At 41.2% G+C, this 121,896-nt stretch overlaps 3 protein-coding genes and 3 long non-coding RNA genes across 10 annotated transcripts; 3 read left to right on the forward strand and 3 right to left on the reverse strand.

The window, feature by feature from the left end:
- Nucleotides 1-17,139: 17,139 nt before the first annotated feature.
- NT5C3A (5'-nucleotidase, cytosolic IIIA) lies at nucleotides 17,140-58,023 on the forward strand. 4 transcript variants are annotated; one of them, XM_027102249.1, is made up of 10 exons: nucleotides 17,140-17,346; nucleotides 42,376-42,430; nucleotides 48,532-48,630; nucleotides 49,948-50,017; nucleotides 51,010-51,056; nucleotides 52,287-52,372; nucleotides 53,833-53,922; nucleotides 55,297-55,459; nucleotides 56,053-56,253; nucleotides 57,168-58,018. In XM_027102249.1, exons 2-10 carry the CDS (start codon nucleotides 42,395-42,397, stop codon nucleotides 57,267-57,269), a joined length of 894 nt encoding a protein of 297 aa, XP_026958050.1. In that variant the 5' UTR covers nucleotides 17,140-17,346; nucleotides 42,376-42,394; the 3' UTR covers nucleotides 57,270-58,018. The 4 variants fall into 4 exon arrangements, with proteins under 4 accessions (XP_026958050.1, XP_026958053.1, XP_026958052.1 ...); XM_027102251.1 differs by having other exon boundaries at nucleotides 17,264-17,346; nucleotides 42,379-42,430; XM_027102250.1 differs by lacking the exon at nucleotides 17,140-17,346 and adding an exon at nucleotides 37,918-38,212 and having other exon boundaries at nucleotides 57,168-58,023.
- On the reverse strand, nucleotides 21,920-41,481 carry LOC113618254 (uncharacterized). Its single transcript, XR_003431944.1, has 3 exons — nucleotides 41,445-41,481; nucleotides 39,970-40,040; nucleotides 21,920-22,916 (listed from the first exon to the last, which is right to left on the reverse strand). It is a non-coding gene; the product is annotated as an uncharacterized LOC113618254 (long non-coding RNA).
- Nucleotides 58,024-58,531: 508 nt separating the features above from the next.
- On the forward strand, nucleotides 58,532-65,725 carry LOC113618256 (uncharacterized). The gene is made up of 2 exons (XR_003431947.1): nucleotides 58,532-60,585; nucleotides 64,164-65,725. It is a non-coding gene; the product is annotated as an uncharacterized LOC113618256 (long non-coding RNA).
- On the reverse strand, nucleotides 61,452-112,354 carry FKBP9 (FKBP prolyl isomerase 9). Of its 2 annotated transcripts, XM_027102247.1 has the most exons (11): nucleotides 111,940-112,280; nucleotides 97,877-98,022; nucleotides 97,138-97,327; nucleotides 96,726-96,871; nucleotides 85,802-85,991; nucleotides 81,230-81,375; nucleotides 72,328-72,514; nucleotides 67,509-67,654; nucleotides 65,745-65,908; nucleotides 65,358-65,381; nucleotides 61,452-62,870 (listed from the first exon to the last, which is right to left on the reverse strand). In XM_027102247.1, exons 1-11 carry the CDS (start codon nucleotides 112,170-112,172, stop codon nucleotides 62,694-62,696), a joined length of 1,749 nt encoding a protein of 582 aa, XP_026958048.1. In that variant the 5' UTR covers nucleotides 112,173-112,280; the 3' UTR covers nucleotides 61,452-62,693. The 2 variants fall into 2 exon arrangements, with proteins under 2 accessions (XP_026958048.1, XP_026958049.1); XM_027102248.1 differs by lacking the exon at nucleotides 65,358-65,381 and having other exon boundaries at nucleotides 111,940-112,354.
- Nucleotides 112,355-112,682: 328 nt separating this feature from the next.
- LOC113618255 (uncharacterized) lies at nucleotides 112,683-117,471 on the reverse strand. The gene is made up of 3 exons (XR_003431945.1): nucleotides 117,171-117,471; nucleotides 116,578-116,695; nucleotides 112,683-113,683 (listed from the first exon to the last, which is right to left on the reverse strand). It is a non-coding gene; the product is annotated as an uncharacterized LOC113618255 (long non-coding RNA).
- Nucleotides 117,472-117,799: 328 nt separating this feature from the next.
- On the forward strand, nucleotides 117,800-119,465 carry LOC113618572 (hapless 2-like). Its single transcript, XM_027102782.1, has 2 exons — nucleotides 117,800-117,825; nucleotides 119,122-119,465. Exons 1-2 carry the CDS (start codon nucleotides 117,800-117,802, stop codon nucleotides 119,462-119,464), a joined length of 369 nt encoding a protein of 122 aa, XP_026958583.1. The 3' UTR covers nucleotide 119,465.
- The last annotated feature ends 2,431 nt before the right edge of the window (nucleotides 119,466-121,896 follow it).

The raw sequence follows: 121,896 nt of genomic DNA on the forward strand, positions 1-121,896 counted from the left end.
CATAGTTTCTTTTGATGTAACTGTAGGGATACTGGTCACCCTTCCTACATCAGGGCTGTCGCCTTCTGAGGGCACGTCTTGTTTTTCATTCAAGTTTTCAGCCTGCTGAGGTTCAGTGTCTGTTTGTGTGTCCTTTGTTTTCATTTTTTCCCAATAGCCACCATATTGTCGGTATTGTGCCGTGTTATAAAACACAGGGACTAAGGGTCGTCGGTTAAGAGAAGTGGGCAACGGGGATTGAGGGACGAGGAAACCAGGATACTCATTGAGCACCACAGGATATGAAAAATACAGATTTCCACTTGTGAAACCTAGAAAAAGAAAGGGATAGCCATTTTGTCTCCTGCAGCTGGTCACAACATTCAGCCAGTACACACCACACCTGTACAGCCACAACTGTTCAAATCCACCACAGGACTACCAGTTAGTCTTCTGTTACCAAAGCCAAGGTCTTAAAGTCGTCCCAAGTCCTTACATGAATAACTACTAACAACTTTCTTAACCCATCTCCCACATATCTCACAGGCCTGTAATCCATTTTGCTTCCAGAACAATCTTTCTGAACAATCTGTGATCCTCACTTCAGTTACAGTATTTGAATGGCTTATCATGGCCTGTCAGGATAAGGGACAATGACCTTAGGATGGCATAAAGCACCTCATTATCTAGTTTCTCACTGTATCATCTATTTACATCCATTAAAACGTAGGTGGTCCACCAAGGCTCTAGCCATAGACGCATTCCTCCACTAAGCCAACTTTGAAAACTTTTCTTTCGTTTTCTGGAACACCCTCCCTTCCCCTAATCATTTTTTTTAAAATCTTTAATGGAGTATAATTGCTTTACAATGTTGTGTTAGTTTCTGCTGTACAACAAAGTGAATCACCTATATGTATACATATATCCCCATATCCCCTCCCCCCAAAACATTTTAAAAATGGAATCCTGCCATTTTCAACAACTGCTGGACCTTGAGGCATTTTGCCAAGAGAAATCAGTTGGACAGAGAAAGGCAGATGCTGTATGATTACTTTTATGTAAAATCTAGAAAAGACGGCATCACAGAAACAGTAGAACGGTGGTTGGCATGGTAGTTGCTAGAGGGTGGGGAAATGGGGAGATGCTGGCCAACGGCAAAAAGAAACCTCTAATTCCACTTATTATAGAAAAGACGAAATGGAGGCAAAGAAAAGAGACAAATTTACCCAAAAAAAGAACTAATTCAGCTATTTTAATTCCACAGCACGGTGTACTGCATGTCCAATTAATATTTAAAAGATGGTAGGCTTCATAATTCTGGATATTCTAGAAGCTTGGAAGTCACTCAGTCCTACCAAAGTAAAAAGCTGAACAAGAACCAAGAATTCTCAGATCATTCACAGCAATGTAGTTACAGGGAAAACTGCTACCACAACACAGAGAGACATGTGAATACATTCACAGCTTACAGGAGCACAAACTCAAAAAATCAAAACTCCACGGGAGGGACTTCCCTGGTGGAGCAGTAGTTAAAACTCCGCACTCCCAATGCAGGGGGGCCCAGGTTCCATCTCTGGTCATGGAACTAGATCCCACATGCATGCCACAACTGAGTGTTCATATGCCACAACTAAGGAGCCCTCCTGCTGCAACTAAGACCCATCGCAACCAAATAAATAAATAAATATTTAAAAAAAAAAAACCTCCATGGAAACTCAGTGGGGCACGGAAATCTGAACTGTTATTGACAGAATGCAAGATCAGGTTGGATGGAGAAGTCTGAGTTCAAATCCTCAGAGGAACCCATTCATAAGGGGACTGCCCCACAGACTTTTTAAAGGTCTACATGCAGTAGTTCAACCAGTTTCTCACAGTAAATCTAGGAGAAAAATCCCCTGTCTGTCCTGCAGGGAGAGAGGAAAAGGAATCACTGTAACATACACCAAAAGCACTGTTCTTAACAAGGCTCATCTTCAAAAGAAACTTTAACCAGAGCCTGACTGATGCGGGGAATGAATACTTTTATCCAGCCCACTCTAGCCACCCTTCCCAACCCAATGGGAGGGGGACGGTGAAGCATGTGTATTTTGCTGTCCAAAGGCACAATCACACTAAAAGACTGAGACCTAATCATAGTACTTTCACAAACAGGACCATGATCCCTTCCCCACCTCCACAAGGTAACACCCCATTATTAAAAGCCTATTCAGATCAGTTCCTTTTATCGAGTACAAAATGGCTGACAATCAAAAAGACATTATAAGGCATAAGTAAAAGCAAAAACTGTCTACAAAAAAAACCTCACTTTAAATATAAAAACCGGGATTATACGGAAATGGAAGGAGAAAGGTGTACCATGCTAACAATACTATTCAAAAGAAAGTGAGAGAAGCTGTATTTATTTCAGACAGATTTCAGAGCAAGGAAAGTGACCAGGGATATAAAGTGGGGCATTACAAGAAAAAGTCAGTTCTTCATTGAGACATAACAATCCCTAATGTGTATGTCCTTCACAGTGGATGAAACTATGTGAAGTAAAAGTCACAGAACTGCAAGAAAAATAGATGAATCCATTGTTGGAAACTTTAACACACCTAGAGCAGAAATGGATAGATGCAGCCAGGTAAAAAAATCAGTAAGGACCACTGAACTCCACAGCACCATCAACCAACTGGACATAACTGACCCCTACAGATCCCCTCATCCAACGGAATATTTTTCTCACACTCACATAGAACATTCACCAAGATAGACCACATTGTGGGCCACAAAAAACACAAATTTAAAAGTATACTAATCATAACATGTCTGCTTAGACCACAACTGAATGAATGTAGAAAACAAAACAGAAGACACAAATTCCTAATATCAGAAATGAAAGAGGGTCCATTACTACAGATCCCATGGACATTGAAAAGAAATGAATATTATGAACCATATTCCCACAATATTTATTACATAGATAAAAAGGACCAATTCCTTAAGAGACAATTTGCCAAAACTCACACAATTAGAAACTGACAATCTGAACGGACTTCTATCCATTAGGTCCAAGATGTCTACCTTCCAGATATTTTCAAGACTTGCTTGTCATCTTCCTCCAACATACTTTTCTGACATCACTATAATAGCTTTTAGAATCTTTTAGGCCATGTCGAAAAATTACAGGGACTAGGAGCACTAAGGCACCTCTGGCCTCACACACGAGGGGACTTTGGTTGGATTACTCTGTGACCCTGGGCCAGTCACTGACTGAGAGCCTCAGCTCCCTCATCTGGGGAGCAAGGATAGCAACAGTACCTAGCTCATGGGCTGTTGAGGTCAATGAGAGAACCTATTTCTAGCATTTAGCAGAGTAACTGGCATATAGCTAGAATTCGAATGTTTCCTATTAACCTGAACAACAAACACTGCCCCATGCGCTGCTACAGTCTCTCTGGTGTGAGCACAGGGTGAGGAAAGGGCGGTAATGGACGCAGGTGTTAGAAACCTTCAGGCTTTGGCTCACAGGGAGGGTCCCTAATCCCACTGAACCTCTTTGGGGATTCAGATTCCTTACCTGCCCCAGGAATGGAGAACGGATTATAGACAGGATTCTGGTACCAGGGACCCAGGTGAAGCTGCTGGGCCACGGGGTGCACATAAAAGAAAGGTCTGGAGTTATTGCCCTCAAAATTGTCGTTGTTTCCTGAAGAGTTCATTTCCCAGGCTGAAAAGCAGGTGTTTGTAGTTAGGAAAAGACAGCAGCACTCTGCCCTGTAAAGTGCTGTGAAGGAAGAAAGTCGTCCTCGTCCCCCATCAGAACTGGGAGCCTGGGTGGAGGTCCCTTACCTTCTCTTCCCGCTCGCCTGGGATGGGGACACGCGGAGGCTGCCCTGCGTGCGTTTCAACCAGGGGAGCAGCGCCCAGAGGCCCGGGCCCGCGTCGTGCTGAGCAAGTCTGGCTCCCCAGGCAGGAGCACCGTGGGGAGATGAGGCCTTGGAGGCGCGGGGTACCTAGCGCTGGGCGCCAAACGCCAGGGGCCGCGCCCCGCGGCTGCACTGGGAGACGCGGCCTAGGCCTCGGCTTCACCGCCCTTGTCCACAGCCTCTCTAGCCTGCCCCCCAGCCTCCACCCGGGCCGAACCCCTCCTCAGTCCGGGAGTCCAGGCCCCCGGCTCCGCGTCTCCTACCACCCCCCTCCCCACAGGCCTGTCTGTTCCCGCGACCTCCACACCCTGCACCCCCGCGCCCTGCAAGACCCGCGCTCGCGTTCGGGACACCAACCTGCTCCAGCTCGACGTCTGCGACTGGCAGCCTCTACGGTGGCTCACACGACCCGCGCCGACCCGACCTCTGTAGCCAGGTGAATCTGCGCTGCCAGTGGCCGAGGCTCCAGCCTTTATCTGGGCGGCTGGAAGGCAACGTGCTGCCTCTTCCGCAGGCACCGCCCCTGGCGCATTCCCTCCCGCGCATGCGCCCTGTCAGAGCTCGTAGGCCAGGTGGGTCGGATCGAAGGCGCCGGTAGAAGCCGGCGCTGAGACTTGGTGGAGGGGAGCGGCCCTGTGCACGCTGCTCCTGGGTGAACCCCAGTCCTCCCTTCTGCCCACCCTTGTGTGTGTGGGTGCCCTGGCCTAGACTCTTCTAGAGGACAGAGCCCTTCCCGTTCCCTTCGCTCTCCACGACTGTCCCCTCCTCTGAGTGTGTTGAGTGAGGTCGGGTCAGGCCGCTCCTCTGAGCTCCTGGTCTCCTCCTTCCTTGGGCCTAAAGCCGCTGACACTTAAGGAAGAGGAGGCTACTGAGGAGGAGCAGAGAGGAAGGAGGCCAACGTGGACGGAGGACAGACCTGAGAGGAGGAAGATTCACACAGGAGAGGTAAACAAGCGTGCTTAATGCTGCTGAGAGCAGCCTCTCGCGGGGGCAGGGGCTTCGGCAATTAGGACTCTAGTGGTCGGGAGAAGTGGTGGGACAGGAAGGCGCTGGAAGTCTGTGGGATGATGGATGGGCAGTTAGAAGGGGGAAGCTGGCAAGTACAGAGTACTCTTTGTACATGAGAGAAAGGAAAGACGTAGGACAGTGGTAAAGTGGGCAGGAATAGTACTTCTAAGGAGCATTGAAAGTTTGGAATGACCGTGTTACCAGGTCACAATCGTGTTTGGCCAGAAATTGCAGTTGGTGAGACAGAGTAAAGGTTTTCTTTGTCATAAAAAGACTCTGGAGGTAGACTGCCTGAGGGCTGGCCTGGTGGCTTCTTGGTCTCACCAAGGAGTCCATCTAGTTCACTCTTTACCCAACATCCTTAGAACTGGCTTCTTTCTTCAACTTGCCTCTTTATCCAAATGCTTGTTCCAAGCAGAAAGCAGGAGGAAAACAAGGGAAATTGGAGGGGGGAGGAGGCACAAAGGACACACAGCAGCTGCTTGTCAGTCATCAGTTGTGTTCTTAAAGAGTTATAATAGAAAACACATGCAGCTTCAGATTATATCTCTTTGGTTACCCCCAGTTGAAAGGATGTGTGGGAGCTTTTGTCTTTGAGCTGGGCATATTGCCACTTGGAAGAAACTGGGATGCCGTGACTAAGAGTGGAGAATAGATATTAACTGGGCAGCTAACAGTGTCTGTTATAAGGATTCAGGTAATGAAAGAAACATTCTTCTTCCACTTCCCTTTACTCTTATTGTCCCCAATCATCATCCTACCTTCTTCCCTTCACAGCTAAATTTCTCTATAAAGGACCATAAACACTCAGCCTTCTCCACCTCCTGTTCCTCTACTCACTGCAAATCCAGATTTTGTTACCATTATGCCCACTCATTCACCCTCACCAAGGACACTAATGAACCACTTGCTGCTAGATGGCATGGAAACTTTTCAGTTCATATCACTAAACCTCACCTCCCAGGTACCAGCCTAATTGATTGACTCTCTACCTACCCTTCTTAAAGTCTTTTACTGGCTCTCTTCCCAAATTTCTCTCTTTAATGTTCATATTCTCCAGGTATGGTCTTAAGTTTTTCTCCATCTTATTCCACTGTCTCTGCATTTTCACCCATTCTCAGGGCTTACAATACAACCAGCATACTGCTCACACCCAAATCTCTCATCTCCAGTCTCTCGACTAGACATGTATATCTCAACAGAAGACTTGTGCTGTTGTTAGGACATGTGCAAAGGATGTCTTTTGTTATTCATAATAAGCCCCTTTCCACCACTGCAGAATTTATGCTAATAAGGTGAGTAGGGTGGGGCCCCTAATTAACTGGAGGAAGGAGGCTGGTCACCAGAAAGACCAAACTTGTGATTAGAGTGGGAACTTTTAGTCCCACCCCTCAACCTCTGGGGGGGTGGGGGCAGCAGGGAGCTGGAGGTTGAGTTCAATAAAAGTCTTGAAATTGACACTGTTTATTAAGTACCCAAGAAATGTTAGTTATTGATGCTGTTTCCTTTTCGTGGTTTTCAAAAAGCAACATTCAAGGAAAAACACAAATATTCTTCAATGTGTAATGTGTAAAATGGTTAAACAGACTGTTATATCCATATCATGGAAAACAATTCAGCAATGGAAAAAAATGAAGTATTGATGCACAAAACAACTTAGATGAATCTCAAGGATATTATGCATAGATCAGTGGTTTCCAGTGGTTAAGTTTGGGGTGAGACTGTGACTATAAAGTGGTCATACAAGGGAATTCCCTGGTAGTCCAGTGGTGAGGACTCGACCTTTTCACTGCCAGGCGGGGTTTGATCCCTGGTTGGGGAACTAAGATCCCACAAGCCACAGCTGCTTGGCCAGAAAAAAAAAAAGGTCATAGGGCTTCCCTGGTGGCGCAGTGGTTGAGAGTCCGCCTGCCAATGCAGGGGACATGGGTTCGTGCCCCGGTCCGGGAAGATTCCACATGCCGCGGAGCGGCTAGGCCCATGAGCCATGGACGCTGAGCCTGCGCGTCCGGAGCCTGTGCTCCGCAATGGGAGAGGCCACAACAGTGAGAGGCCCGCGTACCGCCAAAAAAAAAAAAAGGTCATAACATGGGAACTTCTTTGGGGTAAAGGATCCTGTTCTGTATCCTTACACTGATTTCACCTGACAAAATTTCTTAGAACTATATACCTACCACAAAAATAGTTCTTGTGAAAACTGATGAAATTCAAGAAAGATATATAATGGACTTTCTATTTTGTACCAATGTCAACTTCTTTGTTTTGTAATCGTACTATGGTTATAAGATAGAGTTGTAAGATGGTACCTTTGGGGGCTGTGTGAAAGGTACATGGGAATTCTCTGTACTATTTTTGCAACTTCTATGGGAATCTAAAATTATTTCAAAATGAAAATTAAAAAAAGAAAAAAACACTGGAAAGAAAAGAATACAGGAAGGAGAGAGGGAGGGAAGGAAGGAAGGAAAAAGAAAGATGCCTCCAACCAAGGTATCTTGCTAAGAAGAAAGAAATTAGTCAGATTAAAAACAAAAGTTACTTCTGGAACTGAAGAAAAAAATACACAGCAGATAAATAAATTTATAATGAATTTAATATATGTGGAAGAGCTTATAGAAAAAAAATTTGCATCACTCATTATTGCTAATTGCATTATATAACCTTACAAATCAGCCTATGATTACACTTCAAATCTGGCAGCCAGACTTAAATGCAATAAACCCTTTTATTGTACTTTTATTGCTTTTGTTTCATTTGAGAGGGAAGTTACAGTATTTAATAAATGACATATATTCTCATTTATGTACTCCAGAAGCATAGGAATACTATAATATGCCATACTATTGGACAACCAAAGATACATCATTCTCTTGCAGCCCAGATCAGAATGTTCCCCAGCTTCCCAGCCTGAAATACCACCTAGTCACTCTGAATGCTCTGAAGACCCAGAATCAATGTAGATATTCTCATAGTTTTCCTGGACCTTCTTCAAATCACCTAGGCTTTTTAGTATAGCTTCAAAGTGGAACAAGTTTCCAAACAAGGTTTCAGAATCTTGTGGCAACCAAGCTGCCAGTTCAAATGTACTCCATGACAGTAGCAAGAGTAGATATAAAAATAATAATAAATTGAGAGCCATTAGTTAAAGTAAATAAGGCAAGGCAGAAGTGAACTGAAGTTTAAAAAAAAAGTAAATGAGATGAAAATTTAAGCCCACATGCCTTTTGATCCTACTTAAATCTGCATCCATATTCCATCAGGTTATTTTTAGTGTACTATTGAGTTACTATTGGTTTCTTTCAGATACAAGAAACTAATTCTCTAACCCATAAAAGACTACAATGGTAATTTGTATTCAAAAGAAAGATGAAGGGGAATTATGATCCCTACCTTTCATCCATCCATCCAGACCCAATTCCTGGCATATGCTAAAATGTACCAATATGCTTTCTTCATTCAGTCAACAAATATTTATTGAACACCTGCTATGTGCCAGGTACAATTCTTTGTGTATGTATGTGTAGAAACTTTTTAAATTCAGGATCTTGGTCATGAGGGCTTAAAATACAAAGCAGTCGACACATACACATTTGGAAATATATTAAATGCTGTAGCTACACACACTCTACCACCTTCTGTTGTTGTTGTTATAGTTACTAGCTTTTTTTTATTTTTTAGATTCCTCATATAAGTGATATCATACAGTATTTTTCTGTGTCTGACTTATTTCACTAAGCATTAGTACCCTCCAAATCCTCACATGTTGTTGCAAATGTCAATGTTGATGGACACCTGGATTGCTTCCCTATCTTGGCTATTGTAAATAATGCTGCTATGAATGTTGGGGTGCCTGTATCTTTTTGAATTCGTGTTTTTGATTTCTTCAGATATATACTCAGTAGTGGAATTGCCGGATCATATAGTAGTTCTAGTTTTATTTTCTTAAGGAACCTCCATACTGTTTTCCACAGCAGCTACATCTATTTACATTTCCACCAAGAGTATACAGAGGTACCCTTTTCTCCACATCCTTGCCTACACCTAAAGAAACTAGAAAAAGAACAAACAAAACCCAGTTAGTAGAAGGAAAGAAATGATAAAGGTCAAAGCAGAAATAAACGAAATAGAGACAAAAAAAAAGTAGAAAAGATCAATGAAACTAAGAGCTGGTGCTTTGAAAAGATAAATGAAATTGATAAATCTTTAGCCAGACTCATCACAAAAAAAAGAGAGAGGGCCCAAATCAATAAAATCAGAAATGAAAAAGAAGTTACGGGCTTCCCTGGCGGCGCAGTGGTTGAGAATCTGCCTGCTAATGCAGGGGACATGGGTTCGAGCCCTGGTTTGGGAAGATCCCACATGCCGCGGAGCAACTAGGCCCGTGAGCCACAACTACTGAGCCTGCGCATCTGGAGCCTGTGCTCCGCAACGAGAGGCCGCGATAGTGAGAGGCCCGTGCACCGCGATGAAGAGTGGACCCTGCTTGCCACAACTAGAGAAAGCCCTCGCACAGAAATGAAGACCCAACACAGCTAAAAGTAAATAAATAAATTTAAAAAAAAAAAAGGAGAAGTTACAACCAAACCACAGAAATACAAAGGATCATAAGAGATTAGTACAAACAACTCTATGCCAATAAAATGGACAATCTGGAAGAAATGGACAAAGTCCTAGAAATGTACAATCCCCCAAGACTGAACCAGGAAGAAATAGAAAATATGAACAGATTAATTACCAGTAATTAAATTGAATAGTAATTTAAAAAAAAAAAAAACTCCCCCAAAAAACATCCAGGACTAGGTGGCTTCATAGGTGAATTCTACCAAATATTTAGAGAAGATTTAATGCATATCATTCTCAAACTATTCCAAAAAAATTGCAGAGGAAGGAATGCTTCCAAACTCAATATGTGAGGCCAGCATCACTCTGATAACAAAACTAGACAAAGATGTCATACAAAAAAGAAAATTACAGGCCAATATCATGATGAACATAGATGAAACATTGTTGAAATTCTCAACAAAATATTAGCAAACCAAATCCAACAATACATTAAAAGGATCATATATCTTTTAATGAATCTAAAAGGATAAAGTGAGATTTACACAGGGGTGCAAGGATTTTTTCAATATCCACAAATCAATCAATGTGATAACCACATTAACAAATGAAGAATAAAAAAACACATGATCATCTCAAAAGCTTTTGACAAAATTCAACATCCATTTATGATAAAAAAAAAGTCTCCAGAAATTTTGTATAGAAGGAACATACTGCAACATAATAAAGGCCATATATTATAAGCCCACAGCTAACATCATACTCAGTGGTGAAAAGCTAAAAGTATTTCCTCTAAGATCAGGAACAAGACAAAGATGCCCACTCTCACCACTTTTATTCAGCATAGTATTGGAATTCCTAGCCACAGCAGTCAGACAAGAAAAAAAAAGGAAAGAAAAGGAATCCAAATTGGAGGGGAAGAAGTAAAACTTCATTGTTTGCAGATGACATGATACTACACATAGAAAATCCTAAAGGTGCCACCAAAAATCATCAATGAATTCAGTAAAGTTGAAGGATACCAAAATACAGAAACCTGTTGCTTTTCTATACACTAACAAGGAACTATCTGAAAGAGAAATTAAGGAAACAATCCCATTTACAATTGCATCAAAAAGAATAAAATACCTAGGAATAAACCTACCTAAGGAGGTAAAAGACCTGTACTTGGAAAAGTAGAAGACACTGATGAAGGAAGTTGAAGACAACACAAACAGATAGAAATACATACCATGTTCATGGATTGGAAGAATTAATATTGTTAAAATGACCATACTACCCAAGGCAATCTACAGATTCAATGCAATCCCTATCAAAATATCAATGGAATTTTTTACAGAAATAGAATAAATAATTTAAAAATTTGTATGGAAATGCAAAAGACCCCACATAGCCAAAACAGTCTTGAGGAAGAAGAAGAGAGCTAGAAGTATCATGCTCCCTGACTTCAGACTATACTACAGAGCTACAGTAATCAAAACAGTATGGTACTGGCACAAAAACAGATACATAAATCAATGGAACAGAATAGAGAGCCCAGAAATAAACCCACGCATCTATGGTCAGTCTATGATAAAGGAGGCAAGAATATACAATGAAGAAAAGACAGTCTCTTCAATAAGTGATGCTGGGAAAACTGGGCAGCTACATGTAAAAAAAATGAAATTAGAACATTTTCTACCACCATATACAAAAATAAGCTCACAATGCAGTAAAGACCTAAATGTAAGACTGGAAACCATAAAACTCCTAGAAGAAAATGTAAGTGGAACACTTTTGACATAAATCATAGCAATGTTTTTTTGGATCTGTCTCCTAAGGCAAAAGAAACAAAATCCAAAATAAACAAGTGGGACCTAATTAAACTTAAAAGCATTTGCACAGCAAAGGAAACCATTGACAAAATGAAAAGACAACCTACTGAATGGGAGAAAATATTTGCAAGTGCTATGACCAATAAGGGGTTAATATCCAAAATATATAAACAGCTCATAAAACTCAACATCAATAAAACAAACAACCCCCCCCCCCAAAAAAAAAAAACCCAGGACTTCCTGATGGTGCTGTGGTTAACAATCTGCCTGCCAGTGCAGGGGACATGGATTCGATCCCTGGTCTGGGAAGATCGCACACGCCGCAGAGCAACTAAGCCTGTGCACCTAAACTATGGAGCCTGTGCTCTAGAGCCCGCGAGCCACAACTACTGAGCCCGTGTGTGCTGCAACTACTGAAGCCCGTGCTCCTAGAGCCTGTGCTCCACAACAAGAGAAGCCACCGCAATGAGAAGCCTGCGCACAGCAATGAAGACCCAATGCAGCCAAAAATAAATTAATTAATTTATAAAGAAAAACAACCCGATTAAAAAATTGTCAGAAGACCTGAATAGACATTTTTCCAAAGAAGGCATACAGATGGCCAACAGGCACATGAAAAGATGCTCAAATCATTAATCATCGGAGAAATGCAATCAAAAACACAATGAGGGCTTCCCTGGTGGTGCAGTGGTTGAGAGTCTGCCTGCCGATACAGGGGACACGGGTTCGTGCACCAATCCGGGAGGACGCTGCAGAGCGGCTGGGCCCGTGAGCCATGGCCACTGAGCCTGCGCGTCCGGAGCCTGTGCTCCGCAACGGGAGAGGCCGCAACGGTGAGAGGCCCGTGTACCGCAAAAAAAAAAACCACAATGAGATATCACCTCACAACTATCAGAATGGCTATCTTCAAAAAGACCACAAATAAGAAATGTTGAGGATGTGGAGGTAAGGGAGCCCTTGTACACTGTTAATGGGAATGTAATTTGGTACTTTTTTTTTTTTTTTTTTTTGCGGTACGTGGGCCTCTCACCGTTGTGGCCTCTCCCGCTGCGGAGCAGAGGCTCAGCGTCCATGGCTCACGGGTCCCAGCCGCTCCGTGGCATGTGGGATCCTCCCAGACCGGGGCACGAACCCGTGTCCCCTGCATCGGCAGGTGGACTCTCAACCACTGCGCCACCAGGGAAGCCCAGTACAGCCACTTTTTTTTTAATGTGTGTGTAATAAGGACACTTAACATGAGATCTATCCTCTAAATTTTTTAAAGTATACAATACAGTATTATTAATTATAGACACATGTGGCACAGCAAATCTGTAGAACTTATTCATCCTGCATAACTAAAATTTTATAGCTGTTGCACAGCAACTCCCCATGTCTCTGTCCCCTGGACCCTAGTAACCACATTCTATTCTGTTTCTTTCTATGAGTTTGTCCGTTTTTGACACCTCATTTAAGTGAAATCATGCAGTATTTGTTCTTCTTTGAAGCTGGCATATTTCACTTAGCATACTGTCTTCCAGATTTATCCTTATTTTCACATATGATATAATTTGTTTCTAGGTACAGTTCTAAAGCCAAAAATACATCAGAAAACAAAAATCTCTGCCGTTAAGGAGGTTATTGTATCAGGAAGAGAGACACAATAAACATAATGAATGAATTCTATACTAGTCTGTCAGTCTGTTAGAGACAGTAAGTGCTATGGTAAGAGTGATGGGGATCAGAATTGCCCGAGCTGGAAGGACTGAAATTACATATAGTGTGGCCAGGGTAATGATCACTGAGAAAGTAACTTTTGAGCAAATATTAAAAGAAGATAAAGGAGACTATAGGAATACATATACTTACAGCCCATTGTGAGGACTTTAGCTTTTACTATGAGTGGAGTGGGGAACCATTGGAGGGTTTTGAGCAAAGGGGTGATATGATTTGATGTACTGTGCAAAGGATCACTATGGATACCATGTATGGAACAGACTGTGAAGGAGCATGGATAGATTTTGGAGGGAAATTTTTTTAGAAGGCTACTGCAGTAATCCAGTCGAGAGATGATGGTAGAATAGACCAAAATGGTCAAAGTGGAGGTGAGAAGTTGTCTGATTCTGGATGTATTTTGGATCCAGATGGTGTGTTTGAGAGAGAGGTCAAGGATGACTCCAAAGTTTTGACTCGAGTAACTGTACAGATGAAATTCTATTATTGAGACGGAGAATACAGTGAGTAGCAGAAGTTAGGAAGGAAGGTATAATGAGTTCAGCTTTGTACACGTTAAGTGTAGATGTCAATTAGACATCTCAGTGGAGGTTCCAAATAAAAAATCGGATATACCTGTGCAGGATGCAGCTCTGGGAAAGAGAGTAATCAGAATATACATGATACTTAAAGTCATAAAAACAGAAGGAGATCTCTTAGTGACTGAGGTATAGAGAAATGAAGAGGCAAAAGGACTGGGCTCTAGGGTGCTGTAGAGGTCAGGGAGAAGAGGAGTCACCAGAATACTGAACAGGGGCATCTAAGGAGATCAAAGGAAAACCAGGAATGTTATCTGGAAGGAAGTGGGGAAAAAAAGTGTATCTAGGGAATTCCCTAGCAGTCCAGTGGTTAGGACTTTGCACTTTCACTGCCGAGGGCACAGGTTCAATCCCTGGTCAGGAAACTAAGATCCCGCAAGTGGTGCGGCCAAAAAATAATAATAATAATACAAAATAAATATAATACCATTGTGACCTATTTTTTTTTAAAGTGTATCTAGAAACAGGGAGTAACCAGCTATATCAAATGCTGCTGATCCACCATAAATAATGAAGACTTGGGGGCACAAGCTCCATTTGGAGTCACAGCCAAGGACAGAAATCAATAGGCTAACCAACAAGTAAGTGATCCTTTGCACACAGTCTGCAGGAGCCAGTTCAAAAAGAGTCTCAAGGAGATAAAATAGGAAGGGAAGATCTGCCCAAAATCTGAAGAGGTCTTACTGTCCGCTCATGCAGACAGAAGAGAAAACCTCATGCGCCCTGCCTAGAGAACATATAAAACACCCAAGCAGTGGTGCAAGAGAATTTTTCTTCTTCATTCAAGGCTATTGAATGATAGATACAAAATCAAAATGCTTAGATAAGAGACATGGCTTCTGTTTGAATTTAAATAACTTCAAACAAGAAGTAATTGTATCAGGTAAAAATAGCTGTAATGTGACAAAGGCCTTGAACACCTTCGTTAGTGAAAAAATTCTGTCAAGTGGCTAGAATGAAGAGAAAAATGTCTCCATTAAGCAAAACTAACTTTCCAACATTGTCTATATCAAACTGTAATTTCCCATGGACTTCAAACATAAAACTTGGGCTTCCCTGGTGGCGCAGTGGTTGAGAGTCCGCCTGCCGATGCAGGGGACGCAGGTTCGTGCCCCAGTCTGGGAAGATCCTACATGCCGCGGAGCGGCTGGGCCCATGAGCCATGGCCGCTGAGCCTGTGCGTCTGGAGCCTGTGCTCCGCAGCGGGAGAGGCTGCAACAGTGAGAGGCCCAGTACCGAAAAAAAAAAAAAGCCATAAAACTGAAGAGCTATTTCTGTTGACAAAATAACATTGGCAAACTTTAATTCCTTCTTGTTTCTCCTGTTCTATCAATTCTCTTTAGCCACCCCTCCCTCCATTTGTGAGCTCCTTAAAGTCTCTTAAAGCCCCCCAATCACAACTTAGTTCCTTGCTACTGAAAGTGTAGTGCCCAGATGACGAGCATCAGCAACACCCAAGAGCTTGTTAGAAATGTGGAATCTTGGCCTCACCCCAAACAACATCCCCAGGTGGTTCACATTCACCCCAACATTTGAGAAGCACTGGTTGAAGTGACACTTGATTGCCTTAGGTGGATGTTTCTTTATAGCAGGACTTCCCTCTTCTTTTTCCTAGGACCTCTGCCAAGTTCCAGGGCATGAAAAAGACCATTACTTTCTAATCAAAGAGCTTTAATAGCTAAGAGGTGTCCAAAATCATTTGGTTTTTTCCTTTTGCAGGATGAGAAAGCAAAGCCTAGAGATATGACATTATTCCTCTAAGCACAGCTAATGGCAGAAGCTAGCTTCTGCCTGCTTTCTTCCTGCTCTTTAGTTTCTTGTATGCTGTCACCATCCCACAACTTAATATCCAAAGAAATGAGAGAGCAGGTGTCAGTGGTGCATTTTTAGTTTTGCTTTCCGTTGTTTTAATTTTTAACAGGAGTGTTAGTGTGAGGAGATCTTAAACCCACATCCAACAAATGGCTCTTCCTCACAAGAACACTACTTAACTACTTCAAACCAAGGCCAAGCCAATTATCCTATCAGAGTGAAGTGTAAGGTCATGCATAGCAAAATTCATAAATTTACATCAAATTCCTGCATCTTTTTCCCATGGTTCCTGCTGTCCCAAGTGGCATCATCTATCACTGTAGACAATAATTTACTGAAAAACAAAGATTTACATACTTAAAAAGTTAAAAACAACAAGAGAGAAACCAAATATATGGACTGATATTAGCCACCATGTGTTTCCCAGTTCTGCAAAAGGCATTCATGCACCCAGTGGTTAATTCCAGACTTGTTTTCTTACCAGATGCCTGCTCAGGTGAGCTCTATCCCACCTTTCTACGAACTCTCCACAAATTTCCCTTTAAGCAGAACACCTGCCAGGGTCCCTGGGCTGGAATAACTAGAGCAAGAGCAGAGGATGCAGAGAAAACAACCCTTACTGCTCCCTCTTATTCTCCTGCTCCAACTTCTTCCATGTCCTGGGCAAAGAGAGCACCTCACCAAGTAGCATCACAGAGTTGGCGTGATTTCCCCCCCACAAGTAGTTCCACTGCATCCCCTTCCTGTCATCCCCAGAGAAAAGCAGAGGAAACTGCATCCGTCCCTTGAAAGAGACCAGGAAGGTGAAAACAAGTCCTGCTACTCACAAAGAGAAAATGATGGAAGAGGTGATGACTGACTGAGATGTAGGAGAAAAAGGACGAACACCTACTTGTTCCAGCCTAACTTCAAGCCACCTTTGTTGTGTTGTCATAGCAAGTTTTTATGTGTGTGGCATAAAACGCATAACGTAAAATTTACCAACATAACAATTTTTAAAGGTACAATACAGTAGTATATAGGCACATAGTTTAGCAGCGGATAGGGTTCCAATTCTCCACATCCTCACCAACACTTTTAATTTTGTTTTTTTGACAATGGTTGTCCTAACTTGTGTGAGGTGATATGTCACTGTGGGTTTGATTCGCATTTTCCTGATTTGTGATACCGAGTATCTTTTCGTAAGCTTCTTGACCAATTGTCTATTTGAGGCTTTTGCCTATTTTTTAATAGGGTTGTTTTTTGTTATTGACATAATTTTTTAACAATCTGGATACTAACCCCTTATCAGATAAACGGTTTGCAAATATTTTCTCACATTCTGTAGGTCACCTTTTTACTCCCTTGTTTTCTTAGCTGCACCCTGCAGTCTGTCACAGCACTTTACAGCCAAGCTACTGCGCAAGTCAGATAGCTGAGCCCGGATGCCTTCTGGGGGTTGTAGTCCTGAGCGTCAGAGGCGGGTGGAAGGCAGAGGATATTTTCTGAGTGATGGTTAGAATCAGATTTCTACTGGGCGGGGCTGGAATGAACCACTGCCTGGTCCTCATTAGCAGAGAGAGAGAGAGAATTAATTCCAAGTCCCCTTTTCTGTCCTCAGTCTCTCGGACCCAGGTTCTGAGAAGATCCGCTTCCCCACCTTCGCCGCCCACGCAGGCTAGTCCCTCCTCCTCGCTCCGGCTTCCCGCCGCTAGGCGCTCGTGGGTGGGGCTTTCCTGGGGGCGGGGCTCATGCAAGCAGGGCGGGGCGTCGGGGCTTCTTCACTGGCTGGCGTTTCCGAGGCCCGCAGCCACCTAGCGACCTCTTTTCTTGGAACGCGAGGCGCGGGAGGTCCCGTCCATGGACCGATCCGCGGTGGCGAGGGTGGGCGCGGTAGCGAGCGCCAGCGTGTGCGCCGTCGTGGCGGGGGCGGTGTTGGCCCAGTACATTTTCACCTTGAAGAGAAAGACGGGCCGGAAGACCAAGATCATCGAGATGGTGAGTATGGGGGCTCGTCGCTACGGAGCGCTTAGGGGGCCGCGGGTGGTCCGGCCGGCCTCGCCTTCACATGCCGACCGCTGCTGGAATGAGAGGGGCCCACAGGGGAGCCGTTCGCCCCGCGTGCGGCCACCCCGCGGCCAGGTGACCTGGTTTGGACCTTCGACGGTGGCGCTCGGCTTCCCATGGGCTTTGTTATGTCTCCATTTGAAACAAAAAGGCAGCAAAATAGGTGATTCGGAAACAAGCTGCCTCCCGCTGCAAAAACCCGTTTTATCGAGAAATAAATGGACGTTTCTGGGCAGATTTCTCCTTCCCTCATCCCGCGTCAAACTGTTGCAACAATCCCATTCTGATGAGGGTTTTTTTTTTTGCATCGTGGGTAGGATGAGTTCGATTATGACAAGGTGTAACTTCTCAGTGGTTAATTAAAGGAATGCCAGTTAACCCAGCTGGAGTTCAAAGTAGTTTATTTTGTATTTGAATGTTATTCCTTCTTGTCTCAAACTGCCGGGATGTACCTTCGTGTTCATTTTTTCCCCGCAAGCCTCTTACATAACGTTTTAGAAATTTGTTTCCAATTTTATTGTAAGACAGTGTTTGAAGAATTCCTCTTGAGGTACATTATAAGCAATATTTTCTCCAAAGTTGGGGATGTTTTTAGGTTTTTGTTTTTTAATTAGAGCCCACTCGTCAAGACAGTTTTCTCAGTGAGTTGCATTCTAATATACTTCCTGGAGTGAAGAATCCCGTGTATACTCCGGATGAGGTACTACACGCGTGAACTTCTGGGGTCAAGTATTTTTGAAAAGTCAGTTGACAGTTTACCGCTGTACTAAATAATATCATTTTAGGTTCATGTTAGAATACTTAGCCCAATCATATGTTCTAATTGATCAAAGAAACTTTTTGTCCCGTTGTTTGCTATTGGCCCTAGGTTGAATACAGAAATATTTTTCCATAATTAAAAGTAAAAAAAAAAAAATGTTAATTCCCACATATCTCATATGCCAATAGTTTTGTTTATCGGTAGGGTTAAATTAGTCTTAGATTATTATTACATAGTCTTTCTCCATCTCTGTACTCATAGCAGCAAATGTTTTCATCTCAAAAATTTCATTTTGTTTATGTTGCTGTCCTGCATAGAAAACTTTAGTGGCTTCCTTTTGTTCCAAACCAAAAATGTATAATACAAATGTGGGGAAAAAACCCACATTGCCATACCTTCTTGTATGTACTTAGACTGTGGATTAGTCTATCACTTCTCCTCGAAACTTGGTAAAGGTAAAAATCAATGCTTTCACAAAATCCACAATGAAGCCATTATAAGAACAGTTTGCCATCTTTGTGAAAATAATTAAGGCCCATTGTTTGTAGTATAGAAATCAGTCAATCTTTATATATACATAATGTTATATTAATTCAGGCATAGGGACAAGTAGTCTTGTGGCTACAGCATCATATACAGATGTGTATTTGTTTTTGTTTTTTAATTTATTTATTTTTGGCTGCGTTGGATCTTCGTTGCTGCGCGCGGGCTTTCTCTAGTTGCGGTGAGCAGGGGCTACTCTTGGTTGTGGTGCCCAGGCTTCTCATTGTGGTGGCTTCTCTTGTTGCGGAGCATGGGCTCTAGGGAGGGTGGGCTTCAGTAGTTGTGGCACGGGGGCTCAGTAGTTGTGGCTCGCAAGCTCTAGGACACAGACTCAGTAGTTGTGGCGCACAGGCTTAGTTGCTCCGCAGCATGTGGGATCTTCCTGGACCAGGGATCGAGCCCCTGTCCCCTGCATTGGTAGGCGGATTCTTAAATTTATTTATTTTATATTTATTTTTGGCTGTGTTGGGTCTTCGTTTCTGTGCGAGGGCTTTCTCCAGTTGCAGAGAGCAGGGGCCACTCTTCATCGCGGTGCGCGGGCCTCTCACTGTCGTGGCCTCTCCCATTGCGGAACACAGGCTCCAGACGTGCAGGCTCAGTAGTTGTGGCTCATGGGCCTAGCCACTCCACGACATGTGGGATCTTCCCGGACCGGGGCACGAACACTGGTCCCCTGCATTGGCAGGCGGATTCTTAACCACTGCACCACCAGGGAAGCCCGGTAGGGGGATTCTTAACTACTGTGACACCAGGAAGCCACAGATGTGTATTTGGAAGGAAGAGATGGGGAATGTGGGCAAAGAGGCCAAATTGTAAAGGAATCTTGTAAAGCCATTCTAAAGGCTTTGCCTATAGGGGGCCATGAAAGGTTTTTAAACAGGATAGTTGCATGTTCAAAACTATATTTTATACAGATCACTTAGACAAGATAGGGTGAAAGCGGAGAGCCTGGAAAGAAGGAAATAATTTAGGAGGTTGTTGGCAGTATTCATTGTGAAAGATGATTAGGGTCTAGACTAGGAGACGAGCGATCAGAGGATAAACATTTCAGAGGTAAAATCAGCAGGACTTAGTGGCACTACAAACTCTGGACTCATACAAACCTAGCTTTGAATGTAGGCTTTCTCATTTATCAAGCTGTGTGATCTTGGGCAAGTTATTTAACTCCTCTGAGTCTGTTTCTTCATCTATTAATTGGAAGATGATAATACTACCTATTTCATGGGATAGTTGTGAAGATTACATGAAATAACACAGTGGACGTAATTGCTATCATTTGTGAGCTTATCATTATTTATGATCATTAAATAAAGAGATTAATCACAGGGGTGGGGGGGATTACAAGCTAAATGGTGATACTGGCTACATTATTAGCCAAGATAGAAAGGGGGAAAGAAAGAGGAGGCAGGGACAATGTAGAACAATAAGTTCACTTTGTCCTGTTTAGCCAAGTAGAAATGTCCATAAAATAGTTAAAATAAGTAAAATGCTTAGAAAAGCATTTGTTGCCATATATTGGCCCATAGTAATATATAGTATATACATTACCTGTTATTATTAGCAACAGCAACTGAAAATGTAGTGCTGGAGTTGCGAAGATAAACTGGGACTAGAAACTACTTTCTCAAGTGTCTAGCCTCTTGGCAGTAAATAGTGGAAATGATAATAATTTCTCACCCATAACTTTGCAGCAAAATGAAAAAAGAAAACTTGAGAATACTGACATATAGTGGATGTTCAGTAAAGAAAACAGAGATCTCAGAGATGGGGTAACAGGACATGTTTCCAAAAGAAGGGGCAGAGGCAGAAGTGTCAGTCTGCACAGATCAAAAATTAACTGAAAGCCTTGTGGGTTGGACAGCCACTAGAAGAACAATGGAGTGAAGAAGACCAGAAAGTGATTGTTGAGTACAAAAATACTTGTGCTGTCAGTGTACGTTTGGTTTGGTTTTGGTTCTGAATGGTTGGCACGTGACCATGTTGGCAGGCAGGATGGCAGTGAAAAACGAGTGCTTAAAGAAGTGAGAGAGGAGGAAGGGAGTTCCCTGGTGGTCCAGTGGTTAGCACTCGGCTGCCATGGTCTAGGTTCAGTACCTGGTTGGGGAAATAAGATCTCCCAAGCCCCACAGCTTGGCCAAAAAAAATGAGAGAGGGGGAGAGGGAAAATCAAGCTGAGTTCTAGAGGAGATAGGAAGGTAGGGGATAGAGAACACAGGTGGACAGATGCCTTTTTAAAGGAATAAGGAACATCCCTCTCTCTAAGAGTGAATAGTAGCCCCTCGCTATCCATGGGGGATTGGTTCCAGGACCCGCTTGGATACCAAAGTCCAAGGATGCTCAAGACCCTTTTATAAAATGCTGTAGTATTTACTTATAACCTATACACAACCTCCTGTATACTTTAAATCATCTCTAGATTATCTCTAATACCTAATACAATGTAAATGGTATGTAAATAGTTGTAAATACAATGTAAGTGCTATGTAAATTGTTGCCAGTAAGCAGCAAATTCAAGTTTTGCTTTTTGGAACTTTCTGGAATTTTTTCCCCCACATATTTTCAGTCCTTTGTTGGTTGAATCGCTGATGTGGAACTGACCGATATGAATGGCCGACTGTACTACTCACTGATTTATAGCATCCACTTATTTCTGCATATTTTAATTTACATTATGTCTTATTTTCAGCCCTGCACTGTCTCTACTTACTTTGTTCTTTACTTCTGTCCAGTTGACTTAATTTCTCCTACTAAATGGCACCTCTTTCCAATTTTTATATATCAACTGTTTTCTTTTTTGTTTCTTTTGTATTACCAGAATATATTCTGGTTTTACTTTTTACCAGCAGATTACTTATTTTTCTCCAATAGAAAACTAATGACAAAAAAAGATGAGATGGTTTAATCTTATTCAGTTCTTCTCATATCCTTTATTAAAGGTACAAACTTAGTTATAAGATAAATAAGTACTAGGGTTATAATGTACAACGTAATGACTATAGCTAATACTGCTGTAGGATATATAGGAAGGCTGCTAAGAGATTAAATCCTAAAAGTTCTCATCACAAACAGAGACTTTTTTTTTTGGCTTTCTTATTGTATCTATATGAGATGATGGATGCTAAGTAAACTTACTGCAGAAATCATTTCACAATATATGTATGTAAAATCATTATGCTGTATACCTTAAATTTATACAGTGACATATGTATATGTATATATTGTATAAATACAACTTATGTATATTTATAGAGTTATATCTCTATAAATTTAGGGGTGGGGAATTCTCCCAAGGTGGAAGTATCTAACAAATGAAATAAAATGGAAGCACAAAACCAGAACAAATGTATAGTCTCAACACTATTCCCTAAAGAGCAACAAAGAGGGTGGAAATTATTTGGACAGCAGGAATAGGAGGGATGGAACTGTCACTGGAAGTTCCCCAACCAGTTAAAATTGTCATTTTTAATTTAAACACATCTCAAGTACTTATGGCTTCCTTGTGAACATCAGGAGTTATTCCTTAAATAGCTGGTGCTGTTTTTGAAACTTCAGTGTGTTTCCTTCCTGGAGATAAACTTCTAACAAAAACTTCTTCCTTTCTTCTAAAGATAATATCAAACGTTTTCTGGGTACTATTCTAAGTGGAAAGCCGACTATTGAGTCTATATTTAGATATATTTAGAAAAGGGAGGGGGGGGAACCAAGATTCAAACAGCTGCTTTAGTGGATCAGCACTATCACATAGGCTTTTAAAATATTTCTATAACTCAACTTTCATCTAATTTATATCAGTACAGAAATTTATGACCTTTTAGCACCTGTTTTGAGTTCTTGATTTGTTCTGTGAAGCATATTCCCTGAACTCCTGTGGCATTTCCTGATGATTTCTCATAATTTAGCAATTTATGTACTCTTATATTGTTTACTGTAATGTATATTCTTGAAGAGTCTGGATTGGTGCATAGTTCTTTGTCACCCTTTTTTATTAATTGTACTTGACTAAGAGAAACAGAGACCCCAAATCAGTGGCTTTATTAAACAGTTCAGGTTTTATTTTTTTATTGTAACGAGAAGTCCAAAAAATAGGCAGTTGCTGGTGTTAATTAGAGGGTACAAGGATATGAAGAGGTCTTTGAAATGTCCTTGGCTTTTCTCATGGTCACAAGATGGCTGTTGTAGTCCTGGCCAACATCTCCATCTTCCAGGCAGCAGAAAGGAGGAGGCAGGGAGGAGAATACTTATTTAATAAGCAAAACTTTCTTCTTGCATGTCACTGGAGGGAACAGTATCGTACGGTCATCCTAACTGTAAGTGAAGATGAGGAATTTTTTTTTTTTTTTGATTGAGCAACTTGCCACCCTCTGACAAAATTGAGATTCTATTAGTAAGAAGAAGAGGAGGGTGTGTATTAGGTAATTACCGGTCTACCATACCACAGCACAGTGCCCATTCTTTTTTCATATCATTGACTATTCAGTAAATATTCAATATTTAATCAAATGAAAACACCTGTATATAATATAATATTACCAGTGGTCAGTAGGCTGGTAGAAAAATAGAGCATTCCAACTATTCCAAGTATTTGGTAATACAGCAGTAGAGAATACAAATTCTGAATAGCTTTGATCTTCTGTCCACCCCAAGAGTAAAAATTTATTCATTCACACCTGAAATATCTAGATCTTAAACAACTCCTGCACATGACCACTGCCATCATACATGCTAATGAGATTTAGAAGCTAATCTCCCAAATATGTCACAACTAGCTTAAAAGCTAAAGTCCTAACAGTACTTCTAGAATGAATGAATATAAATGTCTTGAGAGAGAGATCAACAGAAGGCTTTGTGGAGTTCAAAGGAACAGGAGATGACATTGGGTAATGTTCGATGTATGTGGTGGTATTTGAGGGGTAGCAATCATGATTAGTCCAATTTGAATAAAATATATTGTCAAATAAGGAAAATACATTAAAATCTTAACTTTGGCAAAGAAAATATCCAAGGTTATCTTGAATCTCCAAATTTGGAAGTATGGAAATGTTTCTACCAGGCATATGACTTTGTCTTTTCAAAGCACATTTGTCATGTTTCCTGTGTGTTATCCTCAAGCAGCAAGTTAACCACATTTTCAACTTCAGTGAAAAGTGTGATCTCTTATCTAGTGAGGCATTTTTATATTAGCTATAATAGTTCCTGAAAAAGTTTTAGCTTTACAAAATTTTTTTTTGCTTATTCCTTTTGTTGTGAATTCATTTACATGACAGACAGCCACCCTTGAACCAGATACTAATATTTTTAATTTATTCAAGAATTTTGTTTTCTGGCTAAAAGCTGTCATATCCTTAGATCCTTTTACTTTCTTCATTTAACAAGCTCCCCCCCCACCCTACCCCACCCCATGATTCTGAGGCTTGCAAAAGTTTGAGAACCATTGAAGTAAACAATTCAAATACTTGCCTTCAGCAAAATTACAAATTTTACAAGTCACAAGACTTCCAAGTCTTGTGCTCACAAATAGTGAAAATTGGGGCTGCCAGAAATTACTGTGTGAAGAAGAGAAAGCAGAGTGATGAGGATGTAGAAAAATGGGCACTTTCATTTACTCTGGAGGTGGTATACATTGGTTAAATAAATAACAGTGCATGGTTAAATTATGGTGCATTTGTATAATAAAATATTGTGCAGCTTTGGAAACAAAAAAGTAAATCTGCATGAGTTGACATTTTAAAAAGCTCAAACGAGTTGGCCAAGAGGCACATGAAAAGCTGCTCAACATCACTAATTATTAGAGAAATGCAAATCAAAACTACAATGAGGTATCACCTCGCACCAGTTAGAACAGGCATCATCAGAAAATCTACAAACAACAAATGCTGGAGAGGAAGTGGAGAAAAGGGAACCCTCTTGTGCTGTTGGTAGGAATGTAAATTGATACAGCCACTATGAAGAACAGTATGGACTCCTTAAAAAACTAAAAATAGAATTACCATATTACCCAGCAATCCCACTACTGGGCATATACCCAGAGAAAACCATAATTCAAAAAGACACATGCACCCCAATGTTCATTGCAGCACTATTTACAATAGCCAGGTCATGGAAGCAACCTAAATGCCCATCAACAGACAAATAGATAAAGAAGATGTGGTGCATATATACAGTGGAATATTACTCAGCCATAAAAAGGAACGAAATTGGGTCATTTGTAGAGACATGGGTTGATCTAGAGATTGTCATACCGAGTGAAGGAAGTCAGAGAAAAACAAATATTGTATATTAATGCATATATGTGGAATCTAGAAAAATGGTACAGATGAACCAGTTTGCAGGGCAGAAATAGAGACACAGATGTAGAGAACAAACGTATGGACACCAAGGGGGGAAAGCGGTTGGGGGGTGGTGGTGGTGGTGTGATGAATTGGGCGATTGGGACTGACGTGTATATACTGATGTGTATAAAATGGATGACTAATAAGAACCTGCTGTATAAAAACTAAATAAATAAAATAAAATTTTAAAAAAACAGAAGCTCAAATGAGGGGGAAAATAGCAAGTTGGAAGACAGTTGTGGTTCCAAAAGAGATACATGTATATGCTTGTTATTGGAAATTCTTGAAAAACTATATTAGAAGCTGTTTATAGTTGTTGCTGGTGAGAGTCAAACTTGGGAGAATGAGACTGTGGAGGAAGCCTTCAACTTTTTCATCCTTTAACGTTTCATACTGTTTGAAAGAACATGAGCATGTATTTTATATATTTTTAAAAACTGGTTAGTTAAAAGAAATAACATTATAAAAAGTGTGTTGGGACCACATTGTAGAAGCATCTTTATTATCAGGTGTTTGTAATTAATTTGCTAAAGAGCCTTTGAGTTTGTTTTTCTAAAATAAATAAGATCTGGAATGCATTTTAGTATGAATAACCTGGTAGCTGAGGTACACTGAATTAGCATTACTAGGACCAGGAGGAGAGAAGTATAGGGGAGGAGAAAATAATTTTCCCTCCACCTTTCTAAATTCTCCACTGGGGACCCCATAACAAGACAAACTAACAAGAGAAAAACAAACGGAAGTTCATTAACCTGTACACATGGGCGATACCAGGGGAAAATGAGTAACTTCTGGATGCCTTAGAATTATACCATCTAAAGCTAAAGACAAAAGAACTGTGTGGGAGCCTGTTAAGAGTTGCGACAGAAGAGGAGTATGGCAAGCCTGACCTAGGGTTGATACACAAATTTAAGTGCATTCTCCATTAATATGTTTCTTGTGCTTTACTCATCTTCTCTTCCTGGTACAAAGGGAGACACACAAATGGAGATGTCCTTCATAAATGTAAATTTCCATTACAAAAAGGTAATTTCTACTCTGTTTTCAGAGCTTCTCTTGTGTCTGCTGTTTCTTTGAGATAATCATCTCGAAATAATCTTTATGCCAAAGAGGTACACCTTGGGGTGGCAAACCTGCCACTCTGGATGAGCAGGAATTAAAATAAGCCTGAAGTAAAGAGAATGACTATGCTCTCTAGACTGCTGTGGGAGCAGTTCAAAGAGGAGGACAGAAAGAGGATTGCAGAGGTGAAATCTACAGGATTTGAAAGGGAGCAGAATTTGTAACTCCAAAATATGCCTCCGTGGCATTAAGGATTATTTTAGGCTGATTATTTTTTAAAAAAAAACAGCTGACACAAGAGAAACTCTGAAAAGCAAGTTACCCTTTGATAAGAACAATTTACACTTATAAGGGAAATCTCCATTTGTAGGGGTGTCTACCTCTCTCTGTCAGAAAGAGGGCAACAACTGAATATATATATATTATATAAGACCTCTTAAAGGTCTTAACTCCACGTGACAACCGTACCCTTATTTACTGAGCTTTGCCTGAAAACCTGGCTTTCCCCTGCCCAGCATCTTTTGTCTTTAGCTAGAGATGGTATTTAAGGCGATGGCTTGGGCCATTTTGAGAGTTAACTCAGTTTTCCTGCGTATCTCTCATGTATACAGGAAGTATACTGTATATGTTATTCAACTTGTTTTTCTCAATCTGTCTTTTATTACAGCAGAGTCTCAGCCAGGAACCTAGAAGGATAGAGGGAAAATCACTTTCCCTCCCTCACAGATTTTATAATTTTGCCAAGTGTTTTGGGTTATCCTTAATTTTTCACAGCAGTTTGAATGTTCCCTATAATTTATGTTAAATCATTTCCATATATTCCTATTTTACTTGTTTTTAAAATAATTATTAAATTAATAATTATTAATATTAATAATTATTATTAAATTAATAAGCATACAGAGGGACTTCCCTGGTGGTGCAGTGGTTAAGAATCCTCCTGCCAATTTAGGGGACACGGGTTCGAGCCCTGGTCCAGGAAGATCCCACATGCCATGGAGCAGCTAAGCCCGTGTGCCACAACTATTGAGCCTGCGCGCCACAACTATTGAGCCTGCGCACCACAACTACTGAAGCCCATGTGCCTAGAGCCCGTGCTCCGCCACAAGGGAAGCCACTGCAAGGAGAAGCCCACGCACCGCAACGAAGAGTAGCCCCCGCTCGCCGCAACTAGAGAAAACCTGCGCACAGCAACAAAGACCCAACACAGCCAAAAATAAATAAATAAATATATTAAAAAAAATACAGAGAATCTGAAATCCTATTTTAATCTTTATTCTTCTTTTAATTATAGGTTGTAATTTATATCTTCATGTAATAACTAATTTGAAATCTAATGTCATGAACCTTTCCTGATAGGTTTTCACCCTTTAAAAAAACAGCCATCAGGGAAATTATACAATCCTGTTTTTCTGTCAGCAGGTGGCAGACTTCTCCCTCTGCTATGGCACGGTGCTACATTTCTAAACTATTTACCTTCCTTATTAATGCACTTTTATGTTTACCATCTATTTCTTAAACCTGAAGGGGAGCAGAATATGCCACCCCGAAATGTGCCATTTTGGCATGTGGATTATTTGGTGCTGAAGGCAGTCAAGACTCAGCAGACTCAGGAAAGGCTTTTTGCCTCCTCCTGAACTGCCTAAAAATTTAGAAAGGGGTCCTGTACCAGGAAGAGAGCTATTACCAGAGATCACATTTTTCATCTGAGAGACTTATCTGCATAGCAGGACAAATATTTGTTTACCAAACGTTTGCTCTTCCCCTCTTCTGTGAATTGCCTTCCTCCCCTTTAAAGCCCCAGACTCCTACCTCTTTCTCCTTAGCTCAGTATGGTATGTAAGCCTCAATTGCCTGGCTGTCTTTGGGTCTCATATCTTCGTGGGAGCTCTTGTAGGTATGAAGAAATTTTTTTCTGTTAATCTGTCTTTTTAGTACGGGGGATCTCAGGCAAGAATCTAGAAGGATAGAGAGAAAATTTTTTTCCTCTCCTAAAAACCATTAACCTATGAAATTTAAACCAAGTATGACAGTATTCTGCCATTATAGATGTAAATGCCATTTGTCTACTTTTTTTCAACATATGTTCTTCATTTTCAAGGTGCTAATAGATTACAAAGTTGTTTAGCAGTTGATTGGAGGGTTACTTAATTTGTTTGGCAAGTTCCTGCTTATAATTAGGTGGAAGTAGACGGTCAGAGGTTTAACATGATGTGGGTTCCTGCAACATCCTTCCTGCCTCTGTTGTATCTCCTCTGAAGCCCTGTCGTGGCACAGCCCTTTCATTTACCTTACCTCAAATGTCCCACTCAGAGTCTGGGTTCCGAATACACCATCAAAAAAATCATCATGTTATTATACAGTCAGTCTTCCCCCATGAACAGTTTGTCAGTTTATCTTGATTTCTCTGTCAGTCACACCATTAGCGTTCTAGCGTTCTCGCGTTCTCATTCTCTAAGGGAATGAGACACTTTGATAGAGGGAGATAGGAAAAGTTTGAGAACCTAACCTAGCTTTAAAGCATAGTGAAATGTTACAAAAAAGAAACCCACTGAAGTTCCCTAAGATAAAAGGGGGCTACACTGCATTAGAACTAGAAAACAATTAGAAACAGATTTGCATTTGGGTTAATTTGGCACTGCCTTGTTATCTTGTAACCAGGGAAAAGGAACTAAAACATTGAGGTATCTACTTATGTCCAAGTGTGCCCTGCATGCTTACCTAATTTAATCATTAAAACACAGTACAGCTGGTAGTTATTGTAATTTTCTATCAACTTGCTTAGGAACTTAGCTAATAAATAGCAGAGCCAGCATTCAGTCTGATTATAGCTCTCTCTGAAGCTTTTGAGTAAAGCATGCTTCCAGTTGGGAATGAGAATTACTTCTTTAGTAAGGTGTTGTGTTGCTGATATTTAAAAATTTTGTCTTTCTAAGCTAATTAAATAATTTATTCTATTTTGTCTTTTGTGCACAACTGTGTACCATGCATGATATTGTCATGTGTTCCTAGTTTTGGCAGGAGAAGGAACTCGATATCTACTGATCCATAATTATTGTTCTGTTTTTCTCTGCATAATATAAATATTGTGGTTTATCTAGTAAAGATACACAGTATTTTCTTTCTTTAACAAGTTATGTTAATCTGTGATCTGACCACTAGACAATCTTGTAAGGGAATGGGGTCGTGTAATAGATGTTTGAGTTTAGTAGTTGGTAAATCCTTGGTTCAGATCTCAGCACTGCCACATTCTAATGGTTTAGCCCTGGACAAATTTCACTTTTGTAAGCCTTAGTTTCCAGTTCTCTAGAGTGGAGAAGATTCACCTAAAAACTCTCCTGCCCCCTGTTTCCTTCAGGGTATCATATTAGAATATGTTCTGTTTTTGTGTTTTTATTTTTCATTTCACTTGTTTTAAATAATTACACTTTGGGAGAATTCCAACAGTATACTATTCTAATATCCACCTGGGTTATTAAGATTAAAAAAGAAATTATATACATTCAGTGTATATAATAAACAAAGCTATTCTTTTCCCAACTTTATTTTAGACATGATGTTCTCATATAGTATATTATTCATTTTAAGTAATACATTTAAAAATGATCTCTAAACAGTATTCCATTTGAGACCTCAGATTTGGAGATAAAAACTGAATGACTAGTTTTATCATATATCTTTCTTAAAGTTAAAAAGAGAATGAGAAATGTCCAGCATTATGCCAAATTCTGAGCAACAGTTTTTAACCTGAGTACCTAGCACTCTAGAAAACAGTACCCAGCCCAATCCCTGCATGCCTGCTGTCATAATTGTAGATGGTTCAGCTGACCTGGGTAGCACACTTGGAGGCTTGGCATATATCATTTACAATTACTGAGATTTAATTTCACTAAAATTGTATGAGAAACATGAGTTATTGTAAAGGATAAAGCTGTATCTGTTTGACTCACTTTTGAGTCCCCTCTAGTATACTTAGAACAAGCACAGATCATGTGATTCATTATATATTTCAAAATTAACTCACGGGGTCCACAGGTGTGGATTTCCAATCATTTGATTTAGCTTTAGGGGAGTTTTGATGATTAAGGACTCATGAGTACCTGAATTAAGATCCAGCTTTTTACAAGGAATTTCTCCATTTTTAATTATTTACCTATCTTAAACTTAATTTTCCCTTTGATTCTTTCTCTTTTTATTTCTGGTATAGTATATGCTGATATAAAATTAGAAAATCTAGATAAGCAAAAAAAAGTAATCTGCAATTTTCACCACCTAAAAAACCCCATATTTTAGTAAATGTACTCCTTTCTCCTTCTGTACGTATAACTATTAAGTATCATTTTTCCCAAAATGAGACCATACTATAACATTGTTTTTAACTTGTTAAAACAATGTTTAACTTGTTAATTTATTTCTTAATAATAAACTTATACTTAATGACTATATTGTCTTTGCTATTATATCATATACGGATATCATTAATTATTTAGCAAGTTCTTCATTGGTGAACATTTAGATTGCTTTTCACTTTCTGTTATGATAAATAATGGATCAGTGAACATTCTTGTAGCATCTGTGCGTGTCCATGATTGTTTAAATGGAATTGCTTGATCAAAGCCTTTTGAATGTGCTGCCAGAGGTTACCCTCTGAAAAGGTTGTACCAATTTATATTTTCACCAACAGTATATTTAAGTACCTAATTCTGTATTTTCCTGGGAGTAGATATCTTTTTTTTTCCTGATCTTTGCCAAATGATAGCTTTTTAAAAAAGTATTAATATTTCTATTACTTTTGAAGTTGAACTTTTTAAAAACTTGGTCACTTATTTTCTTCTTTTCTGAACCATCTGAGTTCTTTTTCTTGATTTGCAAGGGCTTTTATAAAATGACTTTCAGCCATGAGAGTATGTTAGAAATATATTTTTCCAAGTTTTTTTGTTTCACTTCCATTTTTGAGTAGTCTAAATTGACCCTCCTTTTCAAACCTTTAAATGGCTCATTAAGCCAATGACTAATTCTTTAGAATGTTTTACTAACCTTGATTTGCACATGACTCATTTATACATTATGACTTCATTCGATAGCCGGAGTAGGAGGAGAATATAGCATTAAATAGTTTGTATAACTTACTCACTAGTTTACCCTCCCAGCCATAGAATGAGGAAGGCTAACTACAGAAAAAAATAGGAAGGCATTATGATTTTGCTCCAACAGATAATTTTCATTTTACCTTCATAAATATTACTTAATATATGCCATGTTCATTTCTTCTAAAGATGTAGTAGCATTATACACACTTTCACTTTCTTTTATTTTGGGACATGTAACTTTTAAAAAATAATCTTTGTTTTCTTCTAGGTATAAGATATTATTCATTATAGAAAATTGAGAAAGTACCAAAGAGTATGAAGAAGAAAATACAATCACCTGTGATCCTATCATTTCTCTTTGATAACTATTACTTGATCTTTGGAATATATTTGATTCAGTCATGTCAGATGATTATTATACTATTGAATTTAGTTTGTTACTGGGTTGTTGTTGTTTTTTTCTGCTTTATAACAAAGTGGATCAGCTATACATATACATATATCCCCATATCTCCTCCCTCTTGCATCTCCCTCCCACCCTTCCTATCCCACCCTGTCACTGGTTTATTATTTAAAACTTTTGTTATGTGTATTCATAAGTGAAATTAGGTATCTTTTCTCTTTTTGTCTCTTTCTGAGAGACATTTGTTTCAGGGTTTTGTACTAGTTAGTTCATAAATGGCATTGGGTAGTTAACTTCTTTTTATGTGTTATAGTTTATCTAGCATGGGAGCTGTTAAAGTTTGAAAGAGCTCACAAGTACAAAACCTGACCACAAAGCTTTTTGAAGGTCATTTTCTAATAAACTTATTTTTATGAGTTCTGTTCTAATGAGCACACATTCCATTGTTGGTTTTGGTTTGGTTTATTGAAGTATAATTGATTTACAATGTTGTGTTAGTTTCTTGTGTACAGCACAGTGATTCAGATATATTTATTTATGGATAGATAGATAAAGATATTCTTTTTCAGATTCTTTTCCATTATAGTTTATTACAAGATATTGAATATAGTTCCCTGTGCTATACAGTAGGACCTCGTTTATTTTATATGTAGTAGTTTGCTGATCCCAAACTTCTAATTTACTCCTCCCCCCCAAGCCCTTTCCCCTTTGGTAACCATAAATTTGGTTTCTGTGTCACACATTCCATTATAGAATGTACTATATGTTATCAAAACTTTTCTAAGATTAAATTAATTACTTTGGTTTACTATGTTGAGTTTATTAATATTCAGAGAGGTTTTGAAAGGGTTATATTTTGTGTTTTCTTCTACTTATATACTTTAAAAACTCAAGTTATCAACTGCTGATTATCATCCATATAATTTCAAATAATTCTTTGCTACAAGTTATTAGTTTATGAACTTGAATCTCAGTAATTTTCTTCATTGTTTTCTTACCTTATTACTTTTTAAATGAGTTTATTTAACATAGCAAGAAGAAGGGATAGTACGTTCTCTTTGTACTCTCCTTTTAGATATACTGGATATAACACATCAGTAATAAAAGCCACTAATAACATAAAACTTTTTTACCATTTTTATTATACCCATATCAAAATAGCAATCCTAAACAATACTGTTTCTTTTCAACATATAGAATGCCAACTTTATGATGTGGAAGGAGTCCAGAATTAAAACAAAAGTTTTTCTTCTTGTTGCATTTCAGGCACAGAAATCCAGATATAATAAAACAGGAACAATAATTTCAGTGCTAAGCATCTTGAAAGATCAGAACATAGTACATTTGAGAGTTAGGAAAGACTTCCTTCATTTATGGTACTGTCTTACATCAGATTTTCTTGAACTTGACTGACTTATTGCAACACAAATGTCATTTCCTCTAAAGGAGTTTACAGAATTTATTACTTTTTAAATAAGAAAGTAAAAAGATATAGACTGTGTTCAAGAACTTCATTTGAGTTTCTGAAAATTAAGTTATTCAATCCTAGATTTTTGCCTAGTTTTTTTTAATGTATACATATCAACAAAGATGTATTTTTTTAAATATATACATTTATTTTATTTATTTTTGGCTGCATTGGGTCTTTGGGCAAGCAGGGACTACTCTTTGTTGCAGTGCCCATGGGCCTTCCACTGCTGTGGCCTCTCTCGTTGCAGAGCTCCGGCTCTAGAGCACAGGCTCAGCGGTTGTGGCATGTGGGCTTAGTTGCTCCAAGGCATGCGGGATCCTCCCAGACCAGGGCTTGAACCTGTGTCCCCTGCATTGGCAGGCAGATTCCTAACCACTGCACCACCAGGGAAGCCCTGCATAGAGTTTTTAAGAAATGTATTGAGATTAGAACCATAGGTTTTCCTCAGTTTATATATATGTGTGTAAATTCATAAATGCAGCAATCAACTTTGCTAACAGTCACCTAATAGGATAAGTCTTTGGAATTATTTTAAATGAGAGAAAAACTTATGAGAAAATCTTTACTTGCTGTTCATTTCCCCAACATATAATAATTAATTGTTTTCATCTCTGTTTTTGCTCCTTAAACATTTTAAACCGTATTCATATAAACATTTATATCACCTTGTTTCAATTTTATTTTGAACAGTCACACTTTTAAAGTTAGTTGACTGTTGTCTTTTTCCGAGAAGTTTTGAGAGAAGTCAAATGCCTAGACAGGTGTTTTGTATGATTAAAAAAATGGTCTTTCTATTTACATCGTGCAACAATTAGCAGGAACAAATTTGGCAAGAGTCCTTATAGAGAGTATTACATCTCACCTCCTACTGAATTGTCTTCCTTTTATGACTTTATTGTTTGGTTTGGAATAACTTCCTAGAGTGTCAAGCAAGTTCAGAATGAAGTTTAAAAATACATTCCACAGAGAAATGGTAATTGGATTATGGTAAATTAACTGTGAGTTAGTAGTTAAATCATAGATTGGATTATTGAGAAATAACTACATACCACAGGTGTTATGTGGGATTATGAAATGATTTTTTTCATATATAACAATTAATATAATACCTTTATTCCCTTTACTCCCTGCCCAAAGATTAAAGGCAAAATCAATTAACAAGTTATTAAGATTTAAACTGATAGATTTTCTGTGGACTTTTTTGTTTTTTCATTATTTCAAAATTTTGAGAAACTTTTTTGATGGCAAAATATGAAGTGATCATTTTTAGCTTTTCAAGTTAATTGAAAATTGACGGTATCTAAAAGTTTTAACAAGTTACTCTGAAGTACAAATGAGTATCCCTTTCTCCGTTGATAAAGACAGGCAGTTTCAGTGTTATAAGGGGAGAAAAATCTGCCAAATATTTGAGTCCTGTATGATTCTTTGCTCTTGGCATATCAATTTCAGGTTTAGAGTTTGCATCAGGAGTGATATGAGTAATTTTTGTTTCTATGACAGTAAATAAAGAAACTCCAAGGCAACAAGGCCCAGTCATTGTGTCCAGAGATGAAAGTCCACTGTGCTGCTAAAGAGACGGCCTTTATGACTTCTTTTATTCCTGGATCCTTTATGTCTCCTCTCAAAAAAAAAAAAAAAAGAGGATCCTAGAGCTATTTGAAACAAAATTCATCATCTTTCATTCAGTACTTGTGTCCTTGTTCCTTTTCTGTGGCACAGTTTCAAAACATTACTCTTATCATACACATCTTTAGCCCTCTCATGTAAGTGTTATGTTTATAATATTGCTGATCAAGTAAGAAAAAAAGTCTTCCAGCTCATGTATGTAAGTAACAAGTGACTTCTCCCAGACATTAGATTCCTTACCTATAATGAAGGGGGAAGTATTATCTTTCTCTTAAGGTTTTACTGATTAGATTACACAGGCATACCTCGTTTTATTGCACTTTGCAGATATTGCATTTTTTTACAAATCGAAGGTTTGTGGCAAACATGCATCAAGCAAGCCTATCGGGACCATTTTTCCTACAGCATTTGCTCACTTCACGTCTCTTTGTCACATTTTGGTAATTCCCGCAATAGTTCAAGCTTTTTCATTGCTATCATATTTGTTATGGTGGTCTGTAATCAGTGTTCTTTAATGTTACTATTGCAAAAAGATTTTGACTTGCTGGAGGCTCAGGTGATCATTAGCACTTTTTAGTAATACATTATTTTTAAATTAAGGTATGCGCGTTTTTTTAAACATAGAGGGACACCCCATGAGACACACAATCCCACCCCCACCACATATACCCACCTACTAGATGGAATTGAAAGGCCGAAGAAGTCCCCTGTATGTGGTCAGGAAACAATGCTCATATTTCCTCTCTTCTCCACTCTCCTTAGAGTAGCTGGACAGAGCACTATCAAAGCCAAAGTCATCTATCCCTTAGAGACCAAGACATCCCTCTTGATAAGAAACTAGCCATCTTGGTTTTCATGCTGTAAAGTATTTTGTTTTGTTTTTAGGGTAAACTGGCTGAATTCCTTGCTTCTGTCTCTACTTTAGAAATATTGTTTAAAATAATCCATCCGTATGATGTTGACTGGTTCTGATTTTTTTCTTAAACTTTCTTTTCCGATTATGGACATGATCGGTTCTACTACTATATCATTTTTAACAAGCCATTTTTTCCCCAAGGAACTCATTTATTTTATGAAGCTCAGAAAATAAAAGTGGCCCCTTAATCCCATTACTGACACTGTCTTATGTATTCTACTTTAGACTTTCCTGTGCTTATATAAAGATTTCTCCCCCAAAATTGGACTCTTGCTATAGATACTCTCATAACTCTTTTCACTCAATAGTAGATCATGTATGTCTCAGTATTTATGTAAATATTAATCTCACAGAGCAGTACTGTATAGTGCTTTTTTTTTTTTTTTTGCGGTACGTGGGCCTCTCACTGTTGTGGCCTCTCCCGCTGCGGAGCACAGGCTCCGGACGCGCAGGGTCAGCGGCCATGGCTCACGGGCCCAGCCGCTCCACGGCATGTGGGATCTTCCCAGACCGGGGCACTAACCCGTGTCCCCTGCATCAGCAGGCAGACTCTCAACCACTGCGCCACCAGGGAAGCTCTGTATAGTGATTTATAGGCATGGATTCTGAAGTCACAGAGACCTGAATTTGAATCCATTTCTGCCACTTGCCAGCTACAAGCCTTAATTTATTCACCTTTAAAATGAGGATAATAACAGCACAAACCTTCTAGGGTTATGAAGATGAGATGAAATGAGATGAGGTATGTCAAGTGCTTAAAAGTATCTGGCACACAGTAAGCATACAGTAAATTTTAGCTATTTAGAATAATCATGTTTGAGAACTGTATCATTTTTTATGTGTTTACCCCAATTTATTCACCTCTCCAGTATTAATAAACATTTAGATACTGGGCATTTAGGCTGTTTACAGTTTCCCAGTATTATAAAGCAACCCTGCAATATACACCCTTGCAACTAAATCTTTGTGTACTGTCTTATTTCCTTAGGACATAAAATTGGTGTGCCAAAGGGAATGTATATTTCTAAAGCTTTTAGTAGTATTTCTAAATACCCCTCCAAAAAGGTTATGGAACTCTAACTCCAGCATTCTTTGTTGTTTTTGTTGAAGATGATTTATCTGGAGTCATGTTTCAAAGAGATATCTTTAAAATTCTTATCATTGCTAACCATATTAATATATTAAAGGACAGTTAAGTCGTCACATTCATGCATAATACAGAGGTGTTTTCAAAATGGATCACCTGGTTGCCCTTGAGCCTCCATTACTAGAATATAAAAGATTTTCCTCTAAGAGAAATGTTATGTTGGCAATCTTCTCATCTTATTAAGATAGCAATGCCAATTTTTAACATTTGGTAGGATACCAAGTTTGGTTAATTTGTTTGTGGCCTTTTTTAAAAGCTATTTTAAAATTTTTTGTGTTGTTTGTAATAGAGAATGCCACTTCACAAAGTTTGATTACTGAAATGTTCTGTGGGTTTGATTTCTCTTGAGCGTAGAAGAGAGAAGGCTGATATAAAAATTTATTTACGTAAGTGTAGCATAGCCATGTTTAGAAACATGTATAAACATGATAAAGCTTCCCAGAGCCCGTAGCATAACTTATGTATCAGGACCTGCCACATGGTATTAGCATATTTAATCCTACTACTCAGGTTGAAAACAAGACTGATTTTTCTTTAAAGGTTAAAAATATTTTTCTTCACAACAGTTTGCTTTCATTTCCAGCAGGAAGGGAACTGTTTTCAATTTTTTTAACCATAAAAATTAGTTTTCATTGTGTTCAGATTTTTTAGTAGATCTATGCATGGTCTTGTTGAAATTTACAGTGTAGGAAAATATGAAGAAAAACATAAAAGTCACTTTAAATCCCACTGCCCTGCAATAAAGACTGTTAACATCTTACTGACCACACTTTTATGCATCATGTTTTTTTCACATGTCTTAAATGAACTAATCTTTTTAAAACTGTGAAACATACATAACAAAGTTTACCGCTTTAACTGTTTTTGAGTGTACAGTTCGATGGCATTAAGTACATTGACATAGTTGTGAAACCACCAGCACCATCCATCTCCAGAACTCTTTTTATCTTCCAGACTGAAACTCTGTACACGTTGAGCAATAGCTCCCCGCTCTCCCCTCCTCCAGCCCCTGGCAACCACGACCTACTCTTTTTCACTTTGTATTGAAATATAATATTCATACAGAAAAGTACACATACTACAAGTACGCTGATAGCCAAAAAACACATGAGGAAGAGAGTGTTTCAAAGTGTTACTGTTGAGGTTCCTTTTTTCTTTGCAGAGCAAGTTGGCAGTGCTCTACTAGTACAGATTTACGTTCTCTTAACTGCCACATTATTTTATTTGATCATGTTCTGTAGACTGACTGGTGACTAACTCAGAGCTAGCAAGCCTGTCACCCAGAGCATAATAAAGCACTGTGTAGTGATGCGTCACAAGACTGTTTTTGCATAGAGCTTATTAGCCAAGGCTTTTGGAAACGCCCTCAGCTGCACCTTGTTCTATATTAGTACTCCTCAGACAGGAAGAATTTTCTTTTGCTGCGGTAGCTTGTCCGGTTACCTTCAGGGTAAGTGTGTACAGTTCGTGTAAAAATGAGTTTCTCTTGTTTAACTTTATCTGATTCTTATTTGATTCTGTATCTTTTGAAATTTTAAGCATTTAAGCATCCAAATTAAGGAAATAAAAACAGAATGATCCTGTATAATGTAAAACTTCTTTATAGTTTGCAAAGATATGAATATGTAAAACTTTGCAGTGTCGTGAGTCTCAGAAATTATAATTTGTAGGATCTAATTTTAAGAGCTTATTGTTTAAAAAAAAGAGCTTATTGTTTCACACATACATGTTAAAGAAAAGCAAAGTACCCTCAGAAATCTCTTTTCAAGGGGAAAAAAGATCCAATTTTGTTGTTCATTAGTTGTGTGACTCAGTTTTGCTGATAGCCACATGCTTTGTGTAGCTAGGGTTAGGAACTATTTATTATGGCTAATAATAAAGATAATTAATTTTTATTTTGTGCCCATAAGCCTTATCCAGGATATCTTGGAATGGGTTTATACTGGTATGTTTTATAAATTAATAAAAACTGGATTACTGTCTGTAAGGATTATAACACATTGTGTATTGAAAATTAAGATTCAAACATATATATCACCATAATAGCCTAGAATGTTGTAGTTAACTTAGATTTAAATACTTGAATTTACTTTATTTTTTATAGTTAGCTAATGCAGCAGACCATTTCGTAAAGTAGTTTACTTGGTTTTTATTGGCAGCCTATATCCAAGCCCTGCATCTTGGGATGCTGCTTACTACCTGTGCTGTTCTAGGACATATTCAAGGACAGAGGAACTCAGAGTACTCTAAGGGTGATCAGTATAAATTACCTACTTTCTATGTGCCTTGGTTTACTCACCTTGAAAAACACTATTAGCTATTACGTTAGTGGAGATGGGGAGGATAGATGAATAAATTCTAAGCTTTGAAATTGTGTATTTTCATAAGTATCTACAAAATTCTGACTGAGAAGCCACATTTTACTATTTAAGAAAATTGGTATAAATTGCCAATTTTTAAATAACTGGCCTTTGAAATCTATTTTCTTTTCTTCTACCACCTTCTCTTACCATCCCACCTTTTGCTATTCAGTTTCATTTTTGTTTTCTCTCTGTATCAAGAGAAAGTTTCATTTTCCAGTTTGTGTATTTTTTTTTCACTGCTGCCTTGAAAATCTAATTAGGGAGAATTCTTTAAATGCCCCCAAGAAATTGATTTTATAATGTTATACAAATGAGGAACTTATAGTTTGATTTTCCATGTGCTAATCACCCTAAAAAAGTGTCATTATTAAAAAGCCAAGCTTAGGACAAGTAATATATGTTGCTGAAGATGTGCAGTAAGATATTTAGGACTGTTGCTGATACACTGTCCATACTGTAGTAATGCATACCTTTTCTTACGTAAGTAGTATACAGTTTACCATTCAAAATTGCCTTAATTTATTGTGTAATTTAAATGTTTCTAAAAGTATCAAGCTTAAAGCAGAATCACAACTTTTTAAGCTAAGAATATCAATGAATTTAATCTTTTTTCACTTTCCCATAAGACAGTCAAGTGGGCCTTTAAAAGTATTCAATTTGCATTCAAATAGATACTTTAAAACTTGTATAAAGGCAAGTAAATTTTTTTCATGTAGATATAGAAATTTTCAGTCATTTTGATTTGTAAATAACTTCAAGGTGTAAAGAGAATCATCTCAATGAAATACCACGATAGCTAAAATCAGTTATCAAGTTTGTGCTATGCAAGTGAAGTTCTTCTTACCTCTTGCTTCAGTCTTTAGCTTGGTCCTACATGTTCCTTGTAATGAACACTGTTACAGTAGAGACCTTAACCTCACAGTGAAAGAACACAAAGTAATTATTTTCCAGTTTCCACATTTTCCAGTCCACATATAAAGGTTCCAAATACTTAAAACTTCAGAACTTTCTTAGTAGAGAGTTCATAGTTCAAGGGTAATATTTTCTATTTTTGAACATGTCTTCTACACTTGATGTGTTTTTTTCAGCAACTTTTCTCTTGAAGCATCTGCAACAGATGACTGCTGGCAAAGTAAGCCAGAAGTTTATATACCAAGTATAGGTTTACAAGCCTATTGGTTTAAAAATATCCTGCCCTAATTTTCAATGTCTTCCTTAGAATAGCGCCAGAATGCTGACATTTATACCTTAGTCTTTACACTTCTATAATGATAGTGATTTTTCTATTAGGACTGCAGTGTCACTTCATGTGAGATTATCTTTGAGTAAGGATAAATTCTGGTCAGATTGCCAGTGAGGATTAGGAAGAATGAAATATCGTCATTGAAATTTGCAGAGTATCTAGTAAACTATTAGGTTTACTTATTAAAAATAACGTCCTAAAGTTGGCCATTAGCAGATTTCTGATCACTCTTTGTTTTCTTTTGTATAAATAAAATAATGAAGAGACCATGAGAAAGATAATTAACTCCTTTACCTACTAACACTGGCTTTTTTTTTTTTCCTTCTTCTTTCCTTTTCTACTAAACATGAATGAATGCTCCACAAAGAGCCATACTTGGGGGCAGAGAGTGGAGAGGAATTGGGCTACTTGGCTATGTGTAACAAAAGACTTTAGATTCCCAGATATTAAAACGTATTCTTCACCACTTGAATTGTTTTCCTTCGAGCTTTTCAAGTGTTTCAGAGTATGTGATATTTTTGTAAACTCCACTGTACTTTTTCACATCCTCCTTCCTTTTTTTCAAGCTAATAAAATGGTTTTATTTAAATAGTGCCTTCTGAGAAATCTAGAAATCCTTTTCAGATATTAAATATTGAAGAAAAGCCATAAGCATTTAATATTTTACTCTTTGGATTCTATAAATGAAGAAACAGACTTGCCAGGCAGTTTTGATGACAGTATTTTTCAGATGTGAAAAAATGGAGGTATCTTACTATTTGGAAATACTGTTTATTCAAATCTAAGATACCATCAGTTATAAGATCATCAACTTAACTAACAGCCTTTCTGAGAGGGGTGGGAAATACTTTTTTAAGTAAGATATTTCCCAATTTTATATATGTAATTTAAGTGGAAGGGGGGATGGATTTTAGAATTTGAGAATTTTTTTTTATGTCTGCTACACACATTTTAATTATAAAGAACACAAATCTAATGTTCAACTTCTATTACTAGAGTTTAAGAAAAAGTCAGTTTTTCCCTCTCAACTAACTTACCCTTTTTAAACAGTACTTTTATTATAAAATTTTGCTTACCTGGAATAAAGTAAAAGTAAAGTCATTGGGCTTCCCTGGTGGCGCAGTGGTTGAGAGTCCGCCTGCCGATGCAGGGGACACGGGTTCGTGCCCTAGTCCGGGAAGATCCCACATGCCGCGGAGCGGCTAGGCCCGTGAGCCATGGCCGCTGAACCTGCGCGTCCGGAGCCTGTGCTCCGCAGCGGGAGAGGCCACAACAGGGAGAGGCCCGCGTACCGCAAAAAAAAAAAAAAAAAAAAAGTCAAGTCATTGAGGAACAAAAATAAATAATTTTCCCTAAGATTTATACTGCAAAAATGAAACTTAGTATAATGATAGGGTATTTTTAAAACTTTTGGTTTAACAAATAGATGCATATAAATTTCACCCAAAACCCTTAAATGATCATTCAATTACATACCTATTTTGTGCCAGACACTATGCTAGATTCAAACACAAGTCAGATCTTAGTCACATCATTTCACAAAATTAAAGATTTTAAAATGAGAAAATTGAAGAATAAATTTGACTTGTGTGGATTATGCTTCTCCTTACATTCTTATTCAGTAATAATAATGCATAATTTTCCCACAAACTTCACCCTTACATGTAGAGATGTTGATAAAGTGTTCTTGCAATAAAGCATTTTCTTGCAAATATACACTTCACTTTAATTCTATTCAAATCTTATTAACACCATATAAATTCTTATAGGAGAGCTGCAACTTCTCCATACACAATTTTAACCCAAAACTTTGTGAGATAGAGTAAAATCTTTGCTGAGCTTCTTAGGAAAGAAAAAAAAAAATGCCTTCAGTAACTCGGTATTTCAGTCAAACCAAAAGCACCTTCCGGGTATGTCATTAACATAAAGAAAGAGACTAAAATGTATGTATGTCACTTGTACTTTTTTTCTCTCTCTTTCACTGTGACATCACCTGGGAAAATCCAGAAGATTGGATAACCGAGAAATGCCTAATCAAGATTCTGCTGTACATGTGAAAATGGTGGGTATTTGAATATTTCCAGTTCCATTTATTAATGGTGAACCTTCACCACTTTTACCTCTGTCTCTAACCAGATAATTAATTATGGGACTGTAACTGTATACAGATCTTTCTTCCCAATGTTAGACACACAGTAGAACTTCGAATGTTTGTTGAATTGAATTTCTTTGGAATTCTTTTTGCTTGAAATATAATGTGCATTGAAGTGTTTCTCGGCATATAAAATGATTACCCCGTTCCTTTTTGTGCTAAATTTTCCTTGCTCAGCAACAGCACACTTAAATCATACAACATGAGATCTTTTCTCTTAGGCCTCTGAATTAAAATGACCAGCATTTAAGAATTTTTAAAAACTTCTTGAACAGCAGTAGCTTTCATTGCATTATAGAAATTAGGATGAAGTAGGGAAAATATAGGCTTTGGCATCAGAACTGGCTTCAGATCTTAACTCAGTCCTTGATAGCTGTGATACCCTTGAATGAAGGCAACCATCTCACCTTTAAGAAATGGGTGTGAAAGCACCAACCTTGTGTTGTTTTCATTCATATATTTTCCCAGCTTTTTTAAGATATAATTGACAAATAAAATTACAAGATATTTAAAGTGTACAGTGTGATGATTTGATATGCATGTACATTGTGAAAGTTTACCCCATCTAGTTAACACATCCATGACCTCACAAATTTACCTTTTTTTTTTTTTTTGAGAACATTTGAGTTCTACTCTCTTAGTAAATTTCAATTTTGTGATAGTGTTAAACATTATGATCACCATGTTATACATTATATCCTCAGACCTTATTCATCTTATAATTGAAATGTTCTTATACATATTTAATGAAAAAGTATATATAAAGTACCTCATCGCACATAGTAAGCACTCAGTGAATGTGAATCTCCTATATTATGTTAGTAAGTGTTTTAGCTCTGTAAGTAGCATTTATTTGTATGTGTGGGGAAAATTATGTCCATCCTCCTTATTCATAAAAATTTTTTAAATCACAGTTTCCATCTTTTAAAGAGGACAACTGCCCCATGATCTCTTTCGTATTTTCTCTTTCTGTCCTTTTTGTTGTTCTTCCTCTTCTCTATTTTTTCATCCTTTTTCTTTCTAGTTTTCTTTTTCTGGTTTGAGCCTATAAACCAGAACTTAGCATGCAAACAGCTTTGTGTCACAATTAGTAAATCTCTCATTTAACTTTCCTCATCCAATATGTGATGGGAGGTTAAAGTTGACTCAAAGTGCTGATTAAGCTTGTCATCAGTATACTTAGAGCTGTTAGGATAAAGCATGAAATTGCTGATCTTTTTAATACATCAAATATAGTCCAATATTGGCAGTTTTGTATGGTTCAGCCTAATACTTGGACATGATCTTTGCATCCATTGCATGATTGACATTTGATTCATTGGTACTGAGCATGAACATCGCTGACTTAAATCATTCTAAACTCATTTTCTTTCTTGAGTTGATTTTCTTTTTCTTTTTTTAACCAAAATGAATACAAGAGACATAGGAAAGTCTTACCATATAATTTGTTGTTACCTGGATCCTAGAACCTTCTATCATGTGTCTCCTTTAGAAGCAAGTAGCAATGTAGTTAACCCACAATAACACTATTGAAGGAAAACAAGCCAAAAGATGATATATACTTAAATACTTTTTACTGTCATTGCGTGAATTTACACAATTTTTACCTTGGGTTTGCTTTTCTAAAAACATTGATACATCTTTTAAGTTGATATCTCCTTAGGATGTTATTCTTAACTTCTCATGATCTGAGTCCAAATCTCTCCTTCCAGACTTTACACACACTCACACTGTTCTCCATGTACACTTAAGTTCTAGAAAAACAGAGCTATTTATCTTTTTCCCACATTAGACCCTGTACTTTGACCCCTCCCCAGTCTCAGCATACCCAAATCCTGCTTCACTCTGAAATCCTAGCTCCATCGGCCCTCCCTCCTTTGACCCCAGCAGAAGTAATCTCAATTTCTTCTGTTTCTCTGATATTGTACTTGGACATCTTGGCAATGTATTAGTTATTTGGGTTCCTGTATTATAATCCATGTTAGAGAACATGCATTTGAGTATAAGATGTATATCTTACTAAAACTTCTGTATCTTTTACAGAGCTGCTTAACAGAATGCCTTACAGTTAAAGACTATATGGTAAATGAAGGAAAGAATTTGGCCTACACTCCCTTAATGTGGAGACAGGCCAGATATGTGGTAGGCAGGAGAGACGGCTATCAATAAAATTTAGCAGTGCATAATCTTCAAAGTAAATCATAGAATCATCCAGGTATGTGAGTGAGTAAATGTACCAGTCTGAATAGGTGGTTTTAAAAATCTATACTTTTTATGTCATCACATAAAAATTGTAGTGCCCACTCCTTTGTACCAGTAATGAAGACTTTTGCTTGTACCATATCTGAACATTGGAAAACAAAGAAAAAATATTTTCCCTGAGAGCTTCAGACAAAGATTCTTAAGTAATTCAAACTAATTTTGATGTGGCCGTGTTTAGGAAAATTACAGGTAGACATCCTTAGGACAATTTTGTGACTACTATGCAGATATACATTTATATCATCTCAGTGTATCCATAAGATAATATCAAACACTGTAATATTGCTATAGGGTTGTGAACAAAACTATATAACTTTGAAATCAATTTCTTTAGAAATCATGCATTCTGAATATGTAAGTAGACTAATAATTAGGAATTCGTTTCATCTGTACAGATACAATATATTAAAGATCAGCCAGAATAAGTATATTTTAGGTTTTCCATAGTTATCTTTAGCATTGCTTCAGATTAGGCTCCAGTCAACCAGAATACCCTGATTCTTGTCAGGAAAGCTTCGTTCCCTCCCTAACATTTTATATTATAGCCTTAGAAAATGAATTTGTTTTCTTTTGCTCACAAATGATGGAAATTTTTAGCCCCTTATTTTTCATAAAATTGTATTATCAAATTGGAAAGTTTTCAAAAAATTTAAAGTAACTTGCCCTTCAAATTTCAAGTATCATTATTTTATGTACCACCAAAGAGGAAGGTGTATTTTGTCCAAGAGGAATATGAGGAAGGGATTTGAGGAGGTAACAAAAGTATGTGACGTATGATGAAATGCATACTCCTGTAGTGTGCTTCATAATGTTCTGATATTCTGATATTGACAAATTTCATACATAAAATTGTATTTCTTAGGCTGTATTCTAAAATATTTGAGTAAAATGTCCAATATCTCAAGTTCCTGAGAAGTATTTATCATATACTTTAGTAATATTGTATGTGTATTGTGGAAAGGGGTGTGTGTGGTGTATTACCATATAGTCCAAGGCAAGTATAATTATAATTTTTTTATTTCTTACGCCGGTGTCTTCCATCCTGTCGTGTTCTCTGGAGAAAGTAGCTGCCCTTCCATCTGTTTTAATCACTGGTATTTCACCCTAGTACTGTTTGAGTATTCGCTACTCATTTATCTGAAAATGAATGGTTATATTTTGTGCAGAAGGAGGGATATGAATGCCTCTCTAGCCACTGGTTCTCTTTATTTTCACTGTCAAATAAACCAATCTAATAGTTGCTTAGCCTAGCAGAAACCAGCCTTCTTTGAAGTCCTGTTTAAACATGGCTTTTTAAAATTAAATGTATTGGGGCTTCCCTGGTGGCGCAATGGTTGAGAGTCCACCTGCCGATGCAGCGGACGCGGGTTCGTGTCCCGGTCCGGGAAGATGCCACATGCCGCAGAGCGGCTGGGCCCGTGAGCCATGGCCGCTGAGCCTGCGCGTTCGGAGCCTGTGCTCCGCAACAGGAGAGGCCACAACAGTGAGAGGCCCGCGTACCGCAAAAAAAAAAAAAAAAAAATTAAATGTAATATGTAACTTGCTTGAGGCAGGACATCTTCCTCAGTATCGACACACTGAAACAAAATGTCTAATTTTCTTGGCGAAAATACAGTAGATGACATATACCCTCTATTGCTTTCATCAACGGGTTAGTTATCGAATCAAGCATATGCTGGTTGTTATGCATCTGCCAGTTAAGGCAGAAGTAAGAGCAGACTTTAGTCAGGGGATCATTTACTAGCTAAGGTATTTGTAAGGGAACAACAAAAGTGATATTCCAAAACAGCAGTGATTCCTAAAACTCAACAAGAAAACGGTATAAGCATCATGTCATCATATATCTCTAGCTTCTCCTGTCTGACACAAAGTAGACACATGGTAAGTATTTATAAAACAAGTAAATGGATATTAATGAATGAAAAAAAGGAATGTAGGGATAAATGCCTATTGGTTTTTCTCATCTATTAAAAAATCACAATAAAATAGTGATTTATTTAGATGATTTAAATAACCTTCTTTATTCTTTTGAAACCGTTTAAAGTCCATTTAAATTAAAAAGATCACTGTGTGAAGGTTAGTTGCATTGCAGGTTATCCTATCCTATTTAAATATGGCTTTTTAAAATTAAGTGTATTATAAGTCCAGGTCTTTCATTCATGAAGAAAAATTTAATGTTCCCACTTCTCTTTCCTGTACACTCTGTATTCATCCTCCAGTCTTAGGAAAACATTTTAGCTTTTTTTCTGATTTTCCAATTTTGTCCATTATGTAGCGACAACATGGGACCTAATAGACTTAACTGGTCAGACTCTCTTGTAGCAGAGATACAAGGTCTGGGGAATTTTTCATAACTGTGTCCATAACACACATGAAATATGTTAATATTGGTGATAACACACCCATAATAATAGGATATAAAGTAAATAAATATTATCTGATACAAACCACTATAGAATCTTGATTTGAGGTTCATTTTCTTTTTATACTGTGAGCTGACTATTAAATGATTCATAGTTTCCTTCCCCCAGTCTTCTTGTACGGCTGTAAGAGCACTGTGCTGGTGCTGATTTTACTCTGATCAAACTCTGATCAATTTCATTATATCTGTGATATGGTAGAAAAGAGAAACAATATTTATATAACATTAAATTGTTGAGCAAAACTAAAGCCTGCATAAACCAGCCTAGTGGCAGCTTCTAAGCCCAGGTGGTCTAATACCTAATAGGGTCTTAACTTGAAATAAGTCCATTGTAAAATTTATGCCACGAACAATGAAGTTTGGGGGGATATAGTACAATAAAGAAGCAAAGATCTTGAAGCAACTTTTCAAATTAAATACATTAATATTAATTTCAAAAAGCCAGATGCAAGGACTTCCCTGGTGGTGCAGTTGTTAAGAATCCGCCTGCCAGTGCAGGGGACACGGGTTCAAGCCCTGGTCCAGGGAGATTCCCACATGCTGTGGAGCAAACTAAACTCGTGTGCCACAACTACTGAGCCTGCGCTCTAGAGCCCGCAAGCCACAACTACTGAGCCCACGTGCCACAACTACTGAAGCCTGCGTGCCTAGAGCCCGTGCTCCGGAACAAGAGAAGCCACCGCAGTGAGAAGCCCGTGCACCGCATTGATGAGTAGCCCCTGCTCACCTCAACTAGATAAAGCCCGCGCACAGCAATGAAGACCCAACACAGCCAAAAATAAATAAATAAATAAAATATTTTTTTAAAAAAAGAATGCATTTTTTTTTTAAAAAGTACTGTTAAAACTAAGGTATTTACTTAAAAAAAAAAAAAAGCCAGGTGCAAAAGTTTGTAATGAGAATGAGATAAATTATGTGCATATACATGCATGATTGCAATCATAAAAATGAAAACAATGGAAAATTGATTTAAATGTTTACTTGTTTATCCTTGGGCAGTAGAATTACAGGCAATTTTTATTTCTTTATACTTTGGTTTTTTTCTGTGGTAAACATGCATGACTTTTATAATTAGAAAAATTGCATTTTCTGATAATGTATTACAAATGTAGTTTTGCCTTAATCTTCTAGATGAAAACTACTGATGTACTTTAAAATTTTCTGTATAAATGGCAACTTGATATGGTGGTTTGCTTTTTTAAAAATAATGCCCCAACATTTTTACATCTTTAAAAAATAATAAGCTTTTTATATTATTCTGCTTAGTATCAAAGGAACCTGGGGAAAAAGGAATTAAAAATAGTTAATTAATTTCTTTGATTTTTAGATGCCAGAATTCCAGAAAAATTCAGTTCGCATCAAGAATCCTACAAGAGTAGAAGAAATTATCTGTGGTCTTATCAAAGGAGGAGCTGCCAAACTTCAGGTGAATAATTATCGAGAAGCCTTAAGTATTAAACCTTTATTTTTCAGGTTCAAGCAGACTCATTCATCCTATGTGTTGCTACAATCTAAGTAAAGAAAGTTTCGATAGCAAGCTTCGCCCATCCTTTTGGAATGTAAAATCTAAGAGATATATCTAGAATTGGTCTAAAATACTCAGAATGACCCACTGGAAACAAACAAAATTAGTAGCCTTGAGATAAATTTAGCTTTTCTTTAATATTAAGTGCTAAGCTAACTAGTGATATGCATAAGTATTAAACCATCTTAAGTAAAATATTAATATTAATAATATAATATTCTTTAAAATGTGTACAGTTTCAAGTTGTTCTTTTAATTTAATTAATCACAGTAGTTCAGGACTTTCCTGGTGGCACCGTGGTTAAGAATCTGCCTGCCAATGCAGGGGACACAGGTTTGAGCTCTGGTCCGGGAAGATCCCACATGCTGCAGAGCAGCTAAGCCCGTGCGCCACAACTACCGAGCCTGCGCACCGCAACTACTCAAGTCTGCACGCCCTAGAGCCCATGCTACACAACAAGAGAAGTCACCGCAATGAGGAGGCCACGCACTGCAATGAAGAGTAGCCCGTGTGCCGCAACTAGAGAAAGCCTGCGTGCAGCAACGAAGACCCACTGCAGCCAAAAAAATTTTTTAAATAAAATAAATCATAGTAGTTCAAAGTAAAATGTAACTTTATTAGGAGATAGATAACTTTTTTTTTAATTCTTTTTTTTTTAAAGGAATGTTTTACGTGTAAATTAAATCAACAGTCTGGATATTCAGTAAAAACTTACTCTTTTTTTTAAACATTTCTGAAAAAATATTTAGCCCAGTCTCCTAAGTTTCAAGAGTTGGTAAACTGTTGCTACGTATCATTCATTCATTGGTAGAGTTTACCTAAATAGACAAGTTAACTCAAGAATGTAACAGTTTCAATAACGAAAAGCTTCATATAGTTTGCTTCCACTGCATTTTTGTACATTGACCAAGTAGGTTGAAATTGTGCAATGTTTTGTTGCTGTCAGGAATAGTAACCATATTACCTGTGAGTGCAAATTCCTATACCGATTAGTCAGATTTTATTTGGCGACAGTGCTGGGGCACTTAAGGTTCATCTTGTAGTTATGGAAATTCTCAGGACTTGATATATGAACTGCATTAGAAATCTCAGTGTAGACCAAATAACCTACAGTGGAGGGCAGGGACAGAACACAGTCTTATGCCTCTAGGAAATGTGCATTAAGTGTCTGGCCTTGGTGGCTGTAATTTCATAGTGCCTTTTTCCCTTTTCTTACAGATAATAACAGACTTTGATATGACACTAAGTCGATTTTCCTACAGAGGGAAAAGATGCCCATCATGTCATAGTAAGTGTGGCATTCATAAACAAATTTATGAAATTAATCATTATTTTACATTCCTTTTCTACCTGTATTATCTATGAGATTGCTTGGGGTTTTTTCTTCTTTATGGACATTGAAAGTGAGGGAGCCTTATTATTTTATTATTATATTTTTAGGATTTGTTTTCCCCATGTTACATAAATGGCTGTTTTCCTGTATGGTTTTGGTTGCAAGAGGAATGAAGACTTCTGAAATTTTTCTCCCAAATGTGGTCTACTGAGGAAATATTTAAATGAATTTAAACTTTGAATTAGCCTAAAGAAACAGATTTATCAAATGCTTTGTGTTTCCTAGGAATGTTACTAAATTTTTGTGTCATTGATAAACTAAGTAAAAGAGTGAGTTACTAGATAAATATCCAGTTAAAATCTGTTGTTAGGATAATATACCTTTTTTGGTTTCCAAATTTGGCAGTGAGTTTTTAAAATAATACTCTTTAACCTGATATAAGTCCTCTCACTAACTGTTGGAACATGTGTAATTTGACAAATCATTGATAATTTATTTTTAAAAACTACTAAAAATTGTACCCTTTGGCCCAGTAATTCCTCTCTGGAGAATTTCTAATCAAGTAATCCCAAATGTAGGAAAAAAGCTTTAGATCCAAGGTTTAGATTTTAAAACCATTAGATTCTCTAGGAATGCCATGTGAATTACAGCACTAACACCAAAAGTTGTAATGACCATGCTACTTGATTTGGCATTTAAGTTAAAAGTAATAAGTTATTTGTAGAACTAGTAGCATCAGAGTATTTCTTTTCTTTTTTTTAATTTATTTTTTAATTAAAGTATAGTTGGTTTACAATGTTTAGTTAATTTCTGTTGTACAGCAAAGTGACTCAGTTATACATATATATACATTCTTTTTTATATTATTTTCCATTATGGTTTTTCCCAGGATATTGAATATAGTTCAGAGTATTTTTTTTAATGCCTAGTTTGCTTTCTTTCTTTAGATGTCATTGACAACTGTAAGCTAATTACAGATGAATGTCGAGAAAAGGTAAACACTAACTATAATCCAGAGTTACTCAAAAACTTCATTACCCTTTTTGCTGAGAGTTTTTTCAGGTTCATTCATACAAACAAGAATGGTTGCAAAGTGTTTATAGCCATATCTGGCACATAGTAAACACTCACAGATCTTAGGTTTATTGTATGGACTATATGCTCCCAACTTATTTTAATGAAAAAATTAACAGTAACTTTTTAACAATAACAATAAAACTTACATGAGAAACTTTTAATAGATTACCAAAATATTCTGGTGTCCTTACATTAACTGGAGAATTAAAACAAAAATACTGTGATGGGAATTCCCTGGCCATCCAGCGGTTGGGATTCCGAGCTTCCAATGCAGGGGGCACAGGTTCGATCTCTGGTTGGGGAACTAAGATCCCACAAGCCTTGCAGCCAAAAAAAAGTACTGTCGTTTTATGTATTTTGTCCCCTTAAATTGATCAGGAAACTGGCTCAGTTCTCTACTTCCTTGAGTAAGTGTCTATCTGTGTCTATTTTAACAAATAAGACTCCAAATATGAATCAAATTGAATACTTTCATAGGAGAACAAGAGTTTTTTGGTAGTGATAATTTGATTACTGGTTTCACTGAATTACTGACCTGAAAGTACTTTAAAAAAGCAAGGTAACTTTTTTTAAAATTATTATTTATTTTATTTATTTATTTTTGTCTATGTTGGGTCTTAGCTGCTGCTCGCAGGTTTTCTCTAGTTGCGGCGAGCGGGGGCTACTCTTTGTTGCGGTGCGCGGGCTTCTCATTGAGGTGGCTTCTCTTGTTGCAGAGCACAGGCTCTAGGCACATGGACTTAAGTAGCTGTGGCACACGGGCTCAGTAGTTGTGGCTTACGGGCTCTAGAGTGCAGGCTCAGTAGTTGTGGCGCACGGGCTTAGTTGCTCCGCGATATGTGGGATCTTCCCAGACCAGGGCTTGAACCTGTGTCCCCTGCATTGGCAGGCGGATTCTTAACCACTGCGCCACCAGGGAAGCCCCCGAAAAAGCAAGGTAACTTTTTGCAGGTATATTTAGTTATATGTAAACTAAGACCAACAAAGATGTCTTCAGTGGATCTATGCATTAGTTAGGCATGATCTAATCTTTACCATATAAAGCAGTTTGTGGAAAACACTTGCTTACATTGTTTTGCTTTCTGTAAAACTAAGCAGCTTAATGACAACTCTGTAGTCTTAACGATTGTTATTCACTTATTTCTAGTTACTGCAACTAAAGGAAAAGTATTATGCTATTGAAATTGATCCTGTTCTTACTGTAGAAGAGAAGTACCCTTATATAGTAGAGTGGTAAGTGTGTATTGGGTGATGGGAGGTTTAAAAATATAAAATAACATTACAGTTACAACTAATGGTTTTCCCTGTACTGTATATAAATAGATTCATAGATTATCCAGTGAGTTAGAGCAGTGATTAAATATGACAAAATGAACTCGAATTCTCTAATCACTGCAACAGTCTAGAATTTGTTTTGTTACTATGAAGATCAGTGGGAATAAATTTAAATCCTGCACTCAAGCCTTAAATTAAAAAGAAGAAAAATTTTTTAAGTATATGGACAGATGTGGCTGAATGTATAAAGAAAAAGAATTAGGATTTAAGTTGACTCTGAACTTAGTTGGAGCCAGCAGGTGACATAGTTACTGAGAAATGAGCCTCTGATGTTGGTCGCATTAATCAAAATGCAGCATTCCAAGCAGACCACAGTGGAAGCATTGTGTTGAGTCCTGGGAGAATGCTCTTAAGAGAAATGTTGACAAACTTAGTCTGTGTCAAAGGAGTCCACTAAGATAATCACAGGAATTGGAGCCATCCCATTTGAGGAAGATTTCAAGGAATAGAGAGGATGCTTTGATTTGAGAAGCAACAACTTGTGGTTTTAGTCTCAAGAGACTAGGAATGATGTTACTGGTTTTCATTATCCCATTACCTAACCTGAATACGTTGCACACTTAATTAGTGTTTATGGTATGAAACACTGAAAGGAGGTTAGACTTTACATGCCTCTCGAAACAGAACTAGACTTGGAAGGCTTAAGCCAACTGATTTCAACATGATGAAAGAAAGGACTGTCCAGCAATTAGAATTTTCTAGCAATGGTATAAACTTCCCTGGGAGAATGAGCTCACTAACATGATGAGAGCTGACTCAGAGAGGAGGGTCACTTAGGATTATAGGTGGATTTTTAGATATCAGCTAGAGAGGTTCTAAAGGCCTATTATACTGAGATGCTATAATTATAGGTGGTTTTATGTAATTACAAAGCACCTATATATAAAAATTTCCATAGCAAGAATTTTCTCCGGCTCACTAGGCAACATCTTCAGTACTTCGGCTCTTCATGAAAATTCAGACCACAAACAGGTGGGAAAAAATGGCTTAGCTCTAATTCTCACTGCAATCAGAGAAATGATTTTGCCTCCCTAGCTTCAATTCAGTTTTATCTATAGACTGAGGACAGAGTTACACCTTGTATCCTTTCATTATCTTATTAACACATTTAAATTAAACCAGACTTTGAGAACTGGGAAATACAGTAAGAACATGCATATCACATTTCGAGACACGTGGGGTATAACATTCATTAGTGATGAATTTAAATCTCTAAAATTTAAATTCAAAATTACGATAAATGAAATGCTCATTTTCTCATACTGAAGAATGCTTTTTAATAAAGATAATAGTCTTAATTTGCTTTAATCGGTATTCTCTTTTTCTTTGATAATTGATATGCTCTGTATACTTTCCAGGTATACTAAATCACATGGTTTGCTTGTAGAACAGGCTTTACCAAAAGCCAAACTTAAAGAAATTGTGGAAGAATCTGACATTATGCTCAAGTAAGTTTCTCAGGTGTTTTTTTTGTTGTTGTTAATTGTCTACGGACTTGAACTGTTGTTATATATGTATTCAAGTGTGTTTTTTTATTAAAATAATCTATAAAATATCACATATAAAAACATATCCAAAATATGCCACCTGTCATAAAACAGTGGTAAGATAAGGAATGTAGAATGACATATTAGATAATTTCAAGACTAACTTAAAAATTTATGAAACCAAGACCATTTTGAAATATTTTAGCAAAATACTTTTGAAAGACATGAAATATGAAAGGAATGTTTATAAATCAACTTGAAAAGGATTTTAAGCTCATAAGTCTGTTTCTGTTACATGATCTGCCTTCTGAATTCTCAAACTCCCCTTGAAAACTAGTATCTCTAGGAAAGGCGAATATGTTTTAGCAGGTAATAAAAATATCTGTAATATATGAATTATATAAACTTTTTTTTTTTTTTTTTTGGTGGTACGCGGGCCTCTCCCTGCTGTGTCCTCTCCCGTTGCGGAGCACAGGCTCCAGACACGCAGGCTCAGCGGCCATGGCTCACGGGCCCAGCCGCTCCGCGGCATGTGGGATCTTCCTGGACTGGGGCACGAACCCGCGTCCCCTGCATCGGCAGGCGGACTCTCAACCACTGTGCCACCAGGGAAGCCCTATAAACATTTTTAAGCTTATTTTCAATACTGTTTACCACCTCTTAAATTTTTCAATTCATTGGGTGAATATGATGATATTTCTTTTTTTCTCTTTTTTTTTTTTTTTGATGATGCTACATTTTAAGGTAATCTGCTTCTAAGGAGCAAAGCATTAAATTGTCAGAAAAAGTGTGAGGACAGCTAGTAAGTATTTCATTCCTTTGTAGGCAGCTTAACCTATAGTGCATTAAGAGTAAAATGAGTTTTGATTTTAAGATCAAGACATTACCTATGGCTGCCACATCTTAGGTAAGAGAGATGCCAGATGTAAAGAGAATACACCACTCTGCTTTTCTTACAATAAGGAGTAGATGAGCAAGATGACAAGCAGGAGGTCTTCCAGCTCACCTTTTGTGGGTTTTTCAAGGTGTGCTTCAATTATTTGCTGTAAAATGATATACATTCTGAACTGTAGGTTTATATCCATATTCAGTGCAAGTCTAAAATCATCTAATTTGTACTGTTAGAATTTATTGAAACGAGGATAAAAAGCTAACCAGTTTGAAAAACTTGCAGTAGTGTCATAGACAACAGTAACAGCCCTCTTGGGCAGTATTTTGAAATGAGAATATAAATGAGCCATAGAATCAAGTAGAAATATTTAGCTTTTATAACTTCTAGGTGAAAAGGAGATATACCTTGCTCTTTAACATTCACTTCTTACCTCCATCTTACAGGGAAGGATATGAGAATTTCTTTGATAAGCTGCAACAGTACAGTATTCCTGTGTTCATATTCTCAGCTGGTATCGGTGATGTACTAGAGGAGGTTATCCGTCAAGCTGGTGTTTATTATCCAAATGTCAAAGTAGTGTCCAACTTCATGGATTTTGATGACAATGTAAGAATAGCAAATCATTCTTCATGATCAATTTTAGTATCAGAAAATATTTTAATCGTGTAAATGCATTTTAATTTATTATTTAATGTATATTCATTAAACCAGGCCAAGTTGATAGGCCTGCTCTGGAAATCATCATCTCTCCCAGGGTTATATCTATATCCATGTTTTAAAAATAATATACCAAAAAAAAAATAATAATATACCCTTCTGTTTCTGAAGCTGCAGACTAATAATAAAATTAGTAAAACTTCTTTTAAAGTAATTTAATGCAGCAATTCTGAACACTTAATATCCATAGATGGGGAAAAAAAAGTGAATTAGAACTGACATTACTTGAATGAGTTCTAAGAAAGACAATATATTATGACATACATAAAATGAGACCTTTTGGTTGAGAAACAAATGAAAAGTAAAAATTGGGTTTTCAAAGCATTGTGCTTTCAGTGGTTTTCAATGGTTTTCAATGCATTTAAAGTGGTCTCTAGGAAGTCATTAACTTCTCAGAGCCCTTCTTACCTATCATGAATGTAAAAATGCAACAAGCAGAACTTGCAGAACCTATTGTTTCAGAGGATTTATATTTTTAACAGGGGCTGCTCAGAGGATTTAAAGGAGAACTAATTCATGTGTTTAACAAACATGATGGATCCTTGAAGAATACGGAATATTTCAATCAACTAAAAAACAATAGCAACATAATTCTGCTGGGAGACTCCCAAGGGGACTTAAAAATGGCAGATGGAGTAGCCAATGTTGAACACATTCTGAAAATTGGATATCTAAATGATAGAGTAAGTATATAGATGTGATTTAATTTTCTTTAGAAAAAAAATTAGGATAAAACTTTATAGACAATCGTTACCAAAGGTGCCTGAGAAAGTAGTTATTTTAGAGACTTTTTCTTTTTTAAATTCATTTATTTAATTTATGTATTTTTGGCTGTGCTGGGCCCTCGTTGCTGCGCACGGGCCCTCTAGTTCGGCGAGCGGGGGCCACTCCCTGTTGCACTGCACGGGCCTCTCATTGCGGTGGCTTCTCTTGTTGTGGAGCACAGGCTCCAGGCGCGCAGACTTCAGCAGCCGTGGCACGTGGGCTTAGTAGTTGTGGCTCGCAGGCTCAGTAGTTATGGCGCATGGACCTAGTTGCTCTGCGGCATGTGGGATCCTCCCAGACCAGGGCCCAAAACCGTGTCCCCTGCGTTGGCAGGTGGATTCTTAACCACTGCACCACCAGGGAAGCCCCAGTTATTTTAGAGACATTTTGATTTCTCTTTATCCCTTTACTTTGGTGATGATTAAAGGAGTTGGTATGTACATATGCATGCTATAGAGGAGGGAGAGTGTACATTCTAAATGAGGCATCTCTGGCCTCTCCCCACTAGAAGCCCATATCATTCCCTAGTTGAGAATCAAAAATGTCTCTAGACATTGCTAAATGTTCCTTGGGCACTATCTCCCCAGTTGAGAACCACTGGGCTAGAGAGAAATCATTTCAGAAGAAAAGCCACCATGTGGGAAACTTCCTATGTCAATGAGTTTTAAAATTTTGAAAGTATTTCTTCATTTCAAAGGTTTTATGAAACCAAATTAATTTACAACATTTTACCCAAAAGATTTAACATAGCAGTGAGATTTATACTGAGATTATTTACTTCTCCCCCCTGCATATTAATTTAATTTTTGTGATTTTTTTGGTTGTTGATTAGGTGGATGAGCTTTTAGAAAAGTACATGGACTCTTATGATATTGTTCTAGTAAAAGATGAATCATTGGATGTAGCCAACTCTATCTTACAGAAGATTCTATAAACAAGCATTCTTCAAGAAGACCTCTCACCTGTGGGTACAACTGATGCAAGAGCTGCTCATCTGTTCATCTTGTTAAAAGATTTTATTTATAATATATTCTTGATCTTGAAGTTTTTCCTCTATATTACTGAAGTATTTTCAGATTTATTGAATCCATCAACTGGAAGCTCCTTTTTCTCCATCTCTCTCAACACACTCCTCACTATATTTTTTAACAGATTAAAAAAAAACTTAGAGCAAAAATTTGAAGAATAACTCCCTACATTTCCATAGTGAATTTTGTAGCTTAATGTTATTATGACATTTTTGAGAAGTCTTTTTACATTGGGAAAGTTTGTAGACGTTTAAAAAGTTTTATGAAATGGTGAAATAACGTGCATGATTTTAAGTGTTGTCATTTTTATAATTTGGGTGAATTATGCTGATGGTATTAACCATCTCCTAAAATTGTGTTACGTTTGGTTATTTTGTTTGGTGAAAATCGATATTTACCAAAAAATATTGGCATTTGATGTTTGAAAAAAAATCTATTGGTATCTACATGCCACTAATCATTACAAAATGTTCTATATTGAAGCACTGATGATAAAAATGAAATGAAAAGCCTTTTTAACTCTGTCAAGACTATTATTATTCATTCAGCAAAACCTGCCATGTTTTTGTGTGTGATGTATGAATCCTAATGTCCTTGTCATAGTGGCTATTTAGATTATTTTCAGATTTACACACTATGAAAAGATTTTTGCAGAGAAAATTTAATCTGTCCTTCAGAAAATAATTGGGCCTAGGCAAGTTATTTTCCGCCATTGAAAATATTAGTAAAAGAAGTACTATATTGAAAGTCTAAGCGTTTCAGAAACAGCCATAGGCAGAAAACAAAATATAGCTGGGTCTCATGCTGACTAAAACAAAGTACTTCAGGGTTAGGAACTGACATTCCTCTGTGCAGTCTGACTTCCCATTCTGAGTTTTGGCTGCCCCATAATGGTTTACACAAGGCTTAGACTTGCCATTGTGATAATTTTTTTTTAATAAATTTATTTATTTTATTTATTTATTTTTGGCTGTGTTGGATCTTCGTTGCTGCGTGCGGGCTTTCTCTAGTTGCGATGAGCAGGGGCTACCCTTTGTTGCGGTGCGCGGGCTTCTCATTGCGGTGGCTTCTCTTGTTGTGGAGCACGGGCTCTAGGCGTGCAGGCTTCAGTAGTTGTGGCTCATGGGCTGTAGAGTGCAGGCTCAGTAGTTGTGGCGCACGGGCTTCGTTGTTCCATGGCATGTGGGATCTTCTCGGACCAGGGCTTAAACCCATGTCCCCTGCATTGGCAGGCGGATTCTTAACCACTGCGCCACCAGGGAAGCCTACCATTGTGATAAATTTGACCCTGACTTCTAGCCCTTGAACTGCAGAGTCTATTGGTTTTCTTAGCATGTGAGCTGTGATACAGACAAAGCATGATCCAGCTGGTTCTGGACATCTAGTGTGGTCAGTAATCTCTAGTCCGGTCGAATATGGTAGGGAGGCAAGGTCTTGTGATGCAAACCTTTTTCCTGCAGCCCATCCTTATCTTCCATCACTACTTCTCATTTTTATAATAAACAAAGTACTCGGTGGCGCAAAGTAGACTGTTCCCTTCTTGGGTATTTCCAGAATGGAACTCAAAACCAAGTTTCTTGCTTTAAAGCAGATAGCATGGCATGGGAGTATCAATTACCTGGAGGGCTTTTTCACATAGAAAAAGTTGGGAATCCCTTATCTAATGAGAGCTCTTTACTCCTGTATTTGCTATTAGAGCTTGCCATATTGGCTATTTTCCAAAGGATTTGTAATATGCTTCCACAAATAAGCACACTGCATGGTATAAGTGTAAAGAATACTGAAGTTATGACCTGCATTCTAGTCATTGCTCAGTCCTTTACTAAGACTATAGGTCAGTCACCTCCCTTTAAAATGAAAGCCATGAGAGCAGTCTCTACAGCCTCTTCTAGCCATTACCAGTTCAGAAATGGCAAAACTTGCTGTTGGATTAAACATGTGGGGTGAGAGAATAGGGTGACCCCAGGTGTCTGGTTTGAACGAATGGGTACAAGAGAAGAATGAGAGAGAACAGGCTTGGATGGAAGGTGCTGGGAAGGGAGTGGGAATATACATTCTATTTTGAACACACAGTTTGAGATGCCTGTGAGATATATAGGAGAAGATACCATAGGCAGATTAGGGCTCAGAGGAGAAATTTGGGGAACTATAAATCTGGATGTTGTCTGAATTTCAATGAGATTTAAATATGGCCACTGTAAGCTGGAAGGAATTCCCCTGACCTATTGAAATTCCAACATTAAGGATGACCACACAGAATCAAGCACTATTTTAATAATATCTGCAGCTAGCAATAAATAATTGAGAGCAGTATTCTTATTTTATAAAAAGACTCTGGACCCTAAGATATCCAAGGGAAGAAAGCAGCTTTCAAAGAAAGCAGCTCTGTTCCTAGAAACCTAAGATTATTAAAGTGCTTATGTATAATCTTGCAGTCGGGCCAACTTCCCTAACAAAATGCATATGTTCCCTTAGCAACGGAAAGAATGGAAGTGCCAGGCAGCACTCAGTAAGTCAAAGGTTTAGAAAGATAAATACTGCATGGTATCACTTATACGTGGAATCAAAAAATAATAAGTTGAAGTCATAGAAACAGTAAAAAAGTGGTTACCAGGGCCTAGAGGGTGGGGGAAATACAAAAAAGGATACAGACTTTCAGCTATAAGATAAATAAGGTCTGTGGATCTGATGTATAACATGGTGACTATAGTTGATAATGCTATCATATAGCTGAAATTTGCTAAGAGTAGAACTTAAACGTTCTCCAAAAAAAAAGGTGATGGGTGATGTATATGTTAATTAAGTAGATGGGGGAATCCTTTCACAATGTACATTTATGTCAAATCATCACATACACTTGAAATGTCTTACAGTTTTGTTAATTATACCTCAGTAAAGCTGAACAACAAAAGCCTGCAGGACAGAGACCCAAGAAGAGCCGAGACTTCAGTCCGAGTCTGAAGGCCAGAAGAGACCAGTGTCCCAGCTCAGCAGTCAGGTAGGCAGTTTAAATACAAAAACAAATACAAGCTAAAGTTTCCCTCCATTCTTGAAGCTCTAAGGCCCACAGTCCTTAATTTTCCCAGAGAAACTTATTTTTTATGCAGCCAACCTGTCTCCACCACTATAGAAAACAGCCAGTGAAGAAATTCAAACAGGACCATCTAAAGATCTAGCGTAGAGAACAAGCACAGGATGTTTATCTTCATGAAGATATGTAAGGTAAGCGTAATGAAGTGCTACAGGTCAAATGCATTCCAAAGAGCAGTTCAGTTTAGCAGATCATAAACGTATGTAGTGCCCTTAAGGAATTCTGTTAAATGAAAAGGCTGAGTGACTGTGTGCACCGTAGAAGAGGGTTAGGGAACAGACAGGAAGGCCACGGGCACCTCCTTCCCCTCCCAAAAGCACACAGAGTCCCTGAAGTTGCTTCTGCAAAGAGTAAACCAGAACGTTTGCTCTTTAAAAAGCCATATATGTATAGTTTTTTCCCTATACTTGTGCCAGTTATTCTCCATTTGCTTCCAACCCAACCCCAACTGGTCATTCTCCACCTTCCTCTGCACCCCAAAACACTGATCCCTGAGAACACCAGCCCCTGAGCTCCTTGCCCTCTGGCTTCGGGTTGGCTTCAGCTAATGGGAGCCAGTGGCAGGACAGAGAGGATGGGTGTCTCCCCCCTCAGTACTCTGCTCCACTGCCAGCCACAGCTCTGGGAGTGGCTGCATCCCTCCACCAGCTCCTACCAGGCAGCCCCGCCCAGGCTCCCCTGGACCCTTGAGGCCCAGGGGTGGAAGAGCTTCCTACTGTCGTTGGCCAACAGCAGTCATGGGTACCTCGACATCCTTACTGGGCCCCCTGAGCCCTGCCCACACTTCTGTAAAGAGTACTTTCATTAGCTTCTCTTCAGAAGTCCCACATGAGGGTATGTTTGCAGCCAGGACTCTGACTGATACATCCCCTTTATACCGTACGGCAATCTTCCACTTCTTCCAATTCAGTCCTGCTGAGTTTTTATCAAGGGGATTCTGATGGCATGGTGTATTCTCATGGGAAAAATGAGACTTCAGATAAAATACCACAAAACCTGATGATATAATTCAATATTTTATTTATGAAAAAGTCATCTTCCAACATTTATTCCATTGAGTGAGTGCACAGCATTTTCAGGAACGATCTATCTCAGGGCTACATCAGTACAAAATAGTTTAAATTAGTAAAACAAAGCTGTTTCAAAAGGAAAATCATTGGTTACTGCAGGATGAGTGCCACCACCACTTGGGAACAGAGGACATGAGGCAGCAAGGTGGTTACTGCATAACGTGGGGACAGGCCAGCAGGTACAGTGTCCTTCTCCTATGCAGAGAGAGGCTCCCAGGCCTTAGGGCACCTCCCTCTCTAGGACATGAATGAGAGGCAGAAATATGTCACTTTGTCTATGCTCACCTGTTGGGATGACATTTCCGTCTTGGCCACAGTGAGATAACTCTGGAGCTAGGCTTAGCCACCAGCCCTATGTGTATCTATATCTGATCAAAGGATTCAGGGTGAGAAGAGAGGGTGCTATGGGATAGAGTGATGGGAATAAGCAAGAGTGAAGAAGATAATCTTATGTGACAAATGCAGAATCAAATTCTCTACTCATGGTCCAAGATGCCTTTTGTTTGGTCCACTGATTTTCTTTTTAACCTCCAAGTTACCTAGCCAATGGGAGGACCACAGTGAGGTGGGGTATGATTAACTAGAAGAGCACACCTGTGTGTGTGTGTGTGTGTGTGTGTGTGTGTGTCTGTGTGAGTGTGTGAGTAGAGGCACGGTGGAGGTTGGGCATTACCAGGGCCCATACGGGCCATTGGGAAAACTTCTCTGGGGCTGTCTGGGAATCCTGCTGGGGCATGCCCTCTGTCTCTTCTAGCCATCTGGAGAATAATTTTAAAACACCAGCAAGTTAAAAACATTTTTAATCCTCTTTATGTAAATATCCTAGACACGTGTTCTTCTGTTCCCTCCAAGATGATTATAACTCCTGTATGACACTATTTTCCTTTCATAACAAAACTACCCAGAAGGCTCACAAAACTGCTGACAATGCAGCATTTTCAATATTCTACACAACCCATGCTAAGGCACCCGCACTGATTTTTTTAGTATCACTGGCATCAGCCTAAAATTCTCACCATGTGTATCAACCCACCCCGATGTATGTCCCAGGTACTATATGACCCACCTACTACTTGCTGACGATTCCCCTTCTGAGAGACCCTCGCACCCTCACTGCACATTCTGCCACAACAGGGGGCTTGGCATCACACAAGTGGCTCATATCAGGTTTAGAGTTCGTCGTGTTTTGCCTCCTGGTCTTTGAGTTTAAACTCCTCAGCCGTGACCTTCCCATCTCCATTCCGGTCCTGGTTGGTGAACATATTCTTCACAATCATCTCAGCATCGAATCCAGGGGCAAGTTTCCCTTTGCCAGATGCCACCTGGGCATGAATGTATTCTGAGAACTGGAGAGAAAGGGGCAGGACAGACCATGAGATACAGCAGCTGAGAACACCAAGCTGGAGCCTGAACAGAGCAGCCCAAGGGCGATGGGGCTGGAATTTGAGTCTGAGCCAGCAGAACAGACAAAATCTTCTGAGCTACACGACCCGGGTTTTTTCCTCCAGATGCAGGTTAAAAAAAACCCTGCCAAAATGACTCCAGGAGCCCTTAGGTCCCAGGCAGCCAATACAGAGCAACCACTGGAACTATCCCTCTTCCCCAAATCAACACTTAGTTTTCCACCAAAGGCCAATCCCCTAACCACCCTCGCCTCTCATTCATTCATTCATTCATTCATTCATTCATACAATAAAAACTTATTGTCTACTGTGTGCTGAGCACCATCCTAGACCCGGGGATACATCAATAAACAAGCAGAACATCCTGCCCTTGCAGCTCTAGCACGTGCTAGAACTAGTGGACAAGATACATGACCAAAAAGGAACATTTAAAAAGTAAGTAAACTACATGTTAACTTAGAAAGTAAAATGCTCCAGAAAAATGAAAAAGTAGAGCCAAGTAAGGAAGATCCAGCGTGCAGTTAGGGGAACGGGTTGAAGTATCAATTTGGTGGTCAGGGTAAAACCCTAATGCGAAAGAGAGTCTTGTGCAAAGGCTTGAAGGAAGTGAGGGAACAAGCCCAACAGTTATGTAGGGGAAGTGTCTTCTGAGCTGAGAACAGCTGGTAAAAAGGCCCGGGGTGGACATGCCCAGTGTGTTTACAGGACAGCAAAGGGAGACTTGTTGGAGGGGAGGTTACGGCAAGCAGGTGGTGGAGGGCCTTTGTGGGCCATTGCAAAGACTTTGGAAATAGGGGGATGTATGGTCAGGCCACTCAAGATGGCTGTTCCCTTGTCTTTGTACATCCCCTGTTTGACTAGTCTCTGCTTCACCTACACCCTACTCACAAGAACATGCTTGTCCCCTTCCCCAGCTAGTGATTGTTCTAATCCTTAGGCCAGAATGGCTCCCCCTGCTAGTTTAGTAAAGGGAAACCTCTGCCCTCGTGATGGTCATTAACCTGGGGCTGTGAGGGACATGCCCCAGCTGCTGGTTTCCCTGGTAACTGATAAGCCAACCTGATGTCAATTCCCCTATAAATGGTGGCCTTCTCCCCCAGGTAACGGAGATTCCTGTTATGTCCTGCCTCCTGTCTGCCGTACACAGTCGTAGGGGGTAGCTCCAGGACCTTTTGCTGCAGACTTGTATGATACCCCTGTCCAATAAGTTGTTGATGTCTCTGTCGCTGTCTCTAGGCTCTTTCTTCAGTCTCAAGGCTGGGCAACTACAAGGCTTTCAGGCCTGCGGGATGCAGCCCAACAGGAAGCTTCTGCAGGGTTCTGAGATGAAGCAGGCCATGCTCTGACTTATGTTTTAGAAGGATCACTCTGGCTGCTGTGAGGGGCAAGGGTGAGAGCAAGAAGACCTTCGTAGAGGTCCAAGCGGGAGGCGGTGGGCACTGGACTGAGATGCTATGGAGTAGAGGTGATGAGAAGTGGGCAGCTTCTGGATATACTTTCAAGATAGAGCTAGAATAATTTCCTGATGGATTTATTCTAGCCTGTGAGAGGAGGAGAGGAGTCAGAGATGACTGAGTGCTCTCACCTGAGCAACTGGAAGGAAGGCGATGCCATCGAATGAGATGGGGAAGGCTTTGGGTGAAGCAAGTTCAATAAATGAAGATATCAAGTGGGCACTTGGATACCTGAGTGTGAAGTGGAGAGAAGATGAGCCCGGAGCTGCCCGTCTGGAAGTCACAGGACAAGGATGGTAAAGCCATGGGACTGGAGGAGACCACCAAGGGTGTGATGTAAAGGGGGAGAAGAGCTCAAGTTCAGGACTTAGCCTCCACCCGAAGAGCCCAGGAAGAAGACTCCTGAGAAGGAGCTACCAGTGAGGTAGAAGGAACACAGAGAAACTGTGCTGTGGAAGCCAGGGAAAGAAGACGTCTCAAAAAGGAGACAGCTGTGCTGAAGTAAGAGTAAGTAAGGTTCAGCGCCTTAGTGAGACCAGGTCAGTGGCGTGGAGGGATAAAAACCCAACAGGAGTGGGTGTGAAATGGATTAGAAGGAAAGGAATTGGAGGCAGGGAGGACAGACAACTCTTTCGAGGTTTTTGCTGTAAAGGGAGCAAAGACCTAAAAGAAATGGTAAGATGTATTAAGAGAAGGGAAAATAGCAGCATGTTCTCGGGCTAATGTGAACGGTCCAGTAGCTGGGGAAATGATGACAGAAGAGAGATAGGGGAGAAGGCTGGAGCCACGTCCTTGAATAAGCAGACGTGGAACAGGCGGCTGGAATTCCCTGGGGCTGTGACAAGACAGAGGACTCTATTGCCCAGTTCCACAAAGGGGTGTCTCGTGCAGGAGAAACAGCACAGGATCCAGATGCTCCAGACGGGGATGTGTACAAACCGCTGGATGGCTGTGCAACCTTGGGGAAGTCATTTACCTTCTCTGTGCACAGCTGCTTCTTCTGAAAAATAGGGATGATTACAAGGCTGTTGTGAAGGCCAAGAGAGATAATATATGTGAAAAACACTTAGCACAGTGCAGGCTGCAGTGAGCACCCAGGAATGAAGAGCTGAATCCGAGCTGTGAGACCTGGAGCCAAGCCCTGAAGCTCTCAGGGCCTCGGTTTCTTCAAAGAGGAGTTGTGAGCTCAACTTAGAGACTGTGTGTGTGCAAGTGCTTGGTACGTGAGCATGAAGGTTACCAGCATCACAAGCAAGCACAGCTGTCCTCACTCTGAGAGGCTTCACATTCCGGATGGGTACCCCGGCCCAGTGAGGCTCCCTGAGCTCCTTGGGTCCCACTTCCCTTCAAAAAGGTCAGTTACCTCTTCCAGGAGGACTTCTCCATTGCCGTCCTTGTCAATTTCTTCAAAGAGGTTGGCTGACACCTCGCCGTTCCATATGAACATGTACCCCTCCGGCAGGCCGGCCACGAGCTCCAGCAGCTCGATGTCAAACACCAACACAGCACTGCCGGGCACTTCTCCATCTGCCGCAGCAACGGGAGGAGGGGGCGTTAGCGACGAGGCGGAGGGCACGCCCCTCTCATCCTCTCCCTGCCGGCCACCCCGGTTCTAGCTGCCTCATGGATAGAGGCATCTCTTGCAAAAGCAAGAAAGTTCAGCATCAATCAGTGAGTGGTTTTTCCAAACTGTGGGTAGTGAGTCTCAAAATCAGTTGAGAGAATGGTGACCAGTATTTTTTTAAATTAAGGGATAGAATAAAATCAGAGTACATTGCACATAGAAAGGATAGGTATTGTTTTATGAAACTTAGTTTTAATTTTATATATAAAATTAAATGGATATGTATATTAGGTAAAATTGCATGCTTATGTGTAACACAGATTGGGAGATAAAATGTAATTCTTACTGTGTCTTGGTGAAAAAAGTTTAAAAGCCACTAGCAGAGTCTACAATGGTGCTTGAACTTTTGAATAAATCTTACCGCTGAACTTTAAGAATAATACAGTATGCCTTAAAATCATGATCCAGGATATGATTTGTAAACACAAATTCTAGAACAGTATATGTAGTATGAGCCCAAAAGAACTTACAAGTATGTGACTATAAATAAATGTGCATTATTTTAAATTATATATTATAACTGTAATCTATATCATAGGAGCATGGTCATACAGGATATACAACATATTTTTTAAAGTGTTTCTTCTCCGACTGGGGGGATTAGCAGAGAGTATCTTTTACAATTACTTAAAAATTTTGAAAAAGAAAATCCAAAGTGCCTATCACTTCTATAAGTTAGCACTTCCCATCTCCTCCATCTCCAGACAGTAGGGGCATAAAAACTGAAAAAGAAGGGGTTCCCACCCACCCCCATGAGGAGGGCTCATTTTGGCCAAAATCATGAAGTAAACCGTAACAGCTGTGAGGGCAACGTAATGCCAGTATTTCCAGAACTTGAAACCAATCTCTTCCACAAGGAAATCTCCTTGGATAGCTTATAGGTTCAGCATTCCAGTGTCCTGGGAAACAGTTCCCCAAGGAAGCACCTGGCTCACCTAAGAGAAGTCACCTGGCAAGCCCTTTCAGGGACATTTCCCACATGTGGGTTTGAAGAGCCAAGATTTATTTAACAGAAATCCCTGTTTAATCCCATTAATGTGGCACTAACACCGAATTCACGGGGTCTTGAAACAAAAATCTAAATACTTAAATAAAAGTCCCCAGGCTTCCCTGGTGGCGCAGTGGTTAAGAATCCACCTGCCAATGCAGGGGACACAGGTTTGAGCCCTTGTCCGGGAAGATCCCACATGCCACGGAGCAACTAAGCCCGTGTGCCACAACTACTGAAGCCCATGCTCCTAGAGCCCATACTCCAGAACAAGAGAAGCCACGGCAATGAGAAGCCTGCACACCACAACGAGGAAGAGTAGCCCCCGCTCGCTGGAACTAGAGAAAGCCCACGTACAGCAACGAAGACCCAACACAGCCAAAAATAAATTAGAAAACAAAATGTCCCACAGTCTTTGGGTTTTAAATGGAAGAAGCATATTGTGGTTCTAAATAAGCACAAAATACAGACGGTGAATGTGCCCCAAACACCTTTTAACATTGTTGCATACTCACCCACACCAGCCTCCCCGTAGCCCAGGTGGGGTGGAATGATCACAGTCCGTTTCTCTCCAACGCACATCTCTCTGAGACCCATATCCATTCCCAACACGACTTGTCCAGATCCCAGAACGATATTATATGTTTTACCTAAGTTCCACCTAAAAATGAAACAGAAGAGTCCCTGGTTAGGCCGTGAACCCACTGGTACTTAAGAGTATCCTCCTGAGAAGAACATATCCCTTCTGTGATCTTTCTGCCAAAGATGCAGAACCCCTATGGAATCATAAGGAAACATCAGACAAGCCCACACTGAGGGACATTCTGCAAAACAACCAGCCCATAACCTTCAAAAGTGTCAAGGTAAAAATCAAAGGAAGACTAAGGGAGTTCGAGAGTTTGAGAGTTTTGGACATACTGGAATGGATCCTTTTGCTTTAAAAGAACTTATTGGAACATTGGCAAAACTTAAGTGGGGTCTGAGGATTAAAAGTAATGTATCAACATTAACTTCCTGATTTTAATTGAATTATGTAGGAGAATGTCCACCTTTGTTGGAAATTACACACTAAAGTTTTCAGAGGTGAAGAGCCATCACAGTGGCAACCTTCTCACCAATGGTGCGGCGTAGCGGGGAAGTGCTTTGTACTGGTCTTGCAATTTTTCTCTAAGTTTTAGTCAGTGTTGTAGCTAGTCAGAAATTTTCATGAGAATTTAAAAAATATATAATGTAGTTAAGATCCTGGGATTTGGATTCAGCAAGACCTGAGTTTGAATCCTGGTCAAATTTAATTTGACCCCAGGAAATATAATCTCTCAGTTTTCCTCATCTATAAAATGGAGATAATAACAGCTATTGCATCCGTTCCAAATAGTAAATAATATGCTTGGCACGGCAGAGAGCAAGCATGAAGAGCTCAATAAATGGATGGCCTTGAGAGTGTGAAGTGCTTGTGCCCGTAATAGCCTATGAGTCCAGAAAAATAACTGTGAACTTGGGCCATGGTGTTAATTATCCTTGATGCCCAAGGTCCCAGGGGAATCTAAACAAATAAAAGTTGGCTCAATCACCTCATTCATTACTGAAAGTAAATCTATTTCCAAATCGATGGCATTCCTATCACATCCTAAAGGCAAACAGTGGGAATGTTCTTCAATGGCGAGGAAGAAAAGCCTCCTGGATATCTTGGCGCCCCCTTGATGTCCATCACCAAGTGCTGACAACAGGGAAGGGACTGCCCCTGGTCACCTCCCCTTCTCAGGCTTCCCAGCCTCCCCTGGCCGCAGGGCCGCAGCCTCCTTCCCTTCTCAAGCTGGTTCCCAGGGCCAGGCTGGTTCTCTGGAGCTAGCAAATTAAAACCGCGTTTGCATTTGTCCTACCTGGGAGGAAGCAGAAACAAAGCCAATTCTGGCACAGGATGCCTTGGCCCCAGGCCTGCGGGAGGGCAGGCGGGTCCTCTGTCCTGCCCCCCACACAATCCCTCCTTTGTCAGCAGCACAGAGGCGCCCTCACACTGCCTCTCTCCAGGGACCGTGGGGAACTTCCCGTGGGACTACTGGGTTTCAAAGTCTTACAGAATATTTGAGAACTCATTTAGTTATCAAATAACAAATGTTTACTCTTCTCTGAGGCCAGTTTCAACATACATTAAAAAAAATCCTCCAAGGGCTTCCCTGGTGGCACAGTGGTTAAGAATCCGCCTGCCAATGCAAGGGACACGGGTTCGAGCCCTGGTCCGGGAAGATCCCACATGCCGCGGAGCAAGTAAGCCCGTGCGCCACAACTACTGAGCCCATGCGCCGAGAGCCCGTGCGTGCTCCACAAGAGAACCCCGCAATGAGAAGCCCGTGCACCGCAATGAAGAGTAGCCCCCGTTCACCGCAACTAGAGGAAGCCCGCACGCAGCAACGAAGACCCAACACAGCCAAAAATAAATAAATAAAATTAAAAAAAAATCCTCCAAGCAAGCAATTTGTATTCATGTTGCATCTCTGAACACCCTGCTAATTCTTTTTCCTCAAGTCATCATTTTATTTTTATTTTTTATTTTGCCGTTTTCTCTCAGACATTCTCCTCATTCCTTCTGTGCATTCCTGGCTTCCCATTCATTGCAAGCTTCCTGCTTCCTGCCTGCAGGCTGCCCCCTCTGGCTCTCCACCCACATTCCCCTCTATCCTCTCCATCATGGATTCTCCTAGCGCTGATGAACGGGCAGCAGCACCTGCCTCGTTGTTTACAGAGCCCATGTGGGCTCGGGGCGGGACCAGATCCCCTCTTCCAGAAGGAGCTCCTCTCCCACACCCCGTTAAGCAGTCTCCTGCCACACTTCCCATTATCCCATTATTCTGAAGCTTCCACCCAGCGGAGACCAGCAGGGACGCCCAGACACTGCTCTTCCGTGTCAGTTTACACGTGACACAAATGACTCAAGTGGTTCAGAATGGAGTTTCCGAGAAGAGGAAGGAGCATCACGTGGCTCCCGGATGCTCTGTAACAATATTGTGCATCCGCCAAACACACATTAGAAGCAGGAAGACTGATTCTCCCCACCCCACGTGAGAAGCGTATCCTGAACCCACCAGAGAAGAAATTCCTTTGTTCATTTCCCACCCCCACTTCCCTTTCCAAGGCCATAGGAGCACCAGACAAGAATATGAACGTTGGCCAGAGCAATGACAGCTAGCCATCGGCCTTACAGACTGTTCTAACCTAGTTTTCCCATGCATAAGCTCACTTGTTCCCAAAACAACTACAAGCCATGCTTCTTCCTCACTGTCTAATCATCAGTGCAAAGAGGTTTGTTGTAAGCCAGGTCCCTGTAAATCTGGGCCCCAGAACCTAGAACATATTTCCTTGATTCTATAATGCATATTTTTTTCACATTTTAATATCTCTTGATTTGGGATACATCTTACAATTGACATCATCTCATTGCTTTTTGGCAGTGTTCTTACTTTCTTGAGACACATAAAATGATGCTTCTAACAACCAGCACGTTTTAGATCTCGTGAAATACGTTAACTGCCTGAGGATACCGGATCTCATAGCACCAGAGAGAATGCTCTGAGGAGTATGTCCCTCAGGCTCTCCACGCTGGCTCTCCCCAGCCACACTCTGTCACCTGAAGCTAGAAGGCAGAGGTACGCGTGAGAGGGAAAGAAGACCCTCCCCATCTAGAATAAATGCAGTAGCACATATTTATATGAAGCCCTTCTTTCTCCTCAAGACTAAACTTGGGAATCTAAGTCAGGCTCAATACAAAAATGGGCGTACTTATATAGAGACATAAAGAAAGACTGAGGGCTTCCCTGCATGGCACCATGGTTAAGAATCCGCCTGCCAATGCAGGGGACACGGGTTCAAGCCCTGGTCAGGGGAGATCCCACATGCTGCAGAGCAACTAAGCCCACGCACCACAGCTACTGAGCCTGTGCTCTAGAGCCCACGAGCCACAACTACTGAGCCCGCGTACCACAACTACTGAAGCCCACATGCCTAGAGCCTGTCCTCCACAACAAGAGAAGCCACCACAACGAGAAGCTCATGCACCACAACAAAGATTAGCCCCTGCTCGCTGCAACTAGAGAAAACCCACACGCAGCAACGAAGATCCAATGTAGCCAAAAATAAACAAATAAAATAAACAGGGACTTCCCTGTTAGCATAGTGGTTAAGAATCTGCCTGCCAATGCAGGGGACACGTGTTTGAGCCCTGGTCCGGGAAGATCCCACATGCCACGGAGCAAATAAGCACGTGCGCCACAACTACTGAAGCCCGTGTGCCACAACTGATGAGCCTGCACTCTAGAGCCCGTAAGCCACAACTACTGAGCCTGTGTGCCACAACTACTGAAGCCCACGCGCCTAGAGCCTGTGCTCCGCAACGAGAAGCCACCACAATAAGCCAGCACACCGCAACAAAGAGTAGCCCCCGCTCACCACAACTAGAGAAAGCCCGTGCACAGCAACGAAGACCCAATGCAGCCTAAAGTAAATAAAATTTTAAAAAAGGCCAAAAATGTTTCTTTCCCAAAGAAGAGAATAGTGTATTAACTTATAGATACCTCTGAAGATTCAGATACATAAGAAGGAAAGTTCCTTTTACCTGTATGATACTAGTATACACTGTTGATTCCTAGTAATATATTTTCAGATTCATCTCAATCACTTAACATTTATAAAGTACTCCCTTTGTGCTATGCTCTGGTCTAGGTGTAAGGAATAATATGAATAAACATGTTGGGTGTCTAAGGTTTTCAGACCAGCAACAGCGATAGAAACAAAAATAACTAAAAGGCAGGTAATACATAAAACATTATGAGACTATGAGACTATAGAAATGGGAGCAGTTGATTCTTCCTAGGAATTAAGCAAAGATTTTGAGAAAAGGGAATACATTTAAGCCAAGGCAGAAGCTGGCCAGAAGGAAGGGTGTAAGCAGTGCACATCCTGCACCACTGCACATGGCACCCCTGGGAGGCAGAAGACGGGCCTCAGCAGAAGATGCTGGTGAGGCAGAACAGAGCTGACAAGAGAGCCTGATATGCCAGACTCTGGAGTTTAGATTTTATTTGTGGGTTAATTTTTAAAGACAGCAGGATAAGATAAGATCTGCTTTTCAGAAAGACAGTTTCACGGGTACAGGATGAAACCATTCATAGGGAACTCTTGGAACAATGCACCGGAGTAGCGATGTACACTTGAGATACTCAGCGCAAAGGGCATGAAGATAAAAGCTCTCAACCAGTATCTGATGAAAAGAAAAGGAGGATTGTTGGAACACTGACTGTTATCTGCCAGGCTCACACCCCACCGATCCCTGGCAGCCCTTACGTGGAATCCAGCAGCGTCCCATCCAGAAGCGAGGCGTTGTAGTGATACTTGAGGTAATCCCCCTTCTTACTCAGCACTGAACAGTCGGGGGGCTTATAGTGGGAGGTGATGCTGATGGAGTCTGAAGGGTTGTGAAAGTCAATCACATGGATGTCAAACACCAGCACAGCCGAGCCGGGGATGTTCCCTAAAGGACAGACAAAGGCAATTAGAGGGAACCCTCCAAGCAGCAGCGCACGTGCCTCCCCAGTATCACCAGGTATTCCTCACAGACCTCCAGTGAGGAACACGGGGACCCAGCTGTGAAATCCTAGGCAATGCTGGAAGAGTGGAGCTGGAAGGGCCATTAGAAGTAGCCTAACCCAATTTATAGATGGGGAAACTGAGGCACAGATTTGTCGAGGGTCCACAGTCAGGAACACACTTTGGACTAAAATTCAAGACACAGTACTACTGCCCCATGGAATGGTTCAACCTGAAAGATTTATGGCTTAAGTTCATCACAGATGAGAAAACTAAAGCTCAACCAAATTAAGGCTTGCCCCGCTCCTGCTAGACGTAAGAGGTGAGATGAGAAAATCAGCTGTAGAATGAAAATCACTTTAGTGCCCTACCACTGCTTAAGAGAAGCAAAACCAACAGAAACTTCACAGGGGAAATCACCTAGCCAAACTAGGCCCATATATGCCCCTTAAGATATACTATACCTAACAACTCACAAAGGGCTTTACAACACATCCTGTTTGTTCTACACAAAATTATTACTCTTTTCCATTTTTGAAAACATTATCTCACATCTGAATAATGTTTTACAGTTTACAAAGCATTTTTCACATACACTCTCTCATTAAATCCCTGCAGGAACCCTGTTGGGTAAATATTACCATAAATGCAGGAGTAGCAGGTCATCCATTCATTTAATGACAGCTTCTCAGGAGGGTATCGGTTGTTCACCACACCCCCAGATCATTTCAGAGAAGTTTACACGTAAAAAATTTGTAAATAGTGTTACTTAGAATCAAGGAAGTATAATATTTTCATTAGCATTTTACAGACAAGAAAACCAACTCAGATATAACTTGTTCAAGAAAACAACACAGCTACAGACAATTCAGTAGCACTATGTGAACATCAACAGCCCCTCCCCACGCCCTATCCTCCAGATCACACCACCCCCACCCCACCATGTGCTCATCTGTTTCCCGGCTGCTGTCTCTCTAACACACACTTAATGGGTAGGTGCTTGTTAGGTACCAGGCACTCTTCTAAGTGCTTTAGATGTATTAGTTTATTTAATTCTCATTATAATCCTATATTCCCAACCTACAGATGAGGAAACTGAGGCACAGATTTTGATGGCCGCCCAAAGTTACCAAGGTAGTAATTAGAGAAGCTTGGGCTTTTACAGCAGCACACAGGTGCCTCATACTCACTAGTGATGGGGAGTTGCTGAAGTGAGTGGTTAACAGGGTCCGGGATCTTTCCCAGAGGAACCAGGTATTGCAAACTGCCATAGGAGGGTGCCTGGAACCAGGGCCAAGGGCAGCTCTTTGCGGGAAACAGCACACACTAACGGAGGGCAGTGGCTGTGGAGCCAGACAAGGGGTTTCTCAATCTTGGTTGCTCATTAAAACCAACTGGGAACGAACCTTGAAAACATTATGCTCGGTGAAAGAAACCAGACACAGAAAGACAAATATTGTATGCTTTCACTTATATGAGGCACCTGGAATAGGCAAATTCATAGAGACAGAAAGTAGAACGGTGGTTACCAAGGGCTGGAGGGGGAGAGGGTAATGGGGAGTTTGTGTTGGGGATGATGGAAAAGTTCTGGGTATAGACAGTGGTGATAGTTACACAACACTGTGAATATATTCAACGGCACTGAACTGTAAACTTAAAACGTGTTAAAATGGTAAATATGTGCATTTTACCCCAATAAAAAAATAAAATAATTCACCACATTCACAGAATAAAAGAAAAAATCATGATCATCTGAAAAAAACATCACCTGGGCCCCACTCTGAGATTCAGATGTAGCTCACCTAGTGCAGTGATCTCGGCCTTGGGCGCCATCAGGATGTCCTGGAGAACTTGGTGAAAACGCAAAGGGCCAGGCCCTTTCCCATGCAGCACCTCTGGTTCTGTGATCTTTAAGCTCTCCAGGCGATTCTTGCCTGTGATATGCCACAACCTTGCAGAACGGCTGGACTACAGTGGCACCAGGCATTGGTTTTCCAGGCGTTTCTAAGGGGCAGCCAAGGTTCAGGAGCGCTGTGCTAAATGGTCGGTAAGTGAGCAGCTGAGGATATTTAGGAGCCCCACCTCTCATCTCCATGAGGAGGACCAAGGCGCAGGCCATGGTTGTGGTGAAGGGGATTGGTGGAAAAGAAAGCTGCATCCTGAGCAGCTCTAATAACCTCTCTGAAAAAAACGTGTGGATGGAGCCCAGAAAGGGACAAGAAACTGATGGCATTGGGCTGGGACAAACTTAACCTCCCCTTGCCAACTATATGGTTGGACCATTCAAGAGGGCTGTTTTCTTGCTCTCTGTACAGCCCCTGCTCAACCAGTCCCTGCTTCACTCACATGACTATCCAATTCTCTTAATCATAGCGCTTAATCAGTAACTGCCTACATGCTTGCCCCCTGCCCCAGGTGCTGGTTTCCCTGGTAACTGATGAGCCAAGCTGACATCAGTTCCCCCTTTAAATGGTGGCCCCTTCTCCCCCGCAAGTAGCGAAGATTCCTGCCATGGACTGCCTGCTCTCTGCCGTTCACGATGGGGTGTTACTCCAGGATCTTTCGCTGCAGACTTGTAAGATCCCTTATCCAATAACTGGTTGATGTCTCTGTGGCTGTCTCTGGGCTCTTTCTTCAGCTTCAAGGCTGGGCAACTACAAGGCTTGCAGCCCAGCACCAACTAAGTGAATGTTGCTTGCCACCTGGATCTACAAGAATTCAGTCATTAGCCACTGCAGTCACTGACCTACAGCACACCTTGGAAAACATTCAGGGGGAAGATCAGGGATAAGGTACCTGTGCTCTGGGAAAACTGGCAGAACAGGCCTCCAGGTTGTTAGAGGTTTTCAGGAGAAAACTTTATGAACCCAGACTCTTGCATCTTCCTACACCTAGAAAAGCACTAAAGTCAGTAACTGAGATACCTACTCCCCGTGACTAGCAGTTACCTTCTACCAAGATGTGTGCTTTAGGGCTTCCCTGGTGGCACAGTGGTTAAGAATCTGCCTGCCAATGCAGGCAACACGGGTTCGAGCCCTGGCCCTGGAAGATCCCACATGCCGTGGAGCAGCTAAGCCCATGCCACACAACTACTGAGCCTGTGCTCTAGAGCCCGCAAGCCACAACTACTGAGCCCATGTGCCGCAACTACTGAAGCCTTTGTGCCTAGAGCCCGTGCTCCACAACAAGAGAAGCCACCACAATGAGAAGCCTACACACTGCAAGGAAGAGTAGTCCCCACTCACCACAACTAGAGAAAGCGCACGCACAGCAACAATGCCCAACACAGCCAAAAATAATAACAAATAAATTAATTAAAAAAAAAAAGATGTGTGCTTTACTGTACATATCCTTCCTCCAAATTCACATATATACTGGCCATCCCTCTTACCTCTTTGGAGCAGTTCCTCAGAGCTATCTGAGAGGCTATCTCCCAGGCTATATAGTCCTCAGTAACCCCAAATAAAACTATAAAACTGAACTCACAGCTCTTACATTGTTGTTGTTGTTGCTGTTTTAATTGACACCCTCAAAGGTACATTCATGTGCAGGACTATCTTAGGGCACCAGGACTACCCCACGCCCCTGTGCTCTGATATCAGTTTGCCCAGCACTTTCCTGATAACTAACCCAGCTTCTCAGGGCCCCAGGATCCCAGGTCCAAGTATTCTGATCAGTGGAGAGGTCAATCACACCCTTTCAAGTAAGTATTCAATGTCCGGTTCTATGTCAGCTCCTAGGAAGTTAGCATGAGTCAGTCTACCAGGTGTCTGATTAAGGCACAAATGCACATCTACTGAGGCATCAATAAGAACGTAAGCTCTATGTGGGCTGGGAGTTTGTCTTTTTCTCTGCTGAATCCCCAATACCTTAGGGCAGTGCCTGGTCATGAAGGCACTCAATAAATTTTTGTTTAATAAATTTTATTTTTATTTATTTATTATTTTTGGCTGTGTTGTGTCTTCATTGCTGCACGTGGGCTTTCTCTAGTTGCAGCGAGCGGGGGCTACTCTTCGTTGCAGTGCGCGGGCTTCTCATTGCGGTGGCTTCTCTTGTTGCAGAGCACGGGCTCTAGGCGCACGGGCTTCAGTAGTTGTGGCTCGCGCGCTCTAGAGCCAGGCTCAGTAGTTGTGGCTCATGGGCTCTAGAGCGCAGGCTCAGTAGTTGTGGCGCACGGGCTTAGTTGCTCTGCGGCATGTGGGACCTTCCCGGACCAGGGCTCGAACCCGTGTCCCCTGCATTGGCAGGCAGATTCTTAACCACTGCGCCACCAGGGAATCCTGGCACTCACTAAATCTTTGATGGACAGATAGATGGGGTTGCTGGGCCTACAAAAAAACCCAGACTAGACCTCAAGCCATAAGATCCCACCTGCCCCAGGCAGCCAGCACCCCTTCCACCCTCATTCCCTCTATCTGGCTCTGCCTTCTCCAAAGAATACACAGTGTAAAAATAAGTGCTGACCAGTGTAGGGGAGTAAAATTGCCACCCCAAAAATGTCTCTTCGACATGTGGATTATTTCAAGTTGAAAATAAACAAGACACAAAAGACTCAAAAAAAAAGAAAAAAAGAAAACCTTTCTTTTTACCTCCTTAACTGCCTAAAGAATGTAGATAGAAGACCTGTTGGGGCATGGGGGGAGCTATCACCATACATAACTACTGTATGAACTAGATGTGGAGACAGGAAGGAACCTAGCAAAGTCTGTTAGTTAAAATTTCTCTTGGTGTCCCAATGTCTGTGTGGCCCCGTAAACATTTGTTTACCAAACATTTGCTTTTCCATCTCCAGGTCCGAAACCACTACCCCCAACATCCTCTTCTGTCTTTAGCTAATGGTGGTGTTTAAGGTGAGGGCTTCAGACATTTTGGTGAGTTAGTCAGTTTCCCTAGGTCTCTCCCATATATACATGTCATTAAACTTTGTTTGATTTTCTCCTGTTAATCTGTCTCATATCAATTTATTTCTTAGACCAGCCAGAAGAACCTAGAAGGGTAGAGGAATCTATCTCCTCTCCAACACCAGTAAACAGGTGAAAATAATCCAACATTTCATTAGGCCCCAACACCAGCCTCCTCTCTGAATAAACCCTTAACCAATGCAGAAAAGTATTCATCAATTTTTCCCACTAGATAAGCCGCCTCAAGAAGAGACACAGGGCTTCCCTGGTGGCGCAGTGGTTGAGAGTCTGTCTGCCGATGCAGGGGACACAGGTTCGTGCCCCGGTCCGGGAAGATCCCACATGCCGCGGAGCGGCTGGGCCTGTGAGCCATGGCCCCTGAGCCTGCGCATCCGGAGCCTGTGCTCCGCAATGGGAGAGGCTGCAACAGTGAGAGGCCCGCGTACTGCCAAAAAAAAAAAAAAAAAAAGAAGAGACACAGATGACAAAAATAAAGCGGCCGGCCAACTGGGCCAGAAGGAAACACGGCAGCTCTTGGCAGCGTGGGTTTCCTCTGAGAGCTCTGGGACTTCTGGTTGGAGTTTTCAGTTCTTCATATATGGGTATCAACAAGTCACAGCGTAATGGAAACTCATTCTTCCCCTCTGCCTATGACACAGGCAGCAAGAACCCTGGGTGCAATTCAACTCCATCACCGATTAGCTACTGTGGCCTCTAGCAAATGACTCAACCTCTCTGGGCCTCGTTATCTTAACAGAGAACTGTTTTGAGGTTTGAATGAGCTCGTACATGAGAAGTCCTTCACAGTGTGGGTAAAATATTAGCTTTCTTCACTTTCGAAAAAGAGTGCTTAAAAGGTCATGTGGAAGTTAGGGAACAGAAACTGAGGAAGTGATGCTGCCACAACCCTGCAGCAGAATCCATTCTCCACTTCAGGGCTGCAAACATCCAAACGCTCTAAATTCAGGGCTGTCCCCATGGAACAAAGCAGACAGCAGAAAGGGCCAGAGCCTTTACAGAAGGCCTACCCCCTCCCCTCCACCAACCCTGCAAGAGAAAATGGCTGCAACAAAATGAAATGCTGATGAGTCAAAAAGTCCAGCATTTCTTCCTTCCACAAATATTTACTGAATGCTTACCATGTGCCTGGCCCTGTGGTATGTGGTGAGAAAGCCACAGGCTTCCTCTGTGTCCTGACACCCTTCTAAGGTCAGTCCCTCAGTGATTAGCATTAGGTCCTGGGCAAACCCCACAAGGAGGCCAAGGGCACTCGCTAATCAATAGAACAGAAACAGACCCTGTGCAAGAGCAGCGGGGTGTTACTTGGCAGGGTGCCCCTCCCCCCACCATGGGAACAAATGATTCAGGGTGAAGTAGCCTCATGCCCAGAAAATTTATGAGACTTCAAATGTTTCCCAGAGCCTTATATAATTCTTTGCAAAACTGTCTCATACTTGTGAGAAAGCCAAAAGGAGAAATAATTTAAGCAAGTGTTTTCCATCAGTATATTCTTTTTAGGGAAAGGAAGAATTAGTCCTGAGGGCAAAATGAAACATGAATACGCTGAAAGTATTTGTCTATTCCTGCATGTATTTGGCTAGAAGTAGAAATTTACATAATACAAAACAACAGAGCATCAAGACACTAGACAAACAGTACATGAAGCAAGGTTTGTTGAATGATCTTAAGACCTTAAGCTGTGATTGGTTGTGGCTTTATAAATCAGAAATTTAAGTCAGGAAAAATAATGTTTCTCCATGGTACAGCCTAGTTTCCAACCAACCTGATGATTCTTAGATCCTCCAAACAAATCCTACTGGGAAAATTCTGAAATCCACTGTAGCAGTAGAAGTCAGAAGCAGGTTAACGAAATGAATGTGTACAGCCAGCCAGGCCAGCCAGAATCTCATCAGCAAAAAGAACACAAAAGCAAAATAAATACTGTATCAACTCTTCCAAAGTAAGTTAGCAAAAAATGGTATGTGAGAAAAAAAATAATAAAGGAAATATGGTTTGGAATACTATGCAACCATTAAAATTCTATGCAACCTGTTGGCATAAAACATTGTTCATGACAAATTACGTAAAGAGAGAAATTACAAACTAATATGTATAGGTGATCCCACTTTTGTCAGTATTTATTGACAAAAAATACTGTAGTATTTTTTGTCAATAGTGTAGATGGATATGTGTTTGTTTCCTTTTATCTACATAGATTCACATATACTCAAAAGTATAGAAGGACAGTCACTTCACGGTTATATGAGTTTCCTATTACTGCTACAACAAATTACCACAAGCTTGGTGGCTTAAAACAACGTAAATTTACTCTCATAACTCTGGACTCAAAGTCTAAATTCAAGGTATTGGCAGGGATGTGTTCCTTTTGGAGGTTTCAGGAGAATCTGTTTCCTTGCTTTTTCCAGCTTCTCAAGGCCACCCTCCTTCCTTGACTTGTGGCCCTTTCCTCCATCCTCTAAGTCAGCAGTGTAGCATTTTCTCCCCTCTCTGGTCTCCTGCTTCCCTCTTGCAAAGATCCTTGTAAGTACATCAAGGCCACCTGGATGATCCAGGATAATCTCCTCATCTCAAGACCATTACCTTAATCACATCTGCAAAGTCTCTGGGGATTAGGACATGGACATCTTTTGGGGCCGATATTCCACCTACCACATTAACAATGGTTATTCCTGGGTGGTGAGATTATGGCAGATTTTTGTTGTTGTTGATCTCTATTTTCTTATTCTAAAGTCAACGTATATTATTTGTGTAACTTTTAAAAAGAAGTTTGCTGTTTGGGTGACAAATATTCTAAAACTGGATTAAGGTGATAGTTGCACAACTCACAACATTTATTAAAAGTCATTGAATTGTATACTTAAATTGGGTGAATTTTATGGTATGTAAATAATACCTCGATAAAGTTGTTAAAAACAAAAACCAAAATCTAATGCACAGTATAGTGAATATAGACAACAATATTGTCTTATAATCATCAAACTTGCTAATTATCAATTATTCCAACCATCAAAAAGAAATGATAATTATGTACCATGATAGAGGTGCTAATTATCACCACAATGGCAATCACATTACAATATATAAATGTATCAAAATAACATGTATACCTTAAATGTACACAAGGTTATATGTCAAATATATTTCAATAAAAACGAAAAACAGGGCTTCCCTGGTGGCGCAGTGGTTGAGAGTCCGCCTGCTGATGCAGGGGACACGGGTTCGTGCCCCGGTCTGGGAAGATCCCACATGCCGCAGAGCGGCTGGGCCCGTGAGCCACGGCCGCTGAGCCTGCGCGTCCGGAGCCTGTGCTCCGCAAAGGGAGAGACCACAACAGTGAGAGGCCCGCGTACCGGGAAAAAAAATAAAAAATAAAAACGAAAAACAGATAAAGGGGGGTTGCAATTTACTTTCAAATGGCTCAACGAAGAAAAAATGTACTGTAGTTATATATATAAAGCAAATATAGCAAGATGTTGACGACTGGTGAATCTAAGTGGAGTTCACTGTACAGTTCTTTCAACTTTGGTGTAGGTTTTAAATTTTCCAAAAGGAAAAGGAAAACGGGCAGGGGGAACAAGGAGTCATGACAGAGCATCTCTAGAAACTAGAGTTATTTGAGTATTCGAGTCTGAAGCTAGACTAGCTTCTACGCTTTGCCAGAGGCCCTGGTTCCAAGCAGCGTGGAAGCATCAGTTAGTGCCTCTCTAAGGCAGTCTTAGAAGGCAGCCAGCGCTTACCTCTTCCTTCCTCGCCATACCCCAGGTGAGGGGGGACCACGATCCTCCTCTTCTCTCCAATGCAAACGCCGAGTAAACCTTCATCCATCCCAGCAATCACGTAGCCCTGCCCAATGTACGTGTCAAAGGTGCGGTTCCGCGAGTAGCTGGGAAAGAGGAAAAGAGCTTGGTCACGAGGAATACGGCAGCAGCAGTGTAGCTGGTACCATGAGGCAACAGAGCGCAGGGGCCTCCAGACTCCAGAATAGGGTGAACCCTAGAATCTGAGTACAAGCCAGGAAACACGCTCCCCTGAAATGATGAACAAGGATCCACACACTGCGTGGGAGCTGCCGCCTGCACAAACACTCCCAGAAATAAGCCCTCCAGCCCTCTGGTTTGGTCAAGTTATGAATGGGATGCGGGTTACAAGAAGCAATCATGCAGAAATGTAGCTATAATGTAAATCGGACTCTACGCTTGTTGACCATGTCAGGTTAATGAAAAAAGCATTAAGGGCGCCCTTGTCAGAAACTAAGAATTTCTCTGTTATCTCTTGTAAAGAAACAACTTAGAAGTTCTAGAGTCTTCTATTACTCTAACATAAAGTTTCAAATGAAAGCCCAAAAAGGAAAAAAAAAAAAAAGAAACTAAGAATTTCTCTAAAGAGGAGAGTATCTGTATATGTGGGACATGAATATTCAGATTGCCAGAAAAGTAGCACATATACTGAGAGCAATTTAACTCTGCAGTGAACTCGCCCTACTGCAATCCATGCTCACCAAGCTACCACCCGGTGAGTACCTGAATTTCCCAAGTGCCTCTGGTAGGAGCCCCAGGCATTCCACTCAGTGGAGAGATCCAGCCTCTGTATTAATTGCCAGTTGAGTCTGATTACTGAGTTTGGAGAAAACAAAGCCTGATGATTCCAGAATAAAATAATAAAACTTCATTTGCCACTTCAGATACTGAACTCTTAACCACAGTGATCTGTACCCATTACCCACCCCCAGCTGGAGCAGATGTGGCAAAAAGCTTGTCCTGAGAAAGAGCCAGTCAGTTCCACTGTCACCTCATCAAACACAGCCCAAGGATGACTGTGTCAGAGAAGATGGTCAGCAGTGGGACCAGGGAGATGAAAAGGCAGAGCTGTGAGAGGCTCTTCCTCCTCAACACCCCTCAGGGACCACAAAGCCAAGGGGCGTGAAGAAATGATAGTAACAAATGATTCTCCTCATCCAGGAAGCAGATTTTCTACATAATTATCTGTATTTCACTGTATATGTATGGAAGACCTATGAAGTGCATAACTCTGGTTCCCTGTGAAGAGGGGAACTGGGTGATTGAGGGACAAGGATAGGTGAAAAATTCTTCATTGTATATTCTTTTACACTTTTAGGATTTTGAACCATATCAATGTATCACAGTAGGAAAAAACGATGTTTAAAAAGAAAAAGAATATTCTCTATCATACAAACTAAAAAGTTACAATAGCTAAAGGTATGATTGTGGCCCAGAAATAGCTAGATCACTGGAAAAGGATAAAAATTCTAGACCAAGACCCACAAGTGTATACAAGAATTTGGTACATGATCAATGTCAGATTTTAAATGAGTGAGGAAAATACAGTTATTCAATAAAGGGTGTTGGAGAAACTGGCTAACCATCTGGAAAAAACCATTTAGATCCTTACTGTCATACTGAACACCACAATAAATTCCAGATGGATTTAAGATTGAAACATGAAAGCATTTATAAACACTGAAGAGAGCCTGCAGAAGCTTTTTAATATTTACTTCAAGTGGTGAAAATGGAAGGGGTTGATGTGAAATTATTACATTTTATTAAATATCTTTGCATTGTTTCACTTATACAACAAGAACATAATATTCTTTAAAATAAAAATTCTAATAGAGAATATTTTAAAGGATAAAAAAATAAAGCCATTAGAAGAGCAGGAGGAAAATACAGGTGAATATTTATATACTCTAGGGGAAAAAAAAACAAGTCCAGGGGCAGGGAGAGACTTTTTAGCAAGTTACTCAAGACAGAATATATAAGAATTTACATAAGAATAAAGGGAGCCATAAAGGAGAAATGGAATGTATTTAACAACATAAAAGGTTTATATTTAAACAGATCAAAAATCACAACAACCGAAATTAAAATGCAAATAAACAGGCAGTATGCTTTCAACAATATGCAACCATAAAATTGTTAATATCTTTAATGTACAGAGATTTTAAATTAATAAGAAAAGGACAAATACCAATATCCTCAATATAAAAACAGGCAAATACACAAACAGGTAAATCACAAAAGAAAATATCCAAATAGTCAATAAACATTTGAAAGAATTTCAACCTTAATAGCAATCAAAGAAATTCACATTACAATTATAAAGTTCTATTTTTCTCCTATAAATTGGCAAAGATTATTTTTAAATAATACCCAATGTTGCTGAGTTTGCAGGAAATGGGGTACTCTTAGTGATGTAAAACCTTCCTTGAGGACAACTTGGTACTTATATCAAAAGCTGTAAAAATACACATAACCTTAAACCTAGAGATTCTTCTAGAAATTTATCCTAAGGAAACAATCATATTATTTAAGATTTAGCTACAAAAATAATTATTGCAGTCCCTCTTAGAACATCAAAAGATAGAAAATAATAGGGATTGATTACTAAATTAAGGCAAACCTATATAATGGAATATTACTTAGCTCTTAGGATGGATTAGACCCCAGTGTACTAAAATGGAAATCTGTTTGAAACCTAAGAAAACTGGTTCCATTAATATGAAAAGAAATCTGGTATCCACTAGAAAAATGGCTTTTCAACTAAAAATAAAATTCCAGGGAATAAAAGACAGAACCAAGATCATATGTGACAAGTAATCACACGCACACACTCTCTCAATTTTTTTTAATAGAAAAAATAAAAACAACTCAAATGTCATCAATGGGGAATGGTTAGATAAATATGGTATATTCACTCAATGAAACACTACACAGACATAAAAAATGATTTCTCTCTACGCATTAATATGGAAAAATTCCAAGGTGAAAAAAAGCAAGGAGCAGGGGCTTCACTGGTGGCGCAGTGGTTAAGAATCCGCCTGCCAATGCAGGGGACATGGGTTCGAGCCCTGGTCCAGGAGGATCCCACATACCGCGGAGCAACTAAGCCCATGCACCACAACTACTGAGCCTGCACTCTAGAGCCCGCGAGCCACACTACTGAACCCACATGCCACATCTACTGAAGCCCGTGCGCCTAGAGCCTGTGCTCCACAACAAGAGAAGCCACCGCAATGAGAAGCCCGCGTGCCGTAACGAAGAGTATAGCCCCTGCTCGCCACAACTAGAGAAAAGCCCATGCGCAGCAATGAAGACCCAAGGCAGCCAAAAATAAATTAATTAATTAAAAAAAAAGCAAGGAGCATAATAGTGTATATAGTACGTAGCATTATGTTATCTGTATATGTATATAATACATAATGTTATATATGTATGTATATAGTATTCTATATGCTATATACTATAAAGCGGAGAAAATAATATAACAATTGTATTTGCTTATATCTGCTTTAGGAAAAAAATCCACACATTTGAAGAATAAAAAAGAAACTTATTAATAACAGTGGTTAACTCTAAGTGGCTTGCGGGCAGGGGGATGTGAGGTTGGCAGGGATGGTCGGTACAACACATCTTAACGCATATTTTGTTTTAATTTTGAACCATGAGACTACTGCCTTTTTCCAAAAAAGTCAAATGAAAAATTTAAAAGAAGGGATCCGCGGAGTGGTAAGAATGAATTATGCAAATAAAATTATACCGTATAAAAATTCTGTAATGTTTCTGGGTGACTAATTAAACGAGAAGTCTCTTACCTCAGAGAAACAGGTAGATTGCTGTCACTACTTGCTTGCTCTATAGGAAGCTAAAGGAATCCAAACAACACATGCCACCTGAATGAGCAACGCATACCAAACACCTGTTGCCTGCTCACAACTGCAGGCTAAGCCTGATAAACAAAGCTTTGAATAACAACAGGCTCCGCCCAGCATCCAAACAGTCCCTGCAGCAGATAAACCATGAAAGTTTGCAAAGTGCTTCTGCCTACCTTCTCTCTTTAATCTAACCATCTCTTTGAGAAAGGTGCTAACAACAACGAAAAAACTGAAGCTCAGGGAGGTCAAATGCTATCCAAAGTCACACACCTAGTGCACCACACACAGGGACTGGAATCCAGATCTCCCAGCACCAAGTCTCTTCTCTTCGCATCCTACCGCCTGGACCTGCCTCCTGGTCACTTCCCACCTTGGACCCCAGAGTTGGGTTTATACTTGAATAGCCGAGCACAGTCTAGAGGGACTGTGGGAGTCCAGGGTGAGCCTCTCCTGCTTTCCTGCAGACCCATCTCCCACAGGCCCCAAGGAGACCGTTCTAACAACCTCTGAAGGAATTCAGTATCAGAAAATAGAAACCTATACTGGAGATGAAAATACTAACTCAAAATCAGCACTGACAAGCTATAAACTATATTTAATAAGATGTTCTGGTAAGTGAAGGACCCTGTTGTTTGCTTACCTGGAATCAAAGAATGTACCATCCAGAAGTGTGCCGTTGTAATGATACCTGAGAAAGTCCCCCGTTTGACTTTGCCGCTCACAGTTTTCAGGAACTACCTTATTCTCAATGGAAATGCCATCCTTGGGGTTATGGAGGTCCAATAATGCAACATCAAACACCAGAGATGCCTGCCCAGGAATGTCTTTCCCTAGAGTGGAATGAAGGAAGATGATGAAATCAGGACACAAGATTTAGGAAGTATCAATACTTTAACTACAATTCAACACCCACTACGTTGGTGTTACACATTCCTTGAAGTTTCCCAGCCAAGGAATCAAATGTTCTTCCACATCTTGGGTGGTCCCCCACGGTGTCTAACCGTGCTATCTCACGTGGTGTCCAACCGAGGGCTGGCAGGTATAATTTGAAGCCTGACTTCCTCAGAAAAAGGAGCAAACCGATAATAATGACATGGAGAATACTGTGACCACATTTTCTATGCTTGTACTTGCAAATCAAGGCTCTATGTGAGTGGTTATATACCCACATGCAAACCCAAATACATACCTCTGTGGGTTTCTGTTTGTATATAGATGCAAATCACAGACATTCCACAGCTTGGATCTGGTTCTGGAGAACACTACATAGACTTGTTCTTTGGAACTCACAGACAATTATTTTAAAATTTATTTTATTGAGTACAGTTGTTTTACAATGTTGTGTTAATTCCTCCTGTATAGCAAAGTGATTCAGTTATACATATATATATATATTTTTTTTTAATAGTTCGTTCTTGGAGTATAATTGCTTTACAATGTTGTGTTAGCTTCTGCTGTATAACAAAGTGAATCAGTCACATGCATACATATATCCCCATATCCCCTCCCTCCCGAGCCTCCCTCCCATCCTCCCTATCCCACCCCTCTAGGTCACCTCAAAGCACCGAGCTGATCTCCCTGTGCTATGGGGCTGCTTCCCACTAGCTAACTATTTTACATTCAGTAGTGTATATATGTCGATGCTACTCTCACTTCACCCCAGCTTCCCCCTCCCACCCCGTGTCCATTCTTTATGTCTACATCTTTATTCCTGCCCTGCAACTAGGTTTATCAGTACCATTTTTTTTTTTTTTAGATTCCATATACATGTATTAGCATGTGGTATTTGTTTTTCTCTTTCTGACTTACTTCACTCTGTATGACAGACTCTAGGTCCATCCACCTCACTACAAATAACTCAATTTTGTTTCTTTTTACGGCTGAGTAATATTCCATTGTATATATGTGCCACATCTTCTTTATCCATCCATCTGCCAATGGACACTTAGGTTACGTCCATGTCCTGGCTATTACAAATAGTGCTGCAGTGAACATTGTGGTACATGTCTTTTTGAATTATGGTTTTCTCAGGGTATATGCCCAGTAATTGCTGGGTCATATGGTAGTTCTATTCTTAGTTTTTTAAGGAACCTCCATACTGTTTTCCATAGTGGTTGTATCAATTTACATTCCCACCAACAGTGCAAGAGGGTTCCCTTTTCACCACACCCTTTCCAGCATTTATTGTTTCTACATTTTTTGATAATGGCCATTCAGACTAGCGTGAGATGATAGCTCTTTGTAGTTTTGATCTGCATTTCTCTAATAATTAGTGATGTTGAGCATCTTTTCATGTGTCCCTTGGCCATCTGTATGCCCTCCTTCGTGAAACGTCTACTTAGGTCTTCTGCCCATTTTTTAATTGGATTGTTTGTTTTTTTGATATTGAGCTCCATGAGCTGTTTGTAATTTCGGAGATTAATCTTTTGTCTGTTGTTTCATTTGCAAGTATTCTCTCCTATTCTAAGAAATCAAAGATGACAAACAGATGGAGAAATATACCATGTTCTTGGATTGGAAGAATCAATATTGTAAAAATGACTATACTACCCAAAGCAATCTACAGATTCAATGTAATCCCTATCAAACTACCAGTGGCATTCTCCACAGAATTAGAACAAAAAATTTTACAATTCTTATGGACACACAAAAGACCCTGAATAGCCAAAGCAATCTTGAGAAAGAAAAACGGAGCTGGAGGAATCAGGCTCCCTGACCTCAAACTATACCACAAAGCTACAGTAATCAAGACAGTATGGTACTGGTACAAAAACAGAAATAAAGATCAATGGTACAGGATAGAATGCCCAGAGATAAACCCACGCATATATGGTCACCTAATTTACGACAAAGGAGGCAAGAACATACAATGGAGAAAAGATAGGCTCTTCAATACATAGTGCTGGGAAAACTGGACAGCTACATGTAAAAGAATGAAATTAGAACACTACCTAACACCATATACAAATGTATATATATTCTTTTTCATATTCTTTTCCATTATGCTTTATTACAGGACATTGACTATAGTTCCCTGTGCTACACTGTAAAACCCTGTTGTCCCTCCATTCCATACACAATAGTTTGTATCTGCTAATCCCAAACTTCCAATCCATCCCTCTACCACCCCACTTCCCCCTTGGCACCCACAAGTCTGTTCCCAATGTCTGGGAACTCACAACCAACTTTTTTTTTACATCTTCATTGGAGTATAATTCCTTTACAATGCTGTGTTAGTTTCTGCTGTATAACAAAGTGAATCAGTCATATGCATACATATATCCCCATATCCCCTCCCTCTTGCGTCTCCCTCCCACCCTCCATATACCACCCCTCTAGGTGGTCACAAAGCACCAAGCTGATCTTCCTGTGCTATGCAGCTGCTTCCCACTAGCTATCTATTTTACATTTGGTAGTGTATATATGTCCATGCTACTCTCTCACTTCGTCCCAGCTTACCCTTCCCCCTCCATGTGTCCTCAAGCCCATTCTCTACATATGAGTCTTTATTCCTGTCCTGCCCCTAGGTTCTTCAGAACCTTTTTTTTGTTTTAGATTCCATATATATGTGTAAGCATACAGTATTAGTTTTTCTCTTTCTAACTTACTTCACTCTGTAGGACAGACTCTAGGTCCATCCACCTCACTACAAATAACTCAATTTCGTTTCTTTTTATGGCTAAGTAATATTCCATTGTAAATATGTGCCACATATTCTTTATCCATTCATCTGTCAATGGACAATTAGGTTGGTTCCATTTCCTGGCTATTGTAAATAGTGCTGTAATGAACATTGTGCTACATGACTCTTTTTGAATTATGCTTTTCTCAGGGTATATGCCCAGTAGTGGGATTGCTGGGTCATACGGTAGTTCTATTTTTAGTTTTTTAAGGAACCTCCATACTGCTCTCTATAATAGCTGTATCAATTTACATTCCCACCAACAGTGCAACAGGGCTCCCTTTTCTCCACACCCTCTGCAGCATTTATTGTTTGTAGATTTTTTGATGATGGCCATTCTGACCGGTGTGAGGTGATGCCTCATTGTAGTTTTGATTTGCATTTCTCTAATGATTAGCAATGTTGAGCATCCTTTCGTGTGTTTCTTGGCAATCTGTATATCTTCTTTGGAGAAATGTCTATTTATGTCTTCTGCCCATTTTTGGATTGGGTTATTTGTTTTTTTGATATTGAGCTCCATGAGCTGCTTGTATATTTTGGAGATTAATCCTTTGTCAGTTGCTTCGTTTGCAATACCTTCTCCCATTCTGAGGGTTGTCTTTTCCTTTTGTTAATGGTTTCTTTTGCCGTGCAAAAGTTTTTAAGTTTCATTAGGTCCCATTTGTTTATTTTTGTTTTTATTTCCATTTCTCTAGGAGGTGGATCAAAAAGGATCTTGCTGTGATTTATGTCATAGAGTGTTCTGCCTATGTTTTCCTCTAACAGTTTTATAGTGTCTGGCTTTACCTTTACGTTTTAATCCACTTTGAGTTTATTTTTGTGTATAGTGTTAGGGAGTGTTCTAATTTCATTCTTTTACATGTAGCTGTCCAGTTTTCCCAGCACCACTTATTGAAGACACTGTCTTTTCTCCATTGGATATTCTTGCCTCCTTTATCAAAGATAAGGTGACCATATGTGCGTGGGTTTATCTCTGGGCTTTCTATCCTGTTCCATTGATCTGTAGTTCTGTGTTTGTGCCAGTACCATCCTGTCTTGATTACTGTAGCTCTGTAGTACAGTCTGAAGTCCAGGAGCCTGATTCCTCCAGCTCCGTTTTTCTTTCTCAAGATTGCTTTGGCTATTCAGGGTCTTTTGTGTTTCCATACAAATTGTGAAATTTTTTGTTCTACTTCTGTGAAAAATGCCATTGGTAGCTTGATAAGGATTGCATTGAATCTGTAGATAGCTTTGGGGAGTATAGTCATTTTCACAATGTTGATTCTTCCAATCCAAGAACATGATATGTCTCTCCATCTGTTTGTATCATCTTTAATTTCTTTCAGCAGTGTCATAGTTTTCTGCATACAGGGCTTTTTTCTCCTTAGGTAGGTTTATTCCTAGGTATTTTATTCCTTTTGTTGCAATGGTAAATGGGAGTGTTTCCTTAATTTCTCTTTCAGACTTTTCATCATTAGTGTATAGGAATGCAAGAGATTTCTGTGCATTAATCTTGTATCCTGCTACTTTACCAAGTTCATTGATTAGCTCTAGTAGTTTTCTGGTAGCATCTTTGGGATTCCCTATGTATAGTATCATGTTATCTGCAAACAGTGACAGCTTTACTTCTTGTTTTCCAATTTGGATTCCTTTTATTTCTTTTTTTTTCTCTGCTTGCTGTGGCTAAAACTTCCAAAACTATGTTGAATGATAGTGGTGAGAGTGGGCAACCTTGTCTTGTTCCTGATCTTAGTGGAAATGATTTCAGTTTTTCACCACTGAGAACGATGCTGGCTGTGGGTCTGTCATATATGGCCTTTATTATGTTGAGATAAGTTCCCTCAATGCCTACTTTCTGGAGGGTTTTTATCATAAATGGGTGTTGAATTTTGTGGAAAGCTTTTTCTGCATCTATTGAGATGATCATATGGTTTTTCTCCTTCAATTTGTTAATACGGTGTATCACGTTGATTGATTTGCATATATTGAAGAGTCCTTGCATTCCTGGGATAAACCCTACTTGATCATGGTGTATGACCCTTTTAATGAGCTGCTGGATTCTGTTTGCTAGTATTTTGTTCAGAATTTTTGCATCTATGTTCGTCAGTGATATTGGCCTGTAGTTTTCTTTTTTTGTGACATCTTTGTCTGGTTTCGGTACCAGGGGATGGTGGAATGAGTTTGGGAGTGTTCCTCCCTCTGCTATATTTTTGAAGACTTTGAGAACTCTGTGAAGCCTGTGAAGCCATCTGGTCCTGGGCTTTTGTTTGTTGGAAGATTTTTAATCAGAGTCTCAATTTCAGTGCTTGTGATTGGTCTGTTTATATTTTCTATTTCTTCCTGGTTCAGTCTCGGAAGGTTGTGCTTTTCGAAGAATTTGTCCATTTTATTGGCATAGAGGTGCTTGTAGTAATCTCTCATGTCCCTTTGTATTTCTGCAGTGTCAGTTGTTACTTCTCCTTTTTCATTTCTAATCCTGTTGATTTGAGTCTTCTCCCTTTTTTTCTTGATAAGTCTGGCTAATGGTTTATCAATTTTGTTTATCTTCTCAAAGAACTAGCTTTTATTGATCTTTGTTATCGTTTCCTTCTTTTTCCTTTATTTCTGATCTGATCTTTATGATTTCTTTCCTTCTGCTAACTTTGGGGTTTTTTTGGTGTTCTTCTTTCTCTAATTGCTTTAGGTATAAGGTTAGGTTGTTTTTTTGAGATGTTTCTTGCTTCTTGTGGTAGGATTGTATTGCTATAAACTTCCCTCTTAGAACTGCTTTTGTTGCATCTCATAGGTTTGGGGTTGTCATGTTTTCATTGTCATTTGTTTCTACATGTTTTTTGATTTCCTCTTTGATTTCTTCAGTGATTTCTTGGTTATTTAGTACCATATTGTTTAGCCTCCATGTGTTTGTATTTTTTTACAGTTTTTTTCTTGTAACTGATATCTAGTCTCATAGCGTTGTGGTCGGAAAAGATACTCAATACAATTTCAATTTTCTTAAATTTACCAAGGCTTGATTTATGACCCAAGATATGATCTATCCTGGAGAATGTTCCATGAGCACTGAGAAGAAAGTGTATTCTGTTGTTTTGGGATGGAATGTCCTATAAATATCAATTAAGTCCATCTTGTTTAATGTGTCATTTAAAGCTTGTGTTTCCTTATTTATTTTCATTTGGATGATCTGTCCATTGGTGAAAGTGGGGTGTTAAACTCCCCTACTATTATTGTGCTACTGTCGATTTCCCCTTTAATGGCTGTTAGCGTTTGCCTTATATATTGAGGTGCTCCTATGTTGGGTGCATAAATATTTACAATTGTTATATCTTCTTCTTGGATTGATCCCTTAATCATTATGTAGTGTCCTTCTCTGTCTCTTGTAATAGTCTTTATTTTAAAGTCTATTTTATCTGATATGAGAATTGCTTCTCCAACTTTCTTTTGATTTCCATTTGCATGGAATATCTTTTTCCATCCCCTCACTTTCAGTCTGTATGTGTCCCTAGGTCTGAAATGGGTCTCTTGTAGACAGCATATATACGGGCCTTGTTTTTGTATCCATTCAGCCAGCCTGTGTCTTTTGGCTGGAGCATTTAATCCATTTACATTTAAGGTAATTATCAATATGTATGTTCCCATTACCATTTTCTTAATTGTTTTGGGTTTGTTTTTGTAGGTCTTTTCCTTCTCTTGTGTTTCCTGACTAGAGAAGTTCCTTTAGCATTTTTTGTAAAGCTGGTTTGGTGGTGCTGAATACTCTTAACTTTTGCTTGTCTGTAAAGGTTTTAATCTCTCCGTTGAATCTGAATGAGATCCTTGATGGGTAGAGTAATCTTGGTTGTAGGTTCTTCCCTTTCATCACTTTAAATATGTCCTGCCACTCCCTTCTGTCTTGCAGAGTTTCTGCTGAAAGATCAGCTGTTAACCTTATGGGGATTCCCTTGTATGTTATTTGTTGCTTTTCCCTTGCTGCTTTTAATATTTTTTCTTTGTATTTAATGTTTGATAGTTTGATTAATATGTGTCTTGGCGTGTTTCTCCTTGGATTTATCCTGTATGGGACCCTCTGTGCTTCCTGGAGGTGATGGGTTATTTTCTTTCCCATGTTAGGGAAGTTTTCAACTATAATGTCTTCAAATATTTTCTCAGTCCCTTTCTTTTTCTCTTCTTTTTCTAGGACCCCTATAATTCAAGTGTTTGTGCGCTTAATGTTGTCCCAGAGGTCTCTGAGACTGTTCTCAATTCTTTTCATTCTTTTTTCTCTATTCTGCTCTGCAGTAGTTATTTCCACTATTTTATCTTCCAGGTCACTTATCCGTTCTTCTGCCTCAGTTATTCTGCTGTTGATTCCCTCTAGAGAATTTTTAATTTCATTTATTGTGTTGTTCATCATTGTTTGTTTGCTCTTTATTTCTTCTAGGTCTTTGTTAAATGTTTCTTGTATTTTCTCCATTCTATTTCCAAGATTTTGGATCATCTTTACTATCATTACTCTGAATTCCTTTTCAGGTAGACTGCCTATTTCCTCTTCATTTGTTTGGTCTAATGGGTTTTTACTTTGCTCCTTCATCTGCTGCATATTTCTCTGTCTTCTCATTTTGCTTGACTTACTGTGTTTGGGGTCTCCTTTTCGCAGGCTGCAGGTTTGTAGTTCCTGTTGTTTTTGGTGGCTGTCCCCAGTGGGTGAGGTTGGTTCACTGAGTTGTGAGGCTTCCTGATGGAGGGGACTGGTGCCTGTGTTCTGGTGCATAAGGCTGGATCTTGTCTTTCAGGTGGGCAGGACCACGTCCGGTGGTGTGTTTTAGGGTGTCTGTGAACTTATTATGATTTTAGGCAGCCTCTCTGCTAATGGGTGGGGTTGTGTTCCTGTCTTTCTAGTTGTTTGGCATGGGGTGTCCAGCACTGGAGGTTGCTGATCGTTGAGTGGAGCTGGGTCTTAGCATTGAGATGGAGATCTCTGGGAGAGCTGTTGCCGATTGATATTACGTGGGGCCTGGAGGTCTCTGGTAATCCAGTGTCCTGAACTAGGCTCTCCCACCTCAGAGGCTCCAGCCTGACACCCGGCTGGAGCACCAAGACCCTGTCAGCCACACGGCTCTTTTTCTAGTTTCTGTCCTTTTTCCACACATATAGGTTTTTACCTTCATATCATTCAGTCCTGCTAAAGTTGTGGGGTCATCTCAGAGATCAATCTGAGTCCCTGTTAGTGTTGGAGGGTCTCCTGCAGAGGCAGGGGGTGGCTGTGGCTTATTGTGGGGACAAGGACACTGGCAGCAGTAGTTCTGGGAAGTACTCCTTGGTGTGAGCTCTACCAGAGTCCCTCACAACCAACTTTTTTTTAAATAAATTTATTTATTTTATTTTATTTATTTTTGGCTCGTTGGGTCTTCATTGCTCTGTGCAGGCTTTCTCTAGTTGCGGCGAGTGGGGGCTACTCTTCGTTGCAGTGCGCAGGCTTCTCATTGCAGCGGCTTCTCTTGTTGCACAGCATGGGCTCTAGGCACATGGGCTTCAGTAGTTGTGGCACGCGGGCTCCGTAGTTGTGGCTCGCAGGCTCTCGAGTGCAGGCTCAGTAGCTGTGGTGCACGGGCTTAGCTGCACTGTGGTATGTGGGATCTTCCCGGACCAGGGCTCGAACCCGTGTCCCCTGCACTGGCGGGCAGATTCTTAACCACTGCGCCACCAGGGAAGTTCCCCAATTTTTAAAGAGACAAAAATTCAATCCTTTAAGTTCATCCAAAACAAGATATAAGTAAAACTAAAGTTAGCTGAGATAAGAGGGGAAAAAACGGCACCCACAATCCAAAACATAAATAGTCCTCCAATCATTTCTATTTCAGTTCAGGATGGTATTGCTTCTCATGGATATTCCTAACAGTGAGGATTTATTGAATATGTGCCACACGATAATCCACATGAAGAGATTATTGGGCACTAGCTCTTCCTGCAAAGATCAACATCAACCAATAAGTAACTCTAAATCCAGGACTCTGGGATAGAAGGAAGTTAGTTACCTGACAAACCACTTACCTCCACACTCTTACTTGCCATTTGTTATGTCATGCAAAGGAGAAGGCCTAGACAAGTGAACCACAGGGCATGCCAAGACTGTGCTCCTTCAACTGGCTCTTTGGCAGAGCCCACCCCTCTGTCTCCTTCCCCTCAGAGGAATGGTGAAATCTGCTGAAAGCAGGCTGCTGAGTCAGCCTCTGGATCGCCAGGTGTGGTTAATCCCTGAAATGCAGGTGTGGGTGTGGGAGGGTGTGTGATAGAATATTAATCTTTTTTATTTTTCTGTATCTTTTAATTTAATAGAAAACAGAAAGCCTTACGGTAACCCCAGGGTTTAAATTTTTCTAGCATTATTATGTACTACCTGAATATTTGCTTCTTTTTATAACAACTTTATTGAGATATAATTCCCATACTATACAATTCACCTGTTTAAATTTATACCTGGATAGCTGAGCACAGTGTCAAAGTATAAAGCATTTAAAAATAACTATTTTAAATAAACTATTTATTTAAAATATTTATATTATTTATTTTAAATAAACTATGTATTTAAAATATTTAAATTATTTATTTATTTAAAATAAACTATGTATTTATATTATTTATTTAAAATAAACTATGTATTTAAAATATTTAAATTATTTATTATTTATTTTAAATAAATAAATAACATTCATCACATCGGGCTAGGCATCTAGCTTTACTTTGTACCTCATATGCATGTGGATGATGATAAAAGGATTTGGGAGACAAGGAGAATGAACTTCCATTAGCCAAGGATGAGAGAGTTTGAGTAGTGATAAGAATAATAACATATCTTGGGGAGGGGAGAATTAAGATATATTTGCGGCAGTTACTTTCAAGCTTTATTTTTCTTTTAGCAGGTTTTTAAAGAAACTGTCTGCAGATTCCCAGTAATAAAAGTGGAGGTCGACAGGAGAGAAGGCTCCCCTCTCCTCCTGCTCTGTAGACCTAGAACTCTCAGAAAACATAGCTTGGAAACATTATATTAGGGGGTTATTAGAAGTCAGGTATCACTGTCAGTAAACTTCTTAAATAGCATCACATTTTCTTTTTTTTTCTCTTTCTTTTCTTTCTTTTTTTTTTTTTTTTTGGCCACACAGCTTGTGGGATCTTAGTTCCCCGACCAGGGATGGGATCCATGCCCCTGCACTGGAAACATGGAGTCTTAACCACTGGACCACCAGGGAAGTCCCGAGATGTCTTACTTAAGAACAACAGTGAGGGTCGGATGAATTGGGAGATTGGGATTGACATATATACACTATTGATACTATATATAAAATATATAACTAATGAGAACCTACTGTATAGCACAGGGAACTCTACTCAATACTTTGTGGTAACCTAAATGGGAAGGAAATCCAAAAGAGAAGGATATATGTATACGCATAGCTGATTCACTTCGCTGTACAGTAGAAGCTAACACAACATTGTAAAGTAACTAGACTCAAATAAAATTTTTTTAAATAAAATAGTGTTAGGTGGAAAGAAAAAGAACAACAATGACCATTAATAGGTGGAGATTTCTGTAACTTACTCATCAGACAGCAAATGATCTAGACTAGCACCGTCCAAATAGAACTTTCTGCAGTGATGGAAATGCTCTGTATCTGCCCTGTCCAGTATAGCAGCCCTTGGCAACAAGCAGCTCTGAAGTACATGAACTGTGGCAGTGTGACCAAGGTACAGTATTTAAAGTTTTATTTAACCTAATGTAAATGTAAATAGCTATATGTAGCTAGTGGCTACCATATTGGACACTGCACGTCTAGACCAAAAGCTCTGGTGGGTTTCACACGGTACGTTAAATTAACCACTGCAAAAGAAATCAAGACAGATGAGAGTGGCTCAAAGAATGAGAAGGACTTACCATCTCCATCTTCTCCATAGGCCAGAAAAGGAGGTATGGTGATGATGCGCTTTTCTCCCACACACATCCCCAGCAGCCCTTTGTCCATTCCAGGAATCAGCCAGCCAATTCCCACATATGTGTCATATGTTTTCATGCGATTGTGACTGAAAACCAATGAGAAATGGGAAAAGTTCCATACCATGAGGGCATTTCCAATTCATCCTTCAAAAGGTTTTTGTTACCCAAAATTCAGCTACCAATGAACTCATACCCATCCCTGGAGAAAAAGCATGTATACATCTTTGTTCCCAATCACAGAGCAGTTGGGAATGAATCCCTTTTCTGATTTCTCCATGGGCATAAAAAAGCGGATGAGAGAGAAAGAACTAAGGGGCATTTCAATGATAGTACCATGAATGGCGGGACTTACCTCGAATCAAACAGTGTCCCATCCAAGAACGTTCCATTGTAGTGGTACCTAACAAAATCAGACACCTGGATGGTCCGAGGGCAACTGGGGGGCTTGAAGTAAGTGTGAATCTGAACCTGATCTTCCGAATTCCAAATATCCATCAGAAGTACATCAAAATGAAGCACTGAATCTGGGGGAATCACACCAGCTAGAAAATAAAGAGAGTTCACACTGAGAAGCTGCTGCCTTTTGGGCCAGACAAATAAACACCTAGGATGCTGCCAAGGTGAATGGAAGCCAAAAGGGCTCGAGAGGTCACATACAATTCCAAAATGAACCACATTCCCTCTTTTTTTCCAAATGAAAAACAAATTTTTTTGCCGCACCCTGTGGCTTGCGGGATCTCAGTCCCCTGACCAGGGATTGAACCCAGGCCATGGAATTGAAAGCCCAGGATCCTAACCCCTAGGCCACCAGGGAACTCCCTCCAAATGAAATTTAAAGAAAAGAGAAAAAACACAAAAATTTCCTCTCAGCAAGGATAACATTCAGTACACCTGTGTTAATAACACTTCTTTCATATCTAGAATAAATAAACTTTTAAGATGAGATTTTAGCTGTGTGTGTGTGTGTGCTCACAGCTTCTCATTTTCCCCTACCCGAAGCTTCCGAAGACTCTAGTCTGCCTGACTGAAGAGCCTGCAAATGTTCTGGTGGTTTCGGCAGATGTATTTACAAGCACGGAACAAACACTTACAAACTCCTTCACTTCCATAGGCCAGCTTTGAGGGGATCTTCACAAAACGCCTCTCATTTACACACATCCCGACCAGAGCTTGGTCCATTCCTGCAATCAGTTGTCCTTTTCCCACAAACACGTTGAAAGTGGAGTCTCTGTCATAGCTGAAGACCCAAAAGGTAGGGAGAGAGAAGGAAAAGTATGAATAATCCTTCCCTTAATGAAACTAACCTGTAAAAATGTACCCATGGACAGAGTGAGGTCACTGCAAAGTAAAAAGCCCACAGAGAGGGCTTCCCTGGTGGCGCAGTGGTTGAGAGTCCGCCTGCTGGTGCAGGGAACACGGGTTCATGCCCCGGTCCGGGAAGATCCCACATGCTGCGGAGCGGCTGGGCCCGTGAGCCATGGCCGCTGGGCTTGCGCGTCCGGAGCCTGTGCTCCGCCACAGGAGAGGCCACAACAGTGAAAGGCCCGCGTACAGCAAAAAAAAGCCCACAGAGGAGTTACTGATGCAGGAAATATCTTCATTGGACAGTACTTGCAGGGTTGGAATTTTTTAATTACCTTGAATATTGCCAGCAAATCTAGTCAGATAAGCATCAGCATAACTCTCTCTAGAGAAAAATATATGTTGTTTGTTGTGAAATATCTACCAATTCTTCCATTAAAAAAAAAAAAAAACGTTTACTCCATTTCCATGTGATTGGTACCTAACAGCAATATCACAGATACTCATGTGCAAATTAACACTGATTTTCTTTTTTTTTCTTTTAAGTCAATAAGTTAAACAAAGAGGCAGCGTGGTGTAGCAGGAAGTGCACTTAAACTCTCTTAATCTCAGTTTCCTCCACTGCAAAATGTGAGTGATGATAATAGCCATCACAAGATCCGTACCATATAACGATGTGAAAAGTACTCTGAAAACCTAAGGGTTATGCCAATATTACCATACATAATTATTGCAGGTGATAGAAAGTCTGATGTGGTCTTGAAATCACTAATACATGTGTTTTAAAGGCTGACTGGTGATGGCCTTAAGTAGGAAAATAAATAATGGAATCATGGCTATGATCCAAGCTCTCATCCTCTTCCATGTCAAACTTAGCAACAGCAAGGGGGTGCCAATTAGGATACTATGCTAGGGGCTTTGGGGGATATAAAAAAGTCCAAGGCATGGACTCTGCCTACAAGTACCTTACATACTGGCAGAGACACCTACAGAGTTTTAGACACTGTGTTTAAGAAAATGACTACAGAGCTTGGTTTATAATAACTAAACACTGGAAATAACTTACAAGTTCAAGAGTATGGCACTGATTACATACAAGGCAAGGACATATAATAAAATGCTCTATGGCCATTTAAAAATAACAGATTTCTGCTATAGGGATGTAATGTATAGCATTACTATACATGACTATAGTTAATAATACTGTACAGTGAATATAGTTAATGGTGACTATAGTTAATAATATTGTGTTGCAGGGCTCCCCTGGTGGCACAGTGGTTAAGATTCTGCCTGCCAATGCAGGGGACACAGGTTCAAGCCCTGGTCCGGGAAGATCCCACATGCTGCGGAGCAACTAAGTCCGTGCGCCACAACTACTGAGCCTGCGCTCTAGAGCCCACGAGCCACAACTACTGAGCCCAAGTGCCACAACTACTGAAGCCCATGTACCTAGAGCCCGTGCTCTGCAACAAGAGAAGCCACCGCAATGAGAAGCCTGCACACGGCAAGGAAGAGTAGTCCCCGCTCGCCGCAACTAGAGAAAGCTTGCGCACAGCAACGAAGACCCAACACAGCCAAAGATAAAAATAAATAAATTAGGGCTTCCCTGGTGGCGCAGTGGTTGAGAGTCCGCCTGCCGATGCAGGGGACACAGGTTCGTGCCCCAGTCCGGGAAGATCCAACATGCCACAGAGCGGCTGGGCCCGTGAGCCATAGCCGCTGAGCCTGCATGTCTGGAGCCTGTGCTCCGCAACGGGAGAGGCCACAACAGTGAGAGGCCTGCGTACCGCAAAATAATTAAGTAATTAATTTTTAAAAATAATAATAATGTGTTGCATATTCAAAGTTGCCAAGAAAGTAAATCTTAAAAGTTATCATTGGGATCTCCCTGGTGGCACAGTGGTTAAGAATCCACCTGCCTAAATTGATACAGCCACTATGGAGAACAGTATGGAGGTTCCTTAAAAAACTAAAAACAGGGGCTTCCCTGGTGGCGCAGTGGTTGAGAGTCTGCCTGCTGATGCAGGGGACGCAGGTTCGTGCCCCGGTCCGGGAAGATCCCACATGCCGCGGAGCGGCTGGGCCCGTGGGCCATGGCCGCTGAGCCTGCGCGTCCGGAGCCTGTGCTCCGCAACGGGAGAGGCCACAATAGTGAGAGGCCCGCGTACCACAAAAAAAAAAAAAAAAAAAAAACTAAAAATAGAACTACCGTATGACCCAGCAATCCCACTACTGGGCATATACCCTGAGAAAACCATAATTCAAAGAGTCGTGTACCACAATGTTCATTGCAGCTCTGTTTACAACAGCCAGGACATGGAAGCAACCTAAGTGTCCATCGACAGATGAATGGATAAAAAAGATGTGGCACATATATACAATGGAATATTACTCAGCCATAAGAAGAAATGAAATTGAGTTATTTGTAGTGAGGTGGATGGACCTAGATCTGTCATACAGAGCAAAGTAAGTCAGAAAGAGAAAAACAAATACCGTATGCTAACACATATATATAGAATCTAAAACAAAACAAAAAAATGGTTATGAAGAACCTAGAGGCAGGACAGGAATAAAGATGCAGACCTACTAGAGAATGGACTTGAGGACACGGGGAGGGGGAAGGGTAAGCTGGGACGAAGTGAGAGAGTGGCATGGACATATATACACTACCAAATGTAAAATAGATAGCTAGTGGGAAGCAGCCACATAGCACAGGGAGATCAACTTGGTGCTTTGTGACCACCTAGAGGGGTAGGATAGGGAGGGTGGGAGGGAAGGAGACGCAAGACGGAAGAGATATGGGGATATATGTATATGTATAGCTGATTCACTTTGTTATAAAGCAGAAACTAACACACCATTGTAAAGCAATTATACTCCAATAAAGATGTTAAAGAAAAAAGAATCCACCTGCCAATGCAGGGGATACGGGTTCGAGACCTGGCTAGGGAAGATCCCACATGCTGCAGAGCAACTAAGCCCATGCGCCACAACCACTGAGCCTGCGCTTTAGAGCCCGTGAGCCACAGCTACTGAAGCCCACGTGCCTAGAGCCTGTCCTCCACAGCAAGAGAAGCCACCACAATGAGAAGCCCACGAACCGCAAGGAAGAGTAGCCCCCACTCGCCACAACTAGAGAAAGCCCGCACGCAGCAGTGAAGACCCAACAAAGCCAAAAAAAAAAAAAAGTTACCACCACAAGAAAAAAATATTTTGTAACTATGCATGGTGATGGATGTTAACTACGCTTATTGCGGTGATCATTTTGCAATATATACAAATATCAAATCATTATGTTGTACACCTAAAACTAATATAATACTATATGTCAATTATACCTCAATAAAAAAAATTTTAACATTTCTATTCATTGGCACTAGAAGGACATACACATGAAGAGAAAACTGTAGGTTACAGTGCCACATATAAAATAATCTCATTTTGAATTTATATATATAGATGCATGTGAAAAATCCACAAGGTGACACGTGAAAATATTACCAATAGTAATCTATGGGTAGGAGATTTCAGGTGACGATTTGTCTTCTCTTTAATTCTCTCTTAATTTCAAAATGATCATGGAATACATGTTCACAGGTTTCACTTCATGGATTCGACAAGCTGGAAATTGAAAATATTTTTTCAAATTTCAGATAGTTCCAAAAAGCAAAAACCTGAATTTGCTGAACACCGGCAACTATTTACATAGCATTTACATTGTATTCGGTATCAGAAGTAATGTAGTGATGATTTAAAGTATACAGGAGGATGTGCCTTGGTTATATGCAAATACTACACCGTTTTATATAAGGGACTTGAGTATCTGAAGACTTTGGTATCCAAAGGGGTCCTGGAACCGATCCCCCATGGATACCAAGAGACGACTGTACTTATGTAATAAAATGTTAAGGGCTGTTGGAATCTACCTGCCCTTCACTTGGTAAATTACTTCTACATTTTCCTCATTTTCCTTAATGAACAGCTTGGGAGAGCAGCACAGTCCACCTCACCATCTGTCAGGTCATCTTCCTCAGACCTGCCCTCTCCTTCCCTTTCTCCTCCTAGTTTTAGAGTCCATTTCACAGCCTTCCTTTCTCCAAGGTGAGTGAATAGAAAGCAAATGTCCAAGTTCTGGCTGACAAGCCAGAGAACAAAAGCACATAATCAGCTTTGTGCCGAAGTCGGCTCTACGACTCCACCCTCTGTCTCCGGGGGACCGAAACCCACCCTGGGGAATGCCAGCTCTTCAGTTTCACTTGGCTGGGGCTTTGCCACACCCTGAACCATCATCAAACTGGAGGATTTATGGACCAGAATTCAGGCTTCGAAGACTTCCCAGGCACGGAACTTTCTATTTTTCATCCACAGAACCCAAATTTAATGAGAGTTTTTAATAATAACTACTATTTAGAGAGCGTTTATTATGTGTCAGGCACAGGGGTAACCTAAGCTTTTCTATACGCTATCTCATTTAATCCTCATACAACACCTGAAGGTAAGTGCTGATACTCAGGCTCCTGGGAGGTGAAAAAATTTCCCAAGCTCACAAAGTTAGCCAAATGGGAAGAAAAGCTAGAACCCAGGACTATCTGACTCTTATCCTCCATGCACAGGGCCTCCCTAGATGATGTATAAAAACTGGTATGGCCTCGCAGCATTAATTTATGCATTTGATGACTGCCTAAGCAACATGCTAGAAACAAAAAACACCTTTCCGAAAGAAAATGTATAATTTACATACATGAGAAACTAACAAGCAAGGCCAGTTTTGTCTACAGCTGAAAACTCTGACCATCTGGAAAAATAAATTTGTTCTCAGCAAGTCTGTGCTGGTCAGTACTACTGGAACAAATTCATACGCAGGGTCCAGCCAGGAGCTGGTCATGAAAATTATTTCTGCAAGTGCTGGAATTAGCCCTTATTCAGCCTGTCCCAGTATTGGGCTGATTTGCAGATGTCCCAATCGAGGTCCTGCAGGAAAGAGATGACAGGCACAAACTAGGCAGCTCCAGGACACTTTAATAAAGGGGCCGTGTGCAGGGTACAGAGAAACAATTAAGGGACAATGCAGTACCTCTGGGGACAAGAAGGGAGTGCTGTTGTCACACCCAGACCTGAAGCATCCAGGAACAGAGAGGGAGCTCAGAGCACCTGACAGAAGCTAAGCTAGGACCTTTGGTCTAGGGACACAGCCCATGTGATGACTCTATAGGCAGGGAGCCAGAGGAATAAATATCTCCACCACACTCTCCTCCCTCCCTCTGATCTCCTGCTGAGGCCCCATGGCTGAACCTAGCCACAAGCCGGACTACAAGAGGGTCACTGATATAACCCGTACTATGCACAGGTAGTCCATATAGGTCAACCTCCCAGAGTAAAAAGCAAGTGGAACAGGGGTAGAGTGGACCTAGAAAGGCAAATGGAAATTATCCAGCACATCCAACACCCCCTTTCCTCTCCACCAGCTTCTTTTTTCTCCCCTGCTCATTCACTGCTGTAGACCCTTTGATTGCTGCCCCTGACACTTCTACCTTCCTCTGCCCCAAGGGGGGTATGGGAGGTGGCTGCAGCACCCTCCAGCGATGCTCTTCCAGCCGATCAGCTCAAGGACCACTACGACAGGAGACATCACGTAACACCCATCATATTCAACTCACTCAAATTCAACTCACTCATCTGCTACAAACAAGCATACACTGTCTTGCGCTTATTCCTCAGGATAGGTAACTACCCCTGTGGCTGCATTCTTAAAGCATAAATACTGTGGCTCTACTTCTAAATGCAGGTTTTAACCTGCAGTGAGGATGAACTTTAAAAAGAACATACGGCAAATTGAACACACTCACTTCTCTAGAGCCCCCAAAGCCCATTCCTAGCCAAGCTCCTAAGCTCTTTTTTAAAAAAGGACTGAGAAAACCAGAGCAGAGACCCTTGCTGTCAAGAGATGGCAACATTTTGGAAGATGGAAAGGGAACGGAGGGGCAGAAACTGACCTAGAAGGGAAGAAACAGAATCTAGGTGTATGCAAAAGGGGATCTGGTCAAGGGTGGACGCCATGTGCCTCCTAGAGCCTGCGGAGGCCGCAGGGCAGAAGGAAACCTGGAGCATCAAAGTCCGAATTCAGAACAGCTACACCTCATCCCGGAGCCCCTTCCCCACTCTTAGCAGCTTGGTAACTATAATTCTAAGCTTTATGGAATTATTTAACTGCTTTTAAAATTCTGTGCATCTGTATTGTTTTAAAAATTAAATTAATTTTAAAACATTTTGCCAAAAATTGACATGCATGTATACTACTTGTTGCTGAGATTCTTCTGATCTCAGAGCCAGAAATGAAGTTAAAATGGCCATTACAAAGGGGAGAGAGAATGGCCCTATGGTTAGCAGAGCTGAAGTCCTGATCAACTATGAAAGGAAAAGACAGCTTGCTCTAAATGCCAATTTTAGGTTCAGTTTAGGCAAATAATAACCGAATACATTACTCCCCCTTGCACCTCTATTGAGGTATAATGGACAAATAAAAAGTGCGTATATTTAAGGTGTATAACTTGATGTTTTGATACATCGTGAAATAACTGTCACAATGAAGCTAATTAACATATCCATCACCTCACATAGTTACCATTTTCTTTTTCTTTTTGTAGTAAGGACACTTAAGAATTACATTCTTAGCAAATGTCAAGTATACAATACAGTATTATTAACTATATTCACATTGCTGTACATTAGACTGAATAAATTTCTTTTGAACATTAAAGAGACTGCCATATTTTGAGAATTCATAACAGGAGGGAAGCAATTTAATAAAGAGCCAGTCGATTGGGCATGGGAACTGCCTTCTGGTGTTTCAAAGTTGGTCAGATGGCTGGCTTACATGGGACGTGCTTGACTTGAGGACTGTGGTCCTTGCCAAAGCCCTTGGTGAATGAGACTAGAACATTCATGAAATGCACAAAAGTAGAAACTCACCTCCTAGTTGGATGCCTAGCCCTGGGATGACACAGGTGAGATTCAACACACTCCCCAGGCTGAATTCCACTGCTGAGCTTGGGCCCAACTCAAGGGAGGGAGGCCACGTCTGATGTTTCTGCCTCCCACCTCCCTCCCCACACCTCTTGCTCCCAAAGGTGACTCTGGGCTTCCCAGACCCTTTGCCCAAGAGTATCTTCCTCAAACAACCACCTCTACCAGCAGCTAATGAGCCCTGGCAGGGGGGAAAGGCAAGCCATTAATGATCTGGCAGACTGCCTCTCTGCTACCCAGATGGAAAAATGAGAGGAAGAGAGAGAAGGTGAGGGAGAAAAGAGGAGCGAGTAGGAGTGCAGAGGAAGGAAAGGAGAGAACGCATCTATTCACACCTCCACGGAGAGTCAGACCCTGACATGCAAGCGGCTGGCTTGGATGGTCTTTGGTGCATTAAAGTATCATTAAAAGACAAGTTTTGCAAAGGAAAGTAAAATCGTTACATTGCTATTGTGGATTTTTGCTTTTAAGCAACTGCACAAGTTAAAATGTCAGCTCTCTATAAATAATTCTTATTTTACACAAGTTCTCAGCCCAGCAAAATATAGCCAACTTAAATAATCAATATGAATGTATAGTTACTTGCAATGACCCACAAATGAAAATTAAAAGCAATGCCATTAAGGCAGCGGTTAAGAATCCGCCTGCCAATGCGGGGGACATGGGTTCGATCCCTGGTCTGGGAAGATCTCCCATGCCGCAGAGCAACTAAGCCTGTGCGCCACAACTACTGAAGCCCGCTCTCTAGAGCCCACGAGCCACAACTACCGAGCCCACGTGCCACAAGTACTGAAGCCCATGCGCCTAGAGCCCATGCTCCACAACAAGAGAAGCCACCGCAAATGAGAAGCCCGCGCGCCACAACCAAGAGTAGCCCCCGCTCGCCGCAACTAGAGAAAGCCTGCGCGCAGCAATGAAAATCAAACGCAGCCAAAAATAAATAAATAAAAATCAATCAGTAAATAAATATTTTTTTAAAAAAGCAGCGCCATTAAGTCTTCAAAGGGGGCATCATGTTGGCCTGCCAATAAAAGAAGAACTTTTCCTAAAGTTAGCAGAACTGCACTGGGAAGCTTCTCTTTCTTTACATGGCTTTTCCGTAGAAAGTCTTACCATGCAGATCAACAATTTAAATGCTTCCCGCCTAAGTGAGCAAGTCCTGACCTGAGTCTCTCTGCCGCCACTTAACCCTTCCAGTCCACCCTGACACTGTCCGAGGTACTGCCCAGCCCACCGGCTCTCTGAGATCCAGTCCTGCAGAAGGGATGAGCCATAATGCCCTTTCACTTAACACATGATTTAACACCCACGTGGTGGGGGGGGGGGCCGGGAACCTGACGCAAATGGGACCAATCAAATGGGAGAGATCCTGGGAATGTGGAATTGAGACAGATTCCAGTGAGTCAGCGTTACTGGACCCAAGAGGTCATGTATGTGGCATGGAAAGCCTGCTGGAGCTCTCTTTCAGAGAAGGGGAAAATGCGGCCCCTCTGCAATCCCTCAGAGAGATCCAGAAAGTCACTTCCATTCACGATTCTGGATCCTCAGGAGGAATTGGAGATTCTTCCAATAAATTCCCTTCCTTTCTTCTTAAGCCAGCTGTAATGGGTTTCTGGGCCCTCCCCATCCCCTGGCTTGAGGGTAGGGATTTTTTTGAATAGACTGTTTTTTTTAGAGCAGTTTTGAGTTCACAAAAAAATGGAACAGAAGATACAGAGATTTCCCATACACCCCTTAACGCCACCCACACACACAGCCTCCTCCATTATCAGCAGAGTGCATCAGCAGAGGGGTACATTTGTTAGAATCAATGAATCTACACTGACACGTCATTATCACCAAAAGTCCATAGTTTATATCAGGGTTCACTCTTTTGTTTTTTTTAAGTTTATTTTTAAAGTTTTTTTTTTTAAGTTTATTTATTTTGGGCACACGGCATGTGGGACCTTAGTTCCCCAACCGGGAATCAAACCCGCGCCCCCTGCATTGGAAGCGTGGAGTCTTAACCACTGGACCGCAGGGAAGTCCCCCATCAGGGTTCACTCTTGGTGATGTACATTCTATGGGTTTGGACAAAGGTAAAAAAACATGTACCCACCATCAGAGTATCATACAAAATAGTTTTACCTGAGGGCAGGGATTTTTGTCTGTTTTATCTCTGCTACATCCCAACAACTAGAATAGTAGGTTTTCAATAAATACTTGTTGAATGAATGAATGAATATGTAAAATGAAGTTGACCTCTGTTACGAATCTATGATTCTTTTAGAGCAATGGTTCTCAAAATGTGGTCCTAGACCACAGCATCAGCATCACCTGGGAACTTGTTAGATATACAAATTCTCAGGCCCCATCCCAGGCCTACCTAATCAGGAGCTGTGTATAATAAGCTTCAGGTGATTCTGATGCATGTACAGTTCGAACACCACTGGGTCTGAGCATTTACAACTCTATATACCCAACAGGGCATGTAGTGGTCACGCAGTAATATTTATTGAATGTATAGACCTTAAAGGCCTGCAGACAGGCCTGAGACTGTGAATGAACTGACCAAGATGCTGGTTTTGCCTGCTAAAGATAACAGGAACATGTTAAACTTCAGTCCCTTACTACTAGGAATGCTATGGAACTCCTCAAAAGCTGAATCAAGAGTGGTGGACAAGGAGTTTCCAAGGACTAGAGAGTGAGAGCAGGAGCCCCCCCCCACAGAAACCAGAAACCACAGAAACCAGGCGGGAAGCTGCCGTCTTCTCCTTAGATCTGTAGCAGCAGCCACAGAGCATATTAACGAGCCCACGGAGGCTCCGAAATAAAATGAAACCACGTCCAAGCCAGTGACCAAGGGCCGAAGGGCTGGGCCTCCTGGCAACTGCAAATGCCCATAAGCTGAAAAGATACCAACTGCCCCCAAGCGTCAGGCACAGACGCAGGAAGAATGATCTGTGGAAAGAAAGGCCCTTTGTGGTTTATGACCATGGTCAGAGCGACAGCTATCATTTTCTTCTGGGCAAAACCTCCGGATCAACAGCCAAAGCCCAGAGCATGCGGATTTCTCCTTCCCCAAGCTCTTTGTTCAGGAATAGCAAAGTAACACCCTAATACTTCATACATTCCCAAAGGAATAGAGGCCCTAGAAGGAAACTCATTTTAATGAATCACCTACTGTGTACCCTGCTCCCACCATTCCACTGTCCACACTGCAGCCAAAGGGACCTTTGTAAAATGCAAATCTGATCCCTCACGCCCCTGATTAACTCTTCAATGGCTTCCCATTGTCCCTTGAAAAGACCAAACTCCATAGCCAGGCAGAGGAGAGCTCTCAAAAGCTGGCCCTGGGCTTCTCTGGTGGCGCAGTGGTTGGGAGTCCGCCTGCCGATGCAGGGGAGGCGGGTACGTGCCCCGGTCCGGGAAGATCCCACTTGCCGCGGAGCGGCTGGGCCCGTGAGCCATGGCCGCGGAGCCTGCGCGTCCCGGGCCTGTGCTCCCGAGAGGCCGCAACAGTGAGAGGCCCGCGTACCGCAAAAAAATAAAAAATTTTAAAAAATTTAAAAAAAGAATAAAAAAAGCTGGCCCTGTCTTTCTCTCTGGCCTCCCTTCACCTCCTCTTTTAACCCCCTCTGTCACTTCTCTACTCCCACTCCAAGCTCAGGTTGTTTTTTTGTTTTTTTTGTGGTACGCGGGCCTCTCACTGTTGTGGCCTCTCCCGTTGCAGAGCACAGGCTCCGGACGCGCAGGCTCAGCGGCCATGGCTCACGGGCCCAGCCGCTCCGCGGCATGTGGGATTTTCCCGGACCAGGGCACAAACCCGTGTCCCCTGCATCGGCAGGCAGACTCTCAACCACTGCACCACCAGGGAAGCCCAAGCTCAAGCTATTTTGAACAGCTTTCACATGCCCTCACTTCCAGGCCTCTGCATATGCTCTTCTCTCTACCAGTCACACCCTTTCTTCCGACCCCTACTCCCCAGCGCTCACCCCTCAGCTCCTCCTGGTAAATTTTAACCTTCCTCAGGCTTTATTCCCCCAGCCCCCAATCCCTACACACACACACACACACACACACACACACACACACACACACACACACACACACACACACACACACACACACACACACACACCCATATAGTTAAGCCTTCTGGGTGCTTCCAAAGCTCCTTGCCGTTCTTCCATCATATACGTGGTGGACTACAGATCATAAACTTTAGACTCTGGCACTAAACTGCTTAGATTCAAAGCCCCACTCCACCACTTAGTAGTTAAGTAGTTAAACTACTTAGTCGTTTACTCCACCTTGGGTAAATTACTTGAATTCTCTGAGCCTCAGTTTCTTCGTTCGTAATGAGATACCTCCCTCACTGTACTGTGAGGTTAAAAGAATTCATTTCAGTTCCTGTATGTAAAGGCACATGGTAAGAACTATGTGTGAACTCTATGTGAGAGACAGAAGTGTGTGCTCTTATTCTTTCTGTACTTATCGCACTATATAATTGTCTGGACTATAAGCAAAAGGACAGGGAGGGGATACCATCTTCAGAGGCAGACACTGCATACACATTTGCTGAATGGATGGTAGCTCCTCTGTTTTCTTTCCACTGTCCCACACTGCCTCACAGTGGCTGCCATCCTAGAGGGTAGAAAGTATTAGACAATTTGTTCCAATGGGAATTATTAACATCAGCACAAGGAGGAAATTCTTAGCTATTTTCTAATTAATGAAGCAAATTTAAAAAGATACACAAATGGCCAATAAACTCATGAAAAGATGTTCAGCATCTTTAGCCATTAGGGAAACATGAATCAAAACCGCAAGGACGTGACTTCCCTGGTGGCGCACTGGTTGGGAATCTGCCTGCCAGTGCAGGGGACGTGAGTTCAATCCCTGGTCCGAGAAGATCCCACATGCCACGGGGCAACTAAGCCCACGTGCCACAACTACTGAGTCTGCACTCTAGAGCCCGTGAGCCACAACTACTGAGCCCACATGCCACAACTACTGAAGCCCACGCACCTAGAGCCCATGCTTCGCAACAAGAGAAGCCACCGCAATGAGAAGCCTGCACACCACAACGAAGAGTAGCCCCCACTTGCCGCAACTAGAGAAAGCCTGTGCACAGCAATGAAGACCCAATGCAGCCAAAAATAAATAAATAATACTTTTTAAAAAAATGAAGTGAAAACACACATCCACAGAAAACCCTGTACATGAATGTTCATAACATCATTATTCATAATAACCAAAAAGTGTAAACAACTCAAATGTCCACCAACTAATGAATAAACAAAGTACGGTATGGAATATTATACAGCCATAAAAAGGAATGAAGTACTGATACATGCTACAACACGATGAACCTTGAAAACATTATGCTACATGAAAGAAGCCAGACATAAAGGCTGCAAACTGCATGATTCCATAAAGAGACAGAAAGTAGATTAGTGGTTACTTAGAGCTGGAGGGGAAGTGACTGACTGTTAATGGATCCAGCATTTCTTTTTTGGAACAATGAAAATGTTCTGGAATTAGAGACTTGTGATGATTGCACAACTCTGTGAATATACTAAAAAATAATGAATTGTATGCTTTAAATGGGTGAATTGTATGGAATGTGAATTATATCTCAATAAAGCTGTTCTTTTTTTTAAAAAAAAAAAGAAGCAACTGAAACAATAGTGAGAATGACTATTTCTCAGCACTTGCTATGTGCCATGTGGCATATTAACCAGATTTTTTATATTGACTCCTTGTCTGGAATTTCAAAAAAGGCAAGAGAGGCTAAGAGTACTTTTTAAAAGATACCTTCAGGAATGAGCCTAGCCCAGCCTCGAACACAAAACAGATGCTCAACAAACATTTCTCTTTACTTAGTCTGGTGTTTCACTTAAGAGATTATAGGGCACAGACCTAGGATTATGACAAAGTCTTGGGAAGGAGAGCAGCCTGGAGCTGGAGGCGAAGAGGCCTTGTCAACCCTAAAGCTAAACTGAAGAGAAGTTGGGAGAGGTGTTGTGATCTTGGGGCAGAGTTTAGGGCTGAAATTGTGGACACGGTGCACGGCCCCGTGTCAAAGCTGAGTGACTTGCTCTGGATTACCTCTTGCCCAGGGAGTTTTTGGTAAGGCAGTAAAGGAAGGGCAGTAGTTAACAGGCACAATCCTGGACTTAGATTGTCTGGGTTTCAAAATGATTCCGCTTAAACAAGCTTCTTAGCCTCAATGGCCTTAAGTTCCCTCACTGGCAAAATGAGGGTAATGATAGTTCCTACCTCAGAGAATTAAGAATTAAAAGAGTTCGTTATATGGAAGGCACTTAGAACTACCCTGGCACACTGTAATAGCTCCATATATGTTAGCGGCTGCTATCATCACCTTCGTCAATATCATCATTATCACCTTCGAGAGGCATGTCTGACTAGACACTCAAGGGCCTTGCCCGAAGGAACAGTAACACATTTGCTCTTGGTGTCTGCTCGCGGGCTGACGACTTTACACCCATTTCGCCTGTGTTCATGCGCAGGGTGGAGAGGGAGGGCGTGATCTGTCCCGACCCAGCTGCTGCGCAAGGTCCTATCAAGATTCCCGCTGACCAGGGAAGCAAAAGGGCCGGGAAACTCGCGGCACCCCACCCCCACCCCCAGCCCCCAGCCTCAGCACTCCCGGCTGAAGGGATGAAGGGTCTGGGAAGCTTTGGGGTGGGAAGAGGGAGAGGGAGGAGCGCGGGGCGGAGCTGGGGGAGGTCCGTCGGGAGGGAAAGGCCTGTCCGGAGACAGGGAAGCTGGGAGAGCGGGCGCTGCAGCCTCGGAGGTCGGGCCGGCACGCCGTGCGAGGTACCTGGAGTCGAACTTCTGGCCGTCTGGGAACATTCCCACGTAGTGGTAGCGCACGAAGTCGCCGCTGCGCACGGTGCGGGGACACTCGTCGGGCACGAAGCGCCGCTCGATCTGCAGCTCCGTGTCGGAGCCCAGCCCCAGGCCCGCCACGGGCGCCGCCTGCCCGGTCACCCAGAGCAGCAGCAGGAGCAGCGGCGGCGGCGGGGGCCGCCAACCCCGGGCCCTGATCGCCATCGCGGGCAGCGAGGAAAGGGGGTCGCGGCGCGGAGCTGGAGAGGCGCGCTGAGCTCGGGCGGCGCGAGTCGGGCCTGGGCGTGCGGCGGCGTTTGCAAACGTGGAAAAGACTCCCAGCCCTCCCCGGGCAGCAGCAACCACCCCCTCTCTCCCGCCCCCCGCCCCCAGGCCACATCCGAGAGAGGGGAGGAGCCGCGGCCGTGCGCCAGGACCCGCCTGCTGCGCCCTGAGACGCCTGGGCCCGCAGGGTCCGGTGGGCTGGCCCGCCCGGGGAAGAGGCGGGCCTTCTTTGGCTGGCGAGTTCAAAGGGGACCCGTCCCCGAGGGAGAAACCGTGAACTCCTCGGGACTGGGCTTCGGCCCCAAAGTTGGGAGGGAAAAACTGTTAACTACCCAGGCAAATCCGCTGGTCTCTGCCTGTCGCTAGAGACTCTCCGGATTTAGTGCCACCAGAGGCTTCTACGTGGCCGCGGATCCAATTACCCCTTGCTGCTTTGGGGAGGGAGGAAAACTTTTTTTTTTTTTTAATTAGTTTCAAGGCTGGATTCTACGTTGAAAATGACTGAAACCGTCTTCAAGATTTTTTTCCAGGACTTTTTTTTAATACTCAGAGAAAGGGGGAGACATGAATTGTGAGACTCCCCTGACAGTTGTCCAGAGGAAAGTTTTAAGTGGCTACCAGTGAGTGCTACTTAATAGCAAACATCCCACGTGGCCCCACCCGCATGACTAAGCCGGTTAAGACCCCACATTAGAGACTCAGATGCTGCGGGAAATTCATTAGAGTAGTTTAATGCATTCTTAGCTTAGAATTGGTTGTTCTCATTTATTGAAACTTTGGAATAGTGAAAGCAAATCACCAAAGGTTTCTCAACTCGTTTTGGAAGCAAACAATACCAATACCAAAACCTGGCAAAGGTAGCAAGAGAGAGAGAGAATGTGGGCGCCAACCTAATTTATAAATAGAAATGCAAAAATGTTAATAAATTGTGACTAAATTGAATCCAACAACTTATTAAAGAAAAGAACACAATTATGCGGACTATTTAGGTGACCTGCAAATTGTGTCCTCTAAGATGAAGATAAAACGTACTAATTTAAAAAAATGATAATTATTAGATTATAGATTTTATTAGATGCAGGATCTAATGAGAAACTACACATAGCACTAAAGAAATGTTCATTATTCCTAATAGAGCTTATTCTATTGAAATAGAAAACCTATTAATACAATTCATCCTAACACTGGTTATTTATAGGTGCTTGAATTTGGGGTGATCATTTTCTTCCTTCTATGTACTTTTCAGTAGTTCTTTATGGTTTTTAATAACAATGTCAGGTTTTAAACAGAAACAAACAAACAAAAAAGTCAACCTGGTTCCAGTCAGGAATCTTCCACTCCCTTACTGTGACTGTGGGCAACGCATGCCACCTTCTGGGCCTCGGTTTCTTCATCTGTAAAATGAAGTGGTTGATTTCTAAGACTTCTTCCAATTCTAAAATCCTATGATCCTGTGAGAGAGAAGACATTCCAGAATGGAAAAGAAGACATCTTTGAATTAGATTTCTGTAGCAATTTACCAAAGAGAAAATTTACCTCTTGGCATTACTGACATTATCATAAGAACTAATTAAAATCAAGCTAAGATTTTAAAATAAGGATTTCCATTAAACTTCTGGGGGTGACTTTGTGAGGACTTGTCAAGTCTAAAAACTGTAAATCCAGTCAAGAAGAGTCAACAGTAGACTAAAAGCTTAGAAAGGTAAAGATGGGGGAAGAGGTGAGCAGGTGAGAGACAGGAACCAGAAATAAGGGAAAGGTACTGGAATTTTTTTAAAGGAGCAGGGAGAGAAGTGAGAGAGGAAGCAAGAAGGGAAACATAGAAGAGGAGAATCAGTGAGAGAGAGCCAGAGAGCCAAGGAACAAGAGAACGTGACATAGTCAGAGGCGAGGACATAATAGGAGAAACATCCAAAAGGTCTGAGGCCAGGATGGAGGCGTGGAACAACATGGAGAAGGAAGTGAAGGGGGATCTGAAACAGGATCGGTCTGAATGAACGTCAGAGAACTAGGTTCTTTCTATCCACCTCTATACAGGAAGTTAGTGGAAAAATTACAAACATAGTCCGTCAAGTAAAGCAGGGCACTAAAGAAAGAATTCCAGTTTTCATTGAGCCTGAAATAAAGAAGGACTCATGCATGAATCAGATCTTCCAAGAGCAGTAAACCCTGGAGGCTAAGCTTTGTAAGCTATTAACTTCAGCTTGGCACACGCTGAGTTGGGGATAAAGAAAAGGCCAGTATTAAGAAAAACATCCCCCCCCACCCCCCACCCCGCCAAATTCATCTGAGTTGACCTGAGGCAAAAGTGAAGTAGGAGAAATGTTTCCAGCAGTGTGTTCTCTCCCTCCCCAAGAGTGTCCAAGAAGTTCTCCCACCTTCAGTATTTGACAACACACCTGGAGTCACCATGTGGTTTGATGAAAAACCCTGGACTAGAAATCAGACCACCCTGGTTGTAGGGCCACTCATGCCCCTACTCTTTGAACCTCAATTTCCTTATTTGTAAGATGTCTTGCCTACCTCCATAGAGTTTCTAGGAGGATCAAGGGAAGCAATTTATGAGGGATGGAAATCTGCAAAGTACTGTGTACATGTAAGGAATCGCATTTATCTATGAGTGAGAGAAGACCCAACTCAAAAATCACTTAACCCATAAAGATGTATACTATCTCTCAGAAGAGAAAGTCTGGATGGGAAGCAGCTGCAGGTGTGGTTAATAAAGTGTCTCTAGAACATCCTCAAGGGCTCAGGTGTCTTCTCCTGTCCTCCTCAGGGGGTTCACTGCTCCCCCTCATGATTCCAACATGGCTCCCCCAGATCCAGCTACCACATGCAGGGAAGCGCCACCCTGAGGCACAAAAGGGATCTTTTATCTTTCCAAGTATCCTTTATTAAGAGCAAGCATTTCCAGAAAGCCTCCCTCCTACAGACCTCCCCTCATGTCTCATTGACTGAAACTATCCCATGCCCATTGCTAACTTATCAGTGGAAGAGAAATAGGATCACTACGATTGGTTTAAGACTAATCAAGATTCATCTCCAGAGAGCAAGGAGAGCCTCCTCTGAAGTAGATGGCTCCCTAAGCTTCCTGAACAAAACCAGAGTGCTGTGAGCAAGGAAGCGAAGGAGGAATGGCAATTGGTTTGTCAACCAACAGGTTTTGTCAATTACGTTAGATGGCTCCCCTTTTCCCTCCAAGCATCAAGTAAGGCACATTGTCTGCAATTTTTCCTCTAATCCTACTGGTTACTAAATAGAATACCAGTTTAAATTATTAGAAATAATAATACGGGACTTCTCAAATGTTTCCACTGTGCTGCAGAGAGCTGTGGACATGGACCCTTGGGAGCTTAGTGACTACTTGACCAGAATTCTTTGAAGTCTGGTGTTTAGCAGGGGGGAAGGGGGGGAGACAGATTCTGCAGTCTACCCTCTAATCTAGCCATGATTCATTAGTATGTAATAGGGTGTGATCTTTCCCTTTTACTCATTTTTTTCCTTCCTCCATCTTCCCAGTGGGGAAAAGGTCATTGGTAAATTAAGAACTAGTTTAAAAAAACACCTTGTGAGCAAAACAATGGCATCAAAGCTATGCTGCAAAAGCTGGTCAAGATAAGCAGGATCGGCCTTCCCTGGTGGCGCAGTGGTTAAGAATCCACCGGCCAATGCAGGGGACACGGGTTCAAGCCCTGGTCCAGGAAGATCCCACATGCCGCGGAGCAACTAAGCCCCTGCGCCACAAATACTGAGCCTGTGCTCTAGAGCCTGTGAGCTACAACTACTGAGCCTGTGAGCCACAACTACTGAAGCCCGCGCGCCTAGAGCCCGAGCTCTGCAACAAGAGAAGCCACCACAATGAGAAGCCTGCATACCACAAAGAAGAGTAGCCCCTGCTCACCGCAACTAGAGAAAGCCCGCGTGCAGCAACAAAGACCCAACATAGCCAAAAATAAAGAAATTAAATTAATTAATTAAAAAAATACATATAAGCAGGAGAAAAATCTAGTCATTTGGGGGAATTCCCTGGTGGTCCAGTGGTTAGGACTCCATGCTTCTACTGCAGGGGGCCTGGGTTCCATCCCTGGTCAGGCGGTTGAGGAGGGGGGAAGAAGAAGAAAATCTAGTCTTTTAAAAATTGTTTCATTCAGAAAGGCTTCAAACCTATCCAGTAACACAGAGTCAGGGCTAGCTGCAGCCACCCCTCTACAATTAGGCCAACACCAAGGCCCTCTGGCTGGCCTTGAGAGTGAATCTGCTATCTTAGGATGAAGCAGAGGGGCAGAAAAGACTGAAGCAGAGGATCGAACACGGAGGGAGGACAAAGAAGGCATCTCTCACTCACCTGGGCTAGGCGCCTGGGTAGAAAGTGAAGGGTGACTCCATGTGTATTCACAGTTGGGTAATAATCATTTTACTCTTTCTTTCTGGAAAGGAGCTGTACCTGCACACCCCTCCAGATGCTATAGGCATAAAGAAAGGGTGATGGGTAAGAAGAATGATTCAGAATCATAACCACCAGAGAAAGAATTCCTGTTTGTCTAACTGCTTACTAGATGTCACTACATTGAGTTTATCACAATCAGAAAATGGGGCTGAATTTGAAAGATGGCCCTGGGTCATAAAGAATCTGACTCCATTTTTTTATGTTGACCACTGTCACCCTTCAAGCCCCGCCTCCACTTTCCGCTTCCTCCCCACCTGTGGACAAGCTGATAAGAAAGTCTACACACTCCTTCCCTTGGCACCAGAGGAAAGTTCAAACCCCACAAAGCCTTGGCCTGTGTGCAGGAGTATTCACCCAGGTTCTACCTCCTAAACATCATAAAACCCAGGGTCACTCACCTTTCCTTTGATGAAGCTATTTTTGAACTGTCTTAGGTGCCTGACCTGCTCTCCCAGAAAGCCTCAATATGTGAATAATAAATTTCTCCCTACCCTCTCGGTGCATATGTGGCATCATCAGTCTTGACAGCAAACCGATTTGGGGTGGAGGAGGGTCCAGCATACTTCTGTGGAGTGACCACAACACCTTGCATATCATCCTGGATCGGTGACCAGGAAACTTCTCAATCTGGTGCCAAAATACATAAAGAACCCAAGCTCACATAAACAGGTGGATATAGCAGCAAAAGAATTTTCACTAAACAAATATTGTATGTTAATTCATATATGTGGAATCTAGAAAAATGGTACAGATGAACCTATTTGCAGGGCAGGAATAGAAAGGCAGACGTAGAGAACAGACGTGTGGACACGGGGGGAAGGGGACGGTGGGATGAACTGGGAGATTAGATTTGACATAAATATACTACCATGTTTAAAATAGATAGCTAGTGGGAAACTGCTGTATAGCAGAGAGCTCAGCTCGGTGCTCTGTCATGGCCTAGTTGGGTGGGATGGGGAGGGGAGGGAGGTCCAAGAGGGAGGGGATGTGTGTATCCGTATGGCTGATTCACTTCGCTGTGCAGCAGAAACTAACACAATATTGTAAAGCAATTATACTCCAATAAAAAAAAGAATTTTCCCTGCTTTATAAGCTCTAACAGGGTAATCATCAAAGAGAGATGCCTAGAATGCAGCTCAGGATATGGTACTGGGTGAGGCTGTCAGACCACTGAACTGTACACCTGTTACTTTTCCCTGCCCAATATTGCTCTTCTCTTCTCCTTCCTCCTCCTCTTCTTTTTCTTCCTGTCTCTCTCTCTCTTCCTCTGTTAATAGCACCTGGATTTTGCTTTGAGGAACAACCCCTCCCCCTCTCTTAGTCTATATGGCTTGGATAAAGCTGATCCACCCTCGGATTTAGGGTGACATGTAACATAGGCATGAGCAGTCAGTGTATTGCAGCTCCTTGACTACAGTGATTGTTTCCATGACAAGTACATGACTCTTGCTAAGCCAATGAGTATAATACATGGAATTCTTATTGGAACTGAGAAAGAGAAAGTTCCTTCCAGCTGGGGCTGCTAATTTGTTGGCCATCTTTGGATTCCAGTGGCCATCTTTGCCCCCACAATGGGAGAAACTGCAAAGAATGAAGCAATACAAAGGAACGTGAAGCTTTGAAGTTGCTGACTATAACATTTCAGCCCCTAGATCCAGCCATTCCTGAAGTTCCATCCCACGACATTTCACATATGTAAGCCCATAAATTACTTAATTTTTTTTCTTAGAGCAGTTTGATTTGGATTTTGGTCCATTGTTGTTTTCAAAAGAATTTTGACTAATACTTGCTAAAATGGAATTAACAATCCCTGGGTCTTCTTGCTGAGAGAGCAAATCACTATGTTAGACAAACTGACTTTGAATTGACTTCTTTCAACTGCAAGTGAGAAAAATCCAACACAATTGCTTTCTGCATATAAGTATATACTAAAGTTTTCAGATTATTTGCTTGCATGCCATAAGGTCACTGGTTGTGGTTAGATAATGTTTGTTGTCTTTTCTTTTTTCCTTCTTCCATCTTCTTTTCTTTTACTTTAAGCACATAACTTGGCCGGCAAACAAAGCCTCCCCAGGAGGACAGGAGCAATTCTTGGTTGACGTGAGCCCCTTAAGATTTATTTTTGGCTTGCACCAAGGAGTCATCTGACCAGGGGTGGGGTGTGGTTAGGCAGTGGGGTCTGACCTGACATCCCTTTTTTTATTGTCTCAGGGCCTCTTCACGTGATCTCTCCCCATTTGTTAGCTTGGGCTTCCTCTTAGCATGGTGGCTTCTATGCAACTGAACAGCTTACATCCCTGAAGGCTTCAGAAGGGAATACTTCAAGAGAACCAAGGGAAAGATCTGGCTCCCTCCGCAGCATCCTCAGCGCCGGGGCTCCTGGCCGCCGCCAGAGGGGCGCGCGACGGCCTCCGGCACCCGCTGACTCCGCAGAACGGTTAGGACGCTCAGAGCGCGGACTTGCGGAGGCAGTCTGGCCGGCCTGTCGGGAGGCGGGGCACTGGCGGCCTCAGCCGGGACGTTCGGCCCGGCCCGGCGGGCCGCGGAGTGGCGGCGAGGGGGACGCAGCGGGGCAGGGCGGGCGCGGCGCGGAGGAAGTGCGATCTTCGCGGCTCGGCGCGGGGCCGCAATGTCGTCCCGGCTCGGGCGCGACGACTCGGGGACCGGGGGCGCGCGGCGGCCGCGGGAGCCTCCGAAGCAAGAGCTGCAGCGACGCCGGGAACAGAGGCGGCGGCGGCACGACGCGCAGCAGCTGCAGCAGCTCAAGCACCTGGAGTCCTTGTGAGTCCGTCACGCCCGCCCCCGACTAATGCGAGGAATGGGGTCGGGGCCCGGGGTCGCACGGCGGGGCCCGCCCGGGGTTGGAAACCTGCGAGTGGACAGGTGGGCCCGTCCCCAGCGAGCCGGGTGCGGGATTTGATTCCGGGCTGCGGGACGCTGGACTCTCAGCCGCTGGAGGAAGAGCGGGGAGACTCCGTCCCCAGGGTCGTCCCGGGCGCGCGAGGCGGCGGCGGGCGGGCGCTTCCCTGCCGGAAACTACGGTTTTATTCCTCGTGCGGCGACGTCGGTGTCGGTCAGGATTTGAATACAGGAGAAGTGCGGCTGCGCCCTTGGGTCCTTTCCCATTTCTCAGTTCAAGGGGCTCGCTCTGAACTGGGTAAAATCCCCATTCTTTTCATCTAGTGCTGTTAGCTAGGGAGGAAAAAGCCCAGTCCCGTAACATGAGTGCGCGGTGAGGAAGGGAAGAAAAAACGTGGGGTGAGGGCCTGGTCCCTGACTCTTCGGGAGGAGCTGTCAGGTAGAAGAGAGCGTGGACTTCTCTCTCGTCCCCAGGATTTTTTTTTTTACCAGGGTTAAGTGTGGAAGCTACAAAGAGGCTAGTTCCAGCTCAACAAGAAGAATTAGGACCAGAGTCATAGATTCTTGCCGGTCAGCGTGGCCTGACCTAGGAGGCACTGTACTCCCCCAGCTACCCGGGGTTGGAGAGAGTCCAGATAACGCCTGAGAGAAGGGTTGGTTGTAAAGGAGATTTAAACATCAGGTGGAAGGTTGGATTAATGACCCTTGCGGTTCTTTTCTGTGTTTCTGTCGTTCTGTAATCAGCTTTAGAAGTCTGACTTTACTAAGTTCGGTGTTCACTGAGTTATCTGAATTATTTCTGTTTCAGGCACTTCTCATTACCTACCTTCTCATGATTGCTGAGACAGTCGTGTAAGGAAAGGCCCTCATTAACCTTCTGGGAGCTTTGATACAAAGTGCATGCTTCCTTGGAGCCTGGCCTGCTCTTTTCAGTGTGGCTCTTGAGCTGAATTTCACCTCAGTGGGCCGTGGTTTGGAAACAGGTTCTGCATTGCTGGCATCCACAGTCCTGGCGTGTTCAAGGCACTCTGGGCTCAGGCAGGGCTTAGCCCCACCAGCCCTCTGTATCTTTAACTGTGGGATGCCAGGTGGTGGTTAATACTATGTGTTTATTTTGTAGCTCACAGAGCTTTTTCACAGACAAGAGAAAGATGATAACGTTTTGTAGATGAGAAAATGGAGGCTCAGTGGTTAAGCCACTGACCTGGTTAGCCAACAAAATTAGAGCAGAATTCAGGAGTGTGATTCTCAGACCAGTGGGATTTTTCCAGTTTCACAGATTTGAAACTGGCTAGGCTATGGACATATTTGCTTTTTCTAGTTCAGGGTTTTGTTTGATTTTAATTAAGTTTAATTCATACCAGAGTAATACTTGTATATAGCTTAAAACTCAAATAGTACTAAAAATGCTACCAAAAATAGCGCTGGGCTGCCCAACTCCTCGTTTACCCCCCAGAGTAACCTGCACAGCCCTCCACCCCCTTCCCTCCTAACGAGGCCCAGCCTTCCATGTGCAGACTCTTCTAGTTTTTATTTCTTGCATTTAACTGCACATTTCTAGGTTATATGCTTACAACTGGTTTTGTTGACTCAACAATTTTAGACATCTGTTAACTTCTTGTCATAGTAGATAAAGATTTAGTTCTCTTACTTGCCCTTCTTGTTTCCATCCTTCCAATATAGCACCATCATAATAACTTTCCTAATCAATGTCAGTGTTAACATTGTTATAACTTTTTTTTTTTGGCTGCGTTGGGTCTTCGTTGCTGTGCGCAGGCTTTCTCTAGTTGCGGTGAGCGGGGGCTACTCTTCGTTGTGGTGTGCGGGCTTCTTGTTGCGGTGGCTTCTCTTGTTGCGGAGCACAGGCTCTAGGCATGTGGGCTCAGTAGTTGTGGCACACGGGCTTAGTTGCTCCACAGCATGTGGGATCTTCCCGGACCAGCGCTCGAACCCGTGTCCCCTGACTTGGCAGGCGGATTCTTAACCCCTGCGCCACCAGGGAGGCCCTCAAGGCTCTTCTTACCTCACATTTTCCCTGCAATCTCTTGCTTTCCCTTCTTCCAAAAATAAAATCGCTGTGCCAAGACACCAAGTTATGATTTCAGTGAATTTAAGTTCGACATCGAACAGGATGTGGTATAGCATCAGTTTATTTATATAGGACTTCTGACTGCTGGGCATATTTTATTAACTGTTTTAGTTATAATGTAGTTTGAAGTTTTTTCTAAAAAAAAAAGTCTTTTCATTTTGGTCTGCAGTTGCCTTTTGCTGATTGAGATGTGTTACATTCCTATGAACATGGTTCATGACTGGTGTTTTCTTCCTTTCTAGTTATGAAAAACCTCCTCCTGGACTTAT

Source organism: Aethalodelphis obliquidens, unplaced genomic scaffold, assembly GCF_003676395.1.
Source record: "Aethalodelphis obliquidens isolate GAN/ISIS:26980383/991018 unplaced genomic scaffold, ASM367639v1 scaffold5, whole genome shotgun sequence".
NCBI lineage: Eukaryota > Metazoa > Chordata > Mammalia > Artiodactyla > Delphinidae > Aethalodelphis > Aethalodelphis obliquidens.

Coding starts and splice junctions, on each gene's coding strand:
- NT5C3A (XM_027102252.1), top strand. CDS start 17,209: ATGGACCGATCCGCGGTGGCGAGGGTGGGCGCGGTAGCGAGCGCCAGC. Junction 55,460..56,052: donor TCATGGATTTTGATGACAAT/GTAAGAATAGCA, acceptor TATTTTTAACAG/GGGCTGCTCAGAGGATTTAA. Junction 56,254..57,167: donor TTGGATATCTAAATGATAGA/GTAAGTATATAG, acceptor GTTGTTGATTAG/GTGGATGAGCTTTTAGAAAA.
- FKBP9 (XM_027102247.1), bottom strand. CDS start 112,172: ATGGCGATCAGGGCCCGGGGTTGGCGGCCCCCGCCGCCGCCGCTGCTC. Junction 72,515..81,229: donor GTATGGCGAGGAAGGAAGAG/GTAAGCGCTGGC, acceptor TCTGTCCTTTAG/GGAACATCCCCGGCTCGGCT. Junction 62,871..65,357: donor AGCAGCTGTGCACAGAGAAG/GTAAATGACTTC, acceptor CTTTCTCTCCAG/TTCTCAGAATACATTCATGC.
- LOC113618572 (XM_027102782.1), top strand. CDS start 117,800: ATGCCTAGAATGCAGCTCAGGATATG. Junction 117,826..119,121: donor AGAATGCAGCTCAGGATATG/GTACTGGGTGAG, acceptor CAGAACGGTTAG/GACGCTCAGAGCGCGGACTT.